The sequence below is a fragment of the Anoplopoma fimbria genome, chromosome 7 (assembly GCF_027596085.1).
Source record: "Anoplopoma fimbria isolate UVic2021 breed Golden Eagle Sablefish chromosome 7, Afim_UVic_2022, whole genome shotgun sequence".
Lineage (NCBI taxonomy): Eukaryota > Metazoa > Chordata > Actinopteri > Perciformes > Anoplopomatidae > Anoplopoma > Anoplopoma fimbria.
This window is the reverse complement of record NC_072455.1, coordinates 11848676-11991509: the sequence shown is the minus strand read 5'-3', so window position 1 is coordinate 11991509 and position 142834 is coordinate 11848676. Positions and strand designations below refer to the sequence as shown.

At 40.6% G+C, this 142834-nt stretch overlaps 11 protein-coding genes across 15 annotated transcripts in view; 6 read left to right on the top strand and 5 right to left on the bottom strand.

Moving 5' to 3' along the window:
* Positions 1-23751, top strand: part of ache (acetylcholinesterase) — a 29266-nt gene extending 5515 nt beyond the window's left edge. The window contains exons 2-9 of the mRNA XM_054601617.1: positions 9381-9906; positions 10598-10821; positions 10927-11187; positions 12271-12493; positions 12637-12870; positions 14699-14891; positions 16049-16227; positions 17932-23751. Coding sequence (XP_054457592.1) covers positions 9474-9906; positions 10598-10821; positions 10927-11187; positions 12271-12493; positions 12637-12870; positions 14699-14891; positions 16049-16227; positions 17932-18053 — 1869 coding nt within the window. The 5' untranslated portion in view covers positions 9381-9473 and the 3' untranslated portion in view covers positions 18054-23751. The remainder of the gene's footprint in view (positions 1-9380; positions 9907-10597; positions 10822-10926; positions 11188-12270; positions 12494-12636; positions 12871-14698; positions 14892-16048; positions 16228-17931) is intronic.
* Positions 23752-34834: 11083 nt separating this feature from the next.
* si:dkey-6n21.12 (schwannomin-interacting protein 1) lies at positions 34835-42049 on the top strand. Its single transcript, XM_054601796.1, has 7 exons — positions 34835-35164; positions 36240-36505; positions 37152-37276; positions 38751-38859; positions 38978-39103; positions 39515-39632; positions 39728-42049. Exons 2-7 carry the CDS (start codon positions 36242-36244, stop codon positions 39826-39828), a joined length of 843 nt encoding a protein of 280 aa, XP_054457771.1. The 5' UTR covers positions 34835-35164; positions 36240-36241; the 3' UTR covers positions 39829-42049.
* Positions 42050-42882: 833 nt separating this feature from the next.
* si:dkey-6n21.13 (P2Y purinoceptor 3) lies at positions 42883-48081 on the top strand. The gene is made up of 2 exons (XM_054601795.1): positions 42883-43082; positions 46101-48081. Exon 2 carries the CDS (start codon positions 46283-46285, stop codon positions 47699-47701), a length of 1419 nt encoding a protein of 472 aa, XP_054457770.1. The 5' UTR covers positions 42883-43082; positions 46101-46282; the 3' UTR covers positions 47702-48081.
* An 18254-nt stretch (positions 48082-66335) lies between these two features.
* On the bottom strand, positions 66336-71577 carry zgc:92664 (uncharacterized protein LOC436695 homolog). Of its 3 annotated transcripts, none has more exons than XM_054601799.1 (5): positions 71489-71577; positions 69244-69338; positions 68873-69117; positions 68278-68385; positions 66336-67030 (listed from the first exon to the last, which is right to left on the bottom strand). In XM_054601799.1, the coding sequence occupies exons 2-5, from the start codon at positions 69279-69281 to the stop codon at positions 66966-66968; spliced, it is 456 nt and encodes a 151-aa protein (XP_054457774.1). In that variant the 5' UTR covers positions 69282-69338; positions 71489-71577; the 3' UTR covers positions 66336-66965. The 3 variants fall into 3 exon arrangements, with proteins under 3 accessions (XP_054457774.1, XP_054457772.1, XP_054457773.1); XM_054601797.1 differs by lacking the exon at positions 71489-71577 and adding an exon at positions 69721-70073; XM_054601798.1 differs by lacking the exon at positions 71489-71577 and adding an exon at positions 69721-70073 and having other exon boundaries at positions 68873-69099.
* Positions 71578-71632: 55 nt separating this feature from the next.
* On the top strand, positions 71633-75361 carry rnaseka (ribonuclease, RNase K a). The gene is made up of 4 exons (XM_054601800.1): positions 71633-71796; positions 72462-72544; positions 73386-73509; positions 74901-75361. The coding sequence occupies exons 1-4, from the start codon at positions 71722-71724 to the stop codon at positions 74916-74918; spliced, it is 300 nt and encodes a 99-aa protein (XP_054457775.1). The 5' UTR covers positions 71633-71721; the 3' UTR covers positions 74919-75361.
* Positions 75362-75514: 153 nt separating this feature from the next.
* alox12 (arachidonate 12-lipoxygenase) lies at positions 75515-90802 on the bottom strand. The gene is made up of 15 exons (XM_054601793.1): positions 90508-90802; positions 87360-87506; positions 87053-87254; positions 86243-86324; positions 86023-86145; positions 85428-85534; positions 84681-84853; positions 84385-84528; positions 83409-83612; positions 82535-82621; positions 82285-82454; positions 81165-81286; positions 79963-80063; positions 79703-79873; positions 75515-76603 (listed from the first exon to the last, which is right to left on the bottom strand). Exons 2-15 carry the CDS (start codon positions 87504-87506, stop codon positions 76424-76426), a joined length of 2013 nt encoding a protein of 670 aa, XP_054457768.1. The 5' UTR covers positions 90508-90802; the 3' UTR covers positions 75515-76423.
* A 3363-nt stretch (positions 90803-94165) lies between these two features.
* pelp1 (proline, glutamate and leucine rich protein 1) lies at positions 94166-107314 on the bottom strand. The gene is given in 20 exon segments (XM_054600972.1): positions 94166-94890; positions 95823-95971; positions 95974-96145; positions 97400-99031; positions 100696-100798; positions 101181-101314; positions 101425-101480; positions 101586-101739; positions 102538-102688; positions 102831-102944; positions 103101-103189; positions 103392-103479; positions 103566-103698; positions 104585-104741; positions 104834-104893; positions 105014-105085; positions 105313-105462; positions 105560-105665; positions 106920-106984; positions 107158-107314. Coding segments are annotated over 20 exon segments (3819 nt in total). The 5' UTR covers positions 107299-107314; the 3' UTR covers positions 94166-94797.
* Positions 107315-107527: 213 nt separating this feature from the next.
* Positions 107528-109318, top strand: med11 (mediator complex subunit 11). Its single transcript, XM_054600976.1, has 3 exons — positions 107528-107622; positions 108147-108277; positions 108449-109318. The coding sequence occupies exons 1-3, from the start codon at positions 107553-107555 to the stop codon at positions 108674-108676; spliced, it is 429 nt and encodes a 142-aa protein (XP_054456951.1). The 5' UTR covers positions 107528-107552; the 3' UTR covers positions 108677-109318.
* Positions 109319-109595: 277 nt separating this feature from the next.
* arrb2b (arrestin, beta 2b) lies at positions 109596-122033 on the bottom strand. Its single transcript, XM_054600973.1, has 15 exons — positions 122017-122033; positions 121725-121860; positions 116899-116929; positions 116746-116806; positions 115849-115893; positions 115569-115765; positions 114534-114661; positions 114292-114427; positions 114119-114203; positions 113823-113895; positions 112640-112777; positions 112409-112492; positions 112078-112154; positions 111847-111898; positions 109596-111443 (listed from the first exon to the last, which is right to left on the bottom strand). Exons 2-15 carry the CDS (start codon positions 121745-121747, stop codon positions 111353-111355), a joined length of 1221 nt encoding a protein of 406 aa, XP_054456948.1. The 5' UTR covers positions 121748-121860; positions 122017-122033; the 3' UTR covers positions 109596-111352.
* A 1475-nt stretch (positions 122034-123508) lies between these two features.
* On the top strand, positions 123509-133690 carry cd99l2 (CD99 molecule-like 2). Its single transcript, XM_054600975.1, has 10 exons — positions 123509-123665; positions 126948-127001; positions 127513-127566; positions 127836-127970; positions 129289-129369; positions 129850-129918; positions 130003-130053; positions 130169-130288; positions 131716-131781; positions 132600-133690. The coding sequence occupies exons 1-10, from the start codon at positions 123605-123607 to the stop codon at positions 132659-132661; spliced, it is 753 nt and encodes a 250-aa protein (XP_054456950.1). The 5' UTR covers positions 123509-123604; the 3' UTR covers positions 132662-133690.
* Positions 133691-139137: 5447 nt separating this feature from the next.
* mtmr1a (myotubularin related protein 1a) overlaps positions 139138-142834 on the bottom strand; it is a 13901-nt gene continuing 10204 nt past the window's right edge. For all 3 annotated transcript variants that reach the window (XM_054600969.1, XM_054600970.1, XM_054600971.1), the window contains 5 exons: positions 142456-142548; positions 142037-142150; positions 141909-141952; positions 141694-141826; positions 139138-140724 (listed from right to left, as the gene is read on the bottom strand). In XM_054600969.1, coding sequence (XP_054456944.1) covers positions 140563-140724; positions 141694-141826; positions 141909-141952; positions 142037-142150; positions 142456-142548 — 546 coding nt within the window. In that variant the 3' untranslated portion in view covers positions 139138-140562. The remainder of the gene's footprint in view (positions 140725-141693; positions 141827-141908; positions 141953-142036; positions 142151-142455; positions 142549-142834) is intronic.

Below are 142834 nucleotides of genomic sequence, written 5' to 3'. Positions count from 1 at the left end.
TATTTTCATGAATATCTGTTTGCTCAAAAACAAGTCAGATAACATATTTTAGAGTTGCATCATCCAGTGTTCCCTGTATCTCTGTACGGAACACCGCCACAGTCACTGATCACCTGAGCCTTTTATCTTTCCCATTTCCTTGTTGGAGTTTTGCCTTTTGTCTCTTCCATGTGATTTAAATACTGTTTCTATATATAGATATATATATTTATTTTATGACACACACTTCTTCATCAGACCTCTAAAATGAAGCTACTCCTGGCTGTTCAGCAATCTGTGCTGGATTTACACGTCTCTTCATAAAACCTTACATTAAACTGACACTATTTCCAAATTCATTGATAACTATTTTATGTCTTCCACACACTGACATTGACTTATCTGTCCAGTGTTTTATCCTGAGACACACACAGTCCGTCCGTCCCCCCCCCAGTGAAACCTATCCTCCTGTGAGCTTCATACACAAATTCCTCAGTCTAATTTGAGGAGTGACACACTTTCTCCCACCCTGATCCCCTCCACTCAGTGTCTCCCTCTGCCCCCCTCTCTTATTTCCTCACCCACTGGAACTCCTCCACTTCCCTGCACCCCCACCCCCTGTCCGTTTGTATTCATCTATTTCCTCCTCTTTTTTTCTCAAGTATCACGGAGGCTGACCCCAGTCAGGATGGGGTCAGCTTAGCATAAAGACTGGAAGGTCATATCTACATGTATGCGGAGGTTTTTGATATCTTCCTCTACGCTTTGTCCACACACAAACAGAGTTTTAGGTCACTAAGATTGAGATTTTTTGAAAAAGCTTTCTAAGGTGGAAACTTTTCAAATCTCTGGTTAATTTGCATCTGTGTGGACGCACGATCAATTCATCTCCTTAATTCGCACATGCCCACTATAACAAGCAGACGACTTGTTGGTTTATGTTCACCCCGTCATCCGTCCCCACATATGAGTCACATTTCAGTTGCACCATATTTTTTTAAACAAAGGTCAGTTGGACAAAAAAATGTTTTTTAAACTGAGGGGCGAAATATCTGTTAAAATATCTGCCTAAATGTGGACAGGGCCTAAAGCTCATAAATGAATACATACACAGAAACGTAAACATAACCATTTGTAATTTTAGGTTGGGGGTTATGTGCTGGAACTTTTTCTTCAGGTGCATTGATTAGTTAGTATTTCCCCCTAAAATCACAAACATTTCTGTTTGTGTACACGCAATATCATATTTATGAAATGTCAAACATGTTGCCTAGTTACACATCTAGCAGACAGTGCAACATTAGCATTCATGTCGGTCTGTCTGCTGCTTGGCATTTTAGAGTAATTAAAGAGGATATGGAGTAGAGCTATGAGGGACTGCAGAGCTGGTGATAATCCTCTGTGGGTTCCTCACTACAAGGGATCCCGCTCATATTACACGTAGTCATTTGATCCATTTTGAATTCAATTATTGATTGGGGGGGTTAAAACGCTGAGCATTACAAAATACTGTAGAACTTTCTAGTATTGAAACACTTGGAACTTTTTCATATTTGACAATCTGTTTGTTAGCTCTAAAATTCATTTTTCATTGTCAAATCAAATCAAAGTGAACACAACAGACATATTGCCTACAAATATGAGAGAGAGTGATCTCCTTTGAATTGTGTCATTTGCAACACATGGGTTAGAACCATAGACTCGAGGAAGTGGATGGAGTGCTCGTGAGGTCACCCATTTGTTTGTGGACTGTTTTGAAGCCTCAAGTTTGGTGTTTCGGCCATCGCCACGTTAGATTACGGCCTTCGCCAACTTGACTTTCCGCAACCAGTCAACGGAAATTACCATATTTGGACTGCAGAGGAGTAACATAGGGACGCGGTATGCAGCTCTGGCCCTGTCAATCATAAGGTAGCTCCGCCCTTAAGCATACCCTGCTTTATGGTCTACTTGACTCTAAATGGACCATAATTTACTAAATGAACATCATGCTGTATTGCAGAAGACTTGAAACTTGAGATTGAGACATAAACTCATGTTTACAATGTTTACTGAGGGAATAAATCAAGAGAGAAGTAGAGTCATTTTCTCATAGACTTCTATACAACCAGAGGAGTTGCCCCTTGATGGACATTAGAGAGAATGCAAGGTTAAGACATTTCTGCATTGGCTTCACTCTTAAGAAGCAGAGGTTGCCGCCTGGTTACACATGAATGAAAACGCTGGATATGAGCGTCAGATAACCATCCACCGTCTCTAATTTGACATTCCTTACTCAAGCTGGTTCCGAACGGTATCCCAAGCTTGAGGAGCTGCTCACCGTTAGACGTCAACATCTGCATCCTCCAACCTTAAAGCCTCTAAAATCCCTATTTGGCAAATGAAAAAAACTTCACTGGCTCATCACCAGTTTCATCCCTCCCTATCCAGTATCCTTATTCTCTACTTCCCAGCAGCCCCACGCTCCCTCCTCTCCTTTGCCTCCTCCCTGTTGTTCCCGCCACGCAGCTGTCACTGCTATAAATAATTGCCATGCATACACCCCCCCCCCCCCCCCCCCCCCTCTATAAAAACATCTTTCCTTCTTCCATTCCTGCATTCCCTCCCCCTCCCCCTCTCTTCCACGTGGCTGTTGATTTCCAGCGACATGGACCTTGTGTCTGTGATGATACCCATTGGCCTTTAAAGATAATTTAGGAATAATGAATCCCTGAATTTATTCTGATTTTACTTTATTTACATTTTTTTTCTAACTTGAATTACCTTTTATTTCATTTTTTTTATTTGTATTCATTCAAGTTTATATTACCTAGATTGTTGTTTTTATTTGTTTTATATTTATATATGTATATGTGTGTTGAGTTCAAATTGCTGCCTTGTGTGACGCACAGGTGCTCTATTAATAAAAATTATCATTAAATCCAAGAAATTAAAAGTTTAACTAAATCTGATTACATAACAAAGTGGAATCGTTATTTATAAATATAGATACTCACAAAGATGGATATAATTAGATTTCAGAATAGATTTGAAAGGTTTCAGATTTGAATTTTAAAACTGGATTTAGATTTGGGAAAACTAGTTCAGTGCCCGTTGAAACGTACCTGTTCAGAACGGACTGTTTCTTGGCCTCCGGTATTCCTGCTCGCTGCTTTCTTGAGAACCGCTCATCCAAACTACTTCACAGTCAACACTACGCTTTCCTGAGCAACCCACCTCCAAGTATCAGGTCGCTATCCCAAGTATATACATATTCCCAAAATACAATGACTGATCATTTGCTATGTTATTTTTCACTCACTCGCGATGACTAAGTAACTTAGTAGCAATAGAAAACTAATGCTCTTTAAGTAGTAGTGGAAGTAGCAGGCAGCAACCTCCTGTTCTGAAAAGTGAAGCCAATGTGAAAGTGTCTTAAAATTTGCATTCTCTCTAATGGCCATCCAGGGGCGACTCTTCTGGTTGCAAAATGAGGTCTGATTGTATGGAAGTCTATGAGAAAATGACCCTACTTCTCACTTGATTTAATTTCAAGTAAACATTGTCTCTACATTGCCCGCAGTCACTTTAGTTTACTGGTTTCAAATATTCAAGATGGCGACGGCCAAAGTCCAACATGGCTAAGGCCCAAAACTCCGAACTTGAAGCAACGTCCACAACAGTCTATGGTTCTAACTCATGTGTTGCAAATGACACATTTCACAGGAGATCACTCTCTGTCAAATTTATAGGCAATATGTCTGTTGTGTTCACTCTGATTTTGTCTATTGATTTATTATCAAATAAAACAGCACACTCAAGGCTTCAAAATGGCATTCCACAAACAATTGGAGAAAACAACAACTATGTCCACTTCTTATATTCAGTCTATGGGTAGTTGCAGTACATAAACTTCGGCATATTAAAAAAGCAGTGCGCAAAACAGATCCAACTTAAGTCCTTGCATAACTTACCAGAGTGGGTTTCGGTTAAAATTAACACTGTAGTAAAATGCATACGATGACGGCCCTCCATGTTGCCCACAGCTAAAGGGTGTTGTACTGAACCACTGGAAAAGGGCATCTGAGTCCACATGCCCAAGTTCAGGTCCAGTGCTACAGCGGAATCGTCTCCTCAAACAGTGTTTGTATCACAGTGTGGATTTGCAGCTGCATAGGTAAAGTACAGTGTAGTAGTTGATTACTTGTCTTGCACATAGAGTACTAGTACCCAGCAGGCACAAGACTCAGAATCGAGACTGATTCAAAGATGATTCCCAATTGAATGAATAGAAAGGGGAGCACTATTGAAATGCAACATGAAGCATAACTGGCAGTTAAGCAAACAGCTTGGGGAAAGTCTTCACCGTCAATGTGTGTCAGAGTTTGAAGAGTTGGTGGTATTATCCCCCAAAAATGTCAATGTCATGGCTGACATTGAATAAACAGACGGGATTGAGCGAAAGGTAACAAAAAAGATTTTATTTTATTTACATTCTTTCCATAATGTTGTCAGACACTCAGTGGCAAAAACAAGCACTGTTAGTGGACCTACATAGATGACGAGTTGCCCGGAGTGATTACATTACAGCCTGTTTCTGCCATCTGCAGTGTTCTCCCTCAATACTGGACCAATTTCAGAAACTGTTGTCCCCCCCCCTTACAAGAAGTTACTTAAGATGAATTAGTGTGTTTACGTTCCTGGTTCAGGGTGAGCTATACATTAAATACATCAGCTCTAATAGGTGTGCATCTGTCCACCATACACCACCACCCTGCAATGAACTCTTACAAACAAAGTGTCGTCCCTCGTTTTGTGTTCACTTGTAAATGGGCAACAATGCCCGAAGACAGTTGTCTCCCACCTGTCAGGTTGGAGGCTCCTGTTTATGTTTGGCAATGTATGGTTGTCATAGTGACCGGATTAGCTTGGAGGTGCTGTAAGGGATACGGGGCAGCTGCGTGTGTGTATCGATACTATTTCTGAACACACTCCCTCTCGGTTGTATAGAGAATCTATTTTGGTGATGTCACCTTTTGCTGTCCCTCACACACATTCAAACAAACAAATAGTGTGATAGTATTGTGAATGGACTTCCAACAAGGACAGAGTGATAAAGCTCAAGAGGAGGTTGTCTTTGCTGAGTTACACAGGGAGACCCTTAAATCCTCATGTAAAAATAAAATCAGGCCTGGCCGCTCGATCATATTTTCTTACATAAAGAAATGTCTCACCATATTAACATCACTGTTCGTCCACAGCAAACATTTTACAGATGATACATTCCCTCCATCATCAAACTATGTGTCTGCGATGTCAAAGTGTAGCTTGCATAGAGTTAAATGTTTTTTAACTCTATTCAATTCAATTTTTCTATTGGGGAGGATACCACAGACAAACTAAAGACAGTTATTTTCAAAGCTCAAAGATAATTGACATTGACAGATTATTGACCCCATACAATGTAGCCATTCCAGACCACCAACAATGACCGCTGCAGTACCCTCAACTGTTTTCATAAACCGGGGATATATATTAGTCACCAATGCCAAGTCCCTGTCACGTCTTTGATGTCCAACCTGATTCAAGTGTGAAGTCTTCTTAATGGTTCAGACTTAGCAACAATGTGGTTGTAGAAATGTCACTGCAGATTAATTGTATCCTCCTGAGTAATTAATGAGGGCATATAGAAACCTCAGTTAGGATTAGCTGAAAGCATAGTACTCAACAGCATAGATGTCAGTCCATGGTTGAGCCCAGGAGGAAACTGGAGCCCACGGCTGTTTCTTTAATTACTTTTTATTAGGTGCAAGGACAGCAGAGCGCTGGAGTTTCCTTCTTGGTGCAACACGTGGACTGTCATCTACAATTTGTCCTTCTATCTATAATTGTATGTATCAGCTATCATTGTAAACTGAATATCCTTAATCACTTTTTATAATGGGACTGGAGGATAAAACAATCTCTCATTTTTGGTTAAAGTTCTTGATAACTTTTTCTGTTTCTATTTGAGAAACTCACCCAATGTGAGTCACAGTATTGCCATGTTCCTTTGGATTAAATATGTATGAGAGGCATCTATTAACAGGAATTAGACGTACTCCGGCTAGACTAGCTGGCCTCACCGTCATCCATTATCCCTGACTATTGACAGCTCGAAGGCCTTTATCCCTTATACCATGGTCACTTGCTAAGAAATTAAGAATCTACAAATTAATTAATATTTTCTTGCGTTTTCCATTCAAAATTCTAAAGTTTTTCACAAGCCATACTCCATTTACGCGGTAAAACTGTAGGGAAGCCTATACCTGGAACAATCCTACGATCCCATAAGGTTCTTATGCCATGGTAACATTGTTCACTACTCCAGTAAATACGGCTAACCTTGGATACAACTTGGCTACAGATATTTCTAGTCAGTTCAGCCCATAGAACCCTTAGCATAATGTTAGCTAGAAAAGCTAACGTTATGCTAGCAAGATGAGATCGAATTTGACAGTATGTGGAACAACAAGACTAGCTTGCTATCCAGCCATGTAATTGTTCCCAGATCAATATCAAGATATTCATGAAATCTTGATTAGCATAAAGCTAGCATGAGCTAATGTTATGCTAGCAAGATTAAATTTGACAGTAAGTTTCACAGCAAGACTAGCTATCCAGTCATTGTACCTAAATCAATATCAGGAGCTTCACAGATAAACCGGAGGCCATGTGTACTGTCGGCGGCAGCCAATCACAATTGAGTATTTAACCAAAATAGGAATTAAAAAAAGTTTAGGACAAAGATAAAACATCCCCCAACAACCTCAAACCGTAATTTTCATACAGTCTCTTAGAGTTATTAAGTTTCTGACTATGAGGAGATAAATAAGTAGTAAGGGCCCCATTAATCCATCAAAGGGTATGGCATTTACTAGGGTTTTACTCTGATGCCTTTTTATAGTCCCCTCATGACCACACACCTGTCTCAGCCTTTGTTGTTGAGCACCGAGGGACTTATAACACGTCTGCCTGCTGAAAGAAAATAACTTTCCCTCCTTCACAGTGGAAACTTGGTAATAGAGATTTCAACAATTACAGACAGGTTTCGTTACTGCATATAAATAAATAAATCTAAAAAGGTTCTCATCATATACTTTTTATGTGCCAAAGATTTGTCTGGACAACACGGGCTCTCCCTCCAGCAAATCCAGTTACGTATTCTTACCTTGAAAAGTCATTCAATCCAAAATGTGAGTAAACTATTTTTGAAATCTGTTGATCAATTTAGAGCATTAGAAGTCACGAATCACAAATCTGCATCTATTCTTTATTCTCAAATTATATGAGATAAAAAAAAGGGCATTTGTACTAGTGGTGTAACAATATATCCTAGCAAATGTTTTCAAATACACACTGTGCAATGGAGATGAAAATTACATCACGATATCTAGTAATGTGATCAGTCAGGGCTATGTGAGCAGTGTGAGCAGAGCAACATAGAGAAACATCTCTTTAGTCTCGACATAGTTGTGCTCAAATACTCCCAAGGTAGCCCCACATTCCCCTGAGCAAACTGAATTCAGATACAACTTACAAGGTTTTGGTTCAATTTGACGGTTGGAGGGGTTTTGCAATGCGTGTTTTGTGACCATTAAAAAGCCCTTATAGAAAGCTATAAACTGGTTCTTCTAAGTGAAAGAAGTTTGGCTTATGATGTTGCCACAACCCAGTAAGGACAGTTAAGTGGCTTTTACACAGCCTTTTACAGAGGAGCTGTACAATTTTTAAAAAAATATTTAGGAACCGAAAACCAATGGTTGATTAGTGTAAATGTAGCTGATTGGAATCACATTTAATCCTTGTTCAAAAATTCAGAAACCAGCATCACTATTGGCAAGGTCAGTGTTGCAACTACTAAGAATGCACACATTTTGTATGTTTCGTGGATCCAGGTCATGTTATTAGATGTGGTGGACCACTGTATCCTGCAGATGTTCCCTGAACAGCAGAGACACCTTTAGATTGATCTCAGAACTCATCGGCTGTCAGTCTAGTATCAGAAGATGTAGCCTTTATGGGCAACGGCCTATATTTTGGGGGTTCCAGTGAGCCAGTGGATACCGGGGTCAAGACTTCCTTTTCTGTGCAGACGTAAGAATGAAGTTGGAGTTGAGAGATAACGTCTACAACTGTTTTATCTTGCAAATTGCCAGTTTAGCTACACTAAACACAAGTTTAAGCTAATATAAAGCTAAATCAGCGTCAGGTGATGGATTACGTTCATTGGTTGATAACCTTTCAACCAATGCATTCTGCTTCTTTTGCACTCCACCCAGACTGTTCTCCTGTACAAAACCAAAGCCAAATCAAACATGATTAGTCATGCAACTCGGAAACTAGAAGGCTTCCGATACCAAAATCTGCATTCATATGCAGAATCTGTTCATAGAGAGTACCTGATCATAAATAAAAGCAGTTGGATTCTACTGTAGCTCTGGCGTGGTCATCTGTGCTGTAGAGCAGCAGACTGCTGTTGTCTTGATGTTGTGTTGAATATTTAATGAGTCATTTCTGGGAAGCCTCTGCCCACCTACACAGCTTCAGTCACTGATAACCTGCATGGGTGTGTGGACATCCTGTAGAAGCCCTCACATGTGTTGAAATTACTGCCTAAATTCAAGACATGAAGAATGATTTTCAATACAGCCTTTAGATATTCATTTTAGAAGTGATTTAAAGATATGATCATACTGTGTTATTGTTTTAAAATATTTTTCATGTTATTCAAATGAATGACTCCAAGCTAACTAATCTTAAAAAAACATAAAAGTTCCCTTTTGAACTTAAAATAAGTTTTAACTCAAAATAATCTTAACTTTAGGTATATTAACTTGTTTTTTTGGGAGCATCCAACCAGACTTTTGGGGATAACTCAGCCTTCATCACTTGACTTTGACTTGATGGAAGTTCTAGGACAACACTTTCTTTCAAGATATGTTAACACCTTGTAGGGTCTCCTGTAGCGTTTTATAGTGGAGGCCCCACCTCACCTGAAATGAAATGTTGCAAGGTCAAAAAGAATTCTTAGTCTTTAGAAAGTGGGACAAGCTGGTTTGAATCTTAACAAAGATGATGTGATTGCATGTTGAATTTAAGAGTTGTGTCACCAATATTACAAACCTGAATTTTTTTATTTGAGTTGTCTGCCTGTCTGAAGGAATCTTTGAATCTACCTTGATGACACTTCTTACTTCCTCTTTTCCTATCATCTCTTTCCTGATTTTCTGATTTCTACCTCCCTCTGTTCTCCACCACTTTGTTTACTGTAATCACATTACTCTCTCTCTCTCTCTCTCTCTCTCTCTCTCTCTCTCTCTCTCTCTCTCTCTCTCTCTCTCTCTCTCTCTCTCTCTCTCTCTCTCTGTCTGTCTGTGTAGAGCTGAGGGGAAGCAGAGCAGACCCAGCCCTCCCTGATCGGAGAGGAAATCACGACCACAGTTCCAGCCACACAGACTGCCTTCGCCTCCGTCATGCAGACCTCCGTCCTTCTCCTCCTCTCCCAAATCCTTCTCCTGTCTCTCCTAATCCCCACCTGCTCCTCCCAGAGCGAGTTGGACCTCGTTGTTCAGACGCGTACAGGTCGAGTCCGAGGCACCCGCATGGCGGTGCCGGACCGGAGCTACGTCACCTCCTTCCTGGGCATCCCCTTCGCCGAGCCACCGGTAGGGAAGCGGCGTTTCCGTCGTGCTGAGCCCAAGCGCCCATGGACGGGGGTGTACGAGGCCAAAGCCTACTCCAACGCCTGCTACCAGTTTGTGGACACGTCGTACCCCGGCTTCCAGGGCAGCGAGATGTGGAACCCAAAAGGAGAAATGAGCGAGGACTGCCTGTACCTCAATGTCTGGGTGCCCTCCTCGGTCAGACCACACAATCTCACCGTCATGGTGTGGATCTACGGCGGAGGTACTTGGTCACGACTTATTCAGTATGAGACACAATAAAAAATTAGGTTAGACGTGAGTCATTCTTCCAGTGGAGACATTGGGGCAGCAGTGCACCAGGTTGTAACTGTAGTCATTTTCACTCTATGCAGGCATAGAGAAGGCAATGGATTGAGTGGAGTCACAGTACCTGTTCAGAATGTTGAACTCTTGGGATTTTGACCCAAAGAACACGACCTTTACAATGCGGAACCAGACTAGGCTGCTGCCACTGCTGACAGTGTGCCTTAATCTGATACCCTTTCAACTGTTTCCTTATAGATTTAAAGAAAGTGGACTCCTCAAGGCATTTCTACACGACCCCGTTTTCATTTTAAAACAAAAACGATCTCCGTCCACACGTTCGTTTCAGCATCGTTTTTGAAATTATTTGCATCCAGACTTGCTCCCCTGAAAACGAATATCACATTCACGTACACTGAGCATGTGGGTGCCGGTGTGAACAGGAAGTACATTGGTTGCTTGGTTACAGATAATGCGATTACACTACTCTTGAATCTTAAAAAAACGGTAGTGCTTGATACTTAAGTTGTCTCACTTACAACTCATAAAAACTGTGTGAATTAAATGTTTAGACAGTAAAGCTTCTATCTGTTTGTTGGAGATTGTGATACAATAAGTTAATAACATACTGTGATATTTAACATTTCCAGGGTTCTACAGTGGTTCTTCTTCTCTGGACGTGTATGATGGCCGCTACCTAGCTCACAGTGAGACGGTCATTGTGGTCTCAATGAACTACCGGATCGGTGCCTTCGGCTTCCTCGCTCTGCATGGCTCCTCAGAGGCTCCCGGCAACGTGGGTCTGCTGGACCAGAGGATGGCGCTGCAGTGGGTCCAAGACAACATCCATTTCTTTGGTGGAAACCCCAAACAGGTTAGTTTCTCACAGTTTTATTTGTCTCTCCTGTCCTGCATACAAAAGGAATCAAGAGCTACTTTGTGACCCTGATCCCTCTGTTTGCTGTCTTTGACCAATCAGGTGACTATCTTTGGTGAGAGTGCTGGTGGTGCTTCAGTAGGATTCCACCTCTTGTCTCCAGACAGCCGGCCCACCTTCACCAGGGCCATCCTCCAGAGTGGGGTCCCCAACTGTCCCTGGGCCTCGGTCACCCCCGCTGAGGCGCGCAGACGGGCCACGCTGCTGGGCAAACTGGTCGGCTGCAACGGAGGCAACGACACCGAGCTGGTTGACTGTCTGCGCGGTAAAGCCCCACAGGAGCTCATCGACCAGGAGTGGCAGGTAAACAGTCAGTGAAGTCCAATTCATCCTGTTTTTGGCCTTAATGCACTGGCCTCAACACCAGAGCACCAAATGTGGATTAATCCGCCATCTGAAATAGTCCCCACCAAATGCACAATTTCCTCCTGTTAGAGTAATGTTTCTTAAAAACTACAGTAACCAGCTGCTTTAAAAAAAGAAACTATATTTGTGATCTGTTTTAAAGATTCACATCTTCAGTAGGCAGCCACAGACAGAATAGGTTAGTCTGAAAATATGGAGAGACGGACTAACATATTATTTGTTTGGGTCTTTTCATGGGAGTTGTTGGCAATAAGAAAAAATGTAGAATATCACTGACAATTCCTTTAAATTCTGCATCACTATGACCTGTGGTTCACAAGATTTTCAGGCAGTGAAGCAGTATCAATATCTTAACTTTGGGGATTATTATTGTGATTATGAAGAAGAAATCCTCTATCACGATAGTAATATATTTTTTTTTGTGATATCGATATGTATTATGATATAGTAAATACAAATACCAGCCAGGGTTCAAGAACCTTCATCACATAGATGCAAATCATATATTATTATAAAATTGCCATAAACCAGTCCTGATCAAGAAGAAGATCTACTGTCGCTGCTGTAAAAGGATGGATAATTGTTCTGAGCACCAAGACCCCTAATTTGTAAGGTGTAGGAATGAATAGATATGAAAGGACATTAACCCGCCCCAAACCGTCACCGACCAGACAGCCAAGTGAAAGTGTGAAAACCCTTTTCATGCTTGTCTCTGCAATGTTACTGCTTTCATTCACACAGCCGTACCATTTCCTTGAACTGTTCCCTCAACTGTTTTGACGTGGCAAATTGGGGCGGAACAGATTTCCCTGCATATTCATCCCTGCTCCGGTTCACACATTACACCATGCAGATTATTTTAAGACCCATGGCACATACCAGATGTGCTGTGGTGCAGCAGATCTTCAGGAGCTGCTCTTTAGGTGTTATTTCGCCAAATCCGTCACTTGACATTTGTTCTTTTATGTGTTCGCACTCAGACCTTTGGTACATTTGAGCCTGTCATCCTGTCCTGAGCAGGTCCTGCCGTGGTCAGCCCTCTTCCGGTTCTCGTTTGTCCCCGTCGTGGACGGCGAGGTTCTGCCCGACTCTCCCGAGGCCATGCTCACCTCGGGCAACTTCAAAGACACTCAGATCCTGCTCGGGGTCAACCAGGACGAGGGCTCCTACTTCCTGCTGTACGGAGCTCCGGGCTTCAGCAAGGACAACGAGAGCCTGATCTCCAGAGAGGACTTCCTGGAAGGTGAAGCCCACTGTGGAAGGAAAAAATACTGCAAAATGATTCTCTACTCTGTTAATATGATGAAGAATTTTACAGTTCTCCGTAGTCATTCTGTTAATGCAATAAAGAAATGCACCTTAGAACTCCAAACCTCACTTTGCCAGGTGTCAAGCTGAGCGTTCCACACGCTAACGACATTGGCCTGGAGGCGGTGGTGCTGCAGTACACCGACTGGATGGACGAGAATAATGGGTTGAAGAACCGCGACGCCATGGACGACGTCGTGGGAGACCACAACGTTATTTGCCCGCTTGCCCACTTCGCTCGCTCCTACGCCCAACACAGCACCCTCAAGGCCAACATGGGAGCAGCAGTGAACAGCGGAGGAAACTCACAGGGTAAGATATGTGTGTTTGCGGGGTCCACATTTGTTTAAAGTGAAACTTTTTTTTGTACCAAAACAGTGGCAACGAGGAAAATCTTGGGTAAATAAAAATGAGAATAAATATGAAATAAAATTTAAATCATACCCACTAAACTAAAAAGGAAATCTGGTATGAATTGACATCAAACACCAATACTTAGCTTGTTTATAAGATATTTAGCTACAAAAGTATTTGTGGATGCACAAACCCAAAGAGTTAGAACCCTGTTGAGATTGTGCCGGTTTGTTGTTATTATTATTATTATTATTATTATTATTTTATATGTTGTCTGCCACGCTGGCTCAAATTCCTGTGAGCTGGAATGAGGTGGAAACATGCAACTTGAAACAACGACTGGAAATTATGTGCATGTGCTTCTCAAGAGGTATTTTGACACATTTTGACACACATGTCCAGCTCCATCTGATTTACAAAAAAGCCTCCTGGACCATATAACTCTGTCGATGACGATGGCCGTGCTCACTGAGTGTGTACCTAGTCAGAGATTTCCTTAGTCTTGGGTCAGTCACCGTGTTCAGGTGTTCTGCTACTGTGTATTCTGTGTTCAGGGCAAAAAAGCATTCCAATTTGCTCTGTTTCTTTGGTTGATGCTTCTCATAATTTGGTTTAGTCTAATGGGGTTTCTGTTTGGAGGCTCAGCTTGTGTTTGTGAGTCCTAGAACTAGAGGTCATGTCTTTAGAGTCTCTCTGTAGCGGAGGGCTTCGTTGTGGAGCGTGTCAGGGTCACATTCTTTTTGAATTTTGATAATTAGAGCGGTATAATCCTAATTCTGCTCTGCGTGCATTATTTGGTGTTTTCCATTGGATGCGAAGAATGGATTACCAAGATTCTGCATGCAGAGACTCAATTTGAGGTTTGTCCCGTTTTGTGAAATCTTGGTCGCCGAGACTTTTATGAAGGTTCAATATTTGATGCTGTCCATGGCTCTTACGCTCTATTGTTGGGGCTGTGAGACCTGTAAGGATGACATGAAGTGTGAACAAAAAGGTGACATTACATTCATACAGTTTCACTGTAATGCTAATGTTTTCGGGCTCTCTTACCTGCCAAGATAAGCAGCAGGTGTTTGTGAACTCACTGTCTATTTCAACGGATTCCATCATGTAAACAATAAGTGAAATATACTTTTATGAGTTGTTGAGTTAGGGGCAACTATCTATTTTTGTATATCTTTGTGAAACGCTGTCTACGACAAATTAATTATTATTTGAGCTTCTTGTAAATTTGACATTATATTGTGTTAGTTATAAAAATAAGTTCTTCCTTTTCTTGCTTAAATATAGTTGTATCACTTGGTCCCGATGTTTTGTGGTACTGAGCACAGATCGCACACACAGTTAATTTCTTACTGTATATATTTAATTTCCCACCTGTAATGCTTTTTTTGATTCACAGCTCTGTTGAATAACCCATGTTTTGGCACAGAAAAAGCGGTACAATCAGTATCCAGAGGCGTATGTCTTTAAGTTTTCTAACTTGCTCACTCTCTAACAGCTGATTTGAGGCGCACTGGGTCAATGAGAATGTCCAGCAGCAATGAGCTAACTTGGTATAATGGTCTCATGATAGCATTCTGATGGCAGTTTTAGCTTCCATAATCACCGTTCCAGCTGTTGCATAGATATTGCAGCTAGGTTTTTCCCACATTAGGGGAAACCTTAGGGGTCTTCATTGAGGAAGGATCCATTCCAGACCATTATGCAGCAAGGTATCCACCAAACAAAACCAGTACTGTTGACACAAAATAATAATAATCTTTTTCTCCTCCTGCTGCTCAAGGAGGGGTCTACCTCTACCTGTTCGACCACCGAGCGTCCAACCTGGCCTGGCCGGAGTGGATGGGGGTGATCCACGGCTACGAGATTGAGTTTGTCTTTGGCCTGCCACTGGAGAAGAGACTCAACTACACCTTAGAGGAGGAGAAACTGAGCCAGCGCATTATGAGATACTGGGCCAACTTTGCACGAACTGGGTGAGGCGTCACAGACTGCTGTTTACGTGTCAATCATAACGATCAGCAGAGAGAGACGAGTACACCGGAGAGGACAGACTTTGATAAGATTGTTGAGCTGCAGAGTAGATGAGGTGATCAGTAGAAGTTACACAGTCTGCTTTCTCAAAGGAAACCCCCACCCATGCAAGCATTTCCCACACATTGTGGAAGCAGCAGCCCGAGTTCCATAGCCCAGATGATTCATTTATCAGTCAAATCATCCAGATAGATCAGGGGAATCCCATGGTATTTGCAGCAGTGATGGGAAATCCATTGGAATTGGTTGGTCAGTTGATTCATCACTTTGATCTAGATTAAAATAACAAAAAAATGATTGTATGGATTATCATGAAATTTGGAATAGATGTCCATGGCGCCTAGATGATGAATTCTAATGACTTTGGTGATCCCCGCACTTTATTACTAGCACCATCACGGTGGAAGAATTCACTTATTAATTTAAATATACCATCATCTACCCGATGGACTGGCATCAGATTTGGTACAGATATTCATGGTCCCCAGAGGATGAAGCCTCGACTTTAGTGATCCTCTGACTTTTTATCTAAGGCCATCATCAGGTCTGAATTTTGATATGCCCACTAATTGATTATTATTTATTACCAAAAACCTGTACGGTGGAAGGGAGAGAGAGAGATGCTGTTGATTTGTAGCCACTTTGTGGCGTAGTGGCAACAAACAGATTGGAGTTATGCCAATGTACGCAGAAAGCCTACACGTACATCTTGAGTACCCTCAAATGCCAAAAGTATAATTTTGGCTATACACCTGACCTTACTGGTACTGGGTGTGAATATTTGGTAAGAACTAATCTCTAAATGATGCTTGAAACTCTGCTAAGTGATCACTTACATTGGAACTAGGCTAAGTTTGAACTTCTGAACAGATGGTGCAGCCAGTTCATGCTGTGATATCAAGGTAACGTGCTCCCAGACAGTCACCTAAATTACACAATAAGTAGTTGCCAGTACTGACATTGCTTTTGAATTAAACTGCCTTTGTCTTAGCTGAGCAGACCTGAGAAACTGGCAACTGAGTTTAGATTTTTTTTTACCCATTTTTAACCCCTCCTTGTTTTGACCATGTCTCTTGTACCCTGTCCTCCTCCCTGTCAGAAATCCCAATGTGAACCACGACGGGCAGGTAGACAGCAAGAAGCGCTGGCCTCTGTTCACAGTCAGCGAGCAGAAACACGTGGGACTCAACACTGAATCAATGAAGGTCCACAAAGGTCTGAGGAACCAGATGTGCGCTTTCTGGAACCGCTTCCTGCCACGCCTCCTTAACATCACTGGTAAATAGTGCTTCTACACACTGCTTCTTCTCAAAACACCACATCTGTGCTGAATACATCTTCACTGTTATAACAGACGGTAACACAACATTATAGACCTCTATAATGAGGCTCCAAGTGTAAACTCTTAAATAAAGGCCGCCACGGCTGCCACAAACAAATGAAGGCCCAGGAAAAAAACCAATGATGGGTCAAAGTACTTTTACTATAATGTAAAGCTCAATCAATACTGGATTATTGTTGTCAATGTTGAATGCCTAAAAATCCAATTATATATATTTATTATTTTCAATTTCAGCATATATATGTGCCGTACAAAAAATATTTGGATATAATCCCATATATACTTATTTTAGAATAAGTAATGTACCGAGCGGGAAATTTTTATTTAGTTAATACAGCATAATGTACATTTCCATAGATGGTAGTCTTAATTTTATTGATGTCAAAGAAGCTCAAAATCAGCTACAGATCTTTCACATTAAAAGACATTTTCTAACTTTGAGAAAACAAACATACATGCACAGCTGATCTCCATTACACCACACTTTATCCAACAAACATTTTTGACTATTTTTCCTTCACCAGGGTGATGTCTAAAGTTTTTCCAGTTTAAATTGTATGTCATAGTCTTTAAGAGGCTGCTCTTCGCTATCCTCTGCACTTTCATACACTCGTATCTCCTTCCTTCTCCCTGGTGTCTGCCCTCAGACAGGTCCATATTACATAAGACCCACCCTCTTTAGGGGGGCATTAAACAAAACACAAAAAACAACCTGTGACCATAACACACTGGCATTAAAGGCCTTTACACACTGGGGGCGTGACGACTAAACAACACGAAAATGCGGACAACTCCCCTGTGAATATTATATTTTTGGGCCTTTATTGTGAAAGGTAAGAATGGAAGTAGTGGATTTTGTTCGCCCAACCATTGTAAAGGTTGAAAGGAGTAATGTTTGCTATTTTGGTTTGGACCAGGCAGCAACTTAAACTTGCATTCTCTCTAGTGTCCATCAGGGGGCGACTCCTCTGGTTGTATAGAAGTCTATGAGAAAATGACTCTACTTCTCTCTTGATTTATTCCCTCAGTAAACATTGTAAACATGAGTTTATGGTCACAATCTCTAGTTTCAAGTCTTCTTCAATACAGCATGATGTTCATTTAGTAAATTATGGTTTAGAGTCAAATAGACCATAAGGCAGGGTATGATTTAGGGCGGGGCTACACAGTGCTGCTCAAGGCCGTATACTGCCTCTCTACCTGTTCATTGTTTGCAAAAATTTATAAGGCAAGGCCGAAATCCAAGAGGGCGATCGCCGAACTCTAGGCTTCATAACACCTGTCAACAAACCAATGGGAGACGTCACGACAACTACGTCCACTTCTTATATACAGTCTATGGTTTGGACTACGGAGACTCCATTTTGTTAAATCATAATTAAAGGTGTAGCAAAGTGATTGGTTGATGCCTTAAATGCAGGAAAAAAGATTGCCTTCTTCCACAAAAAAGTATGGCCTTTTTCGCCATGTGATATTCACTCTTTGTGAAAGTAACCATGACAAAAACAACAGTTTGATATTATATACTGGCCTTGGAATAAATCGCACAAAAAGAAATGCCACCAGTGTGTAAAGGCCTTAAGTATAAAGGCGTCAAAGCTCAACTGCTAACCGCTGTGTCTCTGTGTTTTTTTTCTCAGACAACATAGACGAGGCGGAGCGTCAGTGGAAGGTGGAGTTCCACCGCTGGTCCTCCTACATGATGCACTGGAAGAGTCAGTTTGACCACTACAGCAAGCAGGAGCGCTGCACTGACCTCTAAGAGCCTCAGCTGAGAGATGAGAGAATGACGGGGAGGGGGAGGCAGAGAGAGAACAAGCTGTGGCCATTTTCCTCCATAGCCCCTCCATGAAGTCTAACTTCATTCAAACTTTTTATTTTGTTTTCTGTTTCAGTCCACACACAGGCACAGGCACTGTTTATCTTTATTTGTGTTATTTATACTATTTATTTATATGTTGTTCTTTTTCTGAATTTGTGTGTGTCTCTGTGGAAATGAAGGGCTATGGAGGGATGATGTCATCGATAGGAAGGAATATTAGAAATGTGTCATTACCTCGGGTGTGTGTGTGCGTGCGTGCATATGTGTGTATGTGTTTAACTCAGATCTCAACAGGCCCATGACACTGCACCGCTGCTGGTTTACCGTTGACACACATGTCTTTTTGTTGATCTCATTAACGCATCTTTTGTTTTCTGGACGATTCCTTCTTTCCAGCATATCAGGTTTTGGTTTCTTTTGGGACTTTTTCTGTCGAGGCCTTTTTAGTCTTGTTCTTGTTTATTACTATTATGACCACTATTCCCATTACCTGTGGTGTTCTGCTTCACTTTGTCTTGTGTATTTATCATGGTGTAAAGCCATAAGCTGGTTACATCCAGCTGTTTCTGTGTGGAAAGGCTCCATGGAAACATTAGACTCCCTACATTTATCTCTGTATCGGGGAAAACCACTTTATGCTAGTTTGTTGTTCACATGAAGGTTTGTAAGTTATCTCCTTCCAGCCGTACTTTAGATGGTGTTTGACTAACAGCCCAACTGATTTGTGCCTCATTTACATTTCAAAAGTTCACTTTAAATCAGCTTGACAGTTGAACAGAAACAGAAACAAGTCATGTTTATGTTCATGGCCCTCCTCAGCTTTCCCTCTGTCAGCATTTTAGTACCATACCTGTCTTATTTGCATATCAGTAGAGTGGAGGGGGTGAGCAGAGTAACTGAAAATGTCTACTAATAATGTTTTGAAAAATCAATCGGTCAAAATGTGATCAAATTTAGCTGCAAATGCATCACAAATGCTAAGGCAGCTCCACCCTCGAGTTTAAAGTGAGGCAGTGTAACTTGCTGAAAGGCGGCCACTGTTGTCTCAAGGGATTACTGCGGGATAATCATAATGGAGTGTACAGAAGTAAAGCCCTCTGAGGCAAATGTGTGATTTGATATAAATTGAATTGAATCGAACTGAACTTCCCAAACCTTTCCCAAACCTTTGTTCAATAATGTACCTCCTTTGGAATTTCTGGTAGAAAGAAACTGCATTTGATGCGAGGGTTGACAGTTCATGGCAGTTCACTATAGCATTGAAAATAGGTACATTGAATATAAAATGTGATTTATCATTTAGACTTTCATTTACATTTTTTATTATTTAACCTTTTATTAATATACTTGTTTTAGAAATGATGCATGACTGATATGTTTTTTATTCATATTTTTTTTTATCTCACGTACCCCCTGCAGTACTAGAAAGTACCCCTAGGGGTACTAGAACCCCCATTTGAGAAACACTTTCTAAAGCTGAAGTTATAGTTTGCGTGTCCGCAGACACAAGGGTCTGTACATTTTGTCATCAGAGGGCGTACGGGCAGGCAGTGTGCAGACGTCTGCGTAGCTACAATTTGTTGTGCTGCAAGTGCTAGCGTTGCAATCTACTTAGCATGTGTGGAACACGTACTCCATGCGGACACTAAAAACAAAACTACTACACATCCGTGGTGTCCGCACTTAAGCTTTAGAAGATTAATAATGGATTATCAAAATAGTTGCCATTGCATTGTTTGTCATTCATCATTGCAGCTGTACTTTTAAATCTGCTTACATTAGTGTGTAGAATTGAGCAAGGGTTTGTTTTACCTCTCATTTGTAAGTGGAAGATTATCTATTTACTTTTTTCAAAAGTAAGTCTCACTGTAAAGCCACATTTTTAGGTTTTTAAAATGTCTGGCCTCGGTGCAATTGGATGGTAGTTTTCAGAGAGCACAGAATTGATACCTCCATTACATGAATGAGCCCACTGTTATGTAAAAATATACATTTTTTAATACTATTTCATTGTTAATGATTCCAGGCTTAGTATACATTTGTTTTTCATTTTAAAATATTCTTAAATTACTGTAAGAGTTAATCAGTTGCTAGAGGGAGGAAAGTTACAAAACGATTCTATGTGTGTATCTTTCTATCAAGATGATTCAATACATGTCTCGATACATCGTCTGCAATATGATACAAAAACGATACAGTTAACCATGTAACAATTCAATACAGTCCGATATAGCACCACAAGATGAGTGTTATTTCACTGTATCCACTGACAATGACCATAAACTAGACGATGCTGACACCATAGACTGTTGACACCATCTGTACCCAGCTAGCTGCTATATTAGTGTAGCAGTGGGACACTCAGCAGTCTAAGCTAGCAAATGCAAATTTCTTAGCAATTACTAACGTTTAGCCAACGAGCCAAAGAAGCTAGCCAAAACTCTTGTACTGCTGCTGAATGTCGCTTAGCCTCCCAAATACCAAACTGCCCAAAACATTTTAATCCCATTTGTTTATTGGGACTCCTCATAGCTTGTTAGCTAGCTAGCTCCCCGATAGCATCTCCCCTCTCGTGCCCACACACAGACACCTCACTCTCTCAGATAAGACGTCAAAAGCTGCTCGAGTGGAGCTATTTCTGACTGCATTGGTTCGCGTCAATAATTGCTTCTTCTCAAAATTCATGTCAAACGCACAGGTTTGTGTCGACGTAGCTATATGTAAGTATTGTATTGATTTTCTTACGCATATCGGTTTCAACACTTCAGGATACCTTGAATCCTAGCAAGCTTCTCTTCAGACTCATTCTTCCTTCAAAAAGTGAACCCTTTAAACATACATGAAAATGTTTTTGTGTGCGTCTTTCGATCCAAACTGTTTTGGTGAGATGTAAGAAGCGTGAGCAGGGCCGTAGCTAACATTGAGGTCACTGAGGCCATGTAATCAGTAAAGGAGGGGGGTGTGGACCCGTGGTGGCAGTCCCTCTAAAATCTTGGCCACAGCCCTGTTCAGGAACCATTACTATACTCAATAACTGCACTGAATCGTGTGTGTGTGTGTGTGTGTGTGTGCTGTCTTTGCGAGGTGTGTGTCCTCCCCTCAGTGTCGTGTGCAGCTGTGATGTATTTCATTAACATCTACTCTCCATCATTACAGTCCTCACTGCTTTATCTCTATGCCGTTTACCTTTACACTTCTTTTTCTCTTTTTGTCCTTCTGTCTCCCTCCCTTTCTTATTTCACCTCACATCTTCCCTCTTCCTCCCCTTCATTTTATTTTTTTCGACCAACTGCCCACCACTCTCCCCTCCTTCCCCATCCTCCATCTCCTCTGTTTCCCCCCGCATCTGTTCCTCTCCCTCCATCATCGCCGTGCTGCCCTGCTTTCCGCCCTCTCGGTCTCCCTCCTTTTTCATCTTCATCTTCTAATAAACCTCCACCACCCACCCGTCTTTCCTACTCTCTTGCTTTCATCCTTCACTCCCTCCTCCCCATCTCCACTTTCCCATCCTTTCTTTATACCCCCTCTCATATCTCTCTCCTTCCAGCTCATCAAACTTTTTCTCCTCTCCATCATCTCTTTCCTCCGTTCCTCGTCCATCACCCAGTCGCATCACTCTTCCCCCGTCCTCCCCGCCCGACCTCGTTTCTCTCCCCTTCCCTGCCCCCCCTGCCCCCATCTCTCTCAGTCCTCCCGCTTTCTTGTTAGTCTAATGGAGGCAGAGTAATTCACTCAGCGGCAGGATAATGTGACAGGGCGCTTGGTCAGCCTCTGGCCTGCCAGCCAAACAGGACACAATGGATGGATGGATGGATGGATGGATGGATGGATGGATGGAGGTGGAAAGGTACAGAGATGAGGCAAGGAGAAAGGGACAGAGGAGGGGAGGAGAGAAGGAGAGGCGGAGATGTGATGGAAAGAGGAAAAGACAGTCGGAGAAACACATCATTACATAACGTCTCTCCTTAGAAAGAGCTGCGTGTGTGCGAGTTTCAGTTTACACATCTGGCACTGATATTGAATTATTGTGTGCAATTAAGAGTTTAAAACTTCACACTCAAAATGACACAAACTCCCTTCATTACCTACTGATTTATTAATGAGCTATAACATATTATTCCTCACCAAGGATTTTATCACCCCCAGCCTAAAATCTAATCATTTGATTAAACGTGATGTTGGAAGATGACTTTATGGCGTAAGCAGCGCGGTTTACTTTACCCAAGTTTACCCAAAACATTTTTTTAGACTTATTTATTTCCACTGTGAAACGTTTCGTTTTTTGCTTAACTCGACTACAATGAAAGCTTTTTTTAACAGCATTCAAATTTGCAAAAAAGAAAACTGGTTTAGCTGATTTTGTTTGGAGAGCCCAGAAAGTCCTGAAACATGTTTTTTTATGTACATTAGATTACTAAGTACTTACAAGTTCCATATATGTACACGTTATTATCCTGTTTGCACAAGATCCACATGTTGCATGCATAAATATATTATATTGTGAGACGAACAAGATGTATACTTCATAGGTTATGATTGGCTATAGATCTGGATCTTGTGTGCACAGAATAATAACTTGTGTAGTAAACCATCTTGATGCCGCAAGATAATAACCGCGCAAGAGTTCCACATGTTGTGTGCACGTATTGTTTGTGGGATCAAAACAAATTATCCTCAGGCTACCATCTATTGCATTCAAATAAAAAAATATATTATCTTTCAGAACTTTTGGGACTCTCTCATTTCAAAAATCACTCATTTGCTGAATGGGACTTTTGACTTTGGCTGCCTTCTCACTCCACTTGAGTGTGCATCATTTGTCTGTCTATCACTTTTAAAATCACTGTGTGGGTGTGGGTGTCATGTACTCACTGTACCTGTCTGTCAACCTCTTGCCATTTTTCTTTACTAACACTAGGAGGGAACTGAATCAGCGCTCTGATTGGCTGATGGCTGTCCCGGCTAACTGTCTCTGTCGGCATGTCAAGCTCCTATTTATGGATCGGAGTAGAGTAGTCTAGCTTTAAAAGAACTAACTATGAATAAAGGATTGTACCTGATGTCTAAAATACCAGTGGAGAATGCATGTGTGAGTGACAGCTCCTCCAGCTCCTCTCATCCAATGGGAGACCCCGCTTAAGCCCTCCTTCCCTTGCCTTCCTATCAGATCCCTGTGCATGTCCTGAAGTCCACCTGTCCCCAGTATACCCTTCCAAACTTGGACTGTTATTTTCTGTAAAAATTTGTACTTTTGAACAAAACTATTATCAAAGTCACTTAATATATATCTAATGTTAGGTACGTTTTAATGTTAGCAATAACGTAAATACATCAGTAAAGGAATATATTTGATATTTAAATGCAGTGAAAATATAACGTGATAAAACAACAATGATGACGGATAGAGGTTGTGTTTTAAAAGCAATATTATTCTGAGTGTAAACTAAAAATGAGTGCCATAAATCTTCTTTTCTTGTGTTCGTTCCGTTCGTTTGACTTTATTTTTTCCGGCCCTCTGCCTCATCGTTGTTTGTTCCGGTCACTAGTACTGTAAGTGTTGAAGGCTTCTGTAGCTTCCCAGTATGTCTCTGTGTATCATGAATGCTGAATTGGTTAAGCTATAGCAACAGAAATAAAATCACCCTGCTGCTTCTGTCCACGTTGAGCTTTTATTGAGTCCCAGCATGCACCAGTCACCGTTTGATCCAGGCCGGCATATGACACATTATCGGGTCTAGGACTTTACTTGATTTTCTTTTTATTACCACAATAAAAGAAAAATAAGCAGATAAGAAGATAATGAATGAAATACAAAAAAAATACTCATGGCAAGTAAAAAAAAAAGTCAACATAATAAGATACTAAGTGATTATTAAGAGACTTGTAATGACTATTTTCATTTTTGTCATGAATAATGAACAGGTTTTGTAAACCCTGAGGGCACACGTCAAAGGAAAAAATGGGAGACTCATGTTTCCAGAGGTAAGAGAAGAAGTGGTGTCGTTTAATCACTGATAGTGGTTTCATGCCGCCCCCTAGTGTCCTTTCTATGTACCTACAGAAAAACAGAAGATCATCGTACTGAATGATTTGTATTGAATTTAACAGGAAATAGACAATAGGAAATAGACACAGAACAAAGTGATATAACATATACATATTTATTGCAAGAAGCAAATAATGTTCTCTTAAAAACAAACATCTGCCATTCATTCATTAAGAAAAACACTCACAGTTTCTATTTCAGAGATCATTAATACGCTTCTTTAGCCGGGTGAATCTGCTAATCGCAAAAAACTAAAAACGTTCCTACCCCGTTTGGTGACGTCATCATCTGCGACAAAGGAATACCACGCCACGTCATCAACGTGGGACACATAAACATTTTGCTCGAGGATCTGGTACACCGCTGCCTTAATGAAGTGGAATTATCCGACCAGAGTCGTGAGGGCTTTTGGACCTGGACCAAAAAGAATACCAGCTGGAAGATGGAGACATTAAAGAGATGCTCGTCAGTGACACGAGTGGTGAGTATGTTTCTTTAATTATCAATAATTATCAATTCCCGATTGGTAACCGCGTCCCTTTATGACTTGCATCTGATTTTACTCATGTTTTTATACTGAATGTATATATATATATATATATATATATATATATATATATATATATATATATATATATATATATATATATAATATATATGTTACTATTCATTTGTATGGTACTATTCACTGTCATGTGTGTGATAAAGAAAATGCGAAACATTCAATCAAGAACAATGAATTAACAGCTGTGTTTATAAAATTGAATACGAATATTTATTAATGTAGGAACAATGCTTTATAAAATTATGAGTTTAGTTTTTACTGACATATAACGAAGGCTTCAGAGCGTGCGTTTGTTATAAAGTGTTTCACAGCCTGACTTTCTTCTTTGTTGGTTCTCAGGAAGAGGAAGAGCAGCAGACTGGATGGAGACTGGATGGTCACTCTATAGTATACCATAAATGTCTTATGTGTCAAATATCATAGTATAGTATGACATTTAAAAAGTCATAAAGAAATGTCAAAGTGTAGTATGCAATAAAAAAACATTAATATTAATAATATATATAATATATCACTTAAAATGGCATAATATAGTATGACATAAAAGAGTAATGAAAAATATTATATCATGTCATTTAAAGACCAAAAAAGCCATTGTATGGTACGTCATAAAATATGTCATATTATTACTACAAAAAAAGTTATGTAGATATTGTAGTCTAGGAAGAGCCATAAAGAAATATAATCTAGTTTGCCACTCAAATCTCACAGTATAGTAAGTCATTAAAAAACGTTTAAAAAATACATGAAATAGTAAGTCTGAAAAAATATAATATACAATTGTATAATATGCCATAAAAATGTATCATATATATAAAAAGTGCTAATATAGTACGTCATGAAAAATATTATCGAATATTATGTGATAAAAAAGACTTGAAAATGTCATAGTAAAAGTGTATAAAAATATAGCTTTGTATGCCAGAAAAAAGTAACAATGTAGCAAGTAAAAACAATGTCATCGTGAAGTTTGTCTTAAAAAATCATAAAAATGTCATATTATAGTATGCCATCAAGATATCATTAAAATGTTGTAAAATAATATATTATAAAGCAATGTAAAAGTATAGTACGTTTGTAAATCAATAATGAATCATGTAATAAAAGTCATAAAACATGTCATAAATAGGTTGTGATAAATAAATTCAAATATGTGATATCAAACAGAATGTCATGGAATATCATGATATCGTATTCCATGAAATGCCACAAAAATGTCTAGTATGTCATAAAACTGGCATGAAAAAAATATAATTTAATACATGGAAAATGTCATCGTATGCCAAAAAATGACTTAGAATACTAAGATAAATAATTATATATTATGTTTAAATATATGTCATAGTATAGCATGTCATTTAAAAATAATAATAAAGTATATTATTATATTCCTTTATTGATCCCCATGGGGGACATTCAAGTGTTGCAGGAGCTCAACTACACAGACACAGACAATAAATACACATACTATACAACAAAATAAAGATAGAACAAAAATAAGAAATAAGAATAAAAATTAAAAAAATATAAAAATAATCTTCATCGTATAGTGTGCCTTAAAAGTAATCATGTAGTATATCATAAATAATGTCATAGTAAAGTTAGTCATATAAAATATAGTATTGTATGCCATAAAAAATATAGTATTTAGTATAAATAGTATCTAGTATTTTTCATAAAAAGACATTTCTTAATATAATATGCCCTAAAAAATATCAATATAGTATGTCATGAAAAATGTCATCGAAAAGTACGTTGTAAAAGTTATCATTGTATAGTATGCCATCAAAATGACAATATAGATTGTCATAAAAAATGCCATAGTGTAGGTCTAAAAATGTCATAGTATAGGATATCATAAAAAATAATATTATAGTCCGTAATAAAAAAAAATCATTGTATAGTATATCATAAAAATTCTTATATATATATGTCATTAAAACCATCATATTATGGTTTGCCATAAAATACTAATATAGTATATTGTGCCATTAAAAAATGTCACAGTAGAGTATGCCATTAAAAAAAATGTCATGGTATTCTATTCAAAGTATTAAAAATTCAAAGTATAGACCGCATAAAAAGTGCCACAAAAATGTTACATAATGATGTGTCATTAAAAAAATGTCATGCTATAGTATTCCATAAATAATTTAGTATGTAATAAAATATTGCATTGTAAAGTATTTCATAAAAACTCAGAGTTGTATGTTATGTAAGTCATAGTTTGGAATATCATAACAGATGGCATACTATCGAATGTCATAAAATTTCCATAGTACAGTATGCAATGAAACAATTTTTGTATAGTATGTGAGATAATATGATCAAATAAAATGAATACATTATGTCCTAAAATATGTTAGTTAATTATGTCAAAACAACTGATAGTATAGCGTGCCATAAAAAATAATATAGTATATCAAAAAATGTCAGTTTAGTATGCCATCAAAATTGTTTAGTTTAGCAAGATTTTGAAATGTCATCAAAAATGTATGCCAAAGACAATCCCCTGATGTTAAAGTCTTTTTCAACTGAACCGTCTCTAACCAAAAACTGAAATATTTTCTTTGTTGTTTCCTATCATTTCATTCTGTAATACTGCTGTTGTTATCTAGTGTTGATTGAATAAAAGTTAAAAAAATAATTTGGTCGTCTATATTTTTGTAGCTTCTTTTATAGGATTTTGTATGAATGATTTGTTATAAGGTAAAATCAGGAAAATATAATATCTAGAAGAACTATTAGAAGATGTAATTCTTTGGCAAAATTATAAAGTAAACTTAATTTTTAAAAGTTTTTTTTTATGTTTTGAAGAAAAGAAAAGAATATCAACTCCAGTAATATGCTGAACTGCTTCAAGTGCTATTTTAAGTAATAAAACACACAGAAATATTTTTTTATTATAAATGATTTCATGGGCCAAGGTGCAGTCAGAATAGATGAGTTTTCAGTCTGCATCGGGAGACATGTTGAGTTTCTTCTGTCCTGATGTCAATGGAGAGCTCAGGCTGCAGCAATATTAATTATAATAAGAAGAAAGAACTTGATTTATATATGACTTATATATGAATATGAGATATTCTACCAGGGCTGCACGGTGGTGTAGTGGTTAGCACTGTCGCCTCACAGCAACAACCTTCTGTGTGGAGTTTGCATGTTCTCCCTGTGTCAGCGTGGGTTCTCTCCGGGTTCTCCGGCTTCCTCCCACAGTTCAAAGACATGCAGCTTAGGTGCATTGAAGACTCTAAATTGCCCGTAGGTGTGGATGTGAGTGTGAATGGTTGTCTGTCTCTATATGTCAGCCCTGCGACAGACTGGCGACCTGTCCAGGGTGTACCCTGCCTTCGCCCATTGACAGCTGAGATCGGCTCCAGCACCCCTGCGACCCTTAACTGGATAAGCAGGTTACGGAAAATGGATGGATGGATATTCTACCAAGTGCTTTTCAGAAATTAACACAGATTAAAAAATAAAACCGAACAACAGTCTGATCTCAATAGGTACAAATGCCTGAAGTAAAAGGATCACATCCCGGCCCCCGAGTTTACAATCATGAGTTTCTTGAGAAGTTTTCTCCTCCAGCTGATTTTAGAACAAACAAATGAACTTTTGTGATAGCTCACCATGAAATGCTGCTGAGACAAATGATACTTGACATTCTGAATCCTGAAATCCTGGATCTCTGTTTCAGAAAACAAAAATTCACTAATTAAAAAATGTGTGCTGCTTTTGTCAGTCCTGGCCCTGACTGACCCTGTGAGTACATGAAAACAGTAATGGAAGGGCTGGAAGAAGTGAGTGAGGAAACTCGTCGTCCTCAATTTTGATCTGAAAACTCATCTGGAGAGAAAAGAAGAGAATTTAGGGAGCCACCAACTGAATGAGGGTCTAAAGTAAAGATGGGCGATATGATAATTTGAATTAAATAATATAGGATTACTTTTTTGTTACACTATTATTTATTTATTTTTTAATGACAAACTGTAATAACTATTTTATGACATTTTTATGGCAATGATACTATGAATATATATTTTTTCATTTTTATGTCCTACAATAGACCTTTTTATGGAATCATTCAGACATATTATACTACTAAATGTAACTTACTATACTGAGATAATTCTTGGCTTCTACACATTTACTTTTTGTATGCGTTTTTTATTTTTTATGGCATTTGATACTATGAGTTTTTTATGGCATTCCACCGGCAAATTATAATGTTATTATTTTATGACATACATGAGTATGACTATTATGAAACCATTAATGATTTTGCTATCAATGAATTTGTATTTAATTTTGACATTTTATGACATTAGGGCATACTATGATTTATTTTAAAATGTTTATATAATGACTTTTATTTTTACATTAAAAACATTTTGTTATGACATACTATGCTAATATTTTTATAGGGACAGCATACTAAGACATTTTTAGGACATATAATAAGAAACCTTTTATGACTTAATATATTATTATTGTTAGAGCATACTATGACATTTTCATGATCATTTATACAATTCTTTTTATGACATACTAAAATATGAAATTTGTTTTGACTTTTTAATTTTTAATTTACTTTTAATTATAAACTACACTACATTTTTAAGACATGCTATGACAATTTTGATGAACATATTTACAAATGCTATATATTATTATGATTTTTTTCATAGTTTAGTTATATTAAACCATGGCATTATTTAGTATACTGTGCAATATTTTTAATAACATACTATACTGTGACATCTTTATAATTTATTATTGGATACAATACTATCAAATTTTCTTGGGATATTGTATTATAAATTTTTTATTATATCATTTGTAAATACTATAGTATTTTTGATGACATACTAAACTATATTTTTTATAAACCTTTTTATGACATACTACACTATGATATTTTTTAGACTTTAATAATGTTTTATAAATGTGTTACTTTCTTATAATATACTATGCTATTTATTTGTCATTGTATGCTGTGACATTGAATATTTCCTTTTTTGACATACTGTACAAATACTTTTTTGTGACTTTTTCGTCTAACTATACTTTTTCAACATACTACTACTATACTATTTTATGACTTTTTATGATTTATTTTCGACAAGCTATACTATGACATTTTTTATTTACCTTTTATGACATGAGATGCTATAAAATAACCTTTTAAAAACTTTATACTATTACTTTTATCAAAATACTTTAATTTTACTTTTTTCAACATACTAAACTATGACTTTTTATTACTTTGTTGTGTGTTTTTTTAGATGCTATACTATGACCTTTTCCAGACTTTTTCCGACATGCTATTCCATGACCTTTTATGCTATTCAATAACCTTTAACGACTTTTTTTGGACATGCTATATATTCTGACTTAGCAAGCTAAGGAGGGTCCTCCAGACGTCCTTCTCCCCAGCAACACTTTCCAGCTCCTCCTGAGGAACCCCGAGGCGTTCCCAGGCCAGACGAGATATATAATCTCTCCAGCGTGTTCTGGGTCTACCCCGGGGCCTCTTACCAGTTGGACGTGCCTGGAAAACCTCTAAAGGGAGGCGTCCAGGAGGCATCCTGATCAGATGCCCGAGCCACCTCAGCTGGCCCCTTTCGACGCGAAGGAGCAGCGGCTCTACTCCGAGCTCCCTCCGGATGTCTGAGCTCCTCACCCTATCTCTAAGGCTGAGCCCAGCCACCCTACGAAGGAAGCTCATTTCGGCCGCTTGTATTTGCGATCTCATTCTTTCGGTCACTACCCAAAGCTCATGACCATAGGTGAGGGTTGGAACGTAGATGGACTGGTAAATCGAGAGCTTTGCCTTACGGCTCAGCTCCTTCTTCACCAAAACGGTCCGGTACAACGCCCGCATCACTGCTGACGCTGCACCGAACCGCCTGTCCATCTCCCGCTCCATTTTACCCTCACTCGTGAATAAGATCCCGAGATACTTGAACTCCCTCACTTGGGGCAGTGACTCACTCCCAACCCAGAGGGTGCAATCCACCATTTTCCGGAAGAGAACCATGGCCTCAGACTTGGAGGTACTGACTCTCATCCCGACCGCTTCACACTCGGCTGTGAACCGCCCCAGTGCGTGCTGAAGGTCACGTTCTGAAGAAGCCAACAGAACCACATCATCTGCAAAAAGCAGGGATGTGATTCTGAGGTCCCCAAACCGGAAACTCTCCTCCCCCGGCTGCGCCTTGAAATCCTGTCCATGAAAATCACAAACAGGACTGGCGACAATGGGCAGCCCTGGCGGAGGCCAACGCGCACTGGGAACAAGCTCGACTTTGTGCCGAGTATCCGGACACAGCTCTCACTTTGGTCATACAAGGACCGAATGGCTCGTAGTAACGAACCAGGTACCCCCACAGGACTCCCCGAGGGACACGGTCGAAGGCCTTCTCCAAGTCCACAAAACACATGTAGACTGGATGAGCAAACTCCCATGCACCCTCCAACAGACCTGCAAGGGTAAAGAGTTGGTCCGCTGTTCCACGTCCAGGACGGAATCCGCATTGCTCCTCCTGAATCCGAGGTTCGACAATCGGACGGAGCCTCCTTTCCAGCACCCTGGAGTAAACTTTCCCGGGGAGGCTGAGCAGTGTGATACCCCTATAATTGGAGCACACTCTCCGGTCCCCCTTTTTGAAAATGGGAACCACCACCCCGGTCTGCCCCGACTTCCACGCGACAGTGAAGAGACGTGTCAACCAAGACAGCCCAACAATGTCCAGAGCCTTTAGCATCTCCGGTCGAATCTCATCCACTCCTGGCGCTTTGCCGCTGAAGAGCTTTTTAACTACCTCAACGACCTCCGCCAGGCATATGGACGAGTCTTCCCCTGAGTCTTCAGACTCTGCCTCTTCCACAGAGGACGTGTTGGTCGGGTTCAGGAGTCCCTCAAAGTGTTCTTTCCACCGCTCGATAATATCCCCAGTCCGGGTCTGCAGTTCTCCCCCCCTGCTGAGCACAGCCTGAGAAAAGCCCTGTTTCCCCTTTCTGAGTCGTCTCACGGTTTGCCAGAACTTCCTTGAGGCCATTCGAAAGTCCTTCTCCATGGCCTCGCCGAACTCCTCCCACACCCGGGTTTTGCCTCAGCAACCGCTGCAGCTGCAGCCCTTCTGGCCAACCGGTACCTGCCTGCTGATTCAGGAGACCCCTGGGCCAACCAAGCCCGAATGGCCTCCTTCTTCAGCTTGACGGCCTCCTTCACCGCTGGTGTCCACCAGCGGGTTCTCGGATTGCCGCCACGACAGGCACCGATCGCCTTCCGACCACAACTCCTAGCAGCAGCTTCCACAATGGAGGATTTGAACACGGCCCACTCGGATTCCATGTCCCCAGCCTCCCCCGGGATGCACGAGAAATTATTCCGGAGGTGGGAGTTGAAGACCTTGCGGACAGGATCCTCAGCCAGACGTTCCCAGTTCACCCTCACTACACGTTTGGGTTTACCGGGTCTGTCCGGCAGCCTCCCCGCCACCTGATCCAACTCACCACCAGGTGGTGATCAGTTGACAGCTCTGCTCCTCTCTTCACCCGAGTGTCCAAGACATACGGCCGCAGGTCTGATGACACAACTACAAAGTCGATCATAGACCTTTGGCCTAGGGTGTTCTGGTACCAAGTACACTTATGAACCTCCCTATGCTCAAACATGGTGTTTGTTATGGACAGTCCATGACTAGCACAGAAGTCCAACAACAAAGCACCACTCGGGTTCAGATCGGGCAGGCCGTTCCTCCCAATCACACCCCTCCAGGTTTCTCCATCGTTACCCACGTGAGCGTTGAAGTCTCCCAGAAGAACTATGGAGTCCCCAGTCGGCGCCCTTTCCAGAACACCACCCAAGGACTCCAAGAAGGCCAGTACTCCGAACTGCCGTTTGGTGCATAGGCACAAATGACAGTCAGAAACTTTCCCCTGCGATTCCCAGTCGCAGAGAGGCGACCCTCTCGTTCTCCGGGGAGAACTCCAGAACAGTGGCGCTCAGCCAGGGGCTTGTGAGTATCCCCACACCCGCCCGGCGCCTCTCACCCTGGGCGTAAAAGGAAAAAGTCCAGCCCCTCTCCAGGAGTTTGGTTCCAGAACCGGTGCTATGCGTGGAGGTGAGCCCAACTATATCTAGTTGGTAGCGCTCCACCTCCCGCACCAGCTCCGGTTCCTTCTCATTCCACGTCCCTAGAGCTAGTCTGTGATGCCGGGGGTCAGCACGCCCAGGTTCCCGCCCCAGCCTGCCGCCCAGCTCACATTGCACCCGACCCCAATGCCTATCCCTGCGGGTGGTGGGCCCACAGGGTGGCGGCACGATGTAGCTTTTTCGGGCTGGGCCCGGCCGGGCCCCATGTGCCAAGGCCCGGCCACCAGACGCAGCTCCCCTACCGGGTCTGGCTCCAGGAGGGTTCCCCGGTTTCCCTATTCCGGGCGAGGTGCCACAACCTTGCATCGTCCGATTCATTGGGGTTTTGTGAATCGCTCTTAGTCTGACCCCTCCCCCGAGACCACTTTGCCTTGGGAGACCCTACCAGGAGCTATTGCCCCCGACAACACAGCTCTCAGGATCACTGGGGCACACAAACCCCTCCACCATGATAAGTTGGCGATTCATAAATCCTTTTTACATCATTCTATACTATGACTTTTTATATGATTTTGTAACATACTATAGTCACTTCTAAGAGATTTCCATTTGTTTTAATCAGGGCAGCTGCTTGGAGATTTATGGATTTGAGACTTCCTCTGACTTCATCATTAAAGCCAAGAGGCTGTACCACCAAATACAGAAACTCCCATCACACTGAGTCTGAAGCCTTTCCTGCTTTTCAGGTTTTGCTCATAGTTTCAAGCAGGTATGAACACACCAATCAATTAAATCCGGAATAACATTTTCTAGTCTTTTTGCAATAATCAATCAAATAAATCAATCAATCAATCAATAAATCAAATTTCTTACCTTCCTCCCTCTGCCATTGCTCTCCGCTTTGGTCTGTGGCCATAACAGCCATTTTCTCTACCAGGCATGGTTTCACACTCTGAGAATGTACAGACAAATATATGATGATACTAGTGTATGTAGTAACATGATGTGAGGGTATAAATTGTAGAATACGAATTACAAATACATTATTCTTAGGCCTGCCACAATTGTTGGTTTGTGCCACTGGTCCTCTCCCTCTGTACATCTGAGCACTGGGGGAACCACTGGGAGTAATGTGCTGACTGGAACAGGAGAACGACACACTAATCCAGTCATGTGCAGCTATGAGTCCGTCTTCAGCCCCCCCTGTAAGACAAAACACTTTGTTTTCATTCTATCACGGTCAAATTGTGGATTGATGACATTGTGCTATATTAAGTAAATAAGTAAACAAGATCATCTCTAGATCTTTTTTCATACTTACAACATACACCTTCTTATACAGACTGATACAAATTAATTTATTTCCATACTACAAGAACTCATCACAACAGTGAACTCACCACAAACAAAAACAATCTAGCAAGCTAATTATTAATTACTCTCCCTCACAACTGTGGACATAACTTGGTATGTACAACCTGAAGTATGTATCCTGTTTGCTCTTCGGTTCAAGTGGAAGCATGTCGACAATTATGTGCGTGTCGGTAACATTTATCTATGGGCCAGTTGATATGGCACCAATTTAATGAATATGGCCAATGCATGGATCTATAAAGAGAACCGGAAGTCAGCAGACTATATTTACGCACAGGGCTAGCATAATGTTACACGTTTAATCATTTCTATAAGTAGATATTTAAAAATATATATATTTTTAAATTACACATGTATCTGCACCCACAAGTCTTTTTCATCGTTAAGAACAAGACAAGAAATGTCTGTCTGCCTCTCTTGACCCATAGCTCAGACACAAGGCACAAATGAGCACACGGGCCCAATTCATATTATAGTTGAAAGCTGGAAGGCTACTCAGCAGCTTTACAGAGGGGCAGGGGTCATCTAGCTGCGTTTAGGAAACGACCTATAAAGACGACATTTATTTTGAAGGCGGGAAGACAGGAAGTCCCAGTGTTGAATTTCCAATTGTGAACTTTTTTTCTGAGCGTGAAATTCCTCAAGTTAGTGTCTTTTGTTTGCATGTCTGCAACAAGAGGGAGAGCATATCTGCCATGTTAACAGTCAAACAATACAATTAGATAAAACCTTTAGTGTAAGTAAGTATGCAGACTATCTGAGCGGCTCTCGTGGACTTCTTCTCCGCTTCTCCTCTGGGCTGGTTGAGAACGAGGGCAGAGGGAGTGAGGCTCCTGATGGGAGGAAGGGAAGGGGGAAGATAACGAGGAGGAGTTGAGGAAGGAGCGACGGTTATGTGGCAAAACTCTCCACTACTCTGACAACGGGAGCTGAAGAGTTGTTGGGTTGTTGTTTTTTTGTAGAAAGTGGTAAGTGACTCTTTTTGACAAACTAATGACAGTTTGGTGTGTTACAAAAGTTACAGACTAAGATTACCGGCTTTCAAATAGACGCTGGCTGGTCTAACTTTGAGTTAAGGCAGGGCCGTTGACTCAGTTTAAATCTTACCCGACCTCCACCACTACCTGGACGGTTCTCTTCGGTTCTAACCGTTTCTTTTAGTTCCTTTAACGGTCATGTTCAGGGCTGGATGTTTGAACTCAACGTACCGGATATCGTTATTAATTCAGGACGATATGAGGGAAAGATGCGGTCATCTAACTATGGCGATATTACTTAAACTAAATAAATAATAAATAAACACAAGCTGAAGTTTAAAGCTTGATGGTTTAAATGCTGTTTCAAAGCCAGCCATCATTTGTTCATCTGTCCCCATTGCATTCTATTCACAGCTTCTTTTTGAGGAGTTTATTTGAACTGGTACCTTTCCATCTCCCAGTCCAAACTCCTTAATGTGACAAAGCTACTGCAGCCCCGAAACAGTTACTGTACTGCTGTTCAGGTTCTATTTCCAGGTGCCATCTTTAGAAACATCTGGATAAAAAAAGTTAGATTTACTCTATGAAAAAAAAAAACAACAACTGATAAATTGTTTCCCACTCTTTACTAATCCACACAAAACTGGCAGCTGGAAATGACCGAAATCAGAAAAGTGTTATATGTGTTTTATATTGGTGTTACTCTCTGTTATTTTATTTTATTCTATTTTATTCATAAACTCACACCTCAGATAATGGGTTAAAAAATAAATAATCGATGCAGTAGTAATAAGAAACACAGTTGGTGGAGGAACACTGAATCCTATGTATTTTGTGTTGTCCCAAAAGTAATCATTCCCACTAGACTGCTAAAAATAATCAAAAAAAACAAGAGGCCGTCACCTCAGTGCCGTCATCGATGACTACAGTCCTGATTTTAGAGAGCTGCTACTGTGACATCATTACAAAATTACAACATTGTCCACTCCAAGATGATGAATCACCTATATAAATATAGAGCACTGTCCCATAGAAGATTTCAATCTGTACCCTTCTGTCCGTGCAGAGATGGAGGGAGAGAAGGAGAGACAGAGGCAGCAGCGAGAGGAGAAGGAGAGCAACGAGGCCGAGGACGACAGGAGGAGTGACGAGGACGCCGACAACGAGGAGGAGGACGAAGAGGAGGAAGATTCGGAGGGCGCGGCCCTGGTCTGGCAGGAGAACTATGGCGAGGACAACCTGGGCCTTCCCATCATGCACTGGGAGGCGCTGAGCCTGCGCATCGCTGAGCTGGAGAAGCAGGAGGAGGAGATCAAGGAGAAGAGGGCAAAGGTCAGAGGTCTGGGAGAGTGATGAGTTCATGGGGCATAAGAGGGAGATGAATTGATATAATGAGACGAATCAAAGACACACAGAATAAACACGACCAACAGATAGGAGAGAAAGAGGAAGGGATGGTTTTGATACAGATGTTAATATTGAGGGAAAAGCAGTAAAACACACACAGTAGTAAAGAGTTGTACAAACTGACATCTCTGGTGTTATGGGGTTGTTTCCATTTGTTGGTGAGGGGATTTCATTCTCACTAACTCATCAAAAATATACTCTTCATATTTCCTCATCGTTGCAGTGTTATGGACTTCTCTCGGAGCTACTTTTGGAGTTCAAATAGTTTGCGAACTACTCTAAGACCAAACACTCAGGAGTCCTAGTTTCTCCTGCTTTCAGCTGCTTTTCAAAAATGAAGAAACTTACCAGAGCTCAAGCTACAACACTTTGGGATTGTTTTTAAAAGTTTGTTAATCAAATGTTCTGACTGTAAATGCTGATCACAGGCAAAAACACAGCTATTACCAGTCATTTATTACCAGATAATGTTAAATTCATACCGGCACTTGGAAAAGGCTAATATAGTACCATCATCAATCCACTGACAAAAAAGAAAACTGAATCCCACTCTGCTGCCACACTTATTCAGAGTGGAGTTTCTCTGGAGCGAGGCAGAGCTCCGGTCAGCTGGACGGAGGAGAGAGGGAGGAGAGCGGAGAGCTGGGAGGACGGAGACGACGCCTGCAACAGCCACGTGCTGGCACTCACCTCCCGGTACACACACACACACACACACACACACACACACACACACACACACACACACACACACACACACACACACACACACACACACACACACACACACACACTCATGACACACACACACACACACACACACACACCATGTCATGTGTGTGTGATATCATTTGGATTTGGTTGAGTATCATCTCTTAGCACAACATGTCCTAATCTGACAGTCAGGGTTATTGTTAGTTTAATAGAGGAAGAATACTAAGTCTGGACCGGACTAACATTCTGTTGATGGTACTGTCATTACAGAGTTTTTACCAAGCGCCAAGCTACTTACTCATTTATAGGTTTTTAGAAAGCAACAGTCAAGTATTAGAACATTTCTACCTGATACCAAAGTAATAATGTAATAATAATAACAGGCTGATACTTTTTAGTTTCAGTAACGCTGTAATGTTACGTGTTACTTTTTAAAAGGTACCAATCACTGCCAATAATGTACATATTTGGTGTTAGCAAAAATATTGTATATCTAGGCTTTTTGACATTTAATCTGCTAATTATTGTACTGTAACATATTTATAATACCAGCTACATTTAATACAGTACATCTGAAGAAAAGTATTAGAGATTTAGCTTTTGTAAACGCTCAACGGTGAGTTTCCAGAAGTAAATATCAACCTTGTTTTTAAGTTTTGTTTTCGATACCATGGAAATGTTTACTGCGCTTGCAAACGGCTGCTCCGTTGATCCGGGGTCTGCTACCGGCATTTAAAAAACAGAAGAACATGGCGGCATTCTATGTATATGACATAAATGATTCATATAATCACAGTAGTAAGCAGAGTAACAAAGAGGACAAATTAAGACTACTTATAATAAAAGCAGCAATGACTATAGTAGAATTATAATAATGATATCGGGAATAGTATTAGTAATGTGACTAATAATAATAATAATAATCGAAGTAGCAGTGGGTGTCAGCCGGGTCACAGCAGGAGGCACGACCACAGTCCAGGTACAGCCACAATAGGTAATTTCCCTTTCACATTGGTTTATGGGATGATTAGGTCTTCACTCTTAAATAATTATGTACACAGTCTAGTAGTGTGGCCTTTTTGCCCATTTCCCCCCAAAAATTCCTGAATTATGAATGTATAAGGATTTTCTGTAATATCAATGGAGTGAATGAATGGGAGAAACTCACACTTCCTGGAACCACTGCGTTCAAGTAGTGGCACTGTTGAGCTCTATTGCAACCCATCAAAAACAGAGAGGTGTAGCAGAGCCTCGGATCAGGTCTTAAAGGGCTACTAAACATTTTCCAAGCCACCAGATGTCGCGGTGTTTTCTGCGTTTGAAGTTTTTTTCCAATTCATTTTTCCTTCTGCTAATGTGTGTTAACTGTGACACCCCATTCCATCAGCCAGACATGTGATGAGATAACCAGTCATGTAAATCCACCTCATGAATGTCTGTTTGTGTCCTTCTCCAGCCTGCAGACACAGATGAATCTTCAGCTCTGCTTCATCAACAACAGTGAAAGTGAGGAGGAGGAGGAAGGAGAGAGGGAGATCAGTGAGAAGGAGAGCAGCAGCACACGGGTAACTACCGCTAACACAAGTTCAGTTAGATGAGTTGGAACAGAGTAACCTCTGTGGTGTGACTGGATGTAACTTCTCCGTGTTCATCTCACCCTGTGGTCCATCCCTGCTGGTAAAGAGAGGAACTGTTCAGGTCCAGAAGAATCCTCAGCCTCCTGCCAAGCCAGAGAAACCCAAATCCAGAGGCTTCCGGAACACTCTGAGGAACCTACGAGACCGACTGAGAACAGACCACAGAACTCTGGTGAGAGCTCCAATTCTGAACACTGTTGCAGAGATGCAGCCATGTTTTTCTTTTTTTCTCCCAAATACAGTGTATCACAGCTCTCTTCTCCTTTCTTCCTCTCGTCCTTTCTTCTCTCCTCCTCTTCGCCCTCTCCCATCATCATCCTCTACTCTCTTCTTCTCCTGTCCTCTCCTTTCACCCTCTCCTCCTCTCTCCTCTCCTTCCATCCTCTCTTCTCTCCTCTCCTTTCATCCTCTTTCCTCTCCTCTTCTTTCCTGTCCTCTCTTCTCTCCTTGTTGTTCCATTTTATCTCCTCCTCCCCTCCTCCTTACCTCTTGTCCTCCTCTTTCCTCTCCCCTCCCCTCTTTCTCTCCTCTACCCTCCTCTCTTCCCGTCCTCCTCTCGTCTTCCTTTCTCCTCTCCTCTCAGGCTGCCGCTCGTAGTGAACCTGAAGTCCAGAGAAGACATGTGGAGCGCAGTGATTTAGAGAACTTCAGTATGAAGGACCTGAATGCTCTTTGTACGTCTCTCAGCCAGACCATTCAAGGTACCCTACCACACACAGCAAGGACACTCCATGTACACAACAGCCTCAAGTACAAATCTAACGATTTTATTTCTTTTTTCATACGTCCACGTCAGACCTGAGCTCAGACCTGGTGGGCCGCCTGCAGGTCCGTGACCAGCTGAGGACGGAGCAGGACGCCATGCTGCTGGAGGTCCAGGACCTGACCTCGCTGTGAACACGGCAACCGCTCCCGGTTGAAGTTCACCTGTTGAGAGGTCGGGGAGCGATTGTGACCAGCAGACATTTGAACATTGTTGTGAATCAGACGTCACCACAGTGGCCTCCACAAACATCTCAGTCAGTCCCTCCTGCTGTCGGTCTGACCAGCCAATCACTGTGAAGAGTGTCACTCCCTGAAAGGACAAGGACATTCAGTTTTAATGTTATTGTCTGTGTTGTATATTGATAAGGGAAATGGTGGCTCACTAAAGGACCGTGTCCACCAGCAGTGGTTTAAAACTGGTGACAGAACCAGCTGTCAGAGCCGTATGGTACGGTCAACCACTAAAACTGAGTTGGACACAACATCCAGGAAGTGTAGTGGCCTTAAAGGAACACGCTGCCAGTTTTCTTTTCCTTCTAGAGGATCAGTACCAGTTTCATCTGGGTCATGTTTAACACAGCTTAGAAGCAGCAGGTCTTTGGACTGTTCTGGACAAAGGGAGATAATACTAATACGTGTCCGACATATTTATTACCCAATAGTCCAATTGTTCATTGAAAGGATTCGTCCAGTGTCGTTGAAAGGCGGCTTCATTTTCTAGATCGGCCTTCCTCTCTTGAAGGTTTCGTGTGGTGTTTTTTTGACCACTAGAAGTGTTATGAAGCAATGTTTCCGTCAGCAGGTCCCCATCCTGTTTGTGTCTGTACACTAGAGGGTGTGATGTTACTACAATATGTACAAAAAAAGCAGGACAATGTTTAGCCTTTTAAAAGCAGATAGCAGAGCAATACCGGTGCACTGACCGTTAAGGTGAACCAGCACTGTTCTCCTTTATGAGAGTCGCTTCTCTGAGTTTTGCTCATTTATTTTTTTTAACATTTCTTTTAAGTGTTTAACTGATATCACAGTTGAACGGTTAATTATTAACAATCCTTTCTGCAAAGAACTATGCTCTGTTTGTTCCAGGAAAACACAATGTTGAATGTTTAAATGTCAACAACAAAGTTATTGTTAGAACTGTAAAGGTATTTTGGAGTACTAGTATCAGTACTCCTTATCGGCAAGAACTCAAATGTAAGTACTTGTACTTGGTCTCCACTTGAACTGTGCATCACAAATCACAACAGAGATTCCAGTCTGTAAAGTGAGGCTCATCTTTTGTCAACACAATGCTTTAGTACGTTGTTGTGTTTCTCATTTTTTCTAATGTCTTAAACCTGTAATATAAAAGGGACTCCTGTTCAGAAGCTGCTAATTCTGCCAACCGAACAATCTGTATTTGTTTTCTACTTTGTGTAGTCATTTTATCTGACCTTTTTTATTATAATTTTTTATTCATGTTTATTTTTGTGTAGCTTTTTAACTAAATGGGATCTTATGTACAACTAATTAAGCACATTTTTATGTCCGTCACCTAAGTGCTTTTCTTTTATATATATATAAAAGAAGAAATTGTAATCTTTTTTCAATCAATTAGTTTTGTTACATTCTTGGCAGAAGTTCTTAATAATTAGCCTTAAACAAACACTATACAAATAGAGCTAGTTTGCAATTATTTTGTTGCTGTTAAAACAACCTCAAACTACTACAATTTAAAAACTCAACACTTCCTGCACATTCTGTAGCTTTCATATTTAACACCTTCTAAGAGCTTCAGGAAGTGTTGACTTGTATTCACAGTAGCTTAACAGATAACAGATCATTTTTAAAAAGTCAGCTGTTATATTGAATGTACAGCACACATTTAACATAAATACAAGGTACCCCTACTGTGGACCAAGAGGCTGGTATTTCAAGCTCTTCAGGGCCTTGACCCAGCAAGACAACGCTGTTAGCACTTAACAGCTGATGGTCAGCTCAGTGTGTCGATTACAGAACACTCACCTTTAGTATTTTGGAGAAAGAAAACAATGAATCTAATTCCTGTCTCATTCTAGAAGTCAGTGTTGACATCGTCATAATGATCACCGTCTTTCCCTTACCATCAAGTTTTAATTTCACCCAATGGTGCCTCAATAGTTTTATTTAAAAGCACCAATGTAAAGAAATCAGAAAAGCATGAAAAATGTATTGTCATTGTTGTCTTGTATAAATCTGTGTATTGTAAAAATTCAAAGTCAATTAACTTGATGGGATTGCATGCACCTATGCTGCGTTTTTTAATTTTGGTGGTGGTTCGACCATTTTGTTTACATTTGATAACAGATTGTGCCTTTAGCTGAATAAAGTGTTAGTCCAGTCAGTTTCAGAGATCTTGTGGGTGAGCGGTGTCTTTACAAGGAGTCGGTACGTCTACATTTTCCAGAATAAGGTCCCATGGGAGACACCAGAAGAGGAGGGACTTTGTCTCTATTGACAAAAATACAAAAGAAAATAGGAAATTAATTGATATTTTTAGTTTATTTATATTTTCTCTTGTTCTTTCAGAAAAAGCATAACATTTTGTTATAGATCGCTACTGACCATTTTACCCCCAAAAAATTTAAACCATGATGTAGTTGGGTTTTTCCTTATCAAGGGCACTTAGCAAAGAGCATTAAATAACATGGGAGTGTATTTCCAAAGTGTCATTCTGAATCATGATCAACTAATCTTTGCTTAACACATTGTTGTAGGGCCTGCGCCCGCTATGTGCACCGTCACCCCGTGGACTCCAGTCTGCCTGCACTGTCTATATTTATGCCCCTAATAGGGAGGAAAGTTGGGGATTTGATGTTGCTAGGGCACCACAAAAAAAATGGAGAAAATCATTGAGGATCACAAAATATAAATGCACATGTATAGATGGTATCCATTCATCTGTCTGTGTGTTCTTCGTGTGATCTATTGCAAAACATTCAGCTGAGCTCAACAGGTGAAAAGAGAGGGAGTCTCTCTCACACACACACTTAGACACACACACACACACACACACACAAAGGTGAAGCGGGGAAGAAGAATTGGATGACACACAGTGAGGGACAGAGGGAGGGACTGGATTACCATAGAAACTGCCTGTCGTGTTCAGAGAAGCGTCAGAAAAAGGTGAAAGCTGAAGTGGTGTCCAACTGTCAAGGTCAGCGACCGACCAAACTGCTGCCACGCCGAACACTGCTGATGTTTTCTGAGCTTAATTAAATAACGAGGAAGAAGGTGTATTTTGAAACTTCTCACTATTTAAACATCTTTTGGCTTGAAAGCCTTTTGGATGTTTTCCTATGTTCTTGTGATTATGCTGATGGTGACAGAAGAGGAGCCATATGGACTAAAAGTCATCGCCGGCACAGGTAAGCTCTTTGTCCAGCAGCAGATTGCAGTGATGCAGGTATTTATGAGTTCCATGCAGTCCCCTTTACACAAACATGGGACTCCTAATGCATCGCTCAGGGCTTCACAGGGGTTATTTTTGGTCCTGAGAATTCACTTAAGCAGTAAAACATTTTGCACATAAATTTTGCAGGCATTTTCAGATTTGTAACTAACTGTAATTGAAATAATTTGTCCCAGAAAATGTCTTAATGAGATAGAAGATAGAGATAGAATTCAGAGGCAGATGATACATCAGGCCAGAGTGGGTTTTTGATCTTTAGCAAAACAGCAATTGTGATATTTATTTTGTTATTTTGTTCAAATGTTTTCAATGTAGTTTTTACAAATATCAGGTCCTAAAAATCACAGAAATGTCTTAAACTTGTATTTATGAATACATTTTAACAATAAGGTTCTATCTCATTTAATATATTATCCCTTTAGTTGGCTTGAACTTGAAGCAGCAGTGTTGTGATCCCTTATAAAATCCAAGCAAATCTCACCCTAACCTCTCTGTTGAACGTAAAACACTGCTCAACTTCATATGTTCTGTTCTCTAGGGCCTATCATACTGAATTACAGAGAGAACATCTCTCAACAAAGTCCCAAACTAAATAATTGGCACTTATGTAACATTGTGATTTTTAATGAATGTTTTTCTAACATTTCAGGCGCCATTGATTTCCATTTATTTATGTGCTGTATAAAATATATTAGCAGACTAGTGGAACATGCTTGAATTGTTTAATCCATCACAGTGGATAACAAGTCTGCATTAATTTATGTTAGTCAGTGAATGTACATGCACAAGTAGGTTATGGTTGGCTTTCTACAGTAACATGTTTTATTTAATGTCATGAGCGAAACCCAGTTTCCCAGCTAGATGTCTCCTGTTATACATGTATAGATGTAACCAGGTTAACTAACTCATGTGAGCATGTGCATAACAAAGATATCTCGCTGGGGAAATATCACTGTGACAGCAAAGCGGCAAGGGAGAAATAGAGATTAAATTAAAATAATCTAATAAAAATTCTGATAAAAACTTAAAGTAGTCTCTATCAATGTAAATAAGTTTGCTGTTTGTAAAGTTCACATATGTCCATGTTGTAAGGAAAAACTGTGCTCTCACTACAGTGCCCATCCTGTCATTAAGCTGTCCTACTACATTTTCAAATTGTATAAAAATGAATTATTATGAAACAAAAGCAACAGAGCCTGGAGCCTGGAACGGATGAAAAATATATTCCCCTTTCTAAAACACTGCTACATTGTTTGCTTAATGGTTAGCTGTAATGTAACCAATACATTATTTGTTAATCATTTGTTTATTGTTAACTTGTTATTAGTTGATATGTTAAAACACACAAAACATCTATTGGCTTTCATTCATTTTTTTTTACATTACAAAAATCAAAAACCAGACTTGTGAAAGTTGCTTTTGTTATATAATCGCTCAGAGCAGTAGTTAAAGACCCTGGCCTTTTAAAAAGGTAAACTACCTGAGACAAATAATTGTCTGAATGGCTACATTGTTAGTAGGTTATTTTACAAAGCTTTAACAGTTGCACACCAGGAATCCAAAATGTCATACTTTATTCTTGTTTCTAGTTTGGAGTCAGAATGGCTAAACTTAAGCACATTGATGAGGTTGTAATATCATGTTTAGGTTACAGGCCTTAGACCTTTTACATCCTATTTGTGTTGTACTGTTAATATGTCATGTTACTGGCTGACACATTACCCTTATTTAGTTGAACTCTGAAGTGAAGTCTTGGTATAACCTACAGATGGCTCACTTAACACTTCCACAAACACACACAGTTGCACTTGCCTGTGTGCTGATCCTAACACGCAGGGGTAAAGCTGATGGCGAGGCTTTCAACTGGAAGCTGAAGCATCGCCTGAGTGAATCCGGTTTAGTTGTGTTGACTTTGATGATGCTGCAGCTCCTCTATATGTGACAACAACAAAAAACATTTAGGATTGTGAAGACAGCAGCTGTGGGTCATAGTATATAGTCAATGGAGTGAGAGCAAGACTGATGTACAGAAGGGTGCACGGAGACACCTAGGGGAAGTGTGGTTACTTATTGCTGAGTTAATGGGGTGAGAAGAGACTGAATCAGCAGCATACCCTTGTACACAGGAAGGCAAACAAGCACTAAGAATCAGCAGCATTGGACAGGAGGTCAAACTGATGGCACAAACGCCCTAGTGAACAGTCGACGGATAGGGGAAGGTGGGTGGTGGGTGGTGGGAAGCACTACTTCTTTAATTTGAGCCAAGAAAAAAATATTTTCAAGAGGACAGAGGTTATACTTTGAGTTAAATACTAACATCAGCATGCCAACATGCTCGCAGTGTTGACATGCTGATGTTTGCGTTGTAATATTTTACAAATAAAAAAAGTTAAGGGACCATCGAAGTCATTAGGATTCACAGATGGCAGCTTGGTCAGTGGCCCTACGCTTCAACACAGGACACACACTGAGGTCTCCTGGGTGTAAGTCCTGTGTTTTTGGACCCAACCATCCACTCCAACATTCTCTTTAGGCAGACTTTATAGCTCTTAATACTATGTAGCGTGACTTCCTCCTTTACTCCCACTATAACTACCGGCACATAGAGCATAATAGTTTGATGTGTAGGGTCAATTACCAAGCTGCTGTATTTGACGAGTTGGGAGTGTGAACAGGCTGCACATTCCCATGATTCACATCCATTAACAGTGATTTGAAATATAAAAGTGGATTCAAATTGATAAAGAAAAGGTCAAAGGCATGGTTGGTTTGTGGTAGACCTGATGGCATACAAGATTGTATCATCAGCATAAAAATTAAAAAACGACATTGTAAATATACAGAATTTATCACTGATTTCTAGACTTGATTGAAAGAGCGAAGGCTAAATGGACTACTAATGTTTGCACTTTTATGCTGATAAAGTCTATCAGATAAAGTGAGATGGATGACTAATTTGTCTCTTTCTCTTTAGGTGAACTACCACTCATGGATCTCACCATCTGAAATCATCTGAAAATCTACTGTACGGGATCATATAAAACTATATTAAATGGTACAAAGTACAAGGATGACAGAGAAGAAGCTTGACAGAACCCCAAACGTGCAAGCCTTGTTCAACATCTCCCTCACATAAAAATCACTTCATCCCTCAAGATGTCAGCCAGACGAGGAGTTCCTCCCAACATCAGTGTCACTGTACTCGATGACCTACTTAGTTCCTCCTCTCCCTCCACCACTACTCCATCTCCATCTTGCAGCATAGACGAATCCTACAAGTACATCTTCCTCCCCATCTGTTACTCTTTCACGTTCCTCTTCAGCATCTCCCTGAACTCTGTCATCCTCTACCGTTCCTTTCGCCAAACCAAGCGCTGGAATGCCTCACTGATCTACATGGTGAACCTGGCCTCTACAGACTTCATGTACGGCCTTTCACTGCCATTCCTTGTGGCTAGTTACATCATGCGTGACCGCTGGGTCTTCGGGGACTTCATGTGCCGCCTCGTCCGATTTCTCTTCTACTTCAACCTCTACTGTTCCATCTTCTTCCTCACTTGTATCTCTGTCCACAGGTACCTCGGTATCTGCCACCCGATGAGGGTCATCACACTAGAGACTAAAAAGGCTGTTAAGAGCACTTGTGTCCTGGTTTGGATTGTAGTGTTTGCTTTGACCTGCCCTATCTTCCGGTTTGCCCAGACTGGTCATGTGACAAGGTTCGGAGGGCTTGGTGGCAACACAAGCAGTATTGACAACCTAAGCCATGACGTGTCGTCAATAAATGGTAATGCCAGCTATGGTATCATGGGAGGGGTCATTGAGGAGTACCAGAACTGTTGGGACGATGCCATTGATAAGGAGTTTCCCGATTACGTACCCTATGGCATCATACTCCATTTGCTGGGCTTTTTTGTGCCTTTTTCCATCATTGCTTGGTGTTACTCTCACGTTGTTCTGACCATATTTAGGACTCTGCATTCTCAGCCCTCATCCCGCAGAGGTCCGAGGGAGGGGGGACATGAGAGGAATGAGAGAAGTAGCCCTGCAATAGTTGCAAGAGGTCCAAGAGGAAGCAATGGACTGTCAAGGACACTGAGAAGAGATGAAGGGTTTTCCTTTTTCCTTGGTGCCCACTCCCCTTATGCCAATCGCAGACGTAAATCTATCAAGACCATCATAACCATCACCCTTCTCTTTGCCCTGTGTTTCTTCCCCTTTCATGTTACTAGAACCATCTTCCTCCTGCTAAAAGTGACCAAGGGAGTCCCATGTCACACAATGACCATGGTCTCCATGTGCTATAAGATCACAAGGCCTTTGGCGTCATTCAACGCATGGCTCAACGCCCTCCTTTACTTCCTGACTAAAGACAAGGGGGGAGCTCACTGCTGCCAGGCGGTAAACACCTCCACCCAACAACATGGTGGGCTTCTATTGCCACTGAGGATGATGGGAAAAGGAGAGGACGCAGATGAGGGAGGGCTGGATGACAGAACTGACAATAAGGAGAATAAAGAATTTCACAGTCCGTCATACATGAACAGAGCAAAAGTCAGATATATAGTTGAATGAAGGTTTCTGTGAGGAATGAAAGAATTTTAGATGCACTGTAGGTTGACTCTTACTGTAAAACTAAATATACATTATATAATATGATCACTATAGCAAAATAAATGATTAAAGAAGACGAAGCTAGAATTCCAATACGCCTTTTATTTCTAATTGTATGTGTCTTATTGCTGGCCTGGTACAAGTCATACTTTGAAAGTTACCAACTGGGTGAATGCAACATGGATGCAGATGTGACAGCTCATTATGGTGATAATCTGTTGTTTTGTTTTTTACGGGGTTTGTATTTATAATGTGTTTCAGATTAAATCAAGAAAAAACTACCTGTTTCTACCTGTTCCGAATGGCTAAACTCAAAAAGCCCTTCATCATAGAAAAGAACACTCCCGGACCGTCTCTCCATGAAGGCACACTTTCACACCTTTTACACCTTGCCAATTACTGTTGTAAAGTGGGTGTGTAAGTCGGCTTGCAGGTTTTAGGAAGTTACAAATATTGTTGCTGTCGGAAGGGTGTTTGATGAGGGGGTTTCAGATGCTGTCACACAATCTGACAAACTGAGTTGGGTAAGCTATACTGTTGTTGTATACATATGGAAGGGTTTTGTGAATATTCTGTTGACAGGGTGCTGGTTACTTTTGACTTGAAACCCAAGTGACCACTAACTAAAAACCACTAATGTGATACTGGTACCGTATGTGAAAAATAAAAGCAATTCACATGATGATTCACAGTTATGCCTGCCATTTTTATGAATTCCTAACTCAAATGTTTATGGTTGGACCAGCCAAGCAGCGAGTTCCTCAAATACATTTCTTCAACTTGGTGGTATGACCAGATGATGGTGAAATGGACATTTAAACCACACAAAAGTGTCTGGCAGATCATCTCACATTGTCTGAAACGCCCCTCCCCTCACATGTTTCCACATAATTGGTTGGCTGTGTCAGACAAGTCTTGTAACTTTCCAAAAGCAACAACCTTACATTCACGCCTACTTTACACAGTGACTCCCCAGCTGCGCGCTTACTTCTTGCGTGTACAAACGAGTCCGGCACCATGAATGCCTTCAAACAGAGACTGCCAGAAAAGTGTGCACTGTTATCCTCATTTGGCAGTTCATCCCAACTTGACCCTCTCTATGATGACAGGCTTTCACCTCGTCTTCAATGTGGCCACTCAGAACAACTTCAAACTATTTTGTCTTAAGACAGGTTAAGACGACCCATTGTCTGAACCTGTGTGTTGAAGCTCACTGAATCCTTAAAGGTGTTAAATTCGGAGTGTATTTATGATTGAGGAATTGCCTACACATGAATCTCCACATGGCGACGGCTGAGCCGGCAGCTAGACGCTAACAGTGGGAACAGTGCAAACAATGGCAACATGGGCTGACAGAGCTAATAGGGTTAACCTGTGAGGGAACCAGAGGGTGGGTTATGCTTCTGCGACAATGCTGTGGGTCGGGACCAAAAAGAAGTCTGATGTATAGAAGTCAAAGAGAAAATGACTGTACTTCTCTCTTGATTTATTCCCTCAGTAAACATTGTAAACATGAGTTTATGGTCTCAATCTCTAGTTTCAAATCTTCTTCAATACAGCATGATGTTCATTTAGTAAATTATGGTCCATTTAGAGTTAAATAGGCCATAAAGCAGGGTATGCTTTAGGGCGGCTTACTGTGATTGACAGGTCTCTGCCGCTACCAGAGATGTTTACTGTGTCTCTATATCACTCCACTGCACACACAGAGATTGACTTCATTATCTGCTCAGTTAGCCATTAATCCACTAAAGCTTTATTTAGAAAATATTTTTTTCCTACTACATTAATACTCAGAATTTCTAATTTAGCACCTTCAAGTCAACTGTCAAGTGTTTCATCACCTTTGCAACATAGCCAGAAAGCTGTTTTGCAGCACTGCTGCCAGAATCTAACCCCTAACCAAAATGGTCGATCCCATCACGCCTTCTGTGATCTAGCTCCACTGCCGGTGTCAGAGCAGATGCCAAAATACTCGCCCTGGGTAGCACCTGGCATCCTCTCAGATATCATTACACCATATAAACCTGTATATACTCTTTGTTGTCTGGATAACATTTCAAAAGGCATGCAAAGTTACCCCATTTCAGAGCCTTTTCCTTCCACAGCCCTTAACTTTGAAAAGTCTTCCCGCACACATCAGGAGTAGCCTCTTCCCTTACGACCAAACTAAAAACCCATAACATGTAATCCACAGCATCCTATTTAGCTGGTTCATGACATGTTTGTAACCCTCATCCTAGACTAATCTACACTGGTTTAGTTTTCTATCATCAACATTGGTACTATTTCTGTTAATACTGTATCACTCTCTTATTCCACCTGTTCCTATTTACTCTTAATGATCTATCAATGCAGTTTACAGTGTTAGTACTTATTCTCATTATTGTGTTGTTGTTGTAAATATGATTCACCTTAGTGTGATAATACACCTAAATAAAATCTTGGCTTGACCTACAGTAAAGTGTTGCACAAGTGGAAATTGTACCTGTTGGTTGCACTAGATGAAGGATAGCAGCAAACAGTAAGTATCCAAACTACTTGATCTGGAAGTGGGTACACCAGAGTGTCCAGGGGGAACCTACATGAACATGGGAAGTGCACACCAGTGAATCTAGATTATGGTGTTTGTGAGATGACTGTGCTAACCAAAGATCCACTGTGCTGCCCTTAGGAAGCTTGTCATTTAGGCTATTACTCTTACTCTTGTTCTAATTGGCCAGTTCTATCCCTTTGCCAACAACTAAAAAGAAATGTAGCGTCTGAACTACATTTGACCTGATGTCTCAAACCAAACATTAGATTTATGGTGCTTAATGGGGGAGATTAAGAAACCAGTGGTACATATTATCTAATGCTTAAGTGGCCTTTGTCCACATAGTGTTTTTTTCCCCAAGTGTTTGCAATGAGGAGAGATCGTATATGCGGCTGGATGTGGCGCCTAGAGAAAAGGGGCTGCTCCCAGCGTCTTCTTTCTGAGGGCTCCGCCTTTTTTGTGAGGCCGCTCTGAACGCTTCAAGTTGAAAATCTTTTTCAGATAAGAGCTGGCGACATCACTGTAGTAAAAGGAGGACAAGCTTGTTTTGGCCGTGTCTATCAGATCATCCAGGCAGACAATGAATGTTGCTTGGGAGTGTTGAGCCTTTATTACTGTACACCTTGTGGGACCCTACTCTGATGTTACGGCTGTCAGATTGAGTGACAACAAGCCCATCTATACAAAGCGTGAAGAAGACATCCTCTGTTTGGTTTTAATGGTGAAAAAACGATGTAAAACAAAAAGATAGTAGCAACAATAGATAATAAAAAGCAAAGGAGTGATAATAGTCTACCATACAAATGGGATTAGAGGGGTTAAATGTTGTCAAGTTATTGTTTTCTAAGAAACATCTGCTATGTGGACACTGGCCCTAAAGGTGCTATATTTGAGCTCAAAGCATTTCTATCACCTCCACAAGGCTGTCAACATGGAGATGGATGAGCTGGCGGCTAGAAGCTAACGGTGCTAACAGTGGAAACCGTGCAAACAACTGTCACAGGGCTGACGGCGCTAACAGTATTTACCCGAGCGGGACCGTAGGGTCGGAGCTACGCTTTCAACAACGCTGACTCCAGGCCTGTATAAGCGCAGTGCAGAGTGGCAGCTATGAGCTAGCCAGTGGGGCACGGCTGGCCCTATGTAAACAAATCACAGCTTGGATTACAACACACAAAGAGAGAGTGACTTCATTCTCTGCTCAGGAAAACATTACTCCACTATAGCTTTACATTACATTACATTATTACAGTCATTTTAGCAGACGCTTTTATCCAAAGCGACTTACAATCAGTAGTATATTACATATCATTCACCCATTCACACACTGATGACAGGCTACCATGCAAGGTGCCACCATCAGACTCTAACTAACATTCATGCAACATCCAGTCCACACCGATGGCAAGCCTTCGGGAGCAACTTTTACTTAGCAAATGGTTGTTTGCTGCAATATTAATGCTCTGATGTTTTATAAGAGCAAATAAAAAGCCCTTCATTAGCATTCTGACTATACTGTAATATAGTCTATATTGTAAAGTGTTTTTTTTCTTTCTTAAAACAAGATATTAATATACAGCAATAGATGTAGAGCATATCACCAGGCGCTATCATTGCACATGTTTAGAGTTATCATTTTGCGGTATGATTTTTACTTCTTCTTATGTATCATGCTTCCCTGGGTCATGACTTTCGAATGCGGCCACTCGAGTTTGAGTTGACTGAATCCATGGAATCGTGACATGAAACAGCAGCTCCTCGATTAAAAAGTAATCGACAAATATGCAAAGCGGCGAGACTTCAGCACCAGTGGCGGGACTAAAGCTTTGTAAAGTGTCAAGCGTTGTATGCTGTGGGCCATTGTTGATAATAACAATAATGACAATCACCTGTTAAGTAAAAATGAAGTTAGATTCAGTATAAAGCTCCCTTTTACCATTATACATGTTTCACTTGTGTTTCTGGCGCCCCCTGCTGGTTTATAGTATGTGAAGGGTGGGCCTTTTCCCAGTTTAACTTACTGATATGACAAAGCACAGTACAAAACACTATAAACCAACTGGATTTAAAAAAAAATCCAAGATTCAATATTTAACTTACTTAAAAATGCAATGTAATGCAATGCAATCTAATGAAAACCTTAAAAAAAACACTTTCCTCATACACAGGGATAATAAAATACCTTTGTTTTTGTTGTACTGGCACTTTATCCAGTTACCACGCTTTTCAAGTATTTTGGCCTGTGAGGCAGAACAGGGGTATGACATATGTGATGAATAAAATAAAATCCACATTGTATAAATCCTATATGCCTGTTTCTTCACATCTCTTGCCTTTTTTTTATCTTGCAGCATGTAAATGCTTGAAGTCACTTTATATGGATCAAATTAAACAACAGCTGTAAATGCTGGTTTGTCAAAAAGACAAACCAGCATTTGTTAACACACATAGGTACTAAGGAGAGGTTTAATCTCTTCTGATATGTACTTAAAACTTCATCTTTTGAAGGACTTTTTGTTCAATCTTAACTATGCACACACTTGATATTACAGTAATATTATGTACAAGCTTGACAAGTAAAAAATAGTCACAAAGGTATGCGCACACACGCACGCACCCACCCACACACGCACGCACGCACACGGTCTGTGCAAGGGGAGACACTGCCCTCCTCTTCTCAGACCGGTTAGAAATTCAAAACACAACCGCCTTGCGCAATCTCCCGTCCTGCACCGCGGCTGAGAAAAGCCTGTGACGGTTATTTTAATTTAACATAAAAAATAAATAAAAATCACAGGAGCGATATTATTCAAAAGTAACGACAGGGTTCGGTTGTGCTGGTCTGTATGCACATTTTGGTACGGGTGAAATATTGCTGCGCGCGCGTTTGAATTTCTATTTATTTTCTGTGTGTGTGACGGCTGCGTGGGGAGCCGAGGAGCAGCGCGGTTGGCGCCACTTTCAAATCCTCCACTGACACAGAATGAGAGTCCGGCTTCAAATACATTTACACACCTCCTAACTTCTCTTTTCCATAATTACTGTACGGCGAGGAATATCTTAACACTATTTCGCTTTTGGACAGTTTTTTCCTCGGAAGGTAAGTAAATCAGTAATTAAATATTTTGTAATTTTGCTCTAATTTTTATGTGAGATACTTAGTTTTTGTGTTTGTATTCATATGTATGATAACATTATATACCTATTGGGTTTATTCTAGTTCCAAGCGAACAGCTTCTGAGTGGATTGGATGTGTTACAGTAAAGTACTGTACAAGTACGTGGTGTAACCTCCTGCTTAGTGGGCTCTAATGAACTGAGCTTAAAACAAAGGCTGTGTCGCAGTAACACGGAGCCTTCACGTTTACGCTCTTTTGTCCGACAGCTGCGTCTTTATCCTTTCCCACAATGTTGGTCGATTTAAAAAAAAAAGTAAAAGCTAAGCCGTTTCAATATATGGGCTAACATTAACATGGGAGGAATTGTTTTATATTTCTGGACAAAAGAGTATTAGGAGAAAAGTGAGAAAGTTGAGGAAGCGGACACTCCCCCAGTCACAGCCCCCTCCCCAAAGACCCCAGCCCATTCCGGCCGTTCACCCCCGACTAAATACGCTTCCAAATGACACTTTTAACCGTATATTAACCGTATATATATATATATATATATATATAATATATATATATATAAATATATATATATATATATATATATATATATATATGTATATATATATATATATATATATATATATATATATATATATATATATATATATATATATATATATATATTAAAAAAAACAGCTACTGCTTAATCTGCTTCGGACTGAATTGCGGTGCAAAACCAGTTTAATCTAGTTCGGTTTTTGAAGAAAAAAGGGAGCGCAAACGAGCTCGTCTGCGCAGTAGGAAAACTGAGTCAGCAGATTACCGAGAGCCCCGTCTGTCAACCTGCCAGTAACGACACGGTGTTAGCCGACTGGAGACGTATTAGTGTACTGTGCTACAGGTGCAGTTAGCTAAATATGAATCAGAGACTTGTTTCCTGCAGATAACAGTACTCTGCTGATACTAACATGTCTGGCTCTGCAGAAATAGTAAAAAAAATAAAAATAATTAAAAGAGCCAAACTTAGTCATGACAAACCTGCTAGAATATTCTGTGAGCCAGCGTTGTTTAAAATGTAAACTAGTACTACAATAGCCTTCTTAACCATGTATTGTGCAGGTAGTTATTAAAGTAATACAGCCAATATGGTTCAATAGGAACAATGGGGGTTCCTCCTTCCTCATATGTGTCTGTTTGAGGAGACCTAGTCTTCATATTCCTGCAGTTCCCTCCCTCTGCTCAGCAATAAAGACCGGTTCTTATCATCTAATATTATCATCACTATTGGACAAACTGTGCAAGTACCCTCACCTCGGCCCTACATTTAAGTTGAGCGTAGATAACCACATACTGTGTCCGGTCTGTCTTGAAATTGTTTAAAATCGGAGTTTTGAATTATCTGAACCCTGTCTCATTTTAAGCTACTGTATATCTGAGAATGTGCAGTTTTGCTGAAACAGGTGCTCACAAATAAGTAAAGTGGAATACCTTTTCAAGGGTTAAACCTATTGATATATTTATGATCAGAAACTATATTGATTATTATCATTTAATAGAATACGATCCACAAAGTGCAATTTACAGCAGAATCAATGACAGAATGTCTTATTAAATTTACGGGACTTTTCCTGGACACTATCTAAATGTCATCCATCTGTTTCCTTTCAACTGACTTACTAATTGTCTATTCGTTTCAGTGCTGCATCATATTTAAAAGAGGCGATAAGGAGTAGGCTATAAACTGAATTAACAAAAGGATGGCCTGAGAGGATTCTTGTAATTCTTTTACTTAATGTCAGAACTGTCTGCACTGAATATCAGAGTGAAATTTAGCATTCAAATATTTACTGTACATTTACTATTATTTATTAAATGTGCCGTCGGTTTACCCACGTGTCAGGATGTTCACTGAACAGACTGTAACTTTACATTATAGTACAAAATGTACCTGTCTTTTTTTATTTAAAGGAGGAAATCAACAAAGCAGTTAAGAGCCGAAGGTATTTTTGTTACCAATTCATTTGTCAATTATTTTTGGATAAGTCAAGTTGTCTATAAAATGCCAGAAAATAGAGAAAAAGTGTGCTAATTACTTGTTAAGCCCAACCAGCAGTCAAAGAACACCCAAAGATATTTAGTTTACAATGACATGAAATGGAGAAAAAGCAGCAAATCCTCACTTTTCAACCTGATGTTATGGTATTTTTGATTCAGAAATTACTTTAACAATTAATTAAATAGGAAAATGGTTAACCTCTTAAACCAGAGAAGTTTAAAGATAAATGCTGCACAGAACTCGAGCTGGATATTGATATTAAAATTCTTGGTGTCGGTGCCTGATTTTTGATACAGAAATGCACAATTATACATTTTGTCAATGACTCACTTTGTTGAGTAAACACCTGTTGTTCTACTGAAACTGTTTTTTGGTTTTTTTTTGCACTTGACAAAATGGGCCCAACTACTCAACTGCATCGGCCTTTAATGTTGTCTTAACATAAATGGACGCACGGGATCTTTACCTAAATAAAACTACATATTGACTTGAATCAGGAAATATTTCATCAAAAAAATATAGTGATAATCTGACTGTGGGTTAACAGTTCCTATTTTGAACTGAGGTCGGTTTGTGATTTGAACACATTTATGGGCTGTGTTTAAAAAGTTTTGAGGATCCAAACGGACACTTTTAAGAAACCTATTCATAGTAGTAGCCAGTTTAATGCCATGCTTCACTTTATTATCACCCTGCAATGATGGGATGGGGTTAGCCTGGAGCCTTGTGGTCTTTAGCACACACTGTGTGTAAATCATTTCTAGTGCATGGAAGTCTTTAGGGGCTTCACTGTGTTAAACTGAGCAAAGCTGGATAATTCAGTCCATTTTCTGGTTGAGGATTTTTTTTTTGGAATCCAAGCAACACACTGAGCAGAGCCTTGGTCTTTTTAAAAAATGTTTTCACTGTATGTGTGTGTGTGTGTGTGTGCATGTGCATGCACGCGTAACAGCAAAGGGGGGTGGGCAGGGCCTCGGTGTCCTCCTGGTAAAACAGTGTAGTTTGAGAGCAGCACTTTCAGCAGTCTGAGGGCCGGCCTCCTTCCCACCGACTCCCATCTCATGACCGAGGGACACGAGAAAACACAGGAGAGTCAGGGAGACTCCGAGCCCAGCCTCCAGTGCAATTAACAGCACATTTCTGTATTAACGCGTGTCCACCTGCCCCTCCGCTCCACTTTTCCTGAAGCGTCTCGTGTATAAAAAGCGCTCCCTTCCCTCAAGCCTCGGCTGTGGTTTACGTTTTTTTATTCTGCAACTTTACCCACGAGAAGCAGACTTCTCAAAGCGTGAAAGCGCAGAGAGCTTCCTCTCAGAGCCACACTTTCTTCATTTTACTCCCCTCCCTCTCCTCCCACCTCAGTCTCTCTCTCTCTCTCTCTCCCCATCTGACAGTAGAGCTGCTTGGCAGGCTTACAGCTCAGCGCTCGGCTGCGGTGCAGCGGCCCCCCTCTCGCCCTCCCACAAACAAATTAATTTTTTACTCGCCAACGGTGGCTCTGTTGGACTCCCGCCTTTCACACCTGTCCCCCACACACCCACGGGGGCCACCCTGTTTTTTCCCAGATTTTTCGGTGGCCCCGAAAATGTTGAACGTATTGTAGAAAGTGATGGCCGGGGAAAAAGGCTGCAGCCCCGTAGGTTTTTATGCCTACTGAGCCTCCTCGCTGTCTCAGTGTGCGTAGCTGGGGCTCCAGCGAGGCAGCACTGAGGAGGACCGGGAGACACACTCTCACATAGCTAGGAGGTCGACATGTGAAGGGCCAGGAAGGAAGGATGAAGGGGGAGGAGGGGGGGGGCTCAGTTTTTGGGGGGCCAATTTTTGGGACCAGAACCCCCCACCACCACCCAACTCCCCTGACACCCACCCCCACCCCCCTTACTAGGAACAGAAGCAGGAGCAACCAGAAACCCCTTAACAGGCCTTTTTTTCTGCTCTCTCCCTGTCACTATAGTAGACTGGGTATATTCCCATAGATATGTGTGTTTGTATGGAGCGTGTGTGTGTGTGTGTGTGTGTTATGGTGACGTTTTTAGTTTTTGTTTTTTTTAGGCCTGCCGCTTTTCCTGTTTTTATTTGAATATCTTTGTCATCCTGTTGCCTTATGCAGCACAAGTGTGTACGTGTGTGTGTCTGTGTGTGAGCATGTGTGTCTGTGTGTGAGTTGTTTCTTATTTATTTTTAATTATTTTTTGAGGACGTTTGTGGTTGGTTTCGTGTCACTGGTCTTTTGGTGAGAGCATCCACACAAAGTGAGAGGAGGAAGAGGGCCCTTGTGTTCAGATAACTAGTGTTATTAGTCGGGGTTAGTTAGTCCTTCCATCAGTAGCTTTATGATCTCAGCAGCAGACGGTAAGTGAATCTTTTTTTTTTCTCTGAAGCATTTAAAATGGCCTCTGTTGCTGTGAATGGAGAGAGTAGCAGGCCACTCAGCTCTGCGTTACCTCTTTCTCCTTCCTTTCCCTCCACTACAGTTTGAGTTGTGCTCTTTTCTCTCCCTCACCCCCTCCTCCGTCGCTCTCTCTCTCTCTCTCTTTTTTTTTTCTTTGAATGAGACTGAAAGTTTGGGTCCGAATGTAACGCGTGTCTGTTTGCCGCTCTCCCTGCTGACATGACCTCTTGTTTGTGAATCCAATCAGCTGAGCTCTCTCTGATTGTGTGTTTCTATGAGGCCTCACACTCCTGGGGGCTCAGCTGCTTTTTCCACTTGATCACATCTATAGTTGTCTTAAATGTTGACCCCTTAATCAGATTTTTTTTTAAAGTATATTTGGTTTTCTAATATTTAATTTGTGGCAGAGCATTTGATTTATTTGAGCATTATTACCACTTAAATCCAACTTTTCTAAGGTTAAAATGTCACTGGGGTGTGGTGCTCACAGGCCATGATTCCTTCCTCTCCTGCCCTCAAACTTTGTTTCAGCTTTACAGCAAGGAAATTACAGCAGGCTTGCCGTTACATTATATATCTAATGTAAATTGAATATTTTGTATTTTAGTGTGGAAACAATAGTCAATTAATTGATAAGTCAATTTGACAGAAAATTAAAAATAGATTTATTTTTGCTAATTTGAATTCTCTAGTTTCAGTCTCCTCTAAAATGTGAGGATTGAACTGTTTTATATCATTTTAAACCCACGTTTGTTTGGGTTTTGTACTGTTTGCTGGATAATACAGACATTTATTTAAAAAAAAAAAATCCCTTGGGGCATTGCTCATTATTTTCTGATATTTTAGAGACTAAACTATGAATTGAATTGCCAAGAAAGAAATGTGCAGATTAATTAATAATAAAAACAATGGTTAGTTGCAGCCCAAAAGATAACAACCCAACATGCCGAACAAAGTGTAGTTTAATGTTGAAATTTCAAATTCATGAACGAATTGTCAAATGTGAGAAAATATATCGCCACAATTTTGAAAATTACTTTTTGGTTGAAGTGATCAAATAAAATCCCAAATGTTTGGGTTTTGGACTGTTGGCCAAAAACCCCATCTGATACTCGGACTAAATAAAAGGAACTTTCATCATTACGTTTCGTTGCATCGATGTCTGAGATATTAAATTCTCATTCATACAAATAAAAATGTATAAATAAACAAAACATATTGTTTTTTATTATTCCTTTAAAATCAGATTTTAGGGGCCAGATTTAAAATAATAATGGATTTTAATAATATTTTGTCAAGTATTCAAAAACAGGCTCTGGGCTTTTATCCATTGAACAATTTCACAATGGATTTCCCAGAAAATATTCTATATCACAACATATGTAAAAAAATAAAACAAACAAACAAAAAAACCTGATAACCTGAGAGGATTTCACTCATATTATCCACCCCTAACTGACAATTCTACAGTTTAAAGACAACAGTTTGACTGCTCTTGTTTACTCACCTATTTTCTGGAACTGACTAGATTCTGCTTTAAAGCTTCATTGTAAATCAGCTCATTTAACTTCTCTAACTGTCAATATTGTTCTTGTGAACATGGTTCCTATTAGAACCTCTTGAAGTTGTCTGGTGGAACAGCTTCAGGTCTGGTTGCTTTGGCTGCTTTTCCCTTGGTTATCTGGCTTTAATATGGCTGCTGATGGAACCAGTTTGCTTCAAAATCCACTTCATTTCTCGGCTTTCCTTGTGATTTGTTCATTTTGATAATTTGATTTGGATCTATCACTTTGCTCTGTGTGAGGCTTTTTGCTGCTTTTTCTCTCTTAATTGAATATCTTTGATCAAATTAAATCAGCTGTTTGAAGAGCTCCCTGTGGTGGACACTTGAATTCTTGACATTTTACAGAACAAATGATGAATCAGTTAATAAAACAGTAATGGCTGTATATAAATATAGGTAGTTGCAGCTGATGCTCTCTGTGAAGCCATTATTTTCAGCAGTATGGAAAGGAGTTATGCATCTACTTTTTTTTTTTTTTTTTTTTTTTTTTTTTTTTTTTTTTTTTTAACTAATTTGCATGTTATTTTATAAAACCCAGCACAAGCAGGTGAGGATCATCCCTTCACCCTTACTCTGTATTTTCTTATCCTGTGACACAAATATTTAACACGCAACTGGACCCATTAGTAAACACATACACACCCCACCCCCCCGCCCTTCACCTCCTCCAGTGTTCTACGTGTGACTCCTCAGCAGGTGAGATGCTGCTCATCACACCTTTATCCTCTTTATCCCTGAAATGAAAACAGAAATTCAGCCTCACATCACAGGTTGTCCACATCTCAGTGTCTGGTAGTGGCACTGAAAGCAGATACAATTAAATGCAAAAATGTAATTAATAAAAAAAATGACACTAATGGAGGCGCTTCTCATTTACATCATATTTTAAGAAATACTTGTCAGTTTCTTGAAATCATGGCAGAACGATATGACACTAGACTAGAAACTTCTCACAAGCTGGTTTGTGTTCACTCAATAAATATTCTGTCAATAAGTAAGATGAGATGTAAATATGTATTTTTGCATTGTGTAGATGTAACATATCGTCATGTATAGATGCATACAAATCAGCGTTAGAAAGAAAAACATGGCCATTCTTTTGGGACTGTTTCTGCTATTTATTTCTGGTGTTTTTGTGTTTCAGTCAACATGTTGGTTTATCACAGGCAGAATGTAGTGATATGTCATACTCTTTAATTTGTACAGCTTTCTGTGGTACTCTGTGGTTTTTTCAGCAAAGTAACATAACAGGATTTTTGTAATCTGTAAAATAGGCCTAAAAAAATGACCTGAGCAGGTTTATCTGCTCACTAAACAGAAATACCCAACAAGGAAATACGTAACGAATGCCAGATTGTTACTTCACAAATGTAATTCTTATAGTCCTGAACATAAATGCAGATTTTATCCCATTTTTCTACAGCCACTCTTAAAGCAGATAAGCAGTGTGTCTAATCTACTCTTCACTTCCAGTCCTTCCTTTTTTTTTTCTTCCTCCATTTTGTCCTCTTCAACCATTTTGTTTGTGTTATTATTTCCCTTACAAATGCTACAGAACATTCAAAAAACGACATGTGTGTTGATCTTCAGAATAAATAGATTAATTCTGTCATTTACAACAGATTGTTACACTGAAGCGAGCTGCCAAGGGAACCTCTTTTTAAAGCAATTTAAAGCTAATATGCATGTATTATATATGTAAATTAAGATATTATGGTGTTTTTTATGAAAGGTAAGCAAATTGGTAATTAATACGTACCTAAATTAACATGAAGAAATATATATTTAATTTTATTTAAGAAAAGCATGTGTGTCCCTGTTTTGTCTTTGGGTGTTAAACTGATGTGTTTTAGTGGGAGCCAGTAAACCTGATGGACTGCTGGTCTCCGTGTCCAGGGTGCGCTCTAGCAGCACATCATGTTTTGCAGATTTTGTGCTGAATCACTCCAAATCATTTTGTGCTGCCACCGTGAGCCCTGGGATTCCCAGCAACACACTGGGAACAGCTCCCAGTCCACCGACTGCTGGTGATCCTGTTACTGCTGCTGGACTCTGAGTTTACTGCTAATTCTGTATGTTTGGTTTATTTTGTTCAAAAGCATTTGTAGAAAAATATATAATAAAAAAGAATAATGGTATTTACTCTGGTATTTAACCCACTAAGATAAATTCAATTCATTTTTTTTAACAATAACAAACAGAAAATCAGAGTGTGTTTCAGTGTAAGTGTGTGTTAGAATCCTGAAATCCATCAGCTCTACTTAAATGATTTTAAAAAGTAGAATAAGGCTAAACTGGATCTGTCTGGAAAAATCTCTGTATTGGAAACATAAAATAAAATAGTATCTGATGGCTGATGCCGTCACTTGTTTTAGGGCTATGATGAAGATTAAATGAGATGATTGGCTGAATGACTTGTTAAGGTGGATTTTTGAAAAGTAAAGCGGTAGAAATGTGTGATTAATAAACTGTAAGCATATATTAACAACCTGAGAGCATAGTTCAGGGGACATTTTAATCTTATGGACACTCAAAATAAAATGGGGAATTGCATTCTTGAACAAAATGATTAAAACAACATGTATATGTTAAGATTAATAACTGCTGAAATGCAGAAACATAATTAAAATACTTAAATATCCTACATGGTGTACTAAATAGACTGAAAAACACCTCCTTGCCTGAACCTTTTCCTCCCAAAGAAATTATGCATGACTTGCTCATCGTCATTATTATTAATTATATATATTTATTTATTTTATATTTTATTTATATATACTGTTTTACTGTGGCCCATGGATTTTTCCCTACTTTGTAATTGTGGAGTTTATCTGTTCTGTGGTAATATTATAGAACTAATCTGACTTGGGTGCAGAAACAATCACAGTGCTGTTAGAGCAAGTTTAACAACCTGTGGTAGATTTCTGTTTTATTTTAGTTTTCTTCCCAACAGGTGGATGTGCCAAAGCCATACCGTCACTGTGAGTGGAGTTCCTTCAGTTAGAGTTCAACCTAATCTACTATATGATGAAGTATCCAGATTTAATACTGACTAACTGTGCAGCCCTTCTAATCCTTCAAAGTGAAAGTGTTCTTTGTGTATCTATGGATTTGTATATCTGACAATGTGACTTTAGCTTTTAGTGGAGCCAACGGCTGACACTGAGACACAGCAGTTTGTTGGAGTATAAAGCTACGTCTCCTTTAGTCGCCTCAAACTTGATGGGTTACAATTCATTATAAAAACAGAACGATGATGTAAAATAATTTGGTTGAAATGAATATTTGATTGTCGGTGTGTCGGGTTCTAGCAGCACATCATTACTGGTAGTTCTGTCTGCATTACCAGTATGATATGTGCTGCTCCCGTCAGACACACGCTCCTCTTCATCACCAGCCTTTCCTTTAACAGATATGGAAATTTAGATCCGTGCTGTCATTTAGTAAATATCTGTCTTTAAATGCTGACAGTGTAACAGTCCATATCCAATCATATCTCTATTAATAAAAGTCCAATGTTTAAAAATCTAAATGTCTGCTCCTTTCATTTTTGTACACTTTTTTTTATACTTAACTAATAAATGTGCATGAGACAGAGCCAGTGAGTATCTCAAACTGGACCAGGGAGGAGACTTTCAACTTCAAAGTTCTGTTCTTTTGTGTAAAAACTGATGACAAATATGAATATTGTCTACATTCTCATTGAAACAATTGATGTGTTTAAATGAACATTTATCAATTATTAAAATCTCAGCAGAGCCACAACGGGCTCTTATTTTTATTTTAGGGGGGATCATGGTGTACTTACTTTACAAGAGCTTTGAACCACATCTAAAGGCCTTCATCAGCGGGTGTAGTTAATCAGTTGTCAGAGCTCTAAAGTGAAATAAATAAAATTAGAAAACCAAACTGAAGCTCTTCTTTCATATTGTACTGAGATGAATAGAATCCAATGGCTGCCTCAAAGGTGATTCATTACATTAATATAAAATTTGCTGTGCAGTAATGTCCAAAATATTCACGGGCAAAACGATAGCGAAATGTTTTTAAATAGTTCACTGCAAGAAAATCTGTGTGTCTTGGTCATAGTAAATTAATTGTCTAACCAAATAACTCACACTACTGAATAGTTTAATGTTTGACATTACAGTCTTTTACTGTTTGTGCCCACACATAACAAAAAATATATCCGCATCTGCTGCTCTTATATCTCATTAAAATGAACCAAATAAATTTAGACAATATGACCGTTTATGGCCTAACAATGTTATGTTGTGTTTAAATATGTAGCTAAATTAAGTTTAAAACAGGCTAAAATTGCCAGATACCAATGTTGTTTTTTCATGACCTATGCTCACGCTTAAACGATTATAATGTTAGTATAAATCTTTAGTTCTATTCTAATATTAAGATATAACAAACTGAACAGGCCAAATAAAAACCAGGTCCAATAGTGGTTTATGTGCCAATTAATTATGAGAGATGAATTCACTAAATTTTGTCCACATCTAGTATTTAAAGTAGGATGTGCAATGTACTTATAGTGCAATTTATGGAAAAATGCTCAAACCATATTCTAGTTTATTTGTAAAAATGAATCGGTCGGCTATTCAAAAATATATTGTATATCCAACATTGACAGAAGAAACAAATAAAATCACTTGTTACTGCATTTATACTTTTTTTAAAAATTATAATCTTTAGATTTATATGCACGTCCTGTTTAAATATTGGTTTTGTTCTTACTGCTGTTGCTATGGAAACAATAGGATGAAGAAGAGCGATTGCTTAAGAAAGATGGATTGATATCGTGATATGAAACCTGTGAGTACCTCCAAAATATATTAATGAATATTATAGCTATTGGGTGGTAACATGGAAATTCCTTAAGTACAGAAACCAACACTTTAGATTTATTATGTGTGTATATATATATATATATATATATATATATATACCAGTCAAAAGTTTGGACACACCTTCTCATTCAATGGTTTTTTTTTTTTTTTTTTTCTACATTGTAGATTAATATTGAAGACATCCAAACTATGAAGGAACACATATGGAATTATGCGGTAAACAAACAAATGCTCAACAAACCAGAATATGTTTTATATTTTAGATTCTTCAAAGTAGTTGAATGAGAAGGTGTGTCCAAACTTTTGACTGGTACTGTATATATATTTAATCATGTTACTATTCTAACTCATTGTACCCCAAAATATGTACCTTACCATTTACTTTACCTATAGTAGAAATGTTACTGGTTATGTTGCAGTTTCAGATTTGACTTGCAAAATATACAATTTAAAATTTGATAAATTATTTTTCATTAAAAGTTCAAGCATCATAATAGTATTGAAAGCTCCATCTTAGTTAAGTAAATCTAAGTACATTGTGCTAATAATGCCTCTTACTTTTCACTTGAAATAAATAAATAAACATTTGTTGAAATACATTTGAACGCAGGACTTTTACTGTGCAGTGTTTACAATTTTACTATTAATAGTTTCACTTCAGATCGAAAGAAAGAAAGCACTAGAGAAAGGGTGACCAATTAAGCTAGACGTTGTTTTCGCTAAAATCTCAAATTTTCCCCAAACATACTCAAGTCTAAGTTCATCAGAAACACTCCCCAAAACATCTAACTCACCGTATCCTAGAATAATTTACAGAAGGCCCCATAAGCACTTGAGAACAAAAATTTTACTTTGCACAATTAATAGTTTTACTATTAAATAAATAACATAAAAGGAATTAAATTCCGCTGTTAGCGGCCATCGACTGTAACTTAACCCCAGTGCCAAATGGTGGCAGATAGCGTTAGCTAACCAGCGGGAAACACACTGAGAGTAAAGACAGCCATTAGTCTCATAAGTTAGCATGTCAAAAACTTACACAATTAAGAGTCACAAGGGCAGATTGGCTCCTGTTCTGGTTGGCTATCTGCTCGTACTCGTTGAGTCCAGGAAAGTGCAGAGGAGTGCGTTGTAGCATTAATGTAGCATTAGCATGCTACATCCAGGATCCAGTCAAAGGGCATCTGCCGAAGACATGCTCGAAATTGCAGAGCCCTGAAGCCCCGCCCACTGCTGAACAGAGCGAGTGTTCAAATTGCACTAAATTCAACACAGAATCTCCTTGGATCTTAGGAATGTATACTATCCTCCTCAAGAAAAGGAGATATGTTGTTATCTCAAGATACCAGCTCTTAAAAATGAGTAGCAACTCTTATTAGTAATTAGTTTAACGCTTTAGGTATAGTTTGGATCTTTAGAAGTGGGGTTGTATGAGGTAACTCTCTATAGTCAGTATATTATTACAGTAGATAGAGTTTGGAGAAACAAACAGGAACATCAGCATGGGAGCAAAGTAATGTACTAATGTGGACGGGGTCGGCGGAAAAAAAGTATTAAAAAAAATAAATCTAAATCAGTGTACACTATATTTAGAATATTTTCCCTGCTTTATCCGGCCAGCCCTTTCTGACAGGGAAACTGAAGCTGTTACCTATGAGCTCTTCAAAACCACTTGACAAAAAGAGTAATTTAACTTACCCTTTCAAATAACTGCTTCAGTTCCCCCTCGGGAAAGTGTTGTCTGACGCCAAGATAAAGAATAATAAATATAGCGTAAACTTGAACTGAAATAGATTTTTTCAGGTTTCATTAATATTTTTTGCTGCTGCCCCCGACAACAGTACATTACTTTGCTACCGTGCTGGTACTCCCGTCTGGTAAAACACTGACTATATAGAAGTACTTCATATGAACCCACTTCAAAAAACCCAAACTATCCCTTTTTACTGGAAGGAAAGAGTAGAGTGTATGATCGGTTTTCTAGTAACCTCTAACACACTTTAACTGGAAAGTTAAGAGGAAGGAACGAATGAATGAATTTGAACACATCCTACAATACGTTGAAAAAATACTAGAACCAATCACTCAAAAGAATCCAAAATGTCTTTGTTGTTCTAAATACTTGAATACGTAGACTGAGTCTTGTGTTAACAGCTGTTAATACAAATGTGAAATCTGGCAACACTGAAAGGAACATGAAATACAATAAAATGTCACTGTTTACATTGTTCAGACAAACATCTGCTTTCCAATCGGGTGCATCTTGATGAAAAGTGTTGATGAAGCCGAGGTTTTTCTGCTGCGTTGTGTTTGTTTTCCTGGCTTCTCTTTAAAGAAACACAGGAAGTGTGAATGTTAGAACAGCTTCCTCGCTGCATAAAGTCCGTCTTTTGAGGATTTTCTGGACGTTCCTACAAAGCAGATGTCAATGAGGAGGAGAGGAAATGGTCTCAAATAAATGTTATTGCGGTAAACAAAAAAAGTGACCTGATCTTAACATGATTCTGATTGTGTCAACTCTCACTCTCAGTGGTGAGGAGCGTTGAATTGGATAAGAGTCCTGCATGACATAACACAATGTTCAATACTAGCATATTTACTCCAATGTGGGTGGTCAGCATCTTGTGGCTCAGAGAGTCCAGTTTATCACAACTTTGCTCTTATTGTCATAGTTTTGTCCATCGTTTTAAGTCCACAGGAGGTCAAAGGTCAACGGGAGAGCAGAGGAAGGTCACCAGGATTCATGATGAAGCTTGAGTCCAGGTTCAGGTTATCTGTGGAGACACAAAACAACAGCATTTGAACGTTTCTATTTCAGGAGGGAACTCTGAAGTTACTCACTGTCTGAGGCTCTCAACAGCTAACTGATAAATAGTTTCGTTTTTAAATAATGCTCAGTAATTTCCAAAAACTGTGCATATACAAAACTGTCACTGTAACAGACGTTACAGAAGGAAGTAGTGCATTTGTTGGAGACTACTTTTAGCAGAGGATTAATCCACATTAGGTGCCTTGGTGAGTATTTGTGGCAGCAGGACGGTGTGTGTGAGGCTGAGTCAGAATACAATACGGGGCCTCCAGAGGCCAAAGAAGTCACTCCTGTTTACACTTCTCACTGACCTTAATATATACAGAGACAAATTCACCTTCTATTAGTGCAGAATTTAAGTTGTTTTACAGCTTGAGATTTTCATGTCAATATTGTAGTGTTGTACAATAGCATCAATAGCCAAATTTATATGAAATTAGAATTGGAGTTTCAGAGTCAAACAGGATAATGTCAATATAATTAGGAAGTGTATTTTACACAGGTTTCATTGAAATATACAATCAATTTGTGAAAAGCTTGGATAGTAGCAGACTAATTGCACCTGGAGCTCCACCCCCGCTGCCGAGTGCTGGTCACTTGTTTATTTCAAAGTTTATTAATACAGAAGGTGTTGGCGCCGTGTGTACGTGTTGCTGTTGTTTGTACAGTTAGTATTAAAGCCACTATGTACCAAAAGCAGCACTGATATTCTATTCACCGCATACTTGACTCTGAATTAGGTAGCTTCTACATTGCTGGTGTTAGCCTCCTTAACTTGCCAAAAAAACCATTAAGCTTTTAAAAAGCTGTCATTAAGTTTTATTAATTTCTAAGATGAGAAATGAACCATTTAGATTCCAAACATGTGATTAGTTTATCCAAATAACGTTTCCTGTTTGGAAATGTATAGCAGAAGGAGTACACAGGTCGGCACTGCATGTTTAACCATGGGGTGATAAAAAGAAAAAGAACCTATTGAATTGAATCAAGAACCACCAATGTGACGATAGCTAGATAGCTAGCTGTATGTCTGATTTAACCAACCTGTCTGTCTGTGTTTGCTAGCGAGTAGCTAGGTAGCTGCTGAATGTTCCCAAATATCATTTGTTGTTTACTTTAAAAAATGGGCGGGGCAGCGTGAGGTTAATAGAACAGCCCTACTCAAAACCTCCCACATCAACCCCCTCTGTGTGATGCGTTCATGAACTTCACCTTGATCAAAGTTGTTGAGTTTTTTGGAGTTGGATCCTTCACCCAGTCCCTCGATGTCCACAAGATCACTGTTCACATCGGAGTCGTTAAGAGCACTGAGGGTCACATCTATACACACACACACACACACACACACACACACACACACACACACACACACACACACACACACACACACACACACACACACACACAAAAGAAAGATGAACATACTTGCTTGTGAACATTGTAAAACATTAAGAATAAATACGTCAATTACGATAATATCGTTACAGAACAACTGTCTCGTTACAGTGCGAGATGTTAACATTAATGGCGTCCTGCTTGGCTAAGCATTGACATTTAATTAGCTCAGTGGTGCTAGATGAGCTAGGAGTGTCGGTTAACTAGGAACCTCTCTTGCATGAGTAGATGCATCCGCTTCCTTCTACACGTTGATACGGTTAGGAAACGCTGTGGGGATTGTATGTATTTTGATTAATTGTCAGATTCGATGAAGACGTAATTGGATCATAGACAACAGTTTTATGTTGCAGGGATGACATAGTAATATATATATATATGTCATAGCAAACACGTCGTTCTCCCGTCTCACCTGCGGTCTTCTGTTTCTTCAGCGTGGGCTGCCTGGAGGGGGAACCCTGTAGTCCTGACGCCATGACAACCTGAGCTTTGGGCACAGAGACAACGGCTGGGATGCCTTTCGTCGCCACGGCAACAGTGGCAACGTTTTTCTTGACTGCCTTCTTGGGCCCGTCCGAGGAGGCGGGCAGAGCTCCATCTTCATACAGCTTCCTCTTCACGGTGCTCTTCGTCTGACCGCTGGAGGGAGGATGGGAACTGAACTGACTTTAGTATTCACACCAAATTACCAGGAGCATCCACATGAGTTTGGAGCCTCAACACACCTGCAGACCTCTCATTCACCGTTAATGTGTGGGAGTATTTGGGGAGTGCGTTAGTTACCCTGCGGGGCTGGAGTCTGCCACTGGGTGAAGCTGCATGGTGAGCTCTCCTAGTTTGGTGAAGGCGGCTCCAGCTGCCGAGAAGATCTCCCCAACCTGTGGAACAAACGCTTTAGCATTATAACCAGACACCGGAAACCGGAAATGTAGTTCCAATAAGCATTTATCATTCCACGGGGATGAGCACGCGTGGAATGAAGTGTGAGGGGAACACATACTCTCGCGGATACAGTTCATAAAGAAGCTTTATGGAAACTGTGACTGCAGGAAAATGTAAAAGAACTGAACAGAGTATCTGATCTCCTGGAGTCCATATCTCGATAGTGACGTGACCTTTGATTCACTGTTTACGCCAACGAGCAGCGGCGGGAAACATACGGAGGGGCTAGTGCGTTTGTGTACGTTGCCAGTCATTCAATACTAGCTAACTGCGGCGGAAAACTACTTCACACTGGTTCGTGTGTAAAAAGGGACTTACTTTAGTGGAAGCTGAGGTCATTATTCTGGTCTCCGTTGTACCACAGACTATGTAAAGTCTGTAGCAGACTGTGTAGTAGCCTCAATGATGCCTTCAAGTGGACGGGACCGCTAAGAAGATGCTAACAGTGTAGCTAGCTAGGTGTGTTAGCATGTGTTGTTCCTCCTGATGTAGCTAGCAGAGTATCTAGAAATCTCCTTATCGGCCGATTTCAGTGTTGGTGCTTGGAGAAGTCCGACGTTTGAAACAAACACTGCATAATGCTATTAAAGTGTTTTTAATCTGCTGAGAAAACGTTAAGACTGGAGACAAACAGGTCAAGCGCTGAATACAACGACAAGGCGAGTGCCGCCTTCAATGTCTCCTCGTAATATCCAGTTCAGTTATATTCTTTATTGCGCCCCGTGGTTTGAGACATAACAATAGAATGCCTAAAACGAGGCTTTAGGGTTTCTTGTATTGAAAACAATGGCACACTCAACATACAGACAGTACAATTTAGTAATGTACAAAAAAAGGCAATGATGAATGAACCATTGGCAATGAATGACATTATGACATTACACAAATAAACCAGAGGTAACTTCAATGAGTTGTTTGCATTCAGTAGAAATACATTGATATTTAGATGTACATCCAAGTGGTTTCAACTTTTAATCTTGTGTTTTTGAAAGCCTTTGGGACTTAAAAAAAAAGAAGAAGATGGCATTGAACTCAGCATGCAGCACAGTGACATCTGGTGGTTTGCATAAATTATAGCAACCATTCAGATTTAAATTCCACACCATCTTGGTAAAGTTTGGTATAGAAAGATGGAACAATCTTTAAAGAGTCACACATTGATTTATGGAAGAGTAGAAACAACAAAATGTAAAACCACCTACACGCACTGGTATCATATAAACCATGTGATTCTCTCCCAAGCCTCCCAAAAAAAAGAGCACTACAGTTTGTGCTTGTTTAATAAACACATACATCAGTTCTATGGAAAGCTTCCATTCTTTCCCCTTAGACTTCAGTGTTGTCAGATGTGACAACACCAACGTTCCCGAGACACATTTTCCAGAGTCCCTATTTCAACACCAAAGCCAACGAGACCATTGCATGTTTTAGACTACATTGAAGTGGCCCTTGTTCAGAACTGGTATTTACTACTTTGCCAGCTGTTCAAACGCAACTTCCTGGTAATAAACAGGGAAATATGTTTTTACAAACCAATGAGAACCAGCCCGAAAAGCACTAGGGCCCTTGTTTATTTTAAAACTATACTTTACTTACAACTTAAACACATGGTAGCAAATAAAACAATGCGTATACAATGTCAGCACATAGAGAAAAAAGAAAAAGAAACAAAGTAAAATTGTCTGTGTGGGCCGAAAATATTATTAATTCCGACGGTACTTGAATGCAGCGTATTTACTTTCGGCCTTGTGCTGGTAATGTCGTTTAAACCTAAATACGAGCACGCAAAATGCACCACCTCTAGCAGTTACATCCAAATAGAATAAAACATTCCCTCTAATGCTATCCATTCAGCTCATTTTGAAGCATGAATGCAGCATCAGCGACAGAAAATGCACGTAACTCAGGACAGCAAGGTCACGTGATGTATAAGTTTAGATGCGGATAATTAAGGTTAAATGCTTCACTAAAACATATCGAAGGCGCTCTTCGATATGTTTTAGTGAAGCATTTAACAATAGTCGTCAGATATAAATGTCCTACTGGAGCGTTTCTGTCCTTGTGTAATTAATGGCGTTTGACTCACCGTACATCAAATCATTAAATATAATTCGGCAAATTTACTTAAATATTTGATCTGACATCGAAGTCAGTAATTCACTTTTAAAAAAAAAAAAAGGTTTTAAGTTAGCTGACTGCCGGTCAACTCTCAACATCCCGGACACTTCCGGGGTGTTGAGATTTGAGTCATCTGACCGAACAGGTGACCGGTGTCGGACCAGCAAGTCAACTTTCTTTGTCACAGAACGGAGTTTAATCATGCGTGGGTTGATCTGTGGACCAAAACTCGCCGCGTGTGGGATCGTATTGAGCACGTGGGGAGTTATAATGTTGGTGAGTTGGATTCTTGATTCACTTTTTTTTGTCATTCTCGGTAGTCATGCCTTCATTTTTCGATCGACCACAGTCCGTCTCAAAACTCAAAGCAGTCCTACTTAAACTGTTTCCAAAGGAGACAACGGGTTTCCTTGTAGAGAGTTTTTTGGGATTTCATTTGTTCTCGCGTTGATATGAGTGTGGCAGTGAAATGATCCAAAATGACAGCTTTCCAAATGAACATAAAACTGAACCATCTCCTCACTAAGTCAGCTGTGCTCAAGCTGAGTCACTGCAGGGAACAGGAAGGTTGGAGCAGGTGAAAATGACTTTCATAGTTCATAACGTCATAATTATTTCAAAGTTTACTCACTCACAGATTATTTCCTGTAGACTGATTTATTACAACTGTATGTTGTTAAATGTTGCACGTTACTAATCGCGTTTGGTTCAAATTAATTTGATGTAATAAAATATTTCAATTGAGCATAATCATACTTTGGACGAGTATTTAGGAATAATTCATAATGCCTGGTGTTCATCACATTACAGATCCTGAAATGTCTTTTTAACCAATTAACAAGACATTTATTTAATTTAATCTTTGTTCAGTATCTTCAGTTTCCTTTGGTCCTCTGACTAAACCGTGCCCTTCAGTAACGGGTCTCCCTCCTCTTCCTCAGGCCATGCTGGGGATTTTCTTCAGCACTCATTCAGCAGTGCTATTAGAAGACGTGCCTGTGACAGATGACAGCATCCACCAAGAGTAAGTCCTTTACCGTCACCCCTCACTCCACATCTACACCCTGCACTGAGGCTTGACTCCTCGTCTGTCTCTCTACTTAAAGGGTCAGGGCGTCACATCTGGACACATGTTCCCAACAAGTAGGGGTCAGCGTTTCACTTCTACTACTGGGTCTTTGCCATCTCAATTTACGGTCAAAAACCAACTACTTACTTACAGCAGGTCAACAGTACGCACAATTCAACCAATTTGATGAAACTGTGACATAATTACGCCAACGCGCACTTTAACAACTGCAACCTGCTGAAAATTTGACGGGAAACGCTCAGCTGCTTTGTTGCTTTTGTCGCTCGTAGTGCAAACACAGCATAAGAGCCGGTCCAAGATGGCCCTGCTATCTTAAAAAGTTCACGTTTGGCATCATACTATAGTTAATGTTAGCCATCTGTGTGTTTGGCTCATATTCGGCCAGAGCGCAAGCCCCGGTGCCGGGAGGTCACAGCGGGCTGGTGCAGTCTAGCCTCTGTGACCGCAGCAACAGAGTGTCTCCTGATCTGGCGGGGATCAGATCCCCGGCACCAAGGTGTTTCTTGCTGGCCGAAATTCGAGTGGCCACAGCCGCCTGTCCCGGAGACGCTTCCCGCATTCCTCCTGGACCGTGGGCCGAGGCTAGCTGGTTAGCATGCTCATTTCAGTAGATACCTCTGCAACGTAATGTCAGCCTTGTAGCCACACATTGAACTGTTTCTTTAACACTAAAACTCCTTTATGGAACCAGTTACATCTTAAGTCTTTATTTTCTTTGTTAAATGTGCACTACTTGGTAGGTTTTAATGCTGCTGTGTGGTACTCTCCCCCCCAGTGGGAACCCTGACAGAATCTACAACCTGTACAACAAGGTGGGCTACAACTGCTTCATAGCAGCAGCTATTTACGTCCTGTTTGGAGCCTTCTCCTGCTGCCAGATGAAGCTCAACAAGCAGAAGGTGACTTCATCTATTTGGCTTTTTTTCTTCTTTTTCTTTTTGTTAAACCCCTATTGATGTTGAATGATCAAATCTTGCAATGGGGAGATGAGAACGTGGGTTTTAGTAAGCGTTGAGACATTAAAAGGGACTTAAGTCTAGATCAGAAAACATATGACTCAACAAGCAATTAATTAAATTAAATTAAGTTTATTTTGTATAGCCCAAAATCACAAATTACTAATATGCCTCAGAGGGCTTTACAATCTGTACACATGCGACATCCTCCTCCCGGAACCCTCATTAAGATTTTACTCCACTTCCTATGTCACATGCAGGCTCATTAGAAAAATCCACCCTTATGGGACTACACCTTTGCAAAGGTGTGCCATATTTTTCTCACAAGCCAAGTAGAAGGGACTGGTCTTAAAGAGACAGGCGCTAAAACAGAGCGTTTATCCCAGAGGGGGAATACAGGTTCATTCAGACAGACAGTATGGAAAGAAAAAAAAAAAAGCCTGTAAACATGTTCTAGTAGAAACCAAACACACAAGTTTTAACCTGAATATGAGCATGACATGTCCCTTTTAAAATATGATCCAGGAATGCTTTGGACAGAGCAAACGAGATGGCAATCATGTTTTAAATAAGGGCCTGTAAATGTGAATCCCCACATAAAATCTGGTTAGCTTGGACATTAAACAGGCCCTATTATGCTATTTTTCAGGTGCATATTTTTATCTCAAGTTACAGTTACAACATGATTACATGCGTTAATGCTTTTCTCATCCTGGCTGTCCTGCAACACCTCTTCTCACCCTCTCTCTGAAATGCTCCATTGTAGCGCTTACTCCTCCCTCCAGAAAGAAAAGTCTGCTCTGATTGGTCAGATAGCCCGCTCTGTTGTGATTGGTCAAAGTTTCACATTTCAAAAAACTCTTCCTCCGGAGCTTCAGCTCCGTCTCTCTCTTTTGTTGTTTGAGGGCCAAACTAGCCGGAAGGAGTTTTACGTCACTTCCGTAACATTATGACCTCATAAAGTTACAGAAGTGAAGGAGAGAATTCAATGGAGCCGTTTCAGGCAGCTCAGGAGCTTCTGAGGGGGAGGGTAACTCCTTTTAGGCGTGGACTTCAAGTTTTACACTCTACAGACCTTTTACATGTACAAAAAAAATATATATATATATATAACACACTAAAGAAGAGGGGAAAAAGTGGAAAAGCATAATAGGGCCACTTTAAATCACACACAGTATGATGAGCAAAGAAACAGAGCATGTGTGATAATTATGTAAAACCATCCTTATCCAGCCACCAGTATAATATTCAATGATTAAACTGATATATGATGTATTCAAACTCATGTTTTGCTGCTGTTAAACATGCATTTTGTTTGTCTTGTTGTTCTTCAGGAGTACCTGGTGCACTAGCGCCACCTGCTGTACCGAGGAGCTCCCAGCAGCAGTGTTTTGGACGCTTTGTGAGGGCAGATCCATTTATTTAAAATGAGATTAATTCTACCTCTGATCACCTGAAGTGCTGAAATGATTTGACTGAATACGTAAAAAAAAACAAAAAAAAAAAAAAAAAACTGGAACGCAAATAGTTGTTCTCCAGAGACTCAGTGATTATTCTTGTTAAAAAATGTGAGAGGTTGTAAATTATTTTGTCCTGACTTTGATAACTACTTAACTGTACAAGAGAATGTCTTTCTGATTATTGTGGGTGTCCGCCTGTGAAGTTATTGATTTCTTTCAGCTTGAAATCATATTCTGAATGTTATTGTAATGTCCAAGGTCGCAGTCAAACATCCATTTCAAACATTAAAGCTATGTTGATAACTGAGTCAGCTTGATTAGTTGTTTGACACAAGCCCTGATGTTTCACTTCTTCACTGCTGTTTTTGCTTATGTGCTGCTAATCCACTGTTCACTTGATCATGGCTTTTCAACACATCATCAACAACTGTTGCTGTAATTGCCAGAATATAAGGTCATAATAATTGGGTAAATACCTGATGTAGATGATGAAAATATTGGCTATATAATATAATCCAAAGAATGCACTGACAAAAGGAATCCATGTTTAGCTCGACAAAAAGAGCTTAACTCAACATGTGTTTGAGTTTTCAGCCGCTGTTGTCATGGTAAATTCCCTCCTTGGCCTTTCGACTGACCACTGACTCCTGGTCCATGACCTTTGATCCCCTTCCCTGTTGACCACCCAATGTTAAGTTTTCCTAAACAGAAGCAATCCTACGTCTCCAGCATTCAACTAAAAGTGGTATATTTCGTATTACAATTATGAACACAATGCGTAAAAAAAAATACTGTGGCAGATGTGGGGATTATGGCGTTGATGTTTGGTTGACACAACCAACCAGCCTCTGGTGGACATTCAGACACACAGCCTGTTCAATTTAACATGTCATACAAATCATAAATTATCTGATATTCATACAAAGAAAACTTTTTTTTTTTTTTTTACACATTTTTAAAAAATGTTTTTACGAAGGAAGCCCTGATAGGTAAGTGAAAAAAACAGGTGAACTATTTTTCTTTGTCAGAATCATCAGTGTTTGTTGTTGTAATACTCACTTCGGCCACAAGAAGCTGAAGTGCACCACAACCTAAATAGGACTAGAAGCATTCAGGTTTATATCCAGGTAAGTTTTAATTTATAATATGCACTCTAAACACAAAGAACAAATATTGTGTGTTTTGCAAATTATGTAAATAAAAAAATATGTAAATTAAAACTCTTTTGTTTACAGTGTATAAAGGTTTCTCACTTTCCTCTCAGGGTTTCCGTAAATCACAGTAGATGCAATTTAAATATTGTTTTACAATTATCAACTGAAAAAATCTCAGAGGCGCCAGGTCTGCTCCAAACTACCACATACCTCACAGAACCTGTGTGTAGTCTCTCAGTCTCTCTATATGGTGATGCTGTTTTCTATGCGGCTGGGCAGGAGGAACAGGTACTGAAGCCCACGTCCTTCATTCTGACTCACGATGTGCTTCTCAATCTCCTTCAGCTCAGCTCTGAACCTGTCAATCAGCTCCTGGGCCCGCCCCTCCGAGAAGTACTCCTCTGTGTATTGGCCCAACGGGATCTAGGCAGGAAGAAACAGGAAGCTACTGAAGAAAGAGCAACCAATGTTGACTGACATGTCAAAAAGCAATGAAACCAGTAATATAAATACACGGTACGTATATTAAAAAAAATATTCATTAACATTATTGCCACTAGTGTCATGGTGATGTGTGCTGTCTGAACGACCAGCGGCAATGAGCCAAGCCAGTAATAACGAGTCTGAAAAGGTGAAGCCGAATAAAAATAATGAGCTGTGAATCTCATTATTTAAGTCGTATTTATCAGACCGATCTCAGTTTGTATATGTAAACGATGAACCTTGATGAAAACCAAGGTCAGTCACGGAGTTCCACAAGGGTCTGTTCTTGGACCAATTTTAGTCACCTTATATATGCTTCCTTTAGGGAATATTATCAGAAAACACTCAATAAACTTTCATTGTTATGCAGATGATACCCAGTTATATCTATCGATTAAGCCAGACGAATCTAACCAGTTCTCTAAACTTCAAGCATGTCTTAAGGACATAAAAACCTGGATGACCTGCAACTTCTTGATGTTAAACTCAGACAAAACTGAAGTTATTCTACTATGCCCAGATCACCTTCGAAATCAATTATCTAACGATATAGTTACTCTAGATGGCATTGCTCTGGCATCCAGCACTACCGTTAAGAACCTCGGAGTTATCTTTGATCAGGATCTGTCTTTTAACTCCTATATCAAACAAATTTCAAAGGACAGCCTTTTTTCACTAACGTAACATTTTAAAAATCAGTCAGATCCTGTCTCAAAGCGATGCAGAAAAACTAGTTCATGCATTTGTTACCTCTAGACTAGATTACTGCAATTTCTTATTATCAGGCTGCTCTAATAAGTCTCTTAAATCTCTCCAGTTGATCCAGAATGCTGCAGCACGTGTTCTAACAAAAACTAAGAAAAGAGATCATATTACTCCGGTATTAGCTTCTCTGCACTGGCTCCCTGTTAAATCAAGAATAGAATTTAAAATTCTTCTACTCACCTATAAAGCTCTAACTGGCCAGGCACCGTCTTATCTTAAGGAACTTATAGTTCCATATTACCCAACTAGAGAGCTGCGCTCAATCAATGCAGGGTTACTTGTGGTTCCTAGAGTATATAAAAGCAGGATGGGAGCCAGAGCCTTCAGTTATCAGGCTCCTCTTGTGTGGAACCAGGTTCCAGTTTTGGTCCGGGGGGCAGACACACTCACCACTTTTAAGAGTAGGCTTAAGACCTTCCTTTTTGATAGCACTTATAGTTAGGGCTGGTTCAGGTTCGCCTTGGTCCAGCCTCTAGATATGCTGCCTAGACAGCCGGGGACTACCTAGGATACACTGCGCTCCTCTCTCCTCTTATCTCCCTCCTTCTTTATATATTAATTTCCTATTTATGCACATTACTGATTTTGCTTCTTCCCCGGAGTCCTTGTGCTTTCTCGCCTCGCAGGTTCCCATGACTCTGGGTTATATCTGGACTGTCATCGTGCCTCCTGCTGTGGCCCTGCTGACACCTACTGCTACTTCGATTATTATTATTAGTCACATTACTAATACTATTCCCTATATCATTATTTTAATTCTACTATAGTCATTGCTGCTTTTATTATAAGTAGTCTTAATCTTTTCCTTCGTTACTCTGCTTACTACTGTGATTATATGAATCATTTATGTCATATACATTGAATGTGTTTTAACTATGTTATGTTGTTCATTCTGTACACATGGCATCTATTGCATTCTGTCTTTGGGCTATACAAAATAAACTGAATTGAATTGATTTGAATCGCTGCCACCACGGCTAACGTTACAAAAAGACTTCTCATGTTTCTACCAGATATTTCATCTTATTATGAAACTCGCTATTACTAAGTAGCAAATTATTCCGTTCCTAGAACACTAAACTTTCTTGTTAAGTCCTTGTTACTTCAAAAAACCTTGTTATACAAAAATAATTCTTTCCTTCAATACTTTTGAAAAACTGCTGTTTTCCAAATTTTTCTTATTTGTACTCTAATTGTACGATTTATTATTCGTCATCTGCGGTGTTCTTTTGCTATTTGATTAATAGCCACACTTTTCAGGAAGTATCAAGTAAATCTTAAATAATCTAAATCTTAATGTTGTTATTTTTAATAATGCTCTTATCACATCAAGGCTGAATTGCCATGATTTTAATTTGATTAAAATGAATGAAGTTAAAATATCAACTGAAATGACAATGTTTCTTGAGGCCCAGCGTCAAGGACTAGATGTAATACCTTCATATTTTAAAGTGATGTTTTTGACCCAGGACCCCATGTGGGTTAATCCAGCCAAGATCAACGCCTTCACCCATTAATCTCTTCATATTTTCCTCATAAAATGTTTATACAACCACAGTGTGCCTCATTATGTGTATCTGTACTCCATATCTGTGCGTTCTTCTTCTATAATATTGACAGTAAGCAGACCTCTCTACTACTCTTGTCTACTTTATATTGAATAAATAGTCTCTATGGAACAGTGTGTTCTGTGAACCATCCAAAGTAACAGGGATCTTGTTCCTGGAAGGACACGCCCTTGTTTAATTATTTTCAAATGAGGTTAAAGTCCATTCACCTCCACTGTAATGTTGTGGACTCAGAATTCTTAGAAATCTGAAAACCTGGACATATAAAACAAAACCTGCCTGAATGTAAGAAAATAAAGTGATCCAACTGCGGAGGTCCCGAGGAGCAAGTCAGAATTTTTTTGTGTTTTTATGACTTAAGAACAGGTGGAAAATGAATTTCTTAATGCACATGTATTGTTGTTATTGTGAAGTATTTAGAACCTGGGATAGTGGTCCAATTCAGCCTATTGTGGCCGAAATGAGTATTACATCATTAGAACTTTTTTCACATGTTCTTAAGTCATAAACACAGCAGACAAAACAATCCATTTCAGACTTATAAAATAGATCACCTGAATAATTTTTTCTCACTTGCAGGGCTCGCAGGCTTTCCATACTCGACCCTTTAACTAATCAGCAATGTCAGCTTATCAAAATTAGAAGTTTGAGACCTCATTTATATATGATTTATTGCCACATAAACCAGACAGACATATGGACTCACTGCGTCCGGCTGTGCTCGCCCCAGATGCCATGTGATAGCCATCTGCACACAGGACTGGCTGACATCAGGAAGGCTGGCCATGATCATCTCCATGGTGACCGCATCCTTGTCTGTTGGTGGGGGGTGCCTCATGGTGCAGGGGGTGTTGGGGACCCAGGCACACCAGTCAAACTGTAAAAAACAACATCAACAGAGAGAGAATGAGTTAAAGCCCCTCTGTGTAGGATGTGACTGTGGGGACTCCTTGTTGTGTTCAGCACCTGTCCGTTGTTGGTGGCAGCGTGCTGGACTGTACTGGCGAAGATGACCACTGACAGCAGGGTGGAGAGCTCCTCTCTGGTGCTGAGCTTACTGGGCAGACCTGATCAGACATCCACCATCAATGCACAAATAATACATCATTTCTGACAGCACTGTATATGAATGATTCCTGCAACTTTTTTGTAAAAATATGACATATGGTACATATTGAGACATAAGAAGGATGTGACATCTATGCCGGCTGCCCATGTGCCTTGCCTCTCTACAGATCCTTGAAGGCACTAACAGTGTGTAGCTACATAGAAAAATACTGTCTTAAATGAATAACTTCAGCTATTTCATCCAGAATCCCGGTGTTTCATCCCGCTGGTAAATTGGCTAGCTTGCCATTTGCAAATTACTTCACCAGCTAGTGTTACAAAGCAACCAAAGCCGGATCCCTGCAGCTTAGCTAAGTAACAATTAGCTTGTTAACCTTAGCTTGCTTGCTTGCTAACATTATTGCTAGCAAAATACTATCTCAGTTGATATGTTAGTTGGCTAGCTTTTTCTTCATCAGCTAGTGTTACAAAGCAACCAACTGCATATCCATACAGCTTGCTAAGTTACAGCTAGCTTGCTAACCCAGGCCTGCTTACTCGCTAACGTTATCGCTATTGTTATACTATCTGAGTGGATATATTAGTTGGTTAGCTTGCCATATCACTTAACTTGATCCATAATACTAATTTATTACGACAAACAGTGTTGATTTTAGCCAACAATAAATTATGTAATGGTATAAAGCAAATGGTTTATATCTAACGATTGCTTGCTACTAGCCAAGAGACATAGATGTAAGGCAGGGGTCGCCAACTAGCTAACTTTAATTTATGCTAAGCTAAGGGAAGTTAGATGGTACCTTAGCTGTGCGCCATGGATCTTGTTTTTGTCGCTACGTACCCTTAGCTAATAAAGCAATTTGCAAACAGCAAGCTAATTAGCATCAATGGTCCAAATAAAAATAAAGGAACATTACAGATTGTGACGTTATTTTAAGTATGATATATGATTGTGATGTAAAACTGCTCGAGCCTATGGAGGGCAAGAAACAGGATGATAACTGCAGTTCACTTAAAGCCCACCCATGTCATTAATAACAAAGATTGTCTGAAAGCTCCACATAGTACTTTTATTTAAATGCAGGATATTAATAACTGACCAAAGTTGGGGAGTTCTGTGAAGCCTTCCAGTGTTATGTCTCTGATCCAGGCTTGGAGCTCCAGGTCCTCCTGCACATCATTGTCTGACTGGTAGTACATGTTTACCATACCTGAGACAAAACTGAAGGAAAGTGTACAGTTAGAGTTATGACTGCAAATTTGCAAAATTTCCCCGCTGCGGGACTAATAAAGGATTATCTTATCTTATCTTATCTTATGACTCGTAGTAAGTCACAAATGCATCTGGCCATAAACAGTGTCCTTAAATTACAGAAAAAAAACCTCAAATCAATAGCATTTAGTGAGTTTATGTGCAGTATTTTAACACTTCAGACTTTTGAAACTCAACCCAATATATAGATCTCCAGAAGATAATTTTAACCAGACCAAGACACCTTGCAATGATCCCTCAGTGTGTTTATTGATCGCTAGGAGAGAAGAATCAAGCAGAATAAATATCTTATCTTTTTTTTAGTTCTGATATCCTGTTTGAATCACTTGCACTAAAAATCCAGAGCATCTGTGCATCCTCTGACCTTCACCTCCAACAAAATATCTCTTTACGCTTATTATATAATACTCTATTTAGGTCAAACAACCACTTCAATGTCCCATTAAATTAGTCAAAAGTACATTTTGCATTTGACATTTGATAATTAATGTTATTTAAACCCAGATTTAAAATGATGTGTTGTCAATCTTTTGTGATGCTTTTAAATACTAATACTGTGGTGATTTTTAAGTATCTGGTTAAAGATAGGAGGACAATAGAATAGACAAGAAGCTGTGTGCTGTATTCATTTAGAAACTTATCCAGTGTGGATAGTGAGCAAAGTGAGATCTGCTAGATACTACACTGTAAACCATTTAATACATTCAATATAGGTAAACATGTTAACTGGCCCAATCAAATTTGAAGGATTAAAATCGCTTTAGTAGCTACACAGCACCCACATGATCCATTTCACACAGAAATATGTCATTATTGAAGATAAAGACGCTCTAACTTCACTGTGACTTTAAATCTCCCCATCCTTTAGTCTTCTGGTTTTCAAAATAAAGCAGCAGACCCAGCAGTAGTGTCCTGCCAGCTGCTAGTATGAGCATAGGGTGTTAAACCTGAGTATGGCCTCCCACAGCATCAGACTGTGTTCTCTGTAGAAATAGTTTGGGAGCTTGGAGACGCCTCTGTCAGTGAAGTCATTGGGAGGCTGGAGGGAGCGGTAGGTCAGCACCTTGTACTCCCTCTGAGCCAGAACCATCAGGCCGTCCCCACCCGTGGACACAACCTACACACATAATCACCATCAGATTGTTGAACAAAAATCAATAATATTTCTGTGAAGAGGCGGTGGGCCCAGTGACACACCCTTTTGAAGATGCCATTGGGTGAGATGAGCTGAGTGCGCCCCCTGCAGTTGATCTCTAGAGTGTAACGCAGATGAGGGGCCAGGAGCTGCAGCAGGAAGACACCGAACTGTGTTACCAGAGTCTCAAATAAAAGCATGAACAACTGAACTGTTACCTATCAAGGTCTGGGAAAAGCACTGAGGAGATTTATCATGTGACCCATACTCTAATAGGTCACATGGTACATTCGGTAAAATGTACAATTCCTCAACAATAACAGAACGACAGTCATGTCGCTTTTAGTATTGTTTTCATTCACTTATTATTTCCTGTTGCTTCTACTTTTTTTTTATTGTTATCAAGCTATCATCAGTTAAACTCATCACTAACAGCAGATACCTCATATTAAACGCTTGCCAGTAGAGGGAGGAATATTGTCCCTAGAACCACTGAAAGCCTTTTATTGTGAAACATCTCTTCAGGAAGCTTTGAGTTTCATTAACTTAACAGCAAACACAAATGACAACGTGGAAGAGACAGGAAGTTATTAGTGGATAGCAACAATATCTGTGTTAAGCAGTGGTGAGTATGACATGACTGATGTTGGGAATGGGAATGCATGAATTCGGTAAGACAGCATGTTAATGTGGAAGAAGTGTTGAGTTTGTCTTAAAATAGAACAAATGCCATTCAAAATAAAGGACTCTCTCTATACAAGCTTGTTTCCAATGAATGTCTGGTTCTCTCTGCATTTGAAGAACATTAAAGCTGCAATTTGTTACTTATATGAAAACAACTTTTTGTCACATTTGCCCAAACTGTCACTATATCCCAAAGAAAAACAACCAATCAGAGCCGAGCACTAACTCAATAGACTCAATATTATGACTTACCTTATATATAGGGTGCACAGCAGGCAGCTGTCTCAAAGTAGCCACACAAAACACCTCTATCACCAGGTGAGTCCTGAGCAGGTGAGACAGCAGCTGGAACACCTGGAACTCAGAGTGACGCACCCACATCTTAGCCAAAAGCCAGGCCAGGGGCGGGTCTCTGGGCAGGAATATGGGCGTGTCCAGGCCCGGAGTCTGGTCCAGCTGGGGACAAGGAGGAGAAACTATTACAGGCAGTCCTGTACCACTGTGTTAAAGGGAACCTGACCTTCACATGTGTAGGACCTCCTGGAAAGTATGATGAGATGTTATTAGTCACCAGTTCTGTTTCCACTTTAGTTTGGTAGCTGCTCCTTACGATTTAAATAAAGCTGTGCAGCCTGTCTTTGATGTTCATTCATGTCTTTAAGCATCCATTCAGTTTTGTCAGACATTAACATTCAATATTGTTGAGTTTATATTCAGTATTTTGAAGGTTTAGGGTTCATGACGTTATTTCAGACTTACATGCAAAATTCTTATGTTGTCAATCTGATATTTTGAAAAAATGCTTTTTGAATTCAGGTTTTTACAAATGTTCTCAGATTTCCTTTAATTTTTCTAAGATTTTATGAATATTTCTCAGGTTTAAATTCAGTATTCTCAGTTTTTTTATATATATTTTCTGTCAGATTTACAATAGTTTCAGTTTTTCATTAAATGTTCTCATATTTTTAGTATTCCGAGGATGCATTCAATAATATCAGATGTCCTTTTTAGGTTTTTAATTCAATATTCTCAGACTTTCATTAAATATTTAATCCAATAACTAGTTCTTAAACCATTTCCCCCCAACAATGACTTCAATGCCAATCTACAGGTGCTGATCAAGTTTCGTTGACCATAGTCTGTGCCTGTGTGATTGCGTGCATGCACATCAGTGACATGCTGAGTTCATTACTTCAGTTCAGGTCTAGGATGGGTGTGAATGATATACCTGTATAGCAATAGGTATAAGTCCGTCATCTGGGTGATGGTACAGGAGACAGAGTGGAGCAGCGATGAACTGAGGTTTGCCCCTGATTGTGTTGGTGGGAACCCCATCCATGATGGCGTAGTCCAACAGGTAGATATTACCTGCCTGAAGAGGAGATAAGCAGAACATTGACAACGTTGACATTGAAGGAGAAGAAAGTATGAGATGAATGAATAGACAAATGACACAATTCTGCAATTGCAGTATTTGTTGTGTCACAATAATTAATATAGATCGTGGTGACAATATTTCTCCACCTTGAGTTCTTTGTGCAGGTTGGTCCTGGGAGCCATGGAGCTCTGCACCATGTCTGGTACCACAGGGAAGTTCTCTGGCAGCTTCTTGCACCTCTGGACCATCCTTGGGTTGGAGCCGTTCATACACTGGTAGCCAAAGAACCGGTCCTCCTTCCAGTGCTCCATGCAGTACTCTGAGTCAGACACACACATAATGGATGAGTAGTTCACCCTGGAGGTCATTGTCAGATGAATGTGTATGAACTACTGGATAACGTTACCGTTAGCCAGCCGGTAACGGTAACAAAGATAATAACTATAGAACAAAGATGTCATCATCAAAAAACATCAAACAAGTTGTCAGTGCAACAGCTTATTATAACCCATAACTACGCTCATTGTTAGAGGATCGCACTCTAGAGGTTGAAGTAATCATGGGTCAAACAAACACAGGACTTTCACCCAGGAGCCCACTGTTTGTGTCCAATGTGTTGAACCAAAAGTCAACACACTGAGTTATTACGTTAGTGCGCAACCACGTCACACTAGTAACTGCTTTTGCATACTTGTTTTAACCCAAACCCAAAAATTCCAAACCTTCCCAGCTAGTTCTGTCATACAACGTTAACCACTTGTAAAATGTTTGACAGCTTTACAACGTTAAATAGAAGGGTCACAGGTATACCAGTGATTTAAAACTGCCACCGTGCGACCATTTCACAACATATATGTTGTTTTTGGAGGAGTGTGGAGTGTGTATTTACCCACCAGCTATGGGGCTCCGCAGCTTCCAGAAGATCCGTTTGAAATCGTCCAGGTCGCTCCAGGACTTCCCGAACCTGATGGCCAGCTTCTTCAGAGACAACTCCATCAGGCTGATGGGAAGAAAGGGTGCATGTGTACTTGATATTCATCACGTTGTTGGCTTCCAGATCTGATTAGACCAAAAGTCTTTTTGAGGACCAGTGTCGGTTTCAAACCTTTGTAGTGAGGAAATTCCTGCATTGTGAGGACATTGTCCCTGGCACTACTTTAGAGACTGTTTGAGGGTTCAGACTTGTTTTAAAGGTCAAGTTAAGAATTAGGTTTAGGTTAGGGTAAGGGATAAGTGGTGGGGTAAGGGATACTTTTGAGTTGGTTAAGATTAGGATTAAAGGGCCATCAAATGCATGGTGATAGTGGTGGTCCTCACATGTAAGGTAAAACAGACGTGTGTGTGTGTGTGTGTGTGTGTGTGTGTGTGTGTGTGTGTGTGTGTGTGTGTGTGTGTGTGTGTGTGTGTGTGTGTGTGTGTGTGTGTGTGTGTGTGTGTGTGTGTGTGTGTGTGTGTGTGTTTGTGTGTTTGTGTGTGTGCACCACCTACGCATATTGTAATGAATGTTCAAAATCGCTCCTCTTCTCGTTGTCAAAGCGGACATCTTGGGGTAAATCTGCTTCAGATTTAGCGTCGATACATCTGGGGATCCCTGGGCCCCACGTCACCCATCTGAACGACACAGACACACACAGCATGATACAAATATGAATACACATAAACCTTTAGCACAGCCAGTCTGTTTTTTGTGTTGTTATGTGTGTATGACCTGTAAGCCGCCTTTCTCTCCTGCAGCTCTGTCTTCCTGTGTTCCAGCAGCTGGGGTAACGTGTCATCCCTCAGCATCTTCGCTACACGAGGAGGAAGAGGAGGGAGAAAAGTGCACCTTAAGCAACAGTTCAGACCTACATGTGTTAGTGACCGTTAGGCCAACAGAGAGGAGGGTCATCCTTTACCCGAAATTTTTATTTTTATTTTGGTGAAAATACAGAAATGGAGAATGTAATAGTGTGGAGGTCGGGCTGGTGGAACCCAAACCCTAATGCTAATAAGCCTGTCTCAAACCTTAAAGTGTTAAGGCCATAGCTAAACTACAGCTTTATGGCCTTAACTCCATCCTCATCTAACCTCATCTGTGCTGTAGCGGCGATGCACAAACATTGACATTACAAAACTTAGTACCGCCCTTCAGCCAAGATTATGATCAGTAACAATTTCACACTACAACGGATATCAGGTTTTTTAGGGGAGTTTTTCCTGTGCCGATGTGAGGGAAGGACAGAGGATGCCGCATGTGCACAGATTGTAAAGCCCTCTGAGGCAAATTTGTAATTTGTGATTCTGGGCTATACAAAATAAACTCAATTGAATTGAATTGAATGTTAGCATTGCACCTCTGATTATAAAACAGCTGAAGAATGATCCGTCCACACACACACCAGGATTTGCATGTCATTGGCCTTGTGCCAGCTCAAAAATATAACTTGTTGCTTGGCTGTCAAGAGAAGTTTGAATGTCACCCTGCATCCAGTGTAAGAGCTGCAGGCCCCCATTAGGAGTTGCCTAGAATCTGTCCTACCTGTTCCCTCTCTTATCTCCACCTTGATGTCTCCTATCAGCCAGCGGTAACACGGGAAAGTCAGCACTTTCTCTCCACCCGGAGGCTCCACCGTGACATAGCGACAGAACCAGTTGTCTTCCAACCAGTACCTCTGTTTCTCCAGTCTGACCAGTAGCAGGGAGCCTAGATGTGAAGGGCTGGTCACCTTGTACTGATCCACCTGACAGAGATGGAGCGATGGAGAAGGAGAATCGTACCTGCGATCACTGTTTGAACACACATCAGTACACTTGCTGTCACTTGTGATCATTCCACACACACTTACTGCTCCACGACAGAAGTCAAATCCGGGGTTGTCCAGCAGAGTGTGTTCACTCTCCCCTTTCTCCCCCACCAGGGTGACATAGATGTAGTTGTTGGTGCCTGAATACTCTGATGTACCAGTTGCTACGGTTACAGTGTAGACCTCCATCTGAAGACATGAGCACACACACACAAACAGCATGCAGATAACCAAGAGTTCAGCATTTAGCTCTTTGTTGCATTATAGTTAGACAGATTAGAGACCCAATGTCCCTCCTTTGAATCACCATGCTAAAGCCTATGTTTTATTTTCTGCTATAAAATGTTCCAGCTCCGTGTCAATAACTTTAAACATGGCAACACCCGGTGCAGTGTTTCCCATTTATTACCTAGACGCTGGCAGCCCGCCAAAGTCTATGTTATCCCGCCACATTTTCATAAAAAAAACTTCTCAACAGCTGGGCTGGCTGGCTCCCTCCTAGTTTAGCTTGGGTGTTACAAAAAAATACAAAAGTATCGGCATCAAAATATATTTAAAGTACCGAAAGTAAAAGAATACTCAGTATGCAGAATGGGCCATTTCAAAGAATTTATACAAGGTTGGTCTACATCATTGGATTATAGTTATTGATGCATTAATCTGTTCTTCTCTAATCTCTAATGTTGCAGCTAGTAAAGGTGAAGCTCAAAGTTTATCTATATTGTTTTATTCCTAATCTAAATCTGTAAGGTAGCCTAACAAGTAAATAATATTGTCAAATAAATGTATTGAAGTTTAAATACATAATATTTCCCTTGGAGATTTAGTAGATTTGAAGTATAAAGTTAAGGTAAAGTAGGCTCAAGTACCTCAAAATTGTATTTAAGTAATTACTTGAGTAGCCTTAATGTGCTTAATTCTTCGTAGATCCAGACTCTTAATTTTGCTCTCAAAGTGCACCAAATTGATACATTTAACTTTAGAATGTACTAAACTGTCTTCCAGGGAAGCCTGTCTGGAGGGTCTGAGGTCCACCCACCATCTACCACAAAACCCCGTAGGAAACACTGGAACCCCATCCAACTCCTTTGGGAATGAAACACCAACTGGAAGCCAGACCTGAACCCCCAGTGTTGACCAGTCTGGATAAATGGCCTCACCTGAACCAAACCCCTCTAACCCTACACAGCCGGTTCTCAACGGTCTCTGTTACAACAGTGAAGCATTGGCATTTAGATAAGATGATCGTGTTGATATCACTAAGGAAACCAACATATGTTTACAGGAAATGTTCTCTTGCTATCAGTGTTTCAAAAGGTTTTTACTGAGAAACACTTCACCACCATCGTGACTCAATTCACAATAAGCCTCATCTACAATTCATGAGAAGAGAGAATTTCTGCGTAAATAAATATTTTTAGTGCCATTTTCTCCATCACATTATACTATCTTGAATAGGTAAATCAGCAATTTAGAAGAGATATATGTTTGATTAATCCCAACTTTGTTTTATGCATGTGTTACTGAAAAATATAACCATGTTATATACCATATAAATGTTGTTAACAGGCTCTCTTTGTTTTCCTCATAGATTCAATGTTACAAGAACTATAGGAACATTCATGTTCCTCAAGGTGAACTACAGATTAAGTCTTGAATAAAAGAACATGGAAGAAATTCTTCAGATTTATCTGACAACCCTAAAAGTCTCCTGTGACCCCCCTGTGGGTCCAGAACCAGTCTTAGGGAGTGACCGCTCAAGATGATGCTACAATTTAGTCATGATCTTATTGTTTTAACATTAAACCTATTGCATATATGCTTTTACATCGTGCAGCATGTCATAAGGAATCAAACTCTTCATCAGAAATTAATAAACTGTGGCTGTCACATATTCTGTGAGTGAACTGACATGCTGATGTGAGGATACTTCCCTAGTAATCATTTGAATAGCATTTCTAAAGTAAACAAATGAAACCACACTGATGCAAATGAGCTGATGAGACAACAGATACCCCTCATACCTCGATGGCCATGTGACTAAAGAAGCTTTTGTAACAGCCTCTGACCCGTTCGGTGCTCTCCCCCTCCACCCCTGTTGTTTTCCGTAAGCAGGTAGCCTGCAGGTGGAGATGGACAGAGCGGTCTCATGTTGTGTCTTGTCCCCTGGGCCGGCTGGGCCGAACGTATTTAGGCTGGCTTCTCATTCTCTCTCACCATCATCATCCACCCTTAAGGTTTGGTTTTCCTTCTTTGTTTTGTTCACATAACACACACATTCCACATTACAAACACTTACAGATTCCTATATCATGTTTTGTCTTGGTCTCAAATAAAATAATGTTCAAATGATTTTAAATCTCGCGTGATCTTTGTCTAAGTCACTGAGCCGGGCTGTGATACTTTTCTCACGGAATATGTAAGGTATTGTTCACAAAGTTGAGTATATTTTTAAATTAGGCTTTGATGGACAAATCTTGCTATTACCTTTGCATTTATAGAAAGGACAAGGGCGCACTTTGAAATTTGTTGTAGAATTGTTTCATTACTAGAAAAAATAATACTTATACAAATATCTAAATATCTACAAAGTGAGCAAAGACTTTGGAGGAGTTCCACAACACAAACACCACTGACTTAAATATCCAAATGAATATTTGGAGGAGTATTCAGGTAATTGTGTATATGTGTAGCGCCCCCTCTGCAGTTCCCACCTAACGCTGTTATAGCTGCTGCCTTAGTTTGCGCTGTTAACTCTCTCAGCGCTGTTGACCTCTAATGGACGGTTCATCCGCCGCCACGTCGAGAGTCGTGTGGAGGAAATCCCTGGATCATAGATTTGCTCTGAGCTCCTTTAAATAAAATAAACCTATAATATATATATTTGTGTATGTGGAGCTCCAAGCAGTAATTTAGGTTGCTCTTGCATTGTGCAAAGAACATGCGGTTTACCAAATACAGTGATGGAACTGTGGGTTTCCTTGGCAGCGTCAGCAGATGTACAGACGGTGGTGAGAGCAAACAGACCCACTGAACACTTCTGAAATTTGAAACTGGAATAAAATCTTCATTCCAAAAGTGTTTGGAAGGCCACATCAGCTGAGCCTTACTTACATTCTTTAATAAAAGTTTTAACTGTCAATGCGTCATGTGAGCATTAGAGCGTATCCAGGTTGAGAAAAACACTCACCTTGGTCCAGAAGTGTTTTCACAGCTGAGTCTCAACCCCCTCCTCTTCTTTTCCTCTAGATTTCCTTTGGCTCCGTTTGTATTCTGGCTCTTCCCTCTTTATTTCCTTTCCCCTCTGTATCCAATTCCTTCACTTTTGAAAGTCCTCACAGATCGATAATCTCAACAGTTATCTGGTCAACGCTGCATTTCTAAATGCAGGAATGCTTTTTCTCTGCAGACAGTTTGAATCTTTCTCTACAGCTGTTTTCTCCAGAGCGCTCACTCCCTCGCACTTCCTTCACAGCTCGATGACTCTCTGCTCTCACACTCACTCCTTTGTGTAGTCTCACCTTGCTCTTCAACGCAGACACACAGAGAGAAAAGAGAGAGAGAGGGAATGTTGCCAAAGGGAAGTTGGGTAAATATCAGCGCTGCATAGATGGGACTGAGAGATAGCACTCGCTTTACAGAGCAGCAGACCAGCAGCAGCTCTAGAAACTTTACATTCGGAACTTAAGTTAATGATGGTAGATTTCTGGCTCATCTTTATGGTAAAACTTAAATAAAAATTTGAATATTTTGGGAAACACATGAGTCTGCTAATTTTTTCCAGTAGAGAGGGATCCATAACCACGACGTTTATTGACTCTTTTTTTTCGTTCATTCTATTTCCTGTTTTGTCTACCTATGTAATATATATTTTTATTAAACCTTCAATCTTAAAAAAATCTTGTTCCTTGTGGCAATACTTACAAGATTTGTAACACCTCGGTTTATAAAATGACTGGCCTCAAGTGCCAATTTATGACCATGAAATTAGTAGTATTGCTGTTACTAGTATTATTTCCATGAATCTATTTTAGAAATGTAGTTGTGATATATATATATATATAGATATATGTATACGATAAACATAATAAACTGGACTAAATAAGTTCACACCAAGTTACACATTTGGTATTATGAGAAGCCTCGATTACATCACCTCATGATGATGTGCAACAGCCCTGAAACACCATTATGTTGTAACCCTAAAGATGCATGTATGTGTTCATTCTGTCAACACCGTTAATGAATATGAGCTGGTTGCCTCCTCTTCCCATCAGCCATTGGGTGTATAATGGTTTAGATAAAGGGGATTCTTTTGACGAGTGAGGGTGACATGATGTACTCTCCTATCCTTTAGTCTTTCTTACAACCTGGGTACAGCAATGTTAATAAGTTAGAGACAGGGGACTGACTTTTGGCTAATAACATTTACATTTCACTCGCTTTTCTATAAATATTTAAACAATAAGGTCCTTAGTGACGAGCCGATGACGTCAAACTGGCATTCTTGCAGAAATGGGGAGCCGACATTTGGGATAAGAGCAATTAGCGGTAGGATGGGTGAAAAGTTTAAACTGATCCAGTGAAACTCAGGGGATCATTCTGTTCGATCATTCTCCACTGGGCCTACAGGAATGCTTACTTTGAAGTATAAATCTCTGTCCTCCCAGTGCTAACATAGCCTTAAGCTCAACACTTGAGTTTACTGGTTTTTGGTCTCGGAATGCAACACCCACTGGTTCAACACTTGTCCTTACTTGCCAGTACACAAACCCACTCAACAATGCTAGATGCTCCACCTGACTGCGAGTGGTCGGAATCCAACAGAGCCAGCTAGGTGGCCCCCCAGTGTGCAGCGGTTCATTTGTCATCAGGTATTTTTCACCATCAGTCCCCAAAACTCAAAAGTATCCCGAGCATCTGGGCAGACCTCAAGGGATCTGGATCGGCAAATCAAAACCGGATTCTTTCTCTACTAAACTTTACAGGATTTGTCCACCTAAATCACAGCCGGGATTACCGCTGCACAGATTATGCGTGTAAGAGAAAATGAGACTACGTGAATGTAAAAATTATATTTTTCATTATTTTTATTCTTATTACCAGCTACATCCCCTTTTTCCTCAGAACAGAAGAGTACATGTGTGAAATTCACACAGTTAAGTAAAAATGGCTAAAAAATGTGCTGATGGCCGCAAGAGACTCAACATTGTTGGGGGAGAAACACGAGCCAAGATTTGCATCCCCTGTTGATTCAGCAAGGAAGACTATTAGCTGTATGAAGTTTACAAGCCAAAACCGGCCGAGGTAGAAGAAGCACATTGTTCTGCAACCATTGGTGTGGTTGCAGAATGCAACCAAGTAAATACCCCTCCACTCACTTCTCCCTTTCTAAGATTGCAGTAACATGAGCTGCCAAGTGCAAAACCGTGCTGACATCGTTCGCCTTGCTCATAGGCCATCCACGCCACAACACTACTTTAGTAGCAACGCACTTCTTCTTTTGGCTGTATGACGGTTTTGTACTCACATTACTGCAGTTTCACAAGCATTTTGGATAACTACGGTGGCCTTCAGGTAATTTAAAAATGCTAAAGGCTCTCTCTAGAGCCAATGTTTGGTTTGTTCTTCCTAGACCACTGTAGATCACGGCGGTGCAACATGGAGGACTCCATGAAGAGGACTCCACTCTTTGTTTCATCTTCCTTCCAGCTGCAATAATTCGGTTCAAGCCAATGTTTTGGTTGTGTTAATGCATGTGGAGACTTTTTCCCAAAGCCACACTGGTGTTGTCTCACCAGTCAAACTAAAGTCTGAACACTCTGAATCACTATTTGGCTCTATTTAGTGTTCCCTTGTTTCTCCTAGTCCCTGATTAATATCAGATGTTTGACACAAGAAAACCTCCATCAAATGATGCTAAAAGATCCAGCACGGTGACGACTGAAAGAGAGGGTATGATCAAATTGCCCTTGTGGATTAATAAAGTTGTATTGTATTGTATGTTTTTCTGTGAGGAGGGCAGTTTCAGTTAAGCGGCCTTCCTTGAAACAAGACTGAAGGGAGTCATGAAGGTTGTCCTGGCGGAGATATGCAGAGAGTGCAATGAAGAAAGCCCATTCAAGCCTTTTAGAAAGAAATTTAAAACAAGGGACAGATGTGTTACAAAGTCTATTGAAGTTGGAAAAGAGGTCCTGGATGCAGATGAGGATACAGAAGAAAAGGGAGGGAGGAGATCTATATGAAAGGAGGTCCTCAGTGCCCCAATTCCTTTCAGCTGCCTGTATAGCGAGTCTGTCCACACTGAGTCGGACAGCCACGGGGCAGGAGGGGTTGGGCGAGGCCTACGAAAGGTGAGAGTCCAGAGAAGAGGACACAGTGGAGAGCGTCCTTGGTAGAGTTGGGAGGCATGAGTGAGAAGGAGTCAGATGAGGGAAATGGCTGATAGGACAGATAAAGCAAGAGAGGAGGGAGACCGGGAGCAAAGATGGATCTACTGAACCAGATGACATCCAGACACTTGAGGTCATTATCTCATAATCACAACTTATAAGGTCTAGATAGAAAGAGAGAGAGATAGATAGATAAATAGAGTGAGAGATGGAGATAGATAGACATAATGTCAGTGGCATTCCAAAGATGGAGATGGCAGTTGGAGCACTTATTTTACAAAACTGTAATGTACGTTGAATTAAAGAAAATACTAACAGAAAACAGTCCTATAGCAGTAATCATAAAGTTTGGAATTCATACTCGATAGTCTAAAGGTAAAGGGTGAGTTTGTCCAGTTACAACGGTCTGAGATTTCTGCCTCCACAACAATAAAATGGAGGCGAGTCGAGCAAAACACACATTTATTTATTTTTAAATTCCCCCAAAAACGAAATCCCCTTCCTATGTCCTAGTTACAATGGGTGAGCAGCAGACCTCACTGGGTCACCTCATGTGATGTGGGACAACAAACCAAATTTAAAAAGGGGGAAAAAAAACGAAATAGTTTTGTGATTAGCCATTAAATCTAAGGAGAAGAAAAGTAGTGTACGTAACTCACGTTTGATTTTTGTTACGTTTTTATAACAAAGCATATGACAGTGATGACAAAACAAAGAGCATACAAGGTACGTATAAATCCAAGAAAACCACTTACACTAAGTGAAGGATACTATGTACTGTACACAAGTACAGCTGGACTTGGGACTGAAACTAGCCTCTTTTAGCTTGTGATAAACTACTTCTTGCAGAGTAAAAGCGGGTTGATGTCACGGTAAAGAGTTCCCACGGCCCACGCAGAGTAGCTCCTAGCTGGCATCATCGTTAAAAGAAAGGAAGCATTCCACCGGTTGATCTCATCACTGTAGAATGACTGTTATGATAAGGGAGTTGCTGCATTAAGGCAACTAAACCTTGGAAATGTCACTTATGATTCAGTATCTTCTGTATCCATGGTAACTTCATAACATCAGTTCAGGTAAGCGACCATCTATGAGCGAGTCGATCCGGAGGCTCCGTCTTCGTCGTCGGGCGGACAGGCGACGAAATCAGCCAACATGGACGCCATGGCTTCATCGTCCAGCTGAGGGGCAGACAGAGAGAGACAACTGCTGAGTCATGCTTTCATTATAGATGTGTAGGACACTTTATTCAAACTGACCCGTGCTTTATTGGGAAATATTTACATGACGACACTTTAAAGTCACCAGGAGTACAATTTGTACGTGATTATGGCATCTCTTATATTACTCTGATGGTTTGAGTTTTGTTTTCAGATGATCTGGGTGGGGTAGCCTTTTTATTTTTAAACTACCCCACCCATTTCTACACATTAAAGGGATACTTCAGATTTTGTGATTTGTGACTCCTTTGACAGAAACAGTAATATTACCTGTAACATGTTCTGCGCGGTTAAGTTACTATTTTTGTCAAAGGAGTCTTGTGGCTTTGAAGAGAGCATAGACAATGGCTATAGTTGCCCATCAGAAAGGGCTGTCTGACAGCAAGTTAAAGCAGTAAACGATTCTTAATATAGCACAACCTTAAGCTGATATGGTTTTTTTAGGTTTTGCTGCTGCCTTTGTCCACAGCAGGACATTGATTTGATCCTGTGCTGGTTCTGCTGTCTGTTTCTTAAAATTTCCAGCTACGGTCGCTTTAAAATTGACCCAAAACTCAAAATTGTGACTCTGTAACTAAATACGTGCCCAAAGGTTTACTTAAAAGCAATAACTCTTCTCAGAAATCTTGACCTGGCTACTTAACATCATCCACCGACCGTGTTGTGAGCCGTTTCATGTAGGAACTATTTTCTTACTACCAAACAGCACCCACTAATCGTATCACCATGCAGAAAGTATGTATACATACTCAATACTGCGAGCTCACCGAGCACCGCTGAGCCAGCTGACATTACAGCTCAGCCGAGGAGGACTCTTGCTGACACGACTCTGTATTTTCTTTAAAGGATGTCCATGCTGTATACATTTGAAAAAAATCACCATGAATGTTTACCTTTTTCTTCTCAGGGCTTCGTCCCGCTTCTTCCTCCTGCTGTGCCTCCTCCCTCTTCCTCTTCAGGCCTTTCCCCTCCTCTCCATCACTCTCCCCGCCCCCTCCTCCTCCTCCTCCTTCCGTCTCCTGCTGCTCCCTTTGACTCTCTCTCTCTTCTCAGCGTCCGTCGTTTCCTCTTGCTCTTGTGGACTCTGGCCCGTTGAGGTTTCCGGATCTTCTGCTGCAGAGTCTCCCTCTTGAACAGCTGCCAGCTGCTCCTCCTGGCGGCCGGGCGGCTGGTTATCGCTCACGCTGGCGTCCTGTGCAGGCTCAGCTCCTAACTCCTGTAGAGGTGAAGGGAGTCAGCTTGATTTATTCTTGGAACAATACCAGCTTTATCTATCTACTATTACTGGAACCAAAACACAGATAAGAGGCAGGCCAAATAAAACTGTCTCTCAGAGTAAACCCCCTCTAGCATTGCTCTTTGATTCAGTGTTCAGAGTTCTACCCGTTTTTCCACCCAAGGCGCGTTTATGCTCATCTGAATGTGTCTTTGTTACAAACGCTCCTCTTTTTTGAGAATACACTGTGAAAAGTATCATGGACACCGGTGTCCTTGATTATTCTGATAAGCTTCAGCCTTGTTAATCTAACACCACCCTGCATTGCTACCCCTCTTCTTCCCACCTTTGTTCGCTCTCCTTTCTTCCTTTCCTTTTAACTCTTTCATGTCATACCATTTGTAACAGGATTACAAAAATGAATCTTTCACTAAAGTAAGCCAAAACAAAACTCACACCTCAACTCCTTTTAGTACACTTTGGCTCTTATTAGAGTTCTGAAAGTGCTTTTGATACCTTCTGTCAGTGCTTTCAGCTTATACGATTTAATGGGCACTTCAACTTCTTTTTGCACACTCGGCGCTCCACAGGTCTGGAGAAACAGACAGGAGTACCAGCACAGGAGCAAAGTAGTGTACCTCTGTGGACGGATTTTAGACAACTAAAGACAATCAATATCAGTGTACGCTATACTTACAATATTTCCGCCGCTTTACCGTGACGTTAGAAAGCCCTTTCCAACGGGGAACTAAAATGACCTTTTGTCAAAAGGAGTCTTGTGGCTTTGGAGCGAACATAGATATCTGCTTCAGTTCCCCGATGGGAAACTCCTCTCTGTTTCTCCAAACTCCATCTACTGTAGGTAATACACTGACTGTGGAGAGGTACCTCATACAACCACACTTACAAACATCCAAACTATCGCTCTTAGCTTATTTCAGCGCCCAGATTTCATATCGAAGGTCAGCCTATTTCTGCACACAATTTGCCTGTTTTTATACATGAAGTGTCACTTCAACTCTTTTCAGCTGATACAAAACTCATTCTTCAACTCCTTTTAGTTGTTTGCACTTTAACTGCAACTCTGTTCCGCTAAATACAACGGACCCTTACACTTCCTTTTAGTACACTTAAAAGGGATAGTTTGACGTTTTTAGAAATACACTGACAAAATCAGTCTTCTCATCCAACTCTCTGCCAGAAATAAGTCGTCTGAATGCCTCAAGGGGGAATTGTTAAAGTTGTGGTACCAACCTGTTGAGTCGGATTGGTTGCGCAATCTTCTGCGGCGGCTGTCAGCTCTATCTCATTGGCTCCCAGCTCCCACGACCTCGCCTCCTCCTGCAGCCCTCCTACTCCCCCAGCTCCTCCTCCTTCCTCCTCGGTCTCCTCCCTCTCCTCCAGTGCTCCTCCGGTGACGCAGAGGATTTGCGGCATGGTGGGGTCGTCCATCCTCTCACTCTCGTCTTCCTCCCCCTCCCCCTCTCGTGCCTCCTCCAGGACCCCAATGCTCTCTACCTTTTGAACCTTCATCCTGTCCTCTGCGAACAGCGATCTGTTGGTCTGGATCTCCTCGATCCCTCCTTCTGCTTCTCCCTCCACACTGAAACCAGCAATCCCCTCTTCATCCACCGCTGCTCGGAGCACCTTCCCCCCCTCTATGCCCGCCTCTCCATCATTGTCCTCTGCTCCCTCCAGTGGAGGTATATCCCCATCCTCATCTTCCTCCTCCTCCTCCTCTTCTTCCAGCTCTTCCCCCTCTTCTTCATCATAATTATCATACTCCCCGTCATACAACTCGTCCTCTGGGAAATCGCTCACATCCTCCTCCTCTTCCTCCTCCTCATCCATCCCTTCCTCCTCCTCGTCCAGATCCTCATCCTCCTCCATGTCCTCCTCCTCTTCCTCCTCCTCGTCGGTGCTGTTGATGTTGATGACGGCAGAGTCTTCGTTACTGGCTAGCGGCTGCTGATGCTGGTGCAGGTGCCGTCCCTGCTGGCCCAGCTGATTCTGCAGCTGGTGCATCTGGAGTGGCAGACCCATGGGGCCGGGCTGGCCAGGCACTGAGGGCTGCATCAGCATCTGCTGGAGCTGGGGTCTGCCAGGCAACGAGTCCCCCAGACCACCAGGCGGAGCTGTGAGTGTGCTGGAGTTCAAAGGGGGAACCAGGGAGACCACCGAGGAGCTGGGAGGAGGAAAGGAGTTGATCGGCGTAGTGGAGGTAGTGAGTAGAGGGGATGAGGTTGTGAGGTCATTGGGGAGCGAGACCCTGTCTATTGTGGTTGTGGTTGCTGTTGTTGGGATCATGGCGACAGAGTCTCCTCCAGCTAGTGTGACTGTGGCGCCTCCTGGTGCAGCAGAGGCCATGTTCTGAGAGTTTGCTCCTGCTGCTGCCGTCTCCTCCTGCTGGTTCTCCATGTTGAGCATCCCCGGAGGGACGATGACTACGCTGTCATCCGAGTCACTGGCCAGAGAGATCTCTACATCCTCCGCTTCCTCCCTGTCGTAGCGGACGAACACGGGTCTCTGCCCCTCTGGGAGGCCAAGCCCGGAAGGGTCCTGCTGGTGGGACAGGAGCATGTCTCCTGGGGTGGGCGCCTGGCCCGGCAGCCCCGGAACCAGGGAGAGGTGGTTCTCCAGAGAGCCCAGCAGGGAGGCGGGACCCAGGCCGAGGGAGTGGCGGGTGGGAAAGGGAGGACCGGGGGCAGGGCCCCCGAGGAGCGTTGGCAAAGTGAGTCCAGTGGAAGGGCCCTGGGAGGAGGGGAGGACTGGAGCGGTTGGGGTGGGTTTCAGGGTGAGTGGGGGTAAGGGGAGAGCGATGGAGGGTATGCGGGGGTGGAGGAGGGAGTTGCAGATGGTGAGAGCCTCAGTGCAGAATGTAGAGACCTGAGAGGGGAGAGTTTGGAGGGAGATACTCATTAAACTGCTTCACATGTAAACATAGAACATGACACATGTACTGTGGAGTTCTGACTGCAGCTTCAGTTCCACTGCAGGCAACAGTCAAACCCTGGTCTTTCCAGAGTGTCTAATGTCTCTACATTGTCAAATAAAAGACAAAAAAATGTTTTAACATGAGCTGCAGATCTACTGTTTAACTTCAAATGAGACTCTAGACTAGTGAAAAAAGGGTGAGTAGAAACTAGACTAAAATCAGGCCAGGGAGGTCCGGGGGCCATTCTCAACTGGGAGAACATTTTTTGTGATTTTAATGTGGAAATAAGGCCTCTTGATATACGTATATAACAATATACTGTATATTATATAATTGGATTAAAGGTATTTATGCATTTATGTGTTAATCACTTTAATACTGCAGCTGGTAAAGGTTAAGCTCTTTATCTGAATCTGCAAAGATAAGATAAATAGATTGGAGAAAAAAGTAGAATATACACTCATACTCAAGTACAAATTTGAGGTACTTGTACTTTAGTACCGTAGTAAAATCTACTTGTTACTATTGATGGGTATGAATGGTTAGATAGTTCTAATAGGCAAGTTAGTTAATGTGAGCTTCTTAAGGTAATAATATCAATGTTAGCTACTTTAGCTAACAATACATATAAGGAAGGGGGCTTTAAACATTCTGCAACATTATTTTTGTTGCGTTCGTCCGTGGGGGAGCAGCTATTATGTCGCTTATTTTTTCAGGCAATCAAACTTGAGTCAAGGCAAACCCTTGCATGCCATAGACCAGTGGTTCTCAAATGGGGGTACGTGTACTCCAGGGGGTACGTGAGATTTAAAAAAATATATATTTAAATTAGCATCCATTCAAAAATCCTTTAAAAATAGTTATTTAATAAATATCCAATAAAATACAAGTGTAAGTTCATAAACTGAATTCAATGCAACAATGCAATCTTCAGTGTTGACAGTTTAATAAATCAGACACTGATGGCAGAGAGCTGTGTATTACATATTTTTTTCAACCAAAAATGCTTTGCGCTGGTTACTTGGCTGAAAAAATATTTCACAGAGGGTACATCACTGAAAAAAGGTTGAGAACCACTGCCATAGACAATCAAGTTATTGTAATTCACTTTAGCACTAGCACATGTCGCTCGGTAGCCTCCAAACAAGACAAATAACAATGCCCGTTAATAGTGTAACTATGGTAACCAGAGTAATGTCTTCTAGGCGTTTGCCTTTCGTGTAGGCTGTGCTGAAATAGAAGACAAACACTTTTCTGTAGTTAGGGCTAAATTATTTGTATTTATTTATGTTCATAAAAGAACACAAAAAGAACATGAAAGAAAACGTGTATGTATCTTTCACGACCTTAGCCTCCTTCCTTACAATAATGACAATACTTTAGGGGCAACAAAATTCAGATGGCTGGCGTTACCACACTCTGCACTATATGACTTTATAATCTTGCAAATTTTGGAGTCCCCCCCTCCTCCCTTTGAAAAATCTTTGGATCCTCAGAATTCATGTGAACAACCTGCTGCCTAAAGGCGAAGAATTTTGCAGGTATGAAAAGTTCTAACTCATTGATCTGTTCCTCAAACTGTACCACTCAGCAGTGTCTTTCTCAGAGCAGTCACCTTTAGGTTCCGATCATTGCGTCCATTGCTGAGGATGGACACGGCACAGGTCAGAGGTGGAGGCCAACACGGTGATGGGACCAGGACCAGAGCCAGCAATAACCTTGAGATTGAAGAACAAAACACTGATATGAACCCTTCTGCACTGCATGACAAAACAGCTACAAAATCTTTTTGTTAATTATGTTTGGGGGAGTGGCTTTGGAGGAGGCCTGAAGGGACAGACTGTCAGTGTTGCCGACTTGGTGAAATTCTTGCTAGATTTAGAAAGTTTTGGAGGTAGCGCTGCTACCTACTTTCATTGGTAAAGACTTGGCAACACTGGGCTGGGGCTTCTGGTTGGATAATTTTTTGTGATTTTGCTAGTTTCTCAAGATCACAAACCCTGCCTTTAATTGATTAATGATTCATCTTAATAAGCAACTTCATTATTTATTTTATTTACATTAAAATAACCAAAAATTCTGGACTTGTAAATCTAGTACCTGTACAGTTCTTGTCGGGGGAGGGCACTGCTGTACTGCCCACTGATGCACCCTGCAGATTCACATGAAATGCTGCTGCTGGTCTGCTGCTGCTTCAGACGCACACACAGCGGTAGCACGACGTCATGGAGGCGCTGCGAGGAAAATCAAAACGGACGGAAAATCAAACACTGGCTGCTTGTTATTGAAAAAAACAGAACGCAATGTACATTGATCGGGGGGGGGGCTACGTGATGACATTTACCTTGTGTATATCATCTTTCAGCAGAGTACCACTGGTCAGGATGATATGCCTCAGTGCTGTGAAGAAAATAAATCAGTGTGATTACACCAGATATAAAGACGACCAGCAGACCATTAGGAATCTATTGTATAGGATGGAATCACAGCGAGGCAGCATCTCACCCCTGAGGGCTGAAAGGCAAGTATCCTGATTAGTCAGAAGGTCTCCTTTCCGCTGGAGCGACGGGCTGAGTCCATCCGACATGACCAAAGGTTTTGTCCTTCGAGGGCCGGGCTTCCCTCCAGGGACTGCGTCTGCTGACAGACCCGCCCGGAGCTGCAGGATGGGACGACACAGATTTTTAATGTAGGATACATGGTGGTTTAATATGGATTTTCAGTCGCTAGGAGTCTCTCAATCAAAACAAAAATTAAAAGAGGGAGTTTGGTGACGTGGTGAAGTAGGATGGGATTATGGGAGTAGGCTTTAATGCAGTAAGCTTCTCCTGGTTTGGATTCTTTCAGTGTTCATCGTTCAGTGAGGTTTTTACCACAGAGGTCTCCTCCTCTCCAAAACATACGGACCTGCTGATTAGAACCGTGTAAAAACTTTATAATAAAAAATTCTTTAAAAATAATTTAAATAATAAAAAAAGAAAAAAAGAAAACTCACAGAATAAAGCAGCCGCACGTTAGAAATCTGTGTTTCAAAACTGTTCAACAGATGCAGGACGTCCCAGAGGAGCTAACAGACTAACATTTGCTCGCCTTGATTCTCTGAATACTTTAGATCCAGACTTGCGATGTATAAAATCCTTCATCCGCTTAAAATATAATGTTAAAACCACCAAGATCTTCAAAGAGTATCGAAAAATGTGTCTTAAACTAAATAAAGTCAACTTATGATCAGCTCCTGGCAGAGAACACAACGCTGATGCATCAGCAAAGGGGATATGATGCCGTTGACATCTGACCGAATAAAACGCTAGTTTGAAATTTGTTGGAAAAATTTGGGATAAGACAACTCAAGAAAATGTATAACATGGGTCAAGTCGCTTTTTTAGACATTTTAATGTGGGAAAAAGATTCAATATTTTACCTTTAAATACATTCAAAGTAACCATGTTGAACCAACCTTGACAGACTCCGCCCCTGGTGTGATGTCACTTAGCAGGTGAGTAAACAGTAGTTCGGAGTGGCCGGGGCTTCCCTGGAGGATGCTCGCAGAGGCTCCGCCCACCTGGACCCACAGTTCTAAGGTCCTGTAGACCGAAACCCGCACCGAGCTGAGGGACGAAGACAACACACATGAGACAAAACGCTTCAACAAGCAATTTAAGCGCATTAGAAAAAAGGGTCCAGGTTGCTAAAATATCCACGTCCCCCTTTAAAGACCCCAATTTGTATCACCCCCCGGCAGTCAGTTACCTGTAGGCTCTCTGCTGTCCCAGACTGGCTTCTGGTAGAGGCGTCCAGGCGGACAGGGTTTGAGAGAACAGCCTCTGTAGCACAGCGGCGTACTGGACCATGCCGCCACGCACACTGCAATACACACACGCACACACACACAGTGTCAGCACCACGCAACTGATATGACCTACAAGTCTATGAACTCAAATACAGAAAGTGTGTGTGTGTGTGTGTGTGTGTGTGTGTGTGTGTGTGTGTGTGTGTGTGTGTGTGCAAGTCAATACTCACGCTGTGATAAGAGCCGATAAGACCTCGAGTGTGTTGGTGTGTATGACGGGCAAGACCAGCAACCTGACACCTCCATCGCCTGTTAAATTCTGACACCCACACACAATATTGTTTATTCGCATGTCAATTTAAAAATGTCGGCACGTGGTTGAGCTCAGTCAGGAGGTAGTTCAAGTTTGTATTTTCATCCATGTGGTTCTTAAGTGTGTTAAAACATCAAAGGGTCTTGCCTTCCCAGAACCTATTGTGAAATACTCAAGTGTGTGTGTGTGTGTCTGTGTGTATGCTCACTATGCTCTTGGAGCTGACAGCGAGGACTCGGCACACCAGGTTGAGTATCGGTCGGACAGGCAGACGGACAGCGGAGGCTGGATCCATCCTGATGGAGACAAGAGACATTTTCCGTTACGATTTGGGTGAACTATCCATTAAAATGGTGGTCTAGTGTGTCTGTGTGTGTTGTACCCGAGTGTGTGCTTGAGCGCCAGGCAGACAGCAGTGTATCGGTGCTGGAGCTGCAGCAGCAGCAGGGGATCCGACTGGTCGAGGTGAGGGAAGGCCAGCTCCACGCCCGGGCCTTCGTACTGCACCGCTCCATCTGTCCCGGCAGAGAACACAACACACATGTAGAGGTCACTGCCCTCCCGGGGTGCAAATGGCTAAACACTACCAGGAGCTATGAACCGTTGGGTACGCTGTATATGGGCCAGTGTTGGAGAATAATTCAGGTTTTACAGTGCTTGAGTGACATATAGCATTAAGAGAGAAATAAAAAGCCAAGAAATCATTATTGTAATTAAAAGGGACAGTTCACCCCAGAATCAAAGTTTATACTTTACGCTTACCTGTAGTGCTATTTCTCATCGAGATTGTTTTGGTGTTATACGGCACTTGGCTTGTGGTGCTCAAAGTGCCCAAAAAAATGTATTTGAAAAACTCTACAGCAACGTCTCTTTCCAGAAATTGTGACCCGGTTACTCGAGATGATCCATAGACCTCGCTGTCACGATTTCATGAAGGAACTTTTTGCCAAACTACAGCCGGCAAGCATATCATGGCGCAGAAGAAAGCGTGCTTCTGCTAATGGATGAGATGATACGCGAGATGTAAACATCAACGCCGTTCTCCATGTATGAGAGGAAACGTTAGCTAGCTGGGTGGTGCTTGGGATGAGGATTTCCGGGAAAAAACCCCAATCATGTTTAGTTTTGTGCCATCTAGTTCCGTCTTATTGGAGAGAAGGAAGACATCTCTGCAGCCAATATCTACAACACTTAGCAACACACACCAAAACTATCTAGATTGATAAATGGCATTACAGGTAAGAGAGCTAATGTATTTTTGATTTTGGGGTGAACTGTCACTTTAACTCTCACAGCCTTTCCATACAAATATAAAAAGAGATAAAGAATTAGATTGTACCCAACCCCAATTATCAAATACAAATCGAACCCTGGCTCTACAGAAAAATTCAACAAGTGTACCTGTTTCTGAACCCTGGTAGATCAGAGCCAGCAGCCCATTGGCTGAGGCCAGCAGGCAGTGAATCTGATTGGTCCAGCCCTCAGCTCTGCCAGCAGCCACCCCTCTGTCCAACAGGCCCCCGAGACAGGGCAGGCGGCCATAACACTGACAGGCCATCTAATGGAATGAAAACAACGCAGAGTTGCATGGGGGAGAAAAAAAAGTACAGTTCTTTTTTTGTCAAAACATCAGCTCTGAGAATCACAAACCTCTTGTGTTTTTTTGTTGGTGCTGTCCATTTTGGAGAGGAAAAAAGCTCCTAGTTTGTCCTAAAAAAGAAGAAAAAAAGAGGGTTTCAGTTCTTTTTCCCCCCCTCAGTCTTTTCACATATAGAAACAAGTGTGTCGCTCCCGTCGTCTTCATCTCGTCAGTCCATCGGTGGGACTTACCCTGAGGGATCCGCAGGCTCTTGGGTAGTAGGTCATGCAGGCCGTCATCCCCTCCATGGCTGCCAGCTCAAACTGAGGGGGAGCAAAGGTAGCTAGTATGAGGGCATTCTTGTTACTGTCAATTTAATATTGACACTGGAAAAAAATGCCTATTACAAGTTCTTTGTGCTTATAAGAAGATAATAATAATAAAAAGACACAGAATATGGCTGGACCGTATCTGTACAATGTGGTAGTAACCAGAATGTGAATTTCTGGATGTTAAATGTTAATCTGCAACGTTCTGTGGCACTCCTCACCTCTGTCTTGAGGCCCAGCAGAGACGTGAGGATGCCCAGGATGGAGTTGAGGCCGACCTCCCTGGCGAGCTCGGCCAGTTGGGACGAGTACTGCAGAAGATCCTTCAGAATGTTCACCGCCAGCTGGATGGTCTGAACCGGGGCCTGAGACTGAAACCAGAAAAAGAGGGAGGCTTTCAGGTTAGCCATAATTCAGATTTTATAGAAGACTGACAACTCCGGGTTTGTGTGTTCGTAGGAATCATACCTGTATGACCTGCTGCAGGGAGCGCAGCCAGGAAACGCATTGCTGCTGGAAGAGCTCACTGGAGCTGTCCTTAACCAGCATAGAGAGCAGGCAGAGCCCCTCAAACCTACACACACACACACACACACACAGGATATAAAAGAGATGTTGTCTCCATGCTGCGACTTACACCACAGTTTTGTGTTATTTGTCATTACTTTTATATGGTTACAAAATTGGATCAATATATATATAACCTTGAATGTTCAAAAATGTTTGACTATAAATGTAAATATACTTTTATATCTTCTTTAATGCTACAATAAAATCATCTAGATTTGAAAATGACATTTTGACATTGAAAACATAAGGTAGATGACATGTGGTAACTTCATACCTTTATCTGTTTATGTAAATAGATAGAAATAGATATAAAATAGAAATGAAAAGTGCTATTGCGTGTATATATATATATATATATATATATATATATATATATATATATATATATATATATATAATACATTATTAATATAACAAGCCGTTTTGAAACAATAGACAATGTTTAAACATTATCTAATGTGATTTAGGTCAGAACCGTTTCTCTAGGATTCATTTTCATAAATGTAATTTGATCAATAAATATGCCTGTTGGCTATTGGAACATCACTACTTTTTAGGAACCAACAAGCATCAAATACCTGGTCTGATTTGTAATCACATTTACTTATTATTCGATAGATAATAAGTTCCTGATTGGTACTGGTGTTTAGACAACTAGTGTTATTTTTGATGAGCAGGCATCTGGGCAGATATTAATGAGCAACCCATACTTATGTCCATGGAAAAATATTCAAAGTAAGGTATCAGAAAGGTATAGCTCTGGTGTTCAAACTTTGACATGACTAGTATCGAAAACATTTCATGACACCCACCCCTAAATAGGAATAAAAATGCAGCAAACTGTTCACAATGGTCCCCTCTCATAAAAACAAACAAACTGATGGTAGATAAATGGTGGGAGTGTTCCATGAAGGACCTTTAGCCATTCTATAAGTTTTTTTTTTTTTTTTTTAATATATCAGTTCCTCGTGCGTTTGAAATAGGCCACATTTTTTTTTTAGGGTTTATATTTAGCACTTTTTTCACTGGATGGATAAAGTCACTGAACTTTACTAGTTCAAGTAATACAGGCAACAATGAGATTACCATTAATATAATACCGAAATACAAAACATAAGTTTAGCAATGACATAAAATATTATGACGATTTACATTTTTACATTTATTATTTTACTAATACCGAGTGTCAATACTAAACGTTTACCTTGTTGAACTATTGTGATAACGGGCTTTAAAATAATAAAATGGATTTTCTCACCTGGTCTTGCTCGAGCCCAGTTTGGCATTGCTGAAACCCACGAGACCCCCGACGGCGCTCCCGCCCTGCAGACATAAATGCAGGTGTTAAAATACATACTTCTAGTATAAGTTCACAAACACAGCAGCACCTGCAGTCTTTCCAGATGTTCGCTCAGTGAGTAACAACGCGTGTAGCAGGCTAACAGGTAACTAGCCTCCAGGCTAACGTGCCTCTCCGGGCCGGGGGGGGACTCTACCTGCGTCTGAAACACGCCGTGCTCTCTGTAGTTGGCCAACAGGGCGGGTAAATACTCTGGACGCTGTTCTTTCAGAACCGACACCAGGCCCTCCGTTAGTCGCATAGCAGATGGACCACGCAGCCAAGCCGATGTAGCCATCTTTCCTCTCTCTGCCAAGCGGACGTCACAAGCATGCGACGGAGTGACGTCGATTTAGTCACTTCTTTGTTGATGTGCAGCTTCAGACGCTCACGCTCCAGTCTTTTAGAGGTGGACCAAGTAAAGCACATTAAGCTCGTCCTGTCCACACCGAGCTGCGTGCTCCGTGTCACTACTGTGTGCACTGCACCGCGTGGACTACAGCAGTGCTCGTTCTTGGAGAGCTACCGGTTGTATCCGTTTCCTGCCCACACATGGCTAATGAGCGGCTCCGAGCTCTGGAGGACGTGGAGAAGGAGATAGCGACGATCCTGCAGTGCGCCGGTGAGGACACCAAACAGCACAGAGGCGATCATAAACGCTGCACTAATCAACATTTTTTATCATCAATGGATCAAATGACTTATATGAACGCTCATGGTGTTTTGCAGTTAGCTAGCTGGTGTACAAAGAGAAGGATTTAGCAGCTAAAGAGACAGCTATCTTGCTCAGAAAGATGGTGGAGACCAAAAACAGAGCTAAAAGAGCAAGTGAATATTGGACTAACATTCACCATGTGGACACAAACATGGCTCCAAAAGAATGATTATGTTGCTCTGTGGCTTCTGGATGTGTATAGTATTTTAAAAAGTTTGTATAACTCTTTGCTAACTAAACTACTGTTAATAGCTTGATGAGTGTCAGATTTTGTGCTAAGAGCTTGTTTTGTTGCCCCTTAGTGACAAAAAAACAACACAATTGATGATTGTTTTAGGTATTTGTGTATTAGTGTGAAATCATGTTTTTGGCATTATTAAAATGTCTGGTCATAATAAAGGTGAATATGTTGCTGTACGCTTCTCCGGCAGGTAACATAATACTGGAACTGTCTAAAGACAAACACAACGCCAGCCTGCTGGACAGACAGCTGGTCCAGTTCCAGGGCTCTGTCAACCGAGTAGAGAGCGAACTGAGCAGCCAGATCCGCTACCTCACACAGGTCAGAGACACAGTAGTATTGGTGTTTTATATTTATGCTTTATGACTCTTTAGACCACTGCAACGGATCATTTTTGGGATTTAAATTGGGTCATTTTTCTTAAAAACTACAAGTACATCGTGTTGGGAGCAGCGGAACAAAGCAGTAATTATCCTGTCCCCCCCCCCACAGGTAGCTACCGGTCAGCCTCATGAGGGTTCCACTTATTCTGCCAGGAAGGACTGTCAGATGGCACTGAACAGGGCTGAGTACGCCAAGGTCAAATTGGGAGAACTGGGACGGACCTGTGAAGTCATGCTGGAGCAGCAGCAGCAGCAGCAACAGCAGCAGCAGCAGCAGCAACAACAACAACAACAACAACAACAACAACAACAACAACAGCAGCAGCAGCAGACATGAGAGCAGAGAGGGACGTTCACTGCACCATATCACTCTAATAACTGTATTTGCCACCAGCCTTGAACATTTTTCATTGATCCTTTTTTAATTTTTATTACAAATACTTAAGTACCACAAGAAACACAAAGAAAAACTCTTGTGTATAAGAACTTTTTTCTCTCTCTAAAGTAGTATATGTTGCATTTCTGGATATATTTGTGTACATTTAGACCTTGTTAAGATTGCTTTAATACAAATAAATTTGATACCAAATGTTTCAGCATATCCGGCACTTCTTAGGCTCCAGAATCCCTCCGGAGCTGTGATCTTGCATCATACAGGGAGGAATCTTGACAGAGGGAGTGCAAAGATATAATTTTCTCCACCCAATCGAACTTTAGCTTTGCGGAATATTATCAGTGACAAAAAATACCGTGAAAAATAACCTTGGATGACCATTTTAAGCAATCGGACTGAAAGGTGACAATCCTAAAGGAATAGTTCAGATGTTTTGAAGTGGTGTTGCATGAGGTACTTCTCCATAGTCAGTGTATTACTACAGTAGATGGAGTTTGGAGAAACAGACGGGAGTACCAGCACAAGAGCAAAGTAATGTACATTCTATGAAAGTTCCAAGCCAGACTAATTGGAAGAAGCCTGATAATAATAAACAGTTACTGAAGGTTTTTTCCCCAAATCTGTTAACAAGTGTCTTTTGTCCTCAGAACCTCAGTGACGCATTCCAAACGGACCTCATTAACGCTCAGAACGTCATTCGACTTGTCCTGCACACTGTTATATCTGGCCTTGTTTTACTTGCTCATCCATATTGTGGTTAATGACGTAGCATGGAGCTATTCCTTGGTTGAAATTTCAAAAGCCTTTTGTCAAGTTTTACATCAGGTCAAGATCACACCGCCCTCCATTTTACAGATAATTTGTACATATAATTTCATTTTATTGAGTAAAACAAATCCAACACAGGATTTTGTAATATGTTCTAAGTCATCAAATTACATGTGAAAGTGTTTTATTCATCTCAGGTTAAATTGGAATGATTATAGCTGTGGTGATTTACACTTAAATAGCTTACGTTTACATCTTCATGGGGGAAAAAAAAGTTTTTCATAAAATAAAATCATGCCTCTTCTGTTCTGTGGGAAAGACTGAATAACAATTTCACACAAGGAATGATTACAAGAGATTATAGTCCAGACGATAAAGCAGATATCAGCTCATCATAGATAACACTGTCCATTTAAATATTGGCCAATAAGTATCGAGGAATGAAATGCCAGACATTTTTGAGGTAATGTAGAAACAGTTGGGCTATTACACACTTAGTCAACCAGAGAGCGCTGAGAAGTTGTTGTCTTTTTACAATTTTGGACCAGCAAAAAAAAACATAGTAACTTTACAGTGGTAGCACTGATAATAGCATGTTGTGTAAAGGTGCACTGAAGAAGAGCTAATCTCCAGTGGGGAAAGAAGTACTCAGATACTTTACTTGGTAAAAGTCCATACTCTAAAAAATACTCCATTACAACACCTGAATTGAAATTGTTACTTAAAGGGTAACGTAATGTTGTGTTTACAAACCACACCTGACAAATCTTACTCATTGTGCCTTTAAGTAAAAGTACAAAAAGTATGAGCGAAATATACCTAAAGTATCAAAAGTAAACATACTCATTATGCAGAATGGCTCCTTTAAAGTGTAGTATTATCATAGAAAAATGGTGTTATTCTCTTTGTATCACTATCAAAATACATCAAATACATGTACAAGCATAATCTTGAAGTTTGCCTCTGTGGAGCCAATACTACTCACTTACTTTGTATTACTGGCTAGATTTGTAGTATAATACTGCATCATATTATATCAGCATATATGTGTTTTTTTTCATACAAAGTAACTATGAGCGTCAAATAAATGTACTGGAGTAAAAAGTGTAGTATTTGCCTCTGAAATGTAGTGGAGTAGAAGAATAAAGTAACAAAAATGGAAATACCCAAGTAAAGTACAAGTATTTCAAAAAGTACTTGAGTAAAATAACTTACATTCCACCACTGTTGGTCTCACACCAAAGCTATATTTAAAAACAACCCCTGGCTATTCAACAGACACAAAACAAACGTTTAAATCACTGTTAGTTCACCCCAATGATATTACACAACATACAAAAAAATATATAAAATCACTCCTCTTTATTCAACTATACCCTCCAGCTTGATCTGCTCCAAATGCTTTTTGATTTATTTCATTATATAATGAGGCTAAGGCTAAATCAATAGGAAGCAGTAAAAATTAGAGATTCCCTTGAAATCAACAGCTGACCTATCATCAATATAAAAATACCATTTTTAACCCTTTGTTTAAAGTTTTTAGAATTATAATTCCTGAATCACGGCAGCGTGTATAATACTGATATCAGCAGAGCAGCTTAAGCAGCAGCCCTTCCTGCAACACTATCTCACTGTAGCCTTACTTAGTTAAACTCTCGCTAAATTGACACTTTAGTTACCTGAGTCAGACCGTTTCCTCTCTTTTTACACCAACGTACAACCAGTATGAGATACATCCAATTACCTATACAGAATAAATGGTGCAATTAAAATGTGGCAGAACTCAGTAGGCTCTCTGTTGTTTTCGGGTTCCGGGGGTTGAGGTGTCCTGTATGTACCAGGTACGCCCTGCTAACAGAAGGGGTTGCCCTCACCCTTCATCCCTGATAGTCCCAGGCGAGCAAAGTCTTCAAACACAAAGTCATCAACCTGAGAGGAAGTGCTAGAAAGAGAAAGAATGTCCTGCAATCACTGTAAAAGCGACATTTAAGCAGAAAGGATTCACATGTATGCAGATGATAGTGCTATTTATCAATCTAGATAGTTTAAGTATGAGTGGCCTAGTGTTGAAGATATATCAGTCATAGAGATGTCTGCCTTCTCTCCTAAATACTGGAACTAGATGGCACTTGGCTTGTAGGGCTCAAAGCGTAAAAAACAAAAAAACATTAAAAAAAACTCAACAGCAACTTCCCACTACAGAAATCATGACCCGGTTACTAAAGATTCAACTCACACAAAAACAATCTAGATTGAATAAAAACACTTAATTTAAGAGGAAAAATATGTATTTCTGATTTTGGGGTGAACTGTCCATTTAAGGCTAAGGGAACACACACACTTACTTCATCTCAAACTCTATGAGGTTTGTATCCACGGTAGCAGCCTCTGCAGCTTCTAGAAACAAGAACACATTAAGTGATTTAATCCTTCCAGCTCACCAAGCTGCACTAGTAACTGTTATGATGTGTGTGTGTGTGTGTGTGTGTGTGTGTGTGTGTGTGTGTGTGTGTGTGTGTGTGTGTGTGTGTGTGTGTGTGTGTGTGTGTGTGTGTGTGTGTGTGTGTGTGTCCTACCTGACTGTGGTTGGGAGCTGAGCTGGTCTAAAGGTTTGGGATGCATCAGGACAAAAGGAAGTTCCACTGCTACATCCCTACACACACACAAACCCAAATGCATCTTAAAAAAACCTCGTTACCACCCACCATATTAAAAATGTCATGTCTGAAACCTGTTTGTTCTCTTTATTAAAAATAAAAGTGTAAAATATTAAAGAGTTCAAATATCACTCCACTAACACTGAAAAAACCCATTCAAATTGATGCAGCAGAACCAGAGATATCATCCTTCCTCATAGTCAAAGCACGGCGCCTACATTACCCACAAAGCTTGAGTGTGTTCACCTACCCTCCACGAGACACCACCAGTTTGACTTTGACTCTGTATGAAACCAGGATCCCCATCATCTCCTTGTTGGTCCCTTCTTTTACTCTGCAGGATAAATGCAATCAAGTATGAGAGAAATAGTGGATGCACCTGTTTGTCAGTACATATATCCATGTGTGCTTCTTTGTGTAGAAAAAAAAAAAAGTAGACCCTTTCTGTCAAATACAGGTTAGTGTGTATATGTGTGTGTACATGGTGCTGGAGGCCAGGTTGGTGTCTTCATGCTTTAGCTTTCCATCCAGGGCTAGGCCTCTCTTTTCCCTGTTGGTACCCAGCATGGGGGTCAGCGTGTAGACCTGGCAGGAGGTGGAGCTTGGAGAAACCTGGTCACTGGGAAAGCGTTGGGGGTAAAGGTCAAGGGGAGAGAGGCAAATTGGGAAGGTAAAAAAGTGATCCATTAGTTCTGGCTCTTGCTACATAATAGATGATTGCAGTAAAAACAAGATGAGCCTTTGAGCATGAAAGTTCAAAACTACAAAAGACTGCACTAAGCACATGTGGGGTATAATAAATCCGATACCTCAGTAGCCTGAGACGATATGTTGGTGGTGTTTGATTCAATGTACTATTGTGTATAAGATAAAGTTATCTGCATACTAATTCAATTGACAATTATTAACATGCTTCAAATAGCTGGTAAAGAGAACAGGACCTAAAATTGATCCCTGTGGAACCCCTTTATTAATGTTGAGAAGTGCCAATTTACTCGCAAGGGTTAGATGGCATCGTTGACCTACTAAACGGGCCTACTGGACCCAGACACACAGGCCCAAATTGTCGGAGCCTCCATTGGCCTTCACATACAAAATCACTCAAAGAGACACGCCCCAACCAGGAAGAGACTCAAACAACCACAAACAAACATAAAATAACAACAGAGAGACAGCTGCAAAGAGACACAAAAAGTCTACCAAGAGACCAAACAAGCTGCAAAGAGACCCAAAAAGACTAACAATAAACATAAAATTGGGAAAAACAACTAGAAAGAGATACAAACTAACGACAAAGAGACACAAAACAACTAGAAAGAGACTAAAAAGCAACTGTAACACAAAATTACTACAAAGATCACAGAGAAATGACTAACGACTACAAAAAGACACTGAACATCAACCATGACTAAAATAACCACTATTGCTGTCATGCACCTGTAGTGGAAGTCCCCAATACGCCGGACACTTGGATTCAATTTGCGTCCATTTTCCTCTTTGTATTGACTTTAAAAGTAATCATGCCACCCGATAAATCCCTTAAGAAAACACCTTAATTCTTGTGACTTGTGAAAACATTAATGTATATCTTCCTTGAGCCCAACCGTGGAAAACATAATCCCAATTAAAAAACAAGAGGATAACATTATAGAAGAAGAACTCACTCTGCTTCCACCTGGGCAACTGGACACTTATACTGGGCCGTGGAGAACAGACAGATGTCGGCATACTGACGAACTGAGAGAAAGAGAGGAGAGTTATTTATAGTTATTTAAGTAGTTCCTTAAGCCCTCATCTGATATAGTTCTGTCTGAGAATACAGTAGATGCAATACTCGATTTAAACTGTAGCTCACAAGACAAGAAATTGTTTCAAGTGGTGAGAATGTTCTTTCACTTGTTAATTTAAAGTGATAATAACTGAAACCATAGTGTGAGTGTATAAGAGCAGATGGAGTTACCGGATATCTTCACCCTCTTCACGCTCTTGGTGGAGTTGTTGGTGACGTGGACGTTAACACTGATGGGCTCGCCGTGGTAGTACAGCTGGAGAGAGACAGAGACTTAGCATCATGTGTGTGTGTGTGTGTGTGTGTCCCAGTTATCAAATAGCACATCGAAATGTTTGTGTCACCTCCTTATCCAGCGAGGCCTCCAGGTGCAGAGCTCTATCGGACATCAGGAAGCTACGACTAGTCTCCACCATCGGCTGTGGACCCGGCTTCTCTGGAGCGTACTGGACCTTCCGGATCACCAGTTGCACAGAGTTCCTGCACAAACGTTCAGTTCATGTGCGCGTTTCAAAGAATACCACACTGTAAACGTCTGGAGGAGTGTTAGTTTGGTTGTCGTTTCGGGTGTCTGAATGTGCCAAACCTCTGGTGGATCTTCTCCTCCACAGTCTTAGCACAGAACGCTCGGAGCTCATAGTCCACACCGCACGCCTTCCCTGTGTCCTCAGCGCCCGGCTGGAGGGTTACTGAACATGGCAGGTTCTGGGGGATCTGACACAAGGTCAAACAGGGTGAAATCTCAATGGCGGCTCTAGGGTGAAAAGTAATATTAAACTCTATAATGCTAAACATATCTTAAAAAGTTTTTCAAAGTAAAACTAAGTCTGATTAACTGCAGGGAAATCCTTCAGAGGACTCTCCTTCTTAATGATGCCCCCTGTTTGCATAGATTATTTCAGTGATTATTTTCCACCAGGCCGGCTGCTATCTACGGAAGCAATGAGAGGTCAGTTAAAATAAAAATCTCTGGTGATATTTTTTTCTAAGTCTGATTTAATTGTTTTCAGATCTGTGTTTATGATTTTAGCACAGGTGATAAAAAAAAGTTTTTGCCAGGATGAACCTTCTAAATTCCTTAGCTCTTTTTCAAACTTGAAACAGTTAGTGAATCATTTTGTTATTGTAATTCTCATTTTGGCCACAAGAGGCTGAAGTGCACCCCTACCCCATGTTCTGAAGTTTCTTCCACATGAGTTTCAAATCTCCATGCACTTTAAACACATGGTTGCTATTGTTTTGTTGGCAAGTCCTGCAAGTTACTAGTGTTAGTCCTCTTTAGAACATGGGGTAGTGATGCGCTTCAGCCTCGTGTGGCCGAAATGTGAATTACGACAATAAACTTTATTTTCACTTGTTCTTAGATCATAAAAACAGTGCAGAAAACAATTTATATCTGACAGAAAATGGATTGCCAGAACTTTTTTTCTCACTTGCCTTCAGGGCTTCAATAGTTATCACTCTCTATCGCTGAAAAATGACCCAATATGCAGGAATTTTTATTTAGAACTCCAATTGCAAATATTTTGCCACCTGCGCTAAATTGGCTGTGACATCCGTTTCCAGTAGATTCTGGGTAAGCTGGTCTATATCAGGCTGTGTTGGTGTTTAGAAGTCTTACAGTGAAGTGGAAGGGGTGGGCATGCTGACCCAACTTTTTCAGCAGCCGCTCCTGCAGGCGGCTTGGAGGCGTCTTCGTCTCCTGCAGAGGGGGGAAGACCTGGACGGTGCTGACGTACAGATCCTTCCGGAAGGAAAGACCCAGGACGTCCAGGTCCTCCCGGCCGTAACGGAACGCACAGGTCAGAGTCACAAACACTGAGGACGGACGAACACATGGGTTATATGAATGGTCAGCTCAGTCTGTGGGTTACTTTGTGTCTATCTTCTATTTGTATTACCTTTTCGATCTTTCAGATACTCTTGGTCTACAAGGAGGACCCCGTCTAGAGAACACGCACACACACACACACACACACACACACACACACACACACACACACACACACACACACACACACACACACACACACACACACACACACACACACACACACACACACACACACACAAACACACACACAACAGATGCAGATCAATATATTGTGTGTTTGGTTGTGTTTATATGTCAGTCATCAAATCATACATTTCCTCCAGACTATCTTTCACTAATCAGTATTTTCATTAAAGAAACACACTTTAGCAGGAAACGCTGTCTTTCCTCAGCGTGTATAATACTAACGCCCCAATTCAGAGGCCGCACATCTAAACCAAACACATCTTAAAGGTCTCATTTACTCACTTACTCATGATAAATCTGGAAATTACTTATTTTCTGAATCAAAAAAGGGACCCTGAATGCACCATTCGTACAGGTGTCTGGGACGCTGCACTCTTTCCATTACAGAGGGTTGTGATGGTGCTGGTTTTGGATGAGAATGATGGTCTTCTGAGCTCAAGTCTGATCTGACTCTGCCTGTGTGTGTCTGACTTAGGCTACCTCCGAGGGCACATTTCAGACTAAAGACCAGTTAATTGAGGACAAAAGCCTTGTCCCAAATTTGGAAGGAGTCAGCGGTTAAAGTTAGGTTTAGGGTAAATCTCCAGGAAATGAATGCAATTCTGTGTAATGTCCCAAAAAATGCATTGTAAATGCTTCTGTAAACGTGCATCATAGACTGTATAGAAGAAGTGGACCTAGTTACCCTGACGTCACCCATTGGTTTGTGTCACTTCAGTAACGGCTTAATTTTTCAGACCTGGAGGTGGCTGCGTGCTGTGCGTGTATGTAGACTCACCAACTGGATCTACGTGGTCTAAGTGATCAACAAAGTCACGCTTCCCCAGATAAACTGTGAGCTGTGGAAAGAAGAGAGAGATTAGGATTATCCAGGACAGGAGATGTTCGAGAGAGAGAGATGTGATAATAAGAGCCTCCACACACACGCTACCTTGCTGTTGGGGCTGGTCTTCTTAAAGACTCTGTAGAAAGAGAAAGAGAGCATATCTCGTAAACACATTGTGTGTACATGAAACTCAAGTTTGAGACAAATTAATAAAAGCTATCATATCACCAACCTGCACTGAGCCACACAAATTAAATGCAGCGCTGTGATTGCCCCCCCCGACATTATTAAAGCAACACAAGCAGATTCAAATGTTTCTAACCATATCATAAGAAGACACAACCTTCTACTCGAAATTTTCAAACTGAACAATTTAAAACTCTAAATTAAAATGGGTTGCCGCATTGTATTGAGCTTTCATTGTTCACCAACAATAACCACCCCCTCCTCCCCCTTCAAAGTAAGACTAATTTTCCTCTCAGGCCTCCATATCCATGTCAGACTCAGATGCCTTTCACACTACCAAAGCTTATTCCTATTAAACGGGATGCTGGCAAAGTATCTGCACATGTGCTTGAAGACTTGTTATATATCGAAATTGCGCAAAATTGCCAAAACACTTGGAGCTCACCTTCCATTGGGAATTGTATGGAAATGTACTGATCCTTTGCAACCCTAGTCAGGTGCATTCATTTATTCACCATTATAACACATTGGAATGTTCTGCCGAACTGTCAGCAGCCGAGTTACGTTATGAGCAATATCAGAACCCATCGGCTATTAGTCTGAAGATGATTTAGCCTCTGAAGGACCGATATGTCTGGGGTTCCGGTGTAGCCAGCGGATATCTGGGCCAAGACCTCCTCCTCTGGTCAATTGTTAACAGTGTGAGATTTATCTTGCTGCTGCTCAGGGCAGACACCCCTCGATAACAAATCTCCCAGTAGAGTCCAAGCGATGATTAAACATATCATCTGTTAATAACAAACGTATATCTTTTCCTCATTTGAATGGTCTCTCCTGATTGTACAATATGCCAAACACTACCGACACGTCACAGACTGGTCACATGACTAACACAGGGACAGTACATGTCCATGTAGCGTTGTCTGCGTTTCAAAGTAAACAAGGGAAACATTAGGGCCTGGTTAGTGTCAAGGATGGACAACAACAAGCTGTTAGTGTATGATCTCATTACACTCCAATACACACTAATGGCAGTGTATAACCACGTCACATTTCCTGTCCTTCACAAACACACACACATACACAAACACACACATTGGCGTAAACAGAAAGAGAGCAGCTAGAGAGCAGCAGCGTTGGCTGACGTTACAATGAACTGTAGGACAGGAAGGTCACCATAAACTCCAGCTTTATGCTCTAAACTGATCCTGGGTGACATTTACTCTCAACAGCCTCCATATGTGTATCAGGGCAGAGCAGATTTACAGCATGGCGTTTGTGGACCGATTAGATTACAGTACACGGTGCGGAACATTTCTGATCCTGAGGGACACATTAATCATCACAAGGGAAAAATTGCAATAGCACTTAACAAAGAACAATTGGAGAAACATTTTTAAAGGAACACACTCGAGGAACTATTCAGGACTCGTTTTAAGGAAATCTCCACCCTCTGATTCTCTGATATCATCAACAAGGCAAGATTGTTTGTACATGAACATTCTAACATTAATTCAACATGTTGTAACACATAAATCATTACTGATGACTAGAAACAATTTAAAAAGACATAGGAAAGCTGGGCTGTTTTAAACATGGCAGCCAGGTCATAAAAACCTCTGATTTTACAGCAAAACACTTCACTAAAAAATCTGTAGTTTTGCAATGGACGGACCTCATTTGCATAAACTTGAGGTTTAGGCATGATTATGCTGATACGGCCAATGATCAGGCAATCTTGGTGAGCCACGTCTATTATGCAACTCGTGGCCGGATCTCTTGCTCTCCATAAGAAAACGAATAGCATCCGTTGACTTCACGTACGCTAACGGGTACAGTGTATCTCCACCATAAGGGGACTGGAGTTGACTGAACTAGCTGGCAGGCTTTGCTTCACAAAACTATAAAAAATGTATAAAAGCTGGATGTACATTTGAGTGTCATCGGAATAATAACAATATGCGTCAGTGCTCGTTTTGCTAAATTTGAGCTTGTGGGAGCAACAGAGGAAGCCCGAGTATCGAGCCCTGGGGAACGCACGTCATGTCAAATGTTGCAGGTTATCAATGCACCTGAGAAGTAGCATATTTTTAAAAAGTACACAGACGAGTGTGTGAACAATGTCACTCACATCACAACCTCACGTTGTTCAATGATAATAGGGGTTGAATACTGTCTACTGACAGACTACAGTTTTACTCTCATACGACTAGTATTTGCATACCCAGTCAGGTTAAATCACTTCTCTTGTTTAGCTTTGGAGAGTATGGAGAATTGGAGGTAAGAAATCTTCTCCAGCAAAAGTAAAGCAGAAGAAAAAACAGCAGAGTGTCTGTGCTGGAGCTAAACAGGAAGAGGGTAAAGGGGTATTCCAGGAAATGTAGCCAGCGGTCACCAATAATGTGTATGCTGGGAATTCTTTTATGACCAAGTGTTGAGGCTTATCAGCCAATCAGTCTGAAAACTTCGACTACATCATTTACATTAATGTAGAAGAAGATTGTTACTAGCCTACTAGCAGAGCTGTCAGGACCATTTGGGAGGCCATGTCAGCTCGAAGTTTATGCACACTGCTGCAGTTTTAATAACATAAGCAGGAATGTGCTGCCGTTTACTTTCTGAGGACAAAAAACAGGGGCAAAGAACAAAATCCACATCCTGATTATCAACAGAAATGTCCATTCCTTCCTTAACACGGGACGCGTGAACCCCTTCCTGTCAACCCTGTATCCTACAGGCAAAAAAACACATGTAATCATCATAAAACTCAGCCGGGCATGAAGCCACTGAGGTCAGCACCGAGGACAGGATATAACCCAAAAGATAATTTACATGTTTTTCACACTGCAGTTTCACAAAAGTAACATCTACAAATGATCTGTTCTAGCCACAAGTGAGCCACAGTTACATTAAAACATAATAATTAAATGTCAAGAGATTTGCGAGATATTTGTTGATGACACATCTGCCAGGCAAACTTTGACCTCCAAGGACTTCTCATTTTTTTTCCACAACACAAGAAATAATCCAAATTTCAACCAAACCTCTATACAAATAAACTAATAATTATTAAGTACAAATAATTCATGTTTCCTCATTAAGGCTAGGTTTTTCTAAAGCTTGCTTTAAAACAACTTAAAACAGTAGTCAGCCATGCAAAAATGCAAATCTGTATTACAGAGTTTATTCAATTTCAATTTATTTTATATAGCCCAAAATCACAAATTACAAATTTGCCTCAGAGGGCTTTATAATCTGTACACATGCGACATCCTCTGTCCCGGGATGTGTGCCTCATATTATCAGAAGCTAATATGAGGCTTTAGTAGGCCGGGTTAGACAAATCAAGTAAAAAACTCCCTCTCTTATGTAGAAAAACAAAGGATATTTTATATCATATTATTTGATATCATTTTTATTTTAATAATAATTCAATTCAAGTAGCTGATGAAAAATAATCGGTGTCAGATTATGTATTATTATAAATCACACATATTTAATGAACGTTTAAAGGGATAGTTTGTGGGGTTTAGTGGCATCTAGTGGTGAGGCTGCAGATTGAATATCTATATATATTCATATATATATATTTCATATATATATATATATATATATATATTATATATATTCATATATATATATATATATATATATATATATATATGAATATAATATATATATTCATATATATATATATATATATAATATATATATATATATATATATATATATATATATATATGATATATATATATATATATTTCACTGCACATATGAGCGCTTCACTTTTGTTTTTCAGACAGACTTGAACAATTTATGCACCTACCCTTTAAAGGCCCTGTGTGATGAGCAGCCTATTTCTGTCTTTGGCGACTCCTAGTGGTAATATATGAGAAGACACCTTCACAAAAAACTATAAAATTATACTTTATCTCCACTTTCTACCTCTCATGTGTTCCTATTTTTATATTTGAGACTTTAGCATTGACAGTTACATACAAGACACAAGACTGAGTGTCTGTCTTCCTACAAATTGTCTACATAGCACAGTAGCTACATTATGAGACAATTCTGAATGCTACAAATCAGCTAACGCGATGCTAAGTCAAACTGCACCTAGTTAAAGGGAACAAACGGTAAATAAACAGCGCTGTCGCACACCTGTCCGGTTTAACAAAGTTTGACATCTTCCTCTTGGCGTATAGCCTTCCGCAGCCTATATGTAACTTAAATGACCATCTACGTAAAAGTAAAAACGCTGATTACGCTGCAGGGAGTCAAACACTGTGGATACATCGCTTCTGTTACAGTGCTCTTCACTCCAACACGCCTCGCTTCCTCATAAGAGGAAGTTACGCCAGACCCCGGTCCAAAATGTGTACATTTTACGACAAATTGACGGTGTCTCGCTTACTGCCGCATACTGTTATTGTTTTAACTTTTTCGTATTTTTGGCATCCACTCTCTAATTCGGCATTAATCGATATTTTTTTAATGAATATTTTTTTTTAAATCAACTTACAGTCATCTACATTGCAGAGAGTGGCAGGGTTAAGTGAATCAGGTCTATATATTGTTCTCTGCACATCTGCTTCTATCCGCGTTAAACCAGCAGAGATTGATTTAGTCCGGTTTTTTAAACGGGATTGGATAGTTCCCTTTTTCTCCTCACGAGTTCACCGAGCTACGGCTTCTGTTCCCGTCCCGTGACAGCGACAACAAGAGACACTGGACGGTTCTCTTACCTGGTCCCCGCTTTGTCCCCCATCTCCTCAGTGCTGTGTGGACAGTGGGTCTTATGGGTTCTGGTCCCGTCTGTTCTGGTCCCGTGTGTCCACTGCTGCTTCTGCCAGCTTTTTGGAGTAATTCAGCCTGTTTCCGCTGTTTAGGGGACAAAAACCACGCCTACATATAATATGATGGACACCGTATTCACCCCAAATACTTTGATACAACTGCAAATCGCCATGCATGCATACTAATAGTAGTATTAGTACCAGTAATAATAAACAGTGTTAGCTTGGTACACTATTCTACCTCAATACATTTCTCAAGTAGGCTCCTTGTACTTGCACCAAGTGGTGAAAGAAGTATTCATGTCCTTTACTTTAGTACAAGTACCATCATTACTGTGTCAAACTAACTCTATAAAAGTCCTGCTTTTAAAATCCTTTTAAAATAAAAGTACAGAAGTATTGTCAGCTTCAAGCTTCAAGCTGCTAAAGTGTGAGTTGGCTTTATCTACGTAACAGTGATGGTTCCCAACCTAGGGGTTGGGCCCCTCAAAGGGCCACAACATAAATCTAAGGGGCAATGAGATGAATAATGAAAGAGGGAAGAAGAAAAGCTAAGCTCAGATACACAATACTCATTTACTTTTCTCTATTATTTTATTTAATCGATTATTTCACCAGCTATCTAAATGAAACCATCTGCAGTTTAAAGGGGACATCTTTCTCTGGTGGAACGTCTAGTAGACATGTCAAACATTAAAGGGAGCACATCCTTTTTTAAAAATGTTATTTGACAAGTATTAACTATAGTGTAAAACATGTTCAGTGAAGTAAAAAGACAGAACACTATTTCCCCCTTTTTTAAATGTAGTGGAATAGAAGTATAAAGTAGCAGAAAATGGAAATACTCAAGTAAAGTAAAATTCACCTTAAAATTGTCCTTAAGTACAGTTTTTGAATAAATCTTGTGAGTTAGTTTCTACCACTGAGTGATAACATAGCAGGTATGCCAATTGTGTGCACTACTCCCAACAATTGAATATAAAGTCATGTTTTCATTCTTGTTCCCACGGTGGTGTTTCAGCTTCACTGTGCAGAACGATGTATGTGTTCAGTTTCTTTTCCCATTCATCTATTCTGCTGAGGAGGATACCTAATATTGTTTTTTAACAACCTTTTTCTGTAAGAGAAACTGTATTGGTTTCCTTTGCGAGACCCGAATGCTAACAGGCTACATGAGACACATAAACTCAGGACTAAATCTGACACCCATCATGATTTTACCTGTCTGAGTGGAAGGGATTTTTTAATTGCAGGACATGATTGACACTTGGGAGACAGAGCTTTCTGTCATGCTATTTTACATCTTTAATGCATTTTAATGACCACCTTTGACACCATTACCCTGGACACTTTTAAAAAACCTAAAAACCTACCTTTTCTGTAATAATTTCTTTCATTAGTTGTTTCCTTTGGAGAGACCCCCTTCTATCTCTAAATTTTAACTTTTACTTTTCTTTTTTTTTCTTATGTAGCACTTTGAGATTGTTTGCTCAATATAAAGTGCATTACAAATAAAATTCATTATTATTATTATTACTTTACATTCAGCACATGCTATTAAAAATAGTTAAGGGTCATTTAGTGTTGCTGACATTCTTCACTTTATATTTTTGCCCAGAGCAAACTGGATGATTTTATTTTGAAAGGCGGGGCAGGAATTGGCTCCGTGTGGGAGTGTCACAGGGTGCCGAGTGAACGCCTCGTATGCGGCTTTCTAGACAGCGCTGAACCGCAGACTGCAGAGACTAACGGGACGTCGACAGGTCCGTTATTTCAACCGCCCTACAACCACTTCCTACCGGCTGTTCGTGTGTGTGTAGACCGGAGCCATGGCTAGCCGCTCTCTGTCCTCGCTCTGCCTGCTGCTGGCGCTGCTGCTGCCGCTGGGAGGTAAGGCTTTGTCCCGCTCACCTCAGCGGATCCACATGTTCCTCCGCCTTTTGTGCCGCACTCTGAATCTAGGCCGAGTAACGGTCCACCGGCCTGGAGGCAGACGTTAAAGGGACCCCTATAACATGTCCATTCAGATCAATCATCTTTAATTATATATCCCCGCGTTATATATTTGATCATTATAAGCTTGATTCAGTTATTGTGGCTACATTTGTTCCAGATATTACTGATGCTGATTTTAACCTGCAGTAATTGATTCAGTAATTATACATTAATACCGTAAGTGTAATTATTATATAAGTTTCTTACAATAGATCCAGTCATTTTAGTTATAAATATATATACATATATATTTATATATATATTAATAATATATAACATGAGTTATTATAGATCAAAGTGATTTGGCACCACCCACAGCATGCTGTCTGTCTGGGTTGCAGCGGCACGTGCCACAACGACAATGATGTCACTCTCTGTGATGATGATTAATATGAAAAGTTAGTCACCTAAAAAGGTAAATAATTAAAATGATTTCATGCTGCTTTACTGTAGCATCTGTCCTCACACCCGCCGGTCTCCAGCGTACACCACCACCGTCCAGACAGCCAGGTGCATTGTATTTGATTGTACAGTATGAGAACTCTCTCATTCAAAGGTCCTCATGATAATCAATACATTTTCAATTTGGACTGACTGTGGAAAGGAACTGGAAAGATGATTAACCCAATCAGTGGTCGGCAAGTTAATGCAATGCAATGATGCAAATGAGATGCAAATGATGTGAATTGATTTTGGCTCGCCCAGCTGAGGGGGTTGGGTTTAGGCATAAAATAGAAAATGCCTATGCCAGGTAGTTTAAGTACAATTTTTCTATTTATTTTAAGGTTAATATTAGAGTTAGTCTAGGTTTGGTATTGGTAAGGATTAAATGTAGGTAGAACTTCAGTCTCTGCTAATCACTGCTGTGGATTTTTATCCCCAGATACCTGGACTCTTGGTCTCCGTCATTACCGAGTATACATCCAGCTCCAGTGTTGCCTTTTCCCCATGTTTTAAAAAGTATACCTCACTTGGAGTTCATTTTACCCACGGAACATCTGGGCAGGGGTTGCTGTTGTCGACCTTAAAACTGAGGAATTTGTATCAGTGTGGATTAGTCCTATTGGTGCTGATACACTTGCCACTGGGCAGTAGGTGGGCGGGGCAGCTTGGAGGAGGAATGAGACACACAGCGGAGGATGCAGAGGTTATTGGCTCGGGGTTGGTGGATGGCAGCACATCTGACTTTCACACAGGAGACCAAAGTTTCTATCACAGGTTGACAATAAACATTTGCGTTTTTAATAACGGTAATCATAAGGAGCAGTTGCGTGTTGCACAAATTCTCCATGACGTCACCCATAGGTTTCTGAAGAGCAAAGTGAATCTCAATAATGTTTATTATTATTTCTTTTTTTTTTGGAGCAGTGACCATATTTGGTCAAGACCATACACTGTATTTAAGAATCAGACGTAGTCATCGTGACATCACACATTGGTTTGTGGACTGCTGTTTTGAAGCATTGTTTTCGGTGATTTTGCCGTTGCAGTGTTATTTTTTTTGAAGACAATGAATCGAAGTTACCATATTTTGAATGCGGATGTGTGAGGTAGTGACTTCTCTGGTAGAGACCTGTCAATCACAGTAAGCCCGCCTTCAAACATACTCTGCTTTATGGTCTATTTTACTCTAAATAGACCATAATTTACTAAATGAACATCATGCTGTATTGAAACTAGAGATTAAGACCATAAAGTCACGTTTACAATGTTTACTGAGGGAATAAATCAAGTGAAAAGTAGGGTTATTTTTTCATAAACTTCTATACAATCAGACTTAATTTGTCGCCCCCTGCTGGTCAGTAGAGAGAATGCAGGTTTTAAGACACTTCCCTATTGGCTTCACTTGGCAGAACTGGAGCTGCTGCCTGGTCAAGATGATGGAGCTGGGAAATAGTGAGTCTCTGTGAGGGGCAGGTCCCGTTAGAATAAGAAACGGCAAGTTAGCTGCTAAAGCTAGCTATCTTGGTTTGCAATGTGCAGCTGTGATTCAGGTCAAAAACAGTGATATTAATTCGGATGCTGATTTAGGCTGCGAAAAATAGGCCTGTTTGTAATGTCGCTATCAGAAATTTTTACGGCAGACTCTTCAGAGTGTCCTTTAGTGAAAAACGAGCTATGCTAACGAGACGGGTAACCGTAAATCAAGGATTTAGCAAAGTTTCAATGAAACTAAAAAATCACAGTTGTAGTGATCAAGGATATTAGCTATAGAGACTAAAACATTTAACAAAGCTGTAAAGTTTGGTATTTTAACATTGGGTTCTATGGGGATTGACTCGCTTTTGGAGCCAGCATTAAGTGGCCATTTAAAGTGACCTTAATTCTCGGTTTTAATTTTTTTTAAGTTGTGGTGGTTCTAATCCATTAAGCATTTTACATCAGGCATTCCTGTGTGCAAGTGGCCTCAGCTCATAATTGTACCGGTCCTGGTTCAATTTTAGCTGGTTGAGTCAGACGTTTCCGGTCGGTCTCTGCTGTCCACTATTGATTGAGAGGAAAATGCCAAAGAATGAATAAAAGGACCAGTTTAAAAGCATGGAAAGGAAGCCAAAGCAGGAAGGCTCCACTGAAGTTATAAGATAAAAACAGAATTGATTCCCAGGGGGAGATTAGGAGTGACAGCGGAACGAGCGAAAGACCCGATTCAAGTGTATTGATTTTCTTGTTGACCCTTTAATTTAGGAAATCTGTTTTATTTTTGTTCATTAACACTGCAAAAATTTAAATGATTTTAAAACTCAAACAGACCTTTGAAAAAGTGAAGTCAAAATGTCCTCTCTTTCCAAAAAGTCCTCACTCTGAAGGTGTAAAACTCAAATAGGTCCTCACAAAGATAGATGTTCAAGTACACAAACACACACTTGTTTGTGAGTGGCAGCCAATGAGGTTAGCTTTTGTTTGTTTGTCTCGGCTTTTGTATCCCGTCTGGTAAATGATCTCTGTTCTGCAATCCAGACAACAAATAGAGCGGATTAGAGGGCCCAGTTTGGCACCGGGGCCGCAGTTTGTATCTGTGTGACACACTAACACCAGCAGGGCCTGGAAAGCTGACCGCTGACATGGTCACATCTTTACAAAGAGCTTAAATCAAAGAGACCGGTTTGAATAATTATTTGGTTTCATGTGTCAGATTCAGTGTAACGTGTCTGTTTCCTCTGTCCTCTCCGACTCTAGTCCTGTCTCAGGACTTTGACCTGACCGACGCTCTGGATGATGATGGTGAAACAGGTTAGTACAATAGAACACCAGTCGTCTTGTATGTCATGGAGTTGGATTTTTTTTAAAAAAAGAGAAAAAAGAAATGTGGTTCTCTTAAGTATGACTTCTTAATCTTGTAATTATGACTCAGCATCTTATTAAAAACAAGATCTGTATCCCCAAATTACTAGAAAATATTATGATTATGACCTCTGCCTCTCGTAATTTGAAAAATCTTTTATCTCCGTTGTTTTTGTACGATATGAAAATCAGTGTTTAGTTGCGTAACCCACGTTAACATCAGGTCAACATCAGTTTAAATCTATGTTACTTTATCATAATGAGATAAATATCATACAGAATGATTGGAAACCAATTGCTTCAGTCAGGAACAGTAAAAGAAAAAAAAAAAATCCTAAAATCAAAAAATGGTACTGTAGATTTGTCCTTAATGACCTCGAAAGAACAATGAAATATCCACTTTTGAATGAGGGTAAAGTTATGACGTTTATATGACGATATAACTCATCTTCATCCTCAGTGACCCCTTCACCAAAGCCACCAAAGCCAGAAGCACCAGCAGGAGGAACAGGAGGTAAGACCCACACAGCAGTGACCGTTTCATTCTATAATAATAGTAGGATATAATGTAATACAACACCAGGTTAACCAGGACAGGATACATTTTAAATGTAGACCAAAATGTTTTATTTTTATTTTAGAGTAGTAGAGTGAACATATTAGATTTGAATTTCTGACACTATTTTCATCTGCAAACTTTTTGTGTTTTTAACCCTAACTATCACAATTATCATAACTGGAGTCAGTGGTTTTACAGATTTGTGCTGTCAATGTTCTGTGCAGACTTTAACCTGGAGGATATATTCAATTCGGATGGCACCACCACCACTACAACCAAAGCCCCACCCAAGGTCGTCCCTAAAGTCCCTAAAGTCCCCACAGGCACCAAGGCCCCGGTGAAGCCTAATAACAAGCCAGGTGAGAGACTGCACCTTCCTCTGTGTTTACAGCCAGCTTTCCTCCTGAGGCCACGCCTCCACCGGCTCTTTGTTAGAAACGCGCCCTTTATTTTTTAATTTCTAATCTGCTTCTGCTTTAATTTGCTGTTAATCCAAATGTTAACCTGTAGTCTTTATCCTTCTCTTTATACCAGTACTGATCTCACTCACTGATACATTCTAGTCAGTTCAGCTATACCGTCGATGAAACTCCCTTCACACCCGTTAAAAGAGCAGTGTGTGGGATTTAGAGGCATCAGTGATGAGGTTGCAGATTGCAACCAGCTGAATACCCCTCCACTCACCCCTAACTTTCATAGTGTGTCGGAGAACTACGGTGCCTTCAGGTAACTTAAAAAAAACATGAAAGTGTTTAGTTTGTCTGTTTTTGGCACAGTTGCTGTTTGGCTAGAAAAACACAACTAACCATAATATCTCTATAAATACATTTATGATCAACCTAACGCATGTTCTATTACACAGACTTAACACACACTAGCGTCCGTCAGCTCTGGCTAACTGAAATGTCACTAAGCTAGTTAGCAACACGGTCAGTGACTGTTTATTCTAACTGTACAGGTCTTTATGTACAGTGAGGCTTTATATAAAGAATTTCACAGTTAGTCTGTATACATACATATACATATTCAGAGTTTCACGCCGCCTTTTTATAGCATCAAACAAGTAATTAAGCAAACTTGTCAGAGAAAATGAAAACTTTAAAATACATCAGCATCAGAAACCATTATTTGGGATTTTTTTTTTTATGATTTTATTTATACTTTTTACATTTAGGACATACACAGGACATGGAACACACGATACAATAACACATAATAACTGAGAAACGGGGCTGGAAACAAATGCAAAGCTGTCTACCAACAGCAATATTCGTAAAGATGCTGCCCCTTCTGGGTAGACGTTGATAGAAAAATAATATAATTTACATGAAAAAAAAAACCCACAAACTTTATTTAGGCCCATGTCCCATATGGTCACATGGAAGGGGCTGGCTGCAGTACAGCTCATACTGCAGCCAGCCACCAGGGGGTGATCTAGAGGTTTTGGCTTAAATTTGAGGAAGCAGTCATGTCGTCCATCTTTATATATTGATTCTATAGTTCACATGAGACAGCATATATTAGCTTATAGTTTCTTTTAATTCAAAGAGTCTTGCAGGTCTTTTTAATTTCACTCCTTGTTACCGACTCAGTTTATCTGTTGATGATCGTTGTAAGACTCCTGCTTTTGCCTTTTATTTTGCAAAAACATTGACACCCAACTTTTGACCTCTACAGCTGCAGAAGGCTTTGACCTGGCTGATGCCTTGGACCCCAACAATGACATTGGTGGCAAGGATAAGAACAAGGGGCAGGGAGGTGGGTGGGAGTGTCTCCGCCGTAGTAGTAGCATTCGTAAAAATAAAAAAAGCATTTGAAGTTAACATAAAGTAAGTATCAATTACCAATTGAAAAATGATTCCAGTCCAGATGGAAGAAATGGATGTTTCAATTCGGCTACGTTCAAACTGCAGGCAAAAGTGGCCCAATCTGTTTTGTTTTTTTCGGGCCTCAAATCTGATTATCATTTTTAATAGCAGTGTGAATGGAATAAATCAAATCTCAAATTCAATTCTGATTTGGGCCACTTTCACATGTTGTCCTAAATCAGATACAGCTCTGATCTTTCTTCGATGCAACCTCAGTCTAGACTGAAACCTGGAATGAAAACACAACGGAGCAGCTTCACCTGCTGATTGAATTTAGAGCTTCCTGTACCTTTATGCAGCTTCCTTTGAGGAACAGTTTATCGTTTAGTGATCCCGTTCTTCACTGTGCTGATTCTCTGGTCTCTTTCAGTGGGATTTTCTGACGACGATCTGTTTGATGTTGGCAAAGACAAAACCTACAAACCTGACAAAGGCAAAGGTAATGTCTGCACCCTTATAGAAGACCCAGGATTAACCCAGCAGCTGAGGAATGTAACCCTGCCATTACTCTGTGTTTCCTCAGGTGAACGTCCCAGTGGTGAAAAAGATCAAATAAATCCTGACGACAACTCTGGTGGGTTTTCTCCATCTCTAGTGTTTGTTCATAAATGCATGTCCGTCTGTTCCGCTGCTGGACTTCACTATGAATATATATATATATATATATTAATATAATTCTGTGTTTGCAGGGACTACATCAGAAGTGGGCACCATTGCAGGGATTGCGAGTGCGGTTGCTATGGCGCTGGTGGGCGCAATCAGCAGCTACATCTCCTACCAGAAGAAGAAGTTGTGCTTCGGTATACAACGTAAGGCTTTGACAATACAGTCATGTTTGTTAAAAATGGCAATACTCAAGCTATACTGTGTGGAAGCCATTAATGTGTAAGTAACATTTTATGCTGGCCTAGTCACATGACCTGCAACCACACTTTCAAAGTGTGTATTTAGTTAATCAGGTTGCACCATTCGAGCTGCTCTAATGAGTGATTTCAGAGTACCCACTTATCAAATGAGTATGTGTAATGAGAAAGGTCAAGTTTTTTTTTTTTTACGACCTTCATTTTCCATTCTTTGGTGCTCTCTCCACCTCCATCAACCTGGATTCAAGCAGCATTTAGCTGTTTTCAGTGGAAAAGCTCCAATCAACCCACAGTGCACTAGCTGCTCAGCACCAAACAGCAGACGGTCACAGTTAGAGACGAGAAGGTGGAGACCAAAACAGAGCCAAAAGGAGGGTGAATATTGGACTTACTGCGACAGCTGGTCACGCTGGACAGCTGGGAACAGACCCAAACGCAGGCTGAGGGGGCAGCAGGATGATCTCAATGACTTATTGATGAAATAGCATACAGGCAGGTGGTGGTCCAGGTCCAGGTAGACATTCAGATCACAGATGCTAGAACACAAAAGCACAAGGCAAAAAAACTAACAAAGCAACTAGGACGGTCCGGCAGGGAATGAAAAGGAACCGGGCCGCTATATGTACTGAGAGGCTGATGAGGGAAGTGGGAACAGATGTGTGCATGGGTGGGGCAGTCAGGTGATGGGACAAGAAGGGAGACTCCTGGGCATCTGGTGAACGGATGGGAAATGGCAATGAAGGGGCCTGTGCTTGGTTACACAAACACAACTTCAATGAAGGCCAAGTAATATATTTAACTAAAACCTCATTACATTTTGGTATGACTTTGTTTTATTAATTTATGCATACATTTGTTTCAGTAAGTAGTATTCTTGAAGTTTAAAGTGAGAAAGAAACGTCCACAGCACAGCAAACACTTTTTAGTCTCCTTAACAGAATACGAGATCATGAGTTAATTTCCAGTGTTGAATTCTTCTCTCAGCCGTCTCTGGATAAAAGAACCATACAACAAACTAAATAGCGCATTTGTTTAATCTCCATGTAAACACAATTCCCAATAGATTCTATTTAGCAAATATGTAAAATAATAAGTTTGATATAAGTGGAGTTTTACTTTTAAAAATAAAGTAAAATATTCCCACCCAGGTGGAACTGTTGTGTAGCTAACTGAACAACGTGACAAAGCTAACGTTAGCATGCTAATATCTGACCTGTGAAGAGTAAAAGGAGGAATATGGAAAAAGCCTATACTGTATATCTGACCTGAAACTTATTTATCGCTGTTCAAAAATGATGTTAATCTTAATATGTTTCAGGTTTTTTTTTTACATATTTGTGATGCTCACTAAATGTGTTGTCTCGTTGTGACAGAGAGCCTGAATACTGACATGGTGAAGGCTGAGAACCCCGAGGCCGTGGTGGCTACCGAACCACAAGGTGAGAACATCTCTACTGCACTCTGCTCACATGTACCACACTCTTTTCCAGTCTCATCCATCACTATAGAAGCCCAAATGTAAATGTATGTTTCTGGAAAAAGAAGAAATATATTTCCTTTTACGTTGTGCAGCCAGTCACTTTATAACTCCAGCGGCAGGAAACACTACACCGGTACTCTAGCATTCTGTAAGATAAAAGATAGACAACATCCGCACTTTTCTATACAGTGTAGTACCCGCATTCTCTTGTTCTCTACGGTGTAACAGTGGTACTTTCTTGTTCTCTACGGTGTAACAGTGGTACTTTCTTGTTCTCTACGGTGTAACAGTGGTACTTTCTTGTTCTCTACGGTGTAACAGTGGTACTTTCTTGTTCTCTACGGTGTAACAGTGGTACTTTCTTGTTCTCTATGCTGTTGCAGTGGTACTTTTTGTTTTGTTTTCTACTGTAGAACACTGGTATCCTCTTTCTCTATGGTGTAAAAGGACGCTCTCGTTCTTTATGATGAAACAGTGAAAAAACTCTCGTTTTCTACGGGGTAACTTAGGTGTAACCCTTTTCTCGTCTACGCCCGAACACTGGCACTCTGGCAGCCTGCCAACTGCTATCAATCAGACACAGACAGGGACACGCCACTCGGACCGGCTTCGATAAAAAGCAGCATTTCTAATATTTCCGCAAAGACCATTTTTCATCATTTAATATAAGTGTATTAAGAATACATTTAAAAAACACATCAATATTACACTCACTTCACATTAGCTCATAGAAAATGATCTGTGTATAAACTACTCTCGTTTTTTTTCTCTTCGCAGTCCAACAGACCCTCCTGGAGCCCCCCAATGCTGAACCCCCAACTGAAGAGAATGCTGTGTAACACTCACATACCACACACACACACACACACACACACACACACACACACACACACACACACACACACACACACACACACACACACACACACACACACACACACACACACACGTGCTCTTTCCCAAACATCCCCCACCTAAAGCCCCTGCGCACCCCCCCACACACACAGACACACAAACATGCTACAGGATAGACCGTCTGTGGTGTAGCATGTTCTGGTTGATCTTGCAGCTCTGGGCTGTAAACGTTGGGATTTGTAGTCCTTTTTGCGCTGAATGTGAAGACAGATTTTTTTAATTCTCAGCTGTAAACATGGCCGATGGTGTATCGAACCTTGCCAAATGTACGTGTATATAGTTATTTATTGTTTACCGTTCGAATACCACTGACATGTTGGTTTATAGTAATCCAGCCTTCAGCATGTACTCAGATTTCTCTGCTGTGAGCCAGGTTGAGTTGAGTTGTAGCATTTTGCTGACACACAGTGAAGTTGGAATACTGGAAAAGAAAAATACAAACAGTGGTTAATCTTAATATACATTGGAGAAAGAAACTCTTCTGAGCTTCTATGGGTGTGTGTCGAGCTTCTGAGTTCAAGGGGAGTCTCGGTGTAGTGAGCTGGATTTCAGGCGGGTTGGTTTAGAATTTTTTGGACACTGATTTGTGACTTGCAGCGTGGTTAAAGCTGTATATCAAGTGAACCAGGGAGCGCTGAGAGACCACGCCCAGTTTTTTTTTTAGATGATTGTAAGTTGTGTTCCAGCTATCAGCAATATCTCGTTTCCTGACTTTGAATGGAATATAGCAGAGTCCCCCTTTTAGCACATAACTGATTACTTTCCTAAGTCATAGATTTACTTTTGTTGATGCAAAGTGGCGGAAATCAAATGTTAACTGTAACAACACTGCACAGAATCCATGACTTGGAGGTCTGTCTCTACTCTCCACAGATAATGCAAATGAAATTTGACAATATTTCCCATATTTCTATTCAAAGCCTTGTAGCAACTGATTATGTAATCATTTATAAAATGTGTTGATAAAATGTGTTTAATGGTTAGATGAATTTCATGGAGTTTATAGTTTTTCTGTTATCTCGCTGACAAACTTGGCAGAGGTAAGAATGATGTTGACTGACAATATATCTTATTCCTACATGTGACTTTATAATTGATTTTTTAAAATTTTCAGTTTACTATATTATCATGAGATTAATATCGGTGATAATGATGATAATGCTAAAAATAATCATTATTAATTGAAGTTTCCCAAAAGATTTAATTCGACGTTGACCGACTCGGTACATATATACTGCCCTTAAATGGGCTCCGCTCTAGCTGTTAGAGTCCATTAGTGGGACATACCTCATAGAACTGGACTTACTGCAGGTAGCTACTGTTTACATCATGTGACTGTTGCACCATTAGTTGCTACATGTTGTCTATCTTAATGTACAAAGTTGCCTTATTCAGATTTGGATCTTTTTGCAGTGGGGGAAAAATAAGGCGTCCAAACATTTCTGTCTACTTACAACCTGTGACTTTTTATAGTGTAAATATTCAGTTTTTTTTCAAATGATAATGCCTAACAAAGGGAGCCTGGCTCGTTTTTTTGGGAAAGTGGTGATGTTGAAATAGTTGTGATAAGAGAAGTTAAGCCAAGGAATAAAAAACTAATTTAAATTCAAAAGAAAAATTGGATTAAAATTTACTCACCATACTTACCATAATTGTAGCATGTAGCATAAAAACGATTTTAGCTAAATCAGTTCCACAGCAGTTAGAGCTGAAAAATGCACATCCAGGTACTTATCTGTCTCTGTTCATTTGAAAAGAGATTTTCTTCAGTGGGAAGTTATTTAAAAAAGAGTAAAAAAACCTCAACACTTTGTTCCAGAAAAAGCTGGTTGTGACGAGGCTCGTGGACAGAAATGTGACTGAAATGTGACTTTGTGTTGAAGATACAACTGCTACATTCAGAAGCTAATACTGTTTGTACTATGTTTTATTGTGTTAGCAGTGAGGTGCCAGTGTGTGCAGAAGGATTCTAGAATTTGTCTTTATCCGCGGTGGCCATTTTAAATTTACATCATTGTGATACAGAGAAGTAGCCTTATGCTAAGATGTATGAAAGTAGAATTAGGGGAAACACAAAAGCTAAAGACATTTTTGATTGTGTAGCCCAGACGTCCATTGGCCCTAGCATAAATTGCTAACAACAATTTAAAGGAATCCTGTGGAGTTTTCACATTTATGGAATGCAACATGTGTATCCTTGAGGCATAACATACATGATAAATGCATTCCCTTCTTCGTAAAACCAAAGCTAGCTAAGTCTGCTACTTTTCTTGACCACCAGACATCGATCCATGGAATAGCAGGATTCCGTTAGCTGGAATGTGAAGCGCACAACCCGCATGTAAGTCATACTAACATAACGGGGATGCACTCTTAAAAAACATGGCTCCGTACTACTACTGCATTTAAAAACCCTCTCCAGTTACTCTCCTAATGATTAAACGGTTAATCTCTTATAACCTATCACTAGGAGAGTAACATTAGGAAAACTGGTTCAGAATCCTTCAAAAATACTCACAAGTATGCCCAATTTATTGCAATTACAATTATTACCTCAGTATGCTTCAACCACACTGGTTTGTAATGAGGTGTAAGGACAAAAGTGATCATACCTGTTGTAGGTGATGGCTGCATCCCACTGGCCAATCACTGCGTGAAGTTGAAATGATTGACAGTCACCACCTACCCGGTTCCCTCTAAAAAAGGGGGTCAGGCTCCAACAAGGTGTGTTGAGACCGAATGCAAAGCTACATGTTACTTGTGTGAATGCGGCAACTGGAGTGTTTTTTGGAGTATTTTGCAACTCGCAAATATTCGCCCTGAACAGCCAATTGGAGTACTCCTTCCAGAGAGGAAGAGAGGCTTACCTCCAGAGATACTGCACAACTGGGCAACGTTTATTTCCGTTTTCCAAATAAGTTGCTGAAGTTGATTCATTTAAACTCACCCGTATTTGCGCTTATTGTGTCTTTGCATTGACTTTGCATGTGATCGCTCAGCATAAAGAAATCCCACAAAGAAGCACGCAGAAGCCTTTGGTGGACTTCAAAATGGCCACAATGGTACAAGATTTTTAAGAGTGGAAAAGTGAGTTATTTGTGAAAGGTGAAGTAAGAAAGGAGTTTGAATCAGATGGCACAAAAACTTAAAAAAGTAGAAGTCTGCTTTAGCTGTGTAGATGAATAGCAGCAGTAGTTAGCTTTAGGATCTTGAATAGTGTAATGACGAGTGCTTTTGGAAAGTTGTGATGGTTGTACATATTCCTGTGAGCAGTTCTGTGTTTGTACTATTAGTGTGCAAGAGAGCATATTTACGCTCCATATTATACTCTTCAGTGTGTGTGTTTGTGTTTACACTCTCCGCCTGCTCTTTTTACACTTTGTACCCGACTTTCCTAATAATGTAGCTTAACTTTTTGTAGATAGTTTTACTGCTTCATGTTCTGTACTGCCAACACTTTGTTATTTGCCTAAGGAGGACTCGTACGTTAACGAGATCTGAAATCATTCACTGTTTTTTCTAAACTGTCTGATATTTAGTCTGTCTGTCGTTTTATAGCACTGCTCAGAATCTCTGGTGAGAATGATTGAACCCTATGTAGTTATCCCACAATGCAACATGTTTCTCATTTCCACTACGTGGTTTGGCTCGCCTCACTTTTGGTACCACGTCCTTATCTCTAGTTAGTCTTTAACTGCTGATAGAGCCCCCCTCAGTGGTGGGGGGATTAGGTTCGCTGTTGATAATAGCTATTTAAAAATGTATGTGGCTGTCCGTGATGATTCTTTCTGTCCAATCGGTGGTCTGCAGTGTTTAAACTCCACCCTTTAGTACCTTGGAACCTTGACAGAGGAGATACCCCCAAAAAAAGTACCGGGAACCATCCGCAACTTTGCCAAAACCAAAACAGAGCGAGTCGTGTTTAGTAGAGCTGTGCCGTGCAGCGGAGATGTGGCAATATTGAATAATGCTGCGTTCATGTTACGGGTGATGGAAGGTAGCAACGGGAAAGATTCACTAACTTGAGATTGTTGACTTCACCAGACAACCAAAGATGAGCTACTGTGCAGCTGGTTGTTGGACGGTTGTAGCGCTCTATCCAAGTTGTGTTCGTCTTGTTTTGACGGACTTTTGGCTGACGGGAGGCGTCTTTGTTTGATTTCTTTTAGCCCATAACTCTTTCCTAGTCACAATTACGACTTGGGCGCTCTGCTTGGCTCTTGCGCGTGTCTTTACAATCTCCACATTTGTGTACTTGGACCCATGTGAGCCCCCTTCCAAACTCATGGTTCCTTGGCGGTGATTGACTAATTGGCCTCTGCTTACCGCGAGCCAATTAACACATATTTAAAAACTGCCAACTGTAGATGCTAAAAACAAAGAAGCTAGTAGAATCCCACGCGTGACGTGAGCGTGGCATTAGCAGTGATCTGAGCAGTGTCTGATAGAATAGTCTGTATCGACACGGAGGTGAATGCGTGAAGATTTTTTTGCTGAGGCGGTATGTGTTGTATGAGCTGCGTATAGCGTTGGTTGTGTGTTACATATCTGACAGGATGCAGAACAGTCCCGCATGAACACCACACCCCAGTCTCCTCCATGTTGCCTTGGAAGAGCAGCCGCTTTGCGTCACTCCTCTAAAAGTCCTTAAACACTGCTAAAGAAACGATCCGACTCCGGGACTTGAAGTGGTCAGAGTTACAAACAGTGGCACGGTAGCCCTGTCAGCTGTAATTCAAATGGTGCTTCTCTCTCTGCCTTACACCCTGTGCGGTCCCACAGGGACGCGCCACAGTATTCATCTAACACCCCCCCGTAGCCGCACCGAGCAACAGTGACACCCGCAACCTCCGGAGCACCGGAAGTTGGATGGGCGTCTGATCAAGCTCAGTTCTGCAGAGAGCTGAACTCCACACAAAGCGAAACACAAGACAACAAACCTTTCTGTTTACTGAATGTATCGAGTGTCTGAATGTGACACGGCGAAAAAACCCTTTGACCTGTAGCAAAAAATGCAAATTCACCAAAGATGTTGCATCAATTGAGATTGGCTTTGCCTTTATGCATTGGGACTGAATGAAAAAAAAGATAAGGTTTCGGAATAATAGTGAAGGAAAAAGGATTGAATGGAATGCACAGCAGTCCTTTAGATTTGAATCGGTTTGCTGGTTAGATGAAGATTTGATGGATTAGAGAACAGCTGATATAAATAATGTATAATGTTGATGCTACTTTAAGATTCAGTGTGGACATTAGTGTGGTGGAACACGTCACCATGCTGCTGTTTGGAGCTGGTTACCAGACTGTACAGGACACACAGGTGGACACCATGTGATTAACATCTGTATGATCTAGACAGGTGTGCATGGCGTCTTGTCCAACCACCTGTGAATAGTCAGGTGTTTGGATAGCTGTAGAATGGTGGAGTTACAGAAAAGGTCTGGAGAAGAAGCAGCGGTGTCACTAGATAATTGGTCTGTTCTACAAAGCGTGCTAAAATAATCAAGGCTGAGATTTCAGCTCAACCTATTTTATACAAATACAGTCATCCCACAAGCACTTGTGATAGCGGATGGAAATGAATGGATCAACCAGATGTAGCCAAATGTTTAGATAATCCATGCCAATTTATGATAATGCTAACATTGCATTATTGGGGCTGTCAATAAATACAATCAACGTTAAGAAATCCAGACCAACAAAATTTCGAATGCAACTCGACTAAGATCCCTTCATCGCCCTCAGTGTGGGTCAAGCACTTCATTTCCGCAGTAGTCTGTATATGACTATGCTTTAGCCTAAGAATTGGTTACCGTGGCAACATAAATGGAATGATTGAAAGCCTGCTTCCTGGACTGATGCTACAAACTGAGCCTTGATTCAATCGTTAGCTTGCTTTGTAAACTACCTGAACTGTACCTGCACGGTTTAACATTACAGCTGTGTGAGGTCATGTGACACTGACCTCTCCCGACACGCCGCCGCTCTGACTGTCCTCTCCCTGAAGTACACTCTAGTGCCTGTCACCGTGTCCTACAAAGCCGGCCGATATATCCCTGTTAAAACATGACATTTGAGAGGCTGGCTTTGCAGGGCTGCCTGTCACATACAACACATACACACCTACAGTTTACTGCTCTCATACACATACACACTTTGATGCATGCTTTTCTCTAAATACACACTTTACTTGTAGCTTACGAGTGTTGGACTCCTGTGCGTCTTCCTGATAACTGAATGTTGGACAGTCTTCATTGCTTGAAGTGTAATAGTGAACTCTTCTTTCTCTCTTATTCCACTAGCAGAAGTCCCTGGCAATATGTTACAGGTACTTGTTACTAATATGAACCGATTAAATAAACCATTTTTAAAAGACAAGAACGAGACTGGAGTTTTGAATTCTTCCCCTTTTTTTATTTTTTAAAATGGAATGTCAGAAGTGATTATGGCTCAAATTGGAAGTTTAACTTCTCATAATTAAGACACATTATGTACATAAAAAAAAGATTTGCATGATCGCATGCCACAGGTAGACAGTGTGTTAGTAGGGTTAATAGCATTGGATAAAAAAGGGGATGAACACTGTAAAAATAGACGACTGATAGATAAGAGGTCAAGGGTTAAACTCGATGTGTGCTTATTTCTAACTAGTCTGGGCCGCTCTACATATCTGTAGATATGCAAAAGATTTACAGTACACGACAAAGTGGTGGGGGGGATGGGGAACCAGTGACACGATTGATGCATGGAAAGGCAACGCAAAGAAAGAAAAATAAAACAGAAAAAGGCTATTTTTATATACAAATAAGAGTAAACACGTAGCAGGTGAGGCCAACGGTGCCAGGATCGTAATTCTTTCTTCTGTGGTTCCCGTTCCAAAAAATAAACTCTTAATTTTTTTCCCGCCCCTGACTTTGGAGAGAACTGTGGTTTTAATCACGTAATGATGATTCTAAGAACCCTAACAAAGTAAAGGAAGAGAAGGTGTTTAATTTATCTACATTCTTTGTAACAGGTTACTGGCAGCTTTCAGTCACGTGAATAAGTGAGCCCTGAGATAAATTGTAGTAATTCTTCATTCATTCATGAATTGAATGTAATATTCCCACAGTATTGGGGAAGCTGGTCTTAAGGAATTTGGAGATTCTTTTTTAAATATAAATAATAAACACAGGCATTTGTGTCAGGCTAGTTTCTACGGAGCCTCTAAGGGGACTTGAAAAAAAAAAAAAAAAAAAAGAACAATAAATACTTTTTCATTTTGAGTCTGAGACAGCTACAGAAGCTCGAAAATAGCGATATGTGGCACTGAATTTGATGATTTTAGTGTTTATCAGACCACCACAGAGACAATAATTGGCTAGCTAGCTTGTGCTCGGTAGCTCTGGAGATGGACCTTCAGTTAGCTGCTGTAGCTAGCTAGCTAATTCTTGTCTCATTTGTGGTCTGATAAACACTGAATTCATCAGATTCAGTGCTACATATAACTTTTTCCAAGCTACCGCAACAGTCATAAAAGTTTGTCGGTGGACAAACAAAGAATATTTTATCTTTTTTCCCCCACACATACATCTTTGTTCTTCCCATTTGTCCCACTAGGGGCTCCGTACGTTTTTAATACTTTCTAGAAATACATTATTTAACCTTAAAGACATCTCCAGGAGGTCATTTCACTTTGCTAAAAGTATTTTTAAGAAGGTTATTCAAATCTCTTTGTGAAAGCCTCCTTTACATTGTAAACATCTGTTTTTGTAGTAGTTGGGCTAAAACATGCGTTAAACTGTGTGTGTGTGTGTGTGTGTGTTTGTGTTTGTGTGTGTGTCTGTCAGACAGCAGAGTGCAGCGGAGTTCCTGCGGTGTGTGTGGGGGAGTGTTCAGAGAAGGAGGACGAGGAGCGGGAGGTGGCCTCTCTCTGCAGCTCCTCCACCCTCCTCTGGAGCTCTGCTCTCAGGAACAGCAGCTCCTTCAGCGTCTGGTGCACCGGCACCTGAAACACACACAGCACACCGTCACAGAGGGAGGAACTGAACCCACAGCCAGGCTATAAGAGAACCCACATGTCCAAGATTTATGGTTTGGTTCCAACAGGGAACCTTATCACTCTCTATGACAAAGAATTAGGGCTACTAATGTATGTGTGTGTGTGTCTGTGTAGGGTTATGAGAATAAAGTTGTAATTTAATTCATAACATTATTAAGTCTTAAGTTTAGAAGTGCTACAATGTATTGATTAAACAATTAAAAGTATATTAGTTGGCAACTATTTTGATTATTGATTAATCGTAAAAGTATTTTCCTTAATGTGGTTCGCTTTAAAAAACTTAAATAAATAAAATATAAAAAATAAATAACTGGCTGCAGTAATTCAACTGTGAATATGTGATGTGTTTTCTCAGTCTTCTAAGACTATAAACTGAAGATCTTTGGAGTTCAGACAAAGCCTTTGAAGATGTCATCTTGGTATTTGTGATTTTTTTCACTATTTTTTATGATGTTTTATGAACCAAGCCATCATTTGCTTTATTACAAAAATAATCAGCAGATCAATTATTAATCTATAAAAATAACAACCAATTGTTATTTCTACAAATAAAAGCATTAAATGAGTGAAGTTGTTTTTTTTAAATCCACCATATCATAGGACCAAACTAATATTTCAAGAAATTTACAATTTTAAAAGGAATGGTTAAAATCAAGAGTGGAATTTCAATTTAACAAGAAAAAACACACAAAAAATGTATATTTAGTCACAGTCTGGGATATGTCAACGATTAGCAACAACGTTGATTTTTATGCATTGCATAGAACACTGCCGTGCTCATCACACAGCAGCAACGCCCCCTAGTGGAGTCAAGCTTGAAGCCAGGGCTCTGGCTTGAAAGCCTGGGGCCATTTGTCTCCTTAAGGGTCTGATTGTAACTTCCATAGTCTGAATTCCACAGGTCGCTTGGCGTACCTGTGGTCTCATGCGCGGGTTCCAGCGGGCGTAGTAGCCCGTCCACAGCTCCAGATGTCTGGAGGAAACCAGCGGACACAGAACGTGGTGCTCATAGTCCACGTAGAAGGGGTTGGTGAAGTCCTCAGGCTGGCTGGTTGGGGGGGGATGACATTAGAACAGTCAGACAGTCACTCCTACCACTATCACTCTCATCAAGGTGGTGAGGGAGTTACCTGTTAATGTAGGACCACAGGGACACGGTGTTGGTCTGCACCTCCTACAGGGGACAGAAGAAGAGATGAATGTCACATGGCTCCATCAGACAGGTCCCCCGCGTTAGAAGAAGAACAATGGTACGTACCTTAGCCGCTCTCTCCTGTTCGCTGTTATACAAGAATGTACCAAACAGACAGCTGTACAGGTGGTCTAGCACTGTGATCAGGAACAGCTCGTTGAACTCAAAGGCTGCTGGGAACTGAAGTCAGAGACACAGAAGTGATCATGAGCATGTCTGCGAGTCTGCTAACTACAACACATGAACATGAATAGACGTGTTTCTCTTAACTCTCAACCCCGCTTAAACTCTCACTTCTCTTTTTTACCTTTCACTTCCTTTCCTAACTGTCTGTCTCTGAGCAGAGGACACCTAGGTCCTTTAGATCTAAGGTAGAACAGCCAGGTGGAACTACAGAACTGCACACTGATCTCTGTATGAGTGGAGCCAACTTGCAAATGCTACATGACCTGTTGAAAGATTCATCTTAATTTCCTCTTAATTACCTGTCGAGTCATCTGCCACACGCAGTCGATGAACTGGACGAAAAGAGGCGAGCGCTCTGAGTTGGCGTGGTTCTCGTCGCCGTGACCCACACGCTATGAGAGAAAGATAAACTGTTATTAGACACGGAATCAGGTCTTTATGTGTGTAACAAGTATTCAACATAGAGAGTGGCCCTGTTATGTCATCAATATGTAACACAAGTTCTTCCCTGATATCAATTTGGTGCAAATGCATGTTATTATGACAAATACTTTCGGGACATGCTTTGACCACGTTTTAGGATTTTGGTTGGCTTCAAGAGTCAATAAAAATCTTGTTGAAAGGCATTTTTCTACTTCATCATGTCTACATTCTGGGCATTTATCTCTAGGGAAATGA

What these genes read in the sequence shown, in the direction of transcription:
- si:dkey-6n21.12 (XM_054601796.1), top strand. Translation starts at nt 36,242, where the DNA reads ATGGAGGGAGAGAAGGAGAGACAGAGGCAGCAGCGAGAGGAGAAGGAG. An exon ending in GTGCTGGCACTCACCTCCCG is followed by an intron (nt 37,277 to 38,750) that starts GTACACACACAC and finishes GTCCTTCTCCAG; the next exon opens with CCTGCAGACACAGATGAATC. An exon ending in TCTCAGCCAGACCATTCAAG is followed by an intron (nt 39,633 to 39,727) that starts GTACCCTACCAC and finishes CGTCCACGTCAG; the next exon opens with ACCTGAGCTCAGACCTGGTG.
- si:dkey-6n21.13 (XM_054601795.1), top strand. Translation starts at nt 46,283, where the DNA reads ATGTCAGCCAGACGAGGAGTTCCTCCCAACATCAGTGTCACTGTACTC.
- zgc:92664 (XM_054601797.1), bottom strand. Translation starts at nt 69,741, where the DNA reads ATGACCTCAGCTTCCACTAAA. An exon ending in TGACCTCAGCTTCCACTAAA is followed by an intron (nt 69,339 to 69,720) that starts GTAAGTCCCTTT and finishes TTTGTTCCACAG; the next exon opens with GTTGGGGAGATCTTCTCGGC. An exon ending in ACTCAACAACTTTGATCAAG is followed by an intron (nt 67,031 to 68,277) that starts GTGAAGTTCATG and finishes GTGTCTCCACAG; the next exon opens with ATAACCTGAACCTGGACTCA.
- rnaseka (XM_054601800.1), top strand. Translation starts at nt 71,722, where the DNA reads ATGCGTGGGTTGATCTGTGGACCAAAACTCGCCGCGTGTGGGATCGTA. An exon ending in CGTGGGGAGTTATAATGTTG is followed by an intron (nt 71,797 to 72,461) that starts GTGAGTTGGATT and finishes CCTCTTCCTCAG; the next exon opens with GCCATGCTGGGGATTTTCTT. An exon ending in GATGACAGCATCCACCAAGA is followed by an intron (nt 72,545 to 73,385) that starts GTAAGTCCTTTA and finishes TCTCCCCCCCAG; the next exon opens with TGGGAACCCTGACAGAATCT.
- alox12 (XM_054601793.1), bottom strand. Translation starts at nt 87,506, where the DNA reads ATGGAGGTCTACACTGTAACCGTAGCAACTGGTACATCAGAGTATTCA. An exon ending in GAACATTCATTACAATATGC is followed by an intron (nt 85,535 to 86,022) that starts GTAGGTGGTGCA and finishes TCTTCCCATCAG; the next exon opens with CCTGATGGAGTTGTCTCTGA. An exon ending in TTATACCTATTGCTATACAG is followed by an intron (nt 83,613 to 84,384) that starts GTATATCATTCA and finishes CCTTGTCCCCAG; the next exon opens with CTGGACCAGACTCCGGGCCT.
- med11 (XM_054600976.1), top strand. Translation starts at nt 107,553, where the DNA reads ATGGCTAATGAGCGGCTCCGAGCTCTGGAGGACGTGGAGAAGGAGATA. An exon ending in GACGATCCTGCAGTGCGCCG is followed by an intron (nt 107,623 to 108,146) that starts GTGAGGACACCA and finishes CTTCTCCGGCAG; the next exon opens with GTAACATAATACTGGAACTG. An exon ending in AGATCCGCTACCTCACACAG is followed by an intron (nt 108,278 to 108,448) that starts GTCAGAGACACA and finishes CCCCCCCCACAG; the next exon opens with GTAGCTACCGGTCAGCCTCA.
- arrb2b (XM_054600973.1), bottom strand. Translation starts at nt 121,747, where the DNA reads ATGGGGGACAAAGCGGGGACCAG. An exon ending in AGACCAGCCCCAACAGCAAG is followed by an intron (nt 116,807 to 116,898) that starts GTAGCGTGTGTG and finishes TTCTTTCCACAG; the next exon opens with CTCACAGTTTATCTGGGGAA. An exon ending in GTATCTGAAAGATCGAAAAG is followed by an intron (nt 115,766 to 115,848) that starts GTAATACAAATA and finishes GTCCGTCCTCAG; the next exon opens with TGTTTGTGACTCTGACCTGT.
- cd99l2 (XM_054600975.1), top strand. Translation starts at nt 123,605, where the DNA reads ATGGCTAGCCGCTCTCTGTCCTCGCTCTGCCTGCTGCTGGCGCTGCTG. An exon ending in AAATCCTGACGACAACTCTG is followed by an intron (nt 130,054 to 130,168) that starts GTGGGTTTTCTC and finishes CTGTGTTTGCAG; the next exon opens with GGACTACATCAGAAGTGGGC. An exon ending in GGTGGCTACCGAACCACAAG is followed by an intron (nt 131,782 to 132,599) that starts GTGAGAACATCT and finishes TTCTCTTCGCAG; the next exon opens with TCCAACAGACCCTCCTGGAG.